The sequence below is a fragment of the Citrus sinensis genome, chromosome 3 (assembly GCF_022201045.2).
Source record: "Citrus sinensis cultivar Valencia sweet orange chromosome 3, DVS_A1.0, whole genome shotgun sequence".
NCBI lineage: Eukaryota > Viridiplantae > Streptophyta > Magnoliopsida > Sapindales > Rutaceae > Citrus > Citrus sinensis.
This window is the reverse complement of record NC_068558.1, coordinates 12,452,322-12,596,500: the sequence shown is the minus strand read 5'-3', so window position 1 is coordinate 12,596,500 and position 144,179 is coordinate 12,452,322. Positions and strand designations below refer to the sequence as shown.

At 33.3% G+C, this 144,179-nt stretch overlaps 12 protein-coding genes across 17 annotated transcripts; 4 read left to right on the top strand and 8 right to left on the bottom strand.

The window, feature by feature from the left end:
• Nucleotides 1-6,824: 6,824 nt before the first annotated feature.
• LOC102621971 (cytochrome P450 71A1-like) lies at nucleotides 6,825-9,255 on the bottom strand. Its single transcript, XM_025099408.2, has 2 exons — nucleotides 8,260-9,255; nucleotides 6,825-7,839 (listed from the first exon to the last, which is right to left on the bottom strand). The coding sequence occupies exons 1-2, from the start codon at nucleotides 9,169-9,171 to the stop codon at nucleotides 7,228-7,230; spliced, it is 1,524 nt and encodes a 507-aa protein (XP_024955176.2). The 5' UTR covers nucleotides 9,172-9,255; the 3' UTR covers nucleotides 6,825-7,227.
• A 24,516-nt stretch (nucleotides 9,256-33,771) lies between these two features.
• On the bottom strand, nucleotides 33,772-35,104 carry LOC102607738 (mitochondrial import receptor subunit TOM7-1). The gene is made up of 2 exons (XM_006477798.4): nucleotides 34,950-35,104; nucleotides 33,772-34,240 (listed from the first exon to the last, which is right to left on the bottom strand). Exon 2 carries the CDS (start codon nucleotides 34,219-34,221, stop codon nucleotides 34,003-34,005), a length of 219 nt encoding a protein of 72 aa, XP_006477861.2. The 5' UTR covers nucleotides 34,222-34,240; nucleotides 34,950-35,104; the 3' UTR covers nucleotides 33,772-34,002.
• Nucleotides 35,105-36,204: 1,100 nt separating this feature from the next.
• On the top strand, nucleotides 36,205-41,362 carry LOC102608043 (uncharacterized). Its single transcript, XM_006477799.4, has 8 exons — nucleotides 36,205-36,371; nucleotides 37,180-37,235; nucleotides 37,326-37,450; nucleotides 37,745-37,904; nucleotides 38,543-38,940; nucleotides 39,124-39,606; nucleotides 39,728-39,851; nucleotides 41,038-41,362. Exons 1-8 carry the CDS (start codon nucleotides 36,303-36,305, stop codon nucleotides 41,174-41,176), a joined length of 1,554 nt encoding a protein of 517 aa, XP_006477862.2. The 5' UTR covers nucleotides 36,205-36,302; the 3' UTR covers nucleotides 41,177-41,362.
• Nucleotides 41,363-41,632: 270 nt separating this feature from the next.
• LOC102608330 (uncharacterized) lies at nucleotides 41,633-46,193 on the bottom strand. Of its 2 annotated transcripts, XM_006477800.4 has the most exons (4): nucleotides 45,923-46,174; nucleotides 44,820-44,942; nucleotides 42,295-42,414; nucleotides 41,633-42,165 (listed from the first exon to the last, which is right to left on the bottom strand). In XM_006477800.4, the coding sequence occupies exons 1-4, from the start codon at nucleotides 45,957-45,959 to the stop codon at nucleotides 42,101-42,103; spliced, it is 345 nt and encodes a 114-aa protein (XP_006477863.1). In that variant the 5' UTR covers nucleotides 45,960-46,174; the 3' UTR covers nucleotides 41,633-42,100. The 2 variants fall into 2 exon arrangements, with proteins under 2 accessions (XP_006477863.1, XP_052293251.1); XM_052437291.1 differs by lacking the exons at nucleotides 41,633-42,165; nucleotides 42,295-42,414 and adding an exon at nucleotides 42,421-44,495 and having other exon boundaries at nucleotides 45,923-46,193.
• A 1,980-nt stretch (nucleotides 46,194-48,173) lies between these two features.
• Nucleotides 48,174-51,619, bottom strand: LOC127900573 (uncharacterized). Its single transcript, XM_052435727.1, has 5 exons — nucleotides 51,555-51,619; nucleotides 50,002-50,146; nucleotides 48,506-49,879; nucleotides 48,292-48,397; nucleotides 48,174-48,193 (listed from the first exon to the last, which is right to left on the bottom strand). The coding sequence occupies exons 1-5, from the start codon at nucleotides 51,617-51,619 to the stop codon at nucleotides 48,174-48,176; spliced, it is 1,710 nt and encodes a 569-aa protein (XP_052291687.1).
• A 2,025-nt stretch (nucleotides 51,620-53,644) lies between these two features.
• On the bottom strand, nucleotides 53,645-58,774 carry LOC102608622 (uncharacterized). 2 transcript variants are annotated; one of them, XM_025099085.2, is made up of 8 exons: nucleotides 58,431-58,774; nucleotides 58,079-58,150; nucleotides 57,813-57,980; nucleotides 57,173-57,343; nucleotides 56,703-56,912; nucleotides 55,264-55,352; nucleotides 54,094-54,801; nucleotides 53,645-53,992 (listed from the first exon to the last, which is right to left on the bottom strand). In XM_025099085.2, the coding sequence occupies exons 1-7, from the start codon at nucleotides 58,510-58,512 to the stop codon at nucleotides 54,133-54,135; spliced, it is 1,461 nt and encodes a 486-aa protein (XP_024954853.2). In that variant the 5' UTR covers nucleotides 58,513-58,774; the 3' UTR covers nucleotides 53,645-53,992; nucleotides 54,094-54,132. The 2 variants fall into 2 exon arrangements, with proteins under 2 accessions (XP_024954853.2, XP_006477864.2); XM_006477801.4 differs by having other exon boundaries at nucleotides 53,645-53,988; nucleotides 58,431-58,773.
• Nucleotides 58,775-63,757: 4,983 nt separating this feature from the next.
• LOC102609105 (uncharacterized) lies at nucleotides 63,758-68,342 on the top strand. Of its 3 annotated transcripts, XR_008053404.1 has the most exons (9): nucleotides 63,758-63,907; nucleotides 64,531-64,904; nucleotides 65,038-65,265; nucleotides 65,416-65,770; nucleotides 65,853-65,980; nucleotides 66,123-66,258; nucleotides 66,974-67,214; nucleotides 67,757-67,936; nucleotides 68,033-68,342. XR_008053404.1 is itself a non-coding variant. In XM_052438207.1 (8 exons), exons 2-7 carry the CDS (start codon nucleotides 64,561-64,563, stop codon nucleotides 67,211-67,213), a joined length of 1,431 nt encoding a protein of 476 aa, XP_052294167.1. In that variant the 5' UTR covers nucleotides 63,758-63,907; nucleotides 64,531-64,560; the 3' UTR covers nucleotide 67,214; nucleotides 67,757-68,342. The 3 variants fall into 3 exon arrangements, 2 of the variants coding, with proteins under 2 accessions (XP_052294167.1, XP_006477866.2); XM_052438207.1 differs by having other exon boundaries at nucleotides 67,757-68,342; XM_006477803.3 differs by lacking the exons at nucleotides 67,757-67,936; nucleotides 68,033-68,342 and having other exon boundaries at nucleotides 66,974-67,592.
• A 3,124-nt stretch (nucleotides 68,343-71,466) lies between these two features.
• Nucleotides 71,467-78,221, top strand: LOC102609393 (protein GRAVITROPIC IN THE LIGHT 1). Its single transcript, XM_006477804.4, has 3 exons — nucleotides 71,467-71,734; nucleotides 72,032-72,188; nucleotides 76,241-78,221. Exon 3 carries the CDS (start codon nucleotides 76,241-76,243, stop codon nucleotides 77,705-77,707), a length of 1,467 nt encoding a protein of 488 aa, XP_006477867.2. The 5' UTR covers nucleotides 71,467-71,734; nucleotides 72,032-72,188; the 3' UTR covers nucleotides 77,708-78,221.
• A 4,174-nt stretch (nucleotides 78,222-82,395) lies between these two features.
• LOC112498323 (G-type lectin S-receptor-like serine/threonine-protein kinase SD2-5) lies at nucleotides 82,396-84,852 on the top strand. Its single transcript, XM_025099154.2, has one exon. The coding sequence runs from the start codon at nucleotides 82,396-82,398 to the stop codon at nucleotides 84,850-84,852; it is 2,457 nt and encodes an 818-aa protein (XP_024954922.2).
• A 356-nt stretch (nucleotides 84,853-85,208) lies between these two features.
• Nucleotides 85,209-87,851, bottom strand: LOC102609862 (ADP,ATP carrier protein 1, mitochondrial-like). Of its 2 annotated transcripts, none has more exons than XM_006477806.4 (3): nucleotides 86,755-87,851; nucleotides 86,348-86,636; nucleotides 85,209-85,739 (listed from the first exon to the last, which is right to left on the bottom strand). In XM_006477806.4, exons 1-2 carry the CDS (start codon nucleotides 87,250-87,252, stop codon nucleotides 86,631-86,633), a joined length of 504 nt encoding a protein of 167 aa, XP_006477869.2. In that variant the 5' UTR covers nucleotides 87,253-87,851; the 3' UTR covers nucleotides 85,209-85,739; nucleotides 86,348-86,630. The 2 variants fall into 2 exon arrangements, with proteins under 2 accessions (XP_006477869.2, XP_024954923.2); XM_025099155.2 differs by having other exon boundaries at nucleotides 86,348-86,417; nucleotides 86,501-87,846.
• On the bottom strand, nucleotides 85,403-86,585 carry LOC107176902 (ADP,ATP carrier protein 1, mitochondrial-like). Its single transcript, XM_015530033.2, has 3 exons — nucleotides 86,575-86,585; nucleotides 86,348-86,417; nucleotides 85,403-85,783 (listed from the first exon to the last, which is right to left on the bottom strand). Exons 1-3 carry the CDS (start codon nucleotides 86,583-86,585, stop codon nucleotides 85,403-85,405), a joined length of 462 nt encoding a protein of 153 aa, XP_015385519.2.
• A 43,908-nt stretch (nucleotides 87,852-131,759) lies between the features above and the next one.
• Nucleotides 131,760-132,425, bottom strand: LOC127900572 (uncharacterized). The gene has a single exon (XM_052435726.1). It carries the CDS (start codon nucleotides 132,423-132,425, stop codon nucleotides 131,760-131,762), a length of 666 nt encoding a protein of 221 aa, XP_052291686.1.
• Between the last annotated feature and the right edge of the window lie 11,754 nt (nucleotides 132,426-144,179).

Sequence of the window (144,179 nt, the reverse complement as noted above, 5' to 3'; positions counted from 1 at the left end):
AAAGGGGTGCTGCTCATTTGGTTTGGGCATCTAGTTTTGTGAAGAAACAAAGTTTAGAGCTTGAGTAATTTTAAGGAATTAAAATTATAAAGTTCTTGTGGGTGAGAGAAAATTATTTCTGAGAGTGTGGTTGTAATAATTTTTCACATAGTGAATATTTTTTCTTTGGTTGTCTTTTTGACAACGACCGTGGTTTTTCTCCGGATTTAGAGTTTTCCACGTAAATCTTATGTTGTGTGATTGGTATATTCTCCATTTAATTTTTTTTATTAATTTGTTGCTTGATAAATTGCTTGGAGAGATCTTAGGAGAAAGCTCAATTTCCTAACAATGGTATCAAAGCCATTGATTGAAGTTTTGGTGTCGAGGCACTATTCACGTATACGGTATTGTTCACGTATACTGTACTATTCATGTGAAGCTGTGGGAGCCAATCCAAACAGTCTGTGGTGAAGAGTAAAAGCTTATCTGCAAAGCAAATATGTCAGGATTGAAATTTTCAAGTCTGGTAAAATTTGAAATGGAAAAATTCGATGGAAGAATTAACTTTGACTTGTGGCAAGTTTAAGTCAAAGATGTGTTGATTCAATTTGGGTTACACAAGGCATTGAGGGGGAAGCCATCCCCTGCTTCCAATAGTGGCTCTGGAAAAGCTAGTATGAGTGATGAAGATTGGGAAGAATTAGATGATAGAGCTGCAAGTGCCATACGACTATGTCTGGCAAAGAATGTTCTTGCAAATGTAGGAAATATTCCTACAGCGAAAGAACTTTGGGAGAAGCTAGAAAAGTTGTATCAAACAAAGAGCATCTCAAATCGATTGTACCTGAAGGAGCAATTTCACACACTACGAATGGCTGAAGGTACAAAAATTTCTGATCACCTCAGTGTTCTCAATGGTATTGTGTCAGAACTAGAAGCCATTGGAGTTAAAATTGAAGATGAGGACAAGGCGCTTAGATTACTATGGTCACTTCCAACTTCCTACAAACACATGTTACCTACTTTGATGTATGGGAAGGAGATAGTAGATCTTGAAGAAGTTACTAGTACTTTACTCTCAGAAGAAAGAAGACTGAGTGGTGAAAGTACTGAAACTATAGATGTCTCGACTTTGGCAGTTGTAGGGAATTGAAAGAAAGATAAATCTAAGAAGAAAGGAGTTTGTTGGGGGTGTGGACAATTGGGGCACTTAAAAAGAGATTGTCATGGTAGAAATGGAGCAGGATTGGCAAGTGGCTCCATATCAGATACTGATAGTATTGATAGTGGTAAGTCTCTCATCATCGTGGGAGACGATGGTCTCTTGTAAAATGGATGATGATGACATCCTCATGGTATACCGCTGGTACCATGAAAGGGGATATGCTACTACTAGTGGGTCCACAAGATTTACTCACAAGGCATGGCTGGCATTGATGCAGGGTGTGTGGTGGAATTTATGTCGATGGCTGACAAACTTCCAGGAAGGCCAACATGGAAGTTGCACCATAAATTTCAGCATGATATTTCGACATGTGCCAATGTAAAATTCTTAGAATTGGTAATTAATTCTAAGTTGTATACTCTTTATGGTGAAATAGGATAATTCTCTATGGTGAGGATTATGACTAAGGTGAAAATAGTAAGCTTGTTGTGGAGATTGATTGGTTCTCAATGAAATCTCCAAGTGGGAGAATGTGAAAAGAGGTAAGCTGGAACCGCCCTTCTAGATGGGGTGCCAGCCATTGTCAACATTCAAAGATTTGAATGTTGACATTCAAATCTTTGAATGAAGAAAAGAAGCAAACAACTTTGACAAGGAAGAAGAAAAATGAAGAGTTGAAGAAGATAATAGCGGTGGAAAATATAATAGTATTTTAATAGCCAATTTTGGCTATAAAAAGGGGTGTTGCTCATTTGGTTTGGGCATCCAGTTTTGTGAAGAAACAAAGTTTAGAGCTTGAGTAATTTTAAGGAATTAAAATTATACAGTTCTTATGGGTGAGAGAAAATTATTTCTGAGAGTGTGGTTGTAATAATTTTTCACATAGTGAATATTTTTTCTCTGGTTGTATTTTTGACAAAGACCTGATTTTTCTGCAAATTTGAAATTTTCCACGTAAATCTTATGTTGTGTGATTGGTATATTCTTCATTTAATTTTTCTTATTAATTTGTTGCTTGATAAATTGCTTGGAGAGATCTTCAGAGGAAGCTCAATTTCCTAACATATACAAGAAAAACAGTGCTTTAATGTCATAGATATTCATACCTTAAGCATGTCTATAATTATCCCACACTTTTGTCACTATAATAATTAAAAAAAAACACTAAAAAGCTTTGGCGACTCTCTCTTCAATCTCAAATTGCCGACCATAAAGGAGACGAAGGAGCTAGCTCTCATTTTCTCGGTTCAATTTATCTATCCATACCTAGGCCTTTTTTAAGCTAATGGGCTTGGATCAAAATGACTAAAATGGCCTTGACTAAAACTAGGTCCAATAACAAATAAGTCAAAGTACCACCATAATGTTAATACTAGTACTAATATTGATAGTAATAACAAAAAACAACAACAATAGTAATCACATTATAAAAAAATTGATAAAATCAATAATCACAACCATACTGCATACAATCAAAATAATACTAATAATTACTTGCATAATTTTTGGATTTTGCAATAAATGTGACTATAGTTTTATCCCTAAAACCTAACATATGCCTTAGGGGTGGGCACCAACCCGCCCAACCCGTGAACCCGACCCAACCCGTATGAATTTTTGCGGGTTGGGTTGGGTTGATAAAATTTACGGGTCGGGTTGGGTTGTTAAATTTTCAACCCGCACTGTTTGCAGGTTGGGTCGGGTTGTAAATTTTTAACCCAACCCGACCCGTCAACCCGTATATATGAATATATATTTAGCAACTTCTCTGAACCCTAAACTCAAATTCTCTTGTTTAAAGAACAGCCGCAGCTGCTCATCTGCTCGCGCATAGAACACAACAACATCACGACTCAACGTTTCTTGAAAAGCTGCTCAAATTGCTCAAACTACACATCGTCACATGCTTAGGTTCTTTCTTCTTTCTATTTTACTAATTTATTATTATTTTGAAACAAGTTGGTCATTTGATTTCATGATTTGGTGCTTTATAATATTTTGTTATTGATAAAAGTTGGTCAAATTTTGGTTGTTATGATGGTGTCAAGCTTAATCAACAATCGGATTAACATAAATAAAATAATTGTTATTATTACAATCTTAGGGAAAAAGCTTTTCGACAAACATCTCCTGGGCATTGTTCTGCAGAAATATATTCAGTATTACTATTAACTAGTCATGCTCTCAAATTCACATATGTATTCTATCTCCGATGGATTTTTTTTTCATAAAATTATTTTAATCATATTTATTTATTGTAGTATCCAAACATGGTTAAATGTATTAATATAAGAGCTTTAAGCTTGCTGTGACCACTATTTGTTATTTTTTTGATTATTTGTTAATTATTAATAGGATAATAACAATATTCTTGGCCTTGAATTTTTTCCTTGTAGATGGAAGCAAATTCATCCAGTAATCCAGGAGTTAATATCTCTACACCTTCAACAACTCAAAGTACAACTGATAGTGCTATTAATACAAATGCAGGCAATGGAAAAGGTGGAAAAGCGTCAAAAGTATGGGAACATTACACAAAATTAGAGAATGATACAAAATGTAAGTGTAACTACTGTTCTAAAGTGTATGCGTATCATTCTAGATTTATTGGGACCCGTACTTTATGGAATCACTTGGCAGCATGCACAGCCTATGCTGATAGGAAAGTTGATTTAAAACAAAAAACCTTGGTGTTTGAGGATAACACAACTGGTGGTGGCAGTAATCTTGTGGCAATATCTTGTAGCAAAGAGGACATTAGAAAAGCATGCATTGAGATGATAATTATTGATGAATTGCCCTTTAGTTTTGTTGAAAAAGAAGGGTTTCTGAAATTTATGAGCAAAGCTTGTCCAAAACTTGATCGTTTTTCTAGGAGAACTGTTGCTAGAGATGTGTATCAGTTGTACTTAAATGAGAAGAATAATTTGAAAAAAGTGTTTGCTCGTAATAAGTATAGGGTTTGTATAACAACTGATTTTTGGACTTCAATACAAAATTTGAATTACATGGTTATTACAGCCCATTTTATTGATGATGAGTGGCAACTTCATAAAAGGATATTAAACTTTTGCCAGATCGATGATCATAAAGGAGATACAATTGGAAAATTGATTGAGTCTTGCTTGCTTGAATGGGGTATTGATAAAGTGTTTACAATTACTGTTGATAATGCAAGTTCGAATGATTTGGTCATTTCTTATTTAAAAAAGAAGCTGAATAATTGGGGTGGGCTTGTGTTGAATGGTGATTACCTTCATGTTAGATGTTGTGCACATATTATAAATTTGATTGTGACTGAGGGGTTGAAAGAGATGAATAATTTTGTTTCTAGCATTCGCAATGCTGTGAAATATATAAGATCATCACCGGCTAGATTAGTAAGGTTTAGAAAATGTGTTGAGCATGAAAAACTTGATTCTAAACGTATTGTTGTGATGGATGTTCCTACTAGGTGGAATTCCACATATTTGATGTTAGAGAGTGCTCTTGTATATCAAAAAGCTTTTGAACGATTGGAGGATGATGATGGATTTTATAGATCCTATTTTGAAGAGAAAGAGGGTGGAAAAAAAAGGATTGGGCCACTGGAACATATAGATTGGGTGAATGCAAGTGTGTTGAATAATTTTTTGGAGAATTTCTATGAAATTACAAAAACATTTAGTGCTTCTTTGTCTGTTACATCACATTTGTATTTTCATGAGATGCATTCTATAGAGTCAAATTTAAAAGGATTGATACTAAGTGATGATTCTTATTTGAGTGCAATGGCCAAGAAGATGAAAGAGAAGTATGACAAATATTGGGGTTCCCTCAACACTCTAAATAAGTTGTTAATTGTTGCTGTTGTGCTTGATCCGCGTTATAAATTGAGTTTTGTGAAATTTTGTTTTGAGGAGTTGTATGATGAAAATGTTGTGTGTGAGCTCATAAAAGTGATTAAGGGCTTATTATCTTCTTTGTATGACTTTTACACAAATAATAACTCTAGATGTGATAGTGGTAGCCAAAACCAATCTGTTAATGCTGTCATTTGTCCATCCGAGTTAGGGAAAAAAAGTGATATTATTGATTATAGACTAGCCAAGGTAGCAAAACTTTCAAAATGGAAAAAGAAGCAGCTGGAAGAGGATGGTGTAGAGTTGAAAAATGAAGTGGACAAATATTTATTAGATGATTGTGAAAATTGCTTTGATGATTCATTTGATTTGTTGAACTGGTGGAAGGTAAATGGTGGGAAGTATAAAGTTTTGTCTAATGTAGCCAAAGACATTCTTTCAATCCCAATATCTACAGTTGCTTCTGAGTCTGCATTCAGTACAGGAGGACGCATTCTTGATCCATTTCGAGCTTTTTTGAGTCCTAAAATGGTAGAGAGCTTAATATGTGGGCAAAATTGGCTTTGTTCTTCTCGTATTGCCGTAGAAGAGGATACATCTTCGGTTGAAGATATGGCATTTTATGAATCAATTACATCAGGTAAATATTTATATTATGATTTTTATTTTTATTCTATTTATATTTTCCTTGTATTTATTTGTTATAACATATATGCCTAATATTTTTATTTTTATTGTTATATAGATTCAAGATTGGCATCAGATTTTGACGTCATTAATTTGGATTGATCTGGATTTTGATGTCATTGGACTGATCTTCATTACACTTTTGTTGGTTGGTGTAGCAATGGTTTCGGGAAAACTCTCTTCCTATGTATGGAAGACTTATAATTTCACTCTTTGGACTTTAATGTTTTGTATTAAACAAGATTTTAAATTTATGTACTTTTTTTTCATTAGTTATGTACTAATAATTTGATTGCTAAATTTTGAAATATTGGATTTGTTGTAAGAATTTTAGTATTTGTGTTTCTTTTAATTTTTTTAATTATTTTTTATTTTTATTTAGACAATAAAAATGGGTTTTTTCAAAAGCTCAACCCAATCAACCCAACCCGACCCAACCCGCAGAGTTGCGGGTTGGGTCGGGTTGGGTTGAAAAATTTAATGGGTTGGGTTGGGTTGAATTTTTTCAACCCGTTCTATATGCGGGTTGGGTCGGGTTGGCTATCAACCCGACCCAACCCGACCCGTGCCCACCCCTAATATGCCTAATTAGGAAAAGACTCATTACTTTTAGCTGCCTTAAACTATAAATTAGCTCTATAGCGTAAATAGGAAGTTTTTGTATATTGTAAGAAAGATTAAACTTCCCAAAATATGGTTGGTTGACTTAGTTGTGAAGTAAAAAAATTCCAATGAAAACGGGTTCATCTTGTCATTTTTTGAACACTTGGAGTTAGGAGTGGGCAAAATGATCAAATTACACTGTTTTAAAGAGAGTGGGCAAAATGATCAAAATGACCAAACGGTTGTGGCTCAGTTGGCGGGGCAGGCTGGGTAAGTGGGAAGAGCTCTCGGGTTCGATCCTCACTAAACACACCATTTGGGAGGGGTAAAGAGCCTTAACTGTGACTACACTCCGAATCCGAATTAGTCGGGGCCCAATGCGGTCGCCGGAAATCGGATGGTTTAAACAAAAAAAAAAAGAGAGTGGGCATGTTTATATGTATAGCTTGTCCTTTGACTAAAGTAAAGGATTCCCTTATTGTAAAATTACTCATATATAATTGGGAAATTGGGATCCCTTATTCCCTTGTTTAAAAATTTTCGCATATATTAAAAGTCGGTTTTATTGATATCACAAGGCATGCTTGTTACATATTCTGAGTACATGCTTTAAGAACAAAAACAGTAGGATGACTCTATCTATTATTACATTGACATCAGTGGTAGATGGAGTACGTACATGTACAAGAGAAAGCATAAGGACGTACTCCAAGACAAAGCGCATAATGCAGACTGGTAGACAAATTTTATTGAAAGAGAGAGAATTCCGAGAAACTAAAGCTTGAACATAAACTGACTGAACAGGAGACAAACACTAAGCAGACAAAGACATACGTATAGGAACATCATCAGTAGCTTTGATACACGACAAAGACTGGAAATTATTGATCTTGAGAGGGTACTTCGACTTGATAGCGACCACCTTATAGCAAACTGATGCCTGCAATATTAAGGCGAGTACAATGTTGGCATAAGGATAAGGGGGTGTTTCTTAGTGACAGCCAACCCGTATTCTTCAGTCATATCCAAGTTCGCATCAACTGCACCACCAGGAAGCTTCCAGTCAAACCAATACAAAAGGTTGGCCAACAGATACTCAGCTGCAACTTTTCCAAACAACATCCCGGGGCAAAATCTTCTTCCAGTACCAAACGGAATGAAATCAAAGTGTTGGCCATTAAAATCAATCGTGCTGTTAATAAACCTCTCTGGCAGAAACTCTTCTGCTCTATCCCACACCTTCGGGTCCCTCTGAATGGCCCACACATTCATATACACAATTGTTTTGGCAGGAATATCATAACCTCCTAGATTGACACTAGTTGAAGTTTCTCGAGGAAATGAAATGGTACCTGCCGGATGTAATCTCAGAGATTCCTTAATAACACATTTTAAATAGTGCATCTGATCGACATCATCCATATTTATACTTGATTTGTTTTTCACCACCCTCCTTACCTCTTCTTGTGCTTTCTTCAACAACTTGGGATTTTTCGCTAGTTCAGCCATTGCCCATTCTACTGTTGTTGCAGTTGTCTGAGTTCCTCCCGTGAACATGTCCTAAAAGATCAAATAAGAAAACTTCAATTAGCCACCTCTGTATCGTATATTATCATGCATGCATGTGTATGTGTACGAGAGATTGTAATTGATAATCAATTAGTAAACAAATAACTAAATAATTATTTTCCATATACACACACACATAAATACATGTATATGTGTGTGTGGAGCTAATGAGAAATTCTTATGTCCGGATGTCTAAATGCAGATTTGTTATTACATCATAATTAAACCAAAATACTATAAGACCATATAGCATAAGAGCGAATCCATACAAAATTCGAATTTAGGCATCTTGACCTAGAAATTGCGTATGACTAATATACATATGTGTGCGTGCGCTTATCTGATAACATTCTTAAAACGTTAATTAAAATTAGATATGGAGAAAAATCTAATTCGAGAGGAGAGAGATACCAAGAGAAGTGCTTTAAGATTGTCTTGAGTCAGCTCGATCCCTAGCTTGCCATCCTTTTGAAGTTTGAGGAGTGCATACACCAAATCTTTTTTATCAGACTGGTCATTATCTTCATGGCTCATTGCTGATATCCTGTGCTCTTCAATCACCTGATCAAACAAAGCATCAAATTCTCTAGTGGTTGCTTTCAAGCGACCAATGTGTCCCGTAACAACGTCCAGCCATCCAAAAGAAGGAAACAAATCTCTGAAACTAATGGATCCTAACTGAATCAACAGCCTTTTTGATAACTCCCCGAACTTATTGCTCTTCCCCCCAGCAGTACTTTCTTCTTCTACCCTCCGACCAAGAACGGAACGGGATACTATGTTGTTGGTAACAGTTTGAAGCATCTCAGCTAAACTAACGGAGCCCCGGCTTAAACACGAAGAACGAATTTTATTGATCATGATTGCAACCTCCTCTTCTTTTACATAGTGCAATGATTGCACTTTTTTATTACTCAAAAGCCCAAGAACACAAGTCTTCCTAGCTTCTCTCCAGTATTCGCCATAAGAAGAAAAGCCAATGTCTTTGCTTCCATAAAGGAGAACATCTCCAGCTGTGGTTTTGGGACGGTTCGAGAAAACAATATCATGATTTTTGATAATGTCTCTAGTTATCTCAGCTGATGAGACAACAAGAGTTGGAGAATGACCCAAGTGCATGAACATCAAAGGGCCATACTTGCTGGATAGATCTTTAAGAGAGCGATGGGGGAGAGAGCCTAGCTGGTGAAGGTTGCCAATTATAGGTAAGCCTGGTGGGGATGGAGGTAAGTTGAGTTTACTTTTATTTCTACTGAGCTTGAGGCGCAAAATAAGAAATGGAGAAAGAAGAAGAAGGAGAAGGAGAAGAAGAGACACCAACATGTTGTTGTAACGAGTTGATAACAAATAAGTTTACTTAAAAGTTGCAGATCTTCACTTGAGGCCACTCACTTAAAACTTCGCTCATATATATATATATATATATATAGGAGCATGCATGAAACCTGGAGAAACCTGCGTCTCTTAATTTTTAATACTTTTAGTCATTACGTCCATGATTGAAATATGACTTTTCTACATTCAAATTGATTATTTAACAAAGAAAGAGATGAAAGATGATAATGTTAGTTTTTTTTTTTTTCAAGAGGAGAGAGATTTTTTATTTTATTTATTTATTTCTGCTGTTTCTAAAGTACAACTTGGGGGTAGAAAAAACAGTACGGCGGGGGATTTGTTTGACTGAATAGCATTTGATTGAAAAACGACTTTTTTTTAGATTCAAATTGATTATTTAATATCTTTACAGATTAAAACTAGTTTTTGTAGACTCCCATCGGCCTACTAACTTCAACTCATAATAAAAATGATATAGGATTTCTTTAGTTTATAAAATTCATATTAAATTTGGATCCCCTCCTTATATTATCTCTCTTTATCTACGCTCTGCTTTCAAAAATCTATCACATTTTTAAAATAACAAATTAGTTAAAAGATAGAAAAATAAAAATTCCATTATCCTATATAAATAAGGGCTCATTTTGAATTGATTTCGAGAGGCTTAAAAGTATTTTAAAAAGTTAAAAGTTAATTTTTGGTTTTTTTAAAAAAAAATTACTTTTAACAAAATCACCACGTTCTACAATTTTGAAAAGCAGTGAAGGAGTATTATTCCAAAGTTTGATTTTGAAAATCACTTTTGTACTTAATAAAATTTTATATATATTATAAAAATTAAAAATTATTTTTATTATTTAAGAAATAAAATCATCAACTTTAAGAGATTATTATTATTACCAATTATATTGAGATATTTTATTTTTAGTTATCAATTATTAAATGTATGAATTAAAAAATATTTTATGTACATGTTTATAAATGTTTAAATAAGTTTTATTATATCTAATTCAATCATTTATATTTTTTCAGTAGTTTAACAATAAGAATTATCAAATACATATAATTGCTTTTAAAATCCATAATAATTTTAAAAATATATATTACCAAATATTTAATTGACTCTCTTAATTGTTTCTATAGCAAAACTAATAATAATTATTTTAATAATTATATTATTACCAAACTGGCTCAAACACATTAAATTAGAGTATGACTTTTTATGTCTTTTAATAAATATCTTATTTTAATAACATAAGAGATCTCTAATTAAAAAATTACTCTATGTGTGTGTGTGTGCATACGCGTAGAAAAAAAATATTTATTTAAAAAGATTGTGAAAGTAATTGAATGAGCATGCATATACGCAATAGACATACAGACTGGCGAGGCGGTTGACGATGGCATGGAGCTGTATAAGAGTGTTGAAAATTTTGGCCACAAAAAAATGAATTAACGGTACTTTAAGTTTGGAAAATATCAATGTTATGACCTGACTTTCCTTGATAGTGGGGTTAAAGAGAAAAATGAAACCAAATGTTAACCATACAATTAATTTATTGTTTGAACTGGTTTGATTGGATCCTGATCTGAAATGTAGCAAGGCAACCTCAAATAAAAATTTCCATTTTAAGACAACGTTTCGGGAAATAATAAATTTTCTCGATAACTACTTTGGTAAGTGCTTCAAAATTTCCAAGACGGTAATAAATGTCGGTCCAATTAATTAATTGTAGCCGCATCCTAGCTAGAAATTCTAACTTTATGACGTATAAACGCTTCATGAAATTTCATTGGATCTCACTTTGCTTCAAATTTTGTAACAGATTCAAATTTTATTGGTCCCGTTGTTGCCTTCTACTGGCAAGATATCGCAGTATAATCATGGTAAGGAGAAAATTATACTACAATCTTGATAAATTTGTACCTTTAAATAATATATTAATTTGAGGTATATTTGCTTAATTATTAAATTTTTCTTGGACTCAAAGATATTAACTTATACAAGTTTTATACTTTTACTGTATTAGGGTTTGAATTTTTTTTAATTATCTCCATTTTTTTTTTTGAGAAGTTTTATACTTATACAAGTTTTCGAAGGCTCCATAAGATTTTAATAATTAAACCAATTAACATCCAAAGTATTTTAATTTAATTGATACATGCTCAATAATTACCTTTCAAATTCGGGATCCCTTATTTTACATGTATGTAAGATAGAGATTGCCTTCAAATTCACTCTATTACTTTATAGGAAAAAAAAAAAAAAAGATAAGTAACTGGAGGGTTCCTTAATAACTTTAGATTTTAGTTTTCTACAATTGCGGTGAGGGAACGTAGTTGTTATTAGTAATAATTTTTTTTTGGATCGATCAAAAAGTCCGAGACTTGAATTAATTCTGGCCGGCTAACATGGGTGGACAAGATTTAGTTGTGCTATGTTTTATTATAGAAAAATTCTCATAAATTTTGTACAGACACACTCTTTTACAACATTGTAAAATATTTCCCAACATCACAAACACTTGAAAAAAGTCATTGACAACTTTGTAAAACCCGAATATACATTTTATAAAATGCGGACCTCTGGACTACAAAAAAAATAAAAAATGCAAATCTCTTATTTTAAAAATAAAAATAAAAATATAAGTTAAAAGATTAAAAAATATATAACACAAAACATGCATCGTATATACAATGTTACCGATAATGACTTGGGCTTTGATTACGTATCTATCTTGAAATTGATTGTATTACATACAATACTCCAAAAAAAAGAAAAAAGAAAAAAGAAAAAAAGAACTGCGTGCATATTTAAACAGACTTTTAAAAAAGAGAAGAAAAACTGAGTTATCATTTAGAAATCGCAACAACTGAAATTCATTGCAACACACTTTACTTGACCAAGAATAAATGACTTGCTGGGTGTATATGACACGTTCCATGAAGTCAAAGCAAAGATTTACTCTTATCTTCTCTTTTTAATTACGTGTCTATCGTTCTTGTTTACTTTGAAAAATGGCGCAACATCATTTCACCGACCCCCGGAACCTCAAAACTGCATCATTCAAGTAAAAGTGGAAGAGAACGAAAGAATATTTTAAAATATTATTTGCAATTCGATTCAATTAAGTTTGATGATTAGTGATTTAACTTACGCCTATTTTGTCATTTAGTGATTTAACTATTAAATCTAACCAAAGACGGCGCAGATCAGTTTGCCGGGTTATTAACATTGTCATCCCTGATGTTTGTTGAAAAATTAGAAAAGGTAAAAGTTTCTAAATGTTGACATATATGTCCAGATTTTTTCAAAGTTTTTTTACATTTAAATCTATTGACCTAGTTTGACTATTAGCATCAGTATAGTGTATGGACAATAATGTAATCTCATGTAAAATTTTTAAAATGCACGAAAAATTAACATGCCTTAATAAATATTTTTTTAACATAATATCTATTTAATATACAATAATTCTTTGTCCATAATAGTAATTTAATGAATGATTATCTTTTTAAGATTTAATTATAGTATGAGGTCATTTGAACTCACCAAATTAGTATTTAATTATAGTATGAGGTCATTTGAACCCACCAAATTAGTTTCTACACCCAATCAATCAAAAAACCAGTAGCCTAAATTAAAATTAGACACTGTACACCTCTTAATAACGAAAAAACCCCAATTTAATTTATTTTTTGAATAATAAATTATTCACCTCTACTTTTTTAATCAAAATTGATCTTTTATGGACTAGATAAGCTTACAAAGTGTGGGTACAATAAAAATGAACAAAAAAGTACTTTAAGCTTCTAAAAATTCAACTCTTAATTTGATAGCAATGAACATTGATTTATCTCTTTTATTATTATTATTATTATTTACTTGTAATGGAAAATGAATTCTCTGCAATTTTGTTATCAATTGCAAACTTACAACTTTCAAATGGGGATTGGTGCTAAATATTGGGAAATTTACAATAATAACCATTAAAGTTTTGATTTTTTTCATCTTAACCCCCCAAAAATATTTCTATCAACATTAGCCATTAAACAACTTTTGAGACCAAAATACCCCTCCCTCATCTCTCCCCCAACACTCCCTTTTACTCATCTCTCCCGAACCGATCCAACTCCCATCATCGGCGGCGACATCAACCCTCGTCGGCGGCGGCTCCATCTCTCACCGGCATCCGATCTACGATCTACAACCTTCAACAAAACCTAGGTTAGTCATTTTTCTTATTTTCATTAATTTAAAATGAGATTTTAGAATAATAATAGTTATAGCTTGAGAATAATGGTGGTGGTGGTGGTGGTGTTTGTGGTGGTTGGTGGTGTTTGGGAGTATTGTTTTTCGATTTTGAAGTGTTGTGGCTTAATTTTGGGGGTGGAGAGGGAGGGGGGCAGGGCGCGCGCGCGCGCCCATCGCTGGGCAGCAGCGCGCACCCCACTGTCGCACCAGATCTGGTGCGAGAGGCGCTATCGCTCCAAGTTTTGGTGCGACAGACAACTTGTCGCCAGATTCACCCACGAAATCATCCGCAGTTCAGTCAAACTCACGAGCAAGAAAATAACTCATACCACTATGTGATGCCGATTAGTGTTGGATCCGAATAAATTATGATCGAATTTCACTTTTTATCGTTGCCTTTTGCCGTTGCCGTTGGTTGATGATTCAAGAGTGGAAGCTGCCTTTGTTTGACGAAAGAGGAGAAAAAAATGTTGCTTTTGGTTTTTAAAGAAGGGTAATTTGCGTTGATAGAAAAAAGTTGAGAGGGTTAATTGTGAAAATAATAAAAATTTTATGGTTATTTTTGTAAATTTCCCCTAAATGGGAATATGAAGAAAGGATGCTCAAATCTTGTTTTTGTGTGTGTGTGTGTGTTTTTTTTTTTTTTTTTGGTGCTATTTACCTTTGGTTTTACTGTTAATTCATGATCATTGTGCAATTCTTCATATATATACACTTTTAGTGCTTATGTAATTTTTAAATATTCCTCTACTGAAGGATTCCATAAAAGCCCAATTCATGTCTCGTAAAATTAATGGTAAAAGTTGCTTAAATTAAAGGTTTCCAACAGCAAATGCGGATGGTAATTCAATTTGATTCCTTTGTTCCATTAATTTTTACACTATTTTTCTTTTTTTCTTTTTGAATGAATATTATTTGTTTACAATGAAATTGCGTTTAGCTTAAAATAAATTTTGAATTTAAATTAGGATAAGATTAAAGTAAAATATAATTAATTAAGTATATGTATTGATAAGAGGAATTTAATCCATGAATTTGATAAAAGGAAAGAAAGTAAAAAGAATTGTACAATATATTTTACCTCTCAAACTTTGTTTGGATCAGATGAGCTCTATCCCAAATGTAGCTTTTTTAGTTTATTATAAATAAATCTTATTTCTCAGATCTTACAGTCCAAAAATAATGTTAAATGAAGAAAATCGGACTGATTATGGAGAAAAGGTGAAGAAGAATGGGAAAATAAAATTATCGCTATACTGATAACTAAATTGTAAATAAGAAAGAATGTAAGGGATTCAATCAAAAAAAGACAAAAGAGGGGTACAGTGTCACAGAGGTATTGTAGCTTTGTCCGATTAATTATTCATCTAAACTTTTCAGAATCCAAAGATAATTTCAGCATATACTAACATAATCAAGCAGCAAATATTTACGCTAATAAAAGTATGAAGGGCATTAAATTTTTGGAACTGTTTTCAGAATGCGTGCTTGCGTAGTCGTACATAACTCAAAATCCTTACTTGCGTAATTAATGAGATAGAAATCCAATTTTGAAACTGTAGTCAATTCTTCATATAATTCAGAGGACTTTTCCTCTTTCTTTTTTTTTCTAAATCTTTGATTTTTTGCAAATCCGGGTGGTATTTGATTCAAAACGAAAGGATTGAAGGAGATTTCATGGCCAGCTGACTACCACATATACTCTCTTTTTTTTGTTTAACTAATGCCAGAAATTTCAAATTGTATCGTAAATTTTCATTACAAATGATATTTCATTTATGAAATAATAGTGAGGTCATGTAATAAATTCATGTGGCAGTAGGTGAAGATCCACCGCACCGAATAATTTATAACACTTCTGAGATTTATAAGAGACATAATTGTTATATGATTGGTGTCACCTCATACTAGCTGATTAGCAGAGCAAGAGATAAACTTGTGTTCAAAAATGGATGGCGAGTATACCTCTAAAAAACAGTTAATTAACATTGTCGTTGGCTAGTTTTAATTTATTTATAATTAATTATTAATAAGATTACTTAGAGCGTATGAAAATTACTGGTTCTTTTATACAGATAATTATTGGTTGTTAATAAATAATTATTGGTTGATTTACTAATAAATAATTATTGATTAATTTACTAAAAGATATTGATTAATTTGTTCATAAATAAGTATTAGTTAATCTATTAATTCATTTTTTTATAGATAAATTAATTAATATCCCTAAAAATATTGTTGTAAGAGTATTATTGTAAAATTTAAGAAAAAGTAAAGGTATAACATATCTAACATTAGTGGTATCTTGAGATACTTTTTAAAATATAGAGATTAAAAAGACACTTAATCTAAAATATTAGAACTAAACTAACATTTACTCTGCTGAACAGCTAAAGTGTATGACAAAGTATTTAGTAACTCAATTTTCAACATCTACACTGTGCAATGAGAAAAATTTTCTTTGATAATTACTCATTCTCATGATTTCAAAGAGATTTAATTGATAGTAATTGGCAACATGAAACTCAATTATAGAGGATAATTTGAGCCTTGATTTGGAATTATCCTTGTACTTGGTAATGAGAAAAATTTTAATATTTGAATCAATTTTCGTTTGTGAAAAGTTGCTCTGGACTTGTTAGTAACAGAGTTCAAAACTGAATTGATTCTCATTGAATAAACAACCGTATAAATACAAAACCAAGAGTGATTGAAGATCCTACAAACTAGGAAGATTACAGCTTAATCCTATATCTACTAATGACAGCTAAATACATTTGAATAATACAAACTAATGAGAAAGACTAAGTCAAGTAACTGATTATCTCTATTATGCCCCCTCAAGATGGTGCTCGGGAGAGAAGTCCAATCTTGTGTTTAAGGTTAAGAAAACGTTGGCGTGGAAGTGGCTTGGTAAGAGCATCTGCTAGCTGATCTTCAGAAGAGACATGAGGTACACGAAGAGCTCCATTTTGAACTTGATCCCTGATAAAATGAAAATCTATGGCAACATGCTTCATGCGGGAATGAAAAATTGGATTTGAACAGAGTTGAGTTGCCCCTATATTATCATAGTAAATGACAGGGCAGGAGGAAAGCGAAATACCAAGATCAGTTAAGAGATAACAAATGAAATTAAGTTCAGCAGCTGTATTTGCAACAGAGCGATACTCGGCCTCAGTGGAGGATCTAGCAACTGTCCGTTGCTTTTTAGAGCTCCAGGAGATAGGATTTTTACCAAGATAAACAACATAAGCACTGGTGGAGCAAAAAGTGTCTTTGTCTCTTGCCCAATCAGCGTCAGAAAAGGCTTGTAAACTGAGAGAAGTGTCTGAGAATGCATGTAAACTAAGATTAGAGTCTTTGTAAAGTTGCAAACCATCATCAACAGTACCAACAAGATAACGTAGTAGTCGTTTGACAAAGGACCAATGTTCAGTTGTGGGGCAGTGCATATATTGAGACAATTTGTTGACAGCAAAGGCAATGTCAGGTCTTGTTATTAGCAAATATTGAAGGCTCCCCACTACCTGGCGATACTCAGTGGGATCAGAAAGAGAAGAACCTGAGGTGAGCGTGAGAGTGGGGCTTGTTGGTATGGGAGTGAGAACAGTCTTTGCTTCTTGCATCTTGGTTTGAGTGAGAAGATCCATGATATATCTCCTTTGTGAGAGTAACAAGTCATGTTTGTTTGGGATAACTTCCACACCCAGAAAGTAAGTGAGGAAACCAAGATCTTTGATGGAAAATCACTGAGCAAGAATGGAAATGAAGCGATTAACCGTGGTATCATTGTCTCCTGTGAGAATTAAATCATCAACATAAACAAGAAGATACATGGTGTGGCCATCAGCATGAAAGACAAAGAGTGATGTATCAGCATATGAATTTTGAAAACCAAACTGGAGAAGGAAGGTTCTGAGTTCATGATACCACGCTCGAGGGGCTTGTTTCAGGCCATAAATTGCTTTGTTGAGTTTGCAGACATAAGAGGGGTTGTCTTTATCAACAAATCCTGGTGGTTGTGACATGTATACATTCTCTGATAAATGTCCTTGAAGAAAGGCATTGTTTACATCAAGTTGCCTTAAGGACCAGCCACGGCTGACTGCTATACTTAGAACGATTCGGACAGTAATCGGTTTTATAACGGGACTGAACGTGTCTTGGTAGTCTATTCCAGGACGTTGGTGGAATCCTTTGGCAACCAATCGGGCCTTGAACTTGTCAACAGAGCCATCAGATTTTCGTTTAGTTCTAAACACCCACTTACAGCCAACCAGATTTTGACTGCTATCTTGTGGAACGAGAGCCCAAGTGTCATTCCTCACTAATGCATCATATTCTTCAGACATGGCCTGACGCCATTTATGGTCTTTGAGGGCTTGGGTTAAGGTTGTTGGTTCGTGATCATCACCTTTGGTTAATTGAGTGTGAAGATTCATTTTGGTGATAGGTTTGCGAATATTGTTTTTGGCTCTAGTAGTCATGGTGTGGGTGGGTTGTGGCTGAGGCTCCGGTGGGCTTATAAGTGGTGCTTGTTGTGGAGAATTGCTGGCATTTGAAGGTTCACGTGTTTGTGGTGGAGAAAATGTAGCGGGCAGGTCTAGTGGTAGTGAAGCTTTACGTGGGGATTGCTGTTGGGCATCAACTGCAGATGACGAATTGAGTGGTGGTATCACAGGCAAGATGGGAACTCGAAGTGGTGATGGAATCCAAGTAGCAATGGAATGTAATGGAGAACAAGAGGCAGGAGCAGAGAGATTAGTGAAGGGAAAGACAGTTTCAACAAATCTGACATGCCTAGAGATATATATTTTGGAAGTGGATGGATCAAGGCAGTAATAGGCACTCTGAGTTAAAGAGTAGCCAAGGAAGACACATGGTTTGGATCGGGTGTCCAGTTTGCTAGTAGTGTATGGTCTCAGCCACAGATAGCATAAACAGCCAAAAATTTTGAGTTTTGAGTAATTGGGAGCTGTTGCAAATTTTTTTTCATAAGGAGAAGAAAAGTTCAAGGTGGGTGTTGGCATACAATTTATGAGATAAGCCGCTGTGGCTAATGCATAAGTCCAATAACTTAAATGAAGAGATGCATGAGAGAGTAATGCTAGACCAGCTTCTACAATATGAAGATGTCTACGTTCAGAAAATCCATTATGTTCAGGGCTATGAGGTGGTGTAGTGAGATGAGAGATACCATTTGTTGAAAGAAAATTGGCAAGGGCAATGTATTCACCACCATTGTCGGAATAGAGTGTTTTGATGGGTTTATCAAAGTGTTTTTCAACAATGGCCTTAAATCTAATAAAAATATCCTTGACTTCTGACTTTTGTTTAAGAGGGTAGAACCAAATATATCGGGTGAAATGATCCACAAAAATGACATAATATTTAAATCCATTATTTGATATAATTGGAGATGTCCAAACATCAGAGAAGATAGTTTCAAGGGGTTGAGAAGATATAATGGTGGACTGGGAGAATGACAATTTGTGGCTTTTATTACTCAAACAAGCATTACATGAAAAATTGTTGGAAAATGAAGAAGAAAAATCAAGTTTATTTTTTGAAACAATCTGTTTCAGAATATGGAAAGCTGGGTGTCCTAATTTGTGATGCCACTCGGATAGAGTTGTTTTTATGCAGGAAAAAGCAAGCAAGGGTGGAGATATCGGCCACTCATAAACGCTATCTTTAGTTCTGCCCTTCAGAAGTGTTGCCCCCGTGTGAATGTCCTTTACAAGAAAAGCAGTTGGTAAGAATTCAATGGAGACATTATTTAAGGTGCAGAATTGAGAGATGGAAATGAGATTCTTTTTCATAGCAGGAACATAGAGGACATTGTTCAATTTAAAAGTTTTATGAGTTGTGTGGAGAGAGGAAGGACCGGTATGAGTAATGGAGAGACCCGAGCCATCACCGATCATAATGTCATCGGAGCCCTTGTATGGAGCATGCATGGAGAGATTGTGTAGGTCAGCTGTAACATGGTGAGATGCTCCACTGTCCAGGAGCCAAGATGTGTGGCTGGGGTTATTGGATACATAATAGGCCCTTGGTTGCCATGGGGTGGCAGAGTGAGTGGTTGAAGCAGGAGAAGAGCTGTTGGATGTGTTGACTGGGACTAGCCGAAAGGAGGGGCACCTTTTTGCTGTGTGTCCTTGTATCCTGCAAATTTGGCAATAACCCAAGTATGGCCGAGATGGGCGATTACCTTGAGGTGTGGGTTGGCCGCTAGTTTGGGTAGGAGTATACCTGTTTTGGGGGCTGTTAGAGGGGCGCTGTGTTTGAGTGTTGGTGCCTGATGGGGCAGGGGAGCGCCAAGGTGCTGGGTTCCTGCTCATAGGATTAGCAGTGATAGGAAATTGAAGGAGGTCTGGTTTTGGGGTGATCACCGAGGCTTCAAAATTGAGCAACTTCTCATGTAGTTCCTCAAAGGTTATAGGCATGTCTCTGGCTTGGACAGCACGTGTGAGTTCTTTGTATTCATCACCAAGACCATCAAGTATCTAGTCAGTGAGATCTTCTGCATCTAGTGGTGCCCCAAGAATGGCAAGCTCATCGGCTTTTGCCTTGATGGTTTGCAGAAATGTTGTGACACTGTCAGAGCCTTTGGTGATCATTTTTAGTTGGTTTTTGACCTGTTTGATGCGGCCACGAGAAGGCTTGGCGTAGGTGGTGGCTAGGATAGTCCATGCTTCACGGGCTGTCTTGGCTTGTGCAAGAAATGGTATGATGGTGTGGGAGATGGAACCAATGATTGCATTCAAGATCAATTGGTCCTGTCAGATCTAGAGGATGTGAGCAGGGTTGGATCTGGTTGTATCATTTAGTGTGAGAGTGGCTGAGGGACATGGCTTGAAGCCATCTATATATCCTAAGAGGTCATATCCGATGAAGAGAGTATGGAATTGTAATTTCCATGAGAGGTAGTTGGTGGAGGTGAGTTTTAGAGGGGTTTGGGTAGCAACATTAATGCTGATAAGGGTGTTGTAGGAGTCATTTTTGTTGAGAATGGAGGGGGAAGGGATAGCCATGGTTTGTGATTAAAGAGAAGAGAGATTGGGGAGAAGAATGGAATATGTTACCTCTGATTTTGCTCTGATACCATAACAGAGTGCAAAACTGAATTGATTCTCACTGAATAAACAACCGTATAAATACAAAACCAAGAGTGATTGAAGATCCTACAAACTAGGAAGATTACAACTTAATCCTATATCTACTAATGACAGCTAAATACATTTGAATATATTTGAATAATACAAACTGATGAGAAAGACTAAGTCAAGTAACTGATTATCTCTAATAGTTAGATTTCTCAAATGTTCGGAAATTCATCAATATGACCATGCAATCAACTAGAATAATCCTTTTGCTAACGGTTGAAACCCAAATCCACTCTATCATAGCAAGAAAAGAGCAAAAGCCAAGCAATCAAGAAACAAATTTATAAATCCAATGTGTTTTGTTAGTTGACTAGAGAGATATCCAATTTAATGAAATTAACAAGAAATATATCTAATTCCACATGACCAACCTAACTAACTAAGAATATCAAAATCTCTTTAAAATATTATTACTACTCGAAGATGGACTAACGCTTTCAATCTTTAAAATATTATTACTACTCAAAGATGGACTAACGCTTTCAATAACATTGAACCACATCAATTTCCTATAGGACTCATTCATGAATAGTAAGTATGATCGAAATTGTACTAGTCTATAAAGGAAAAAATGTAAAGGAAATAATATAAATCAAGTTTGATTAAGCTTCTAACACAAGATACTTAGCCTAAACCAATAATGGATTTAAATTATGATAAGATTTTAAGTTTCTGATTAGCCATTTTATTTTATTTTTTCATCTATAAGGGCATTTTGGTGGTCTTAGAAAAAAGTAAACTTTAGAATGCAAGCCCAATAGTTTTTTTTTTTTTTTTGTTTTTAAGGAGAGCCCATTAGGGTAAGATTTTCTTTTGGATAGTGTAACAAAAGTAAAACACATAAAATAAAAGGTTTCAGTTATAGTATCATAGTGGTACCATGTCACAACTGGATCCAGCCATTGGATCCAGCTATGGTGACAATTGTGAGTTGAATCCAATAGTGGATCCAGCTGTGGTACGATACTACTGTGGTACTATAGTTTTGCCCAAAATAAAATAGCTAAAAAGCAATACATATCTTTACATACAAAAGAGGGTCAGAGTCTCAAAGATGATAGCAATTCGTCCATTTGAGTTAAAAAAATTTATTAGATGATAAATTGAAATTTTGATATTAGCACCACAAGCTATTAAATTTATAAAGTGCTTGGTGTTTACGGTATAGTAACAAAATATGTTAAAACTTTGTTATTCATGTAAAATGCCAAAAAGTTAAAATTGACTGCTCTATTTATGAATGAGACAACCACTAAGAATTTTTAGTTGAAAAACAAATGAAATTTCCAAGCAGAATGGGACAGATACGCTAAATAAGGAAATTAAGATATTAATTGAAAATTGGAGTGTAATGTGATTATTAATAATAACGGGTTATGATTGACAAAAGGTGATCAAGACAATAACAAAAAAATGAATAAAAAATTATTTAGGTTACAAAAAAGTTATGACATCATATAATGATAGTGTGTACACTTAGTGATTACAATAATAGCAATAGCAGCAAATCATATATAAGTAATATCAAAGTCAATAGTTTAGAATTTTATACCTCATTTTGGGGGGAATTACTATCATTATAACATGCTTCAATCACTGGCATAGAATATGGTCAATCATTTGGTATTATTAAAAGTTTAACTTATCTTTGGGTAGTCATGGGTTGACTTGGGTTGGGGTTAAGTTCACCCCAATCAAACCAAATAAGTTTGGATTTCAATCCAAACCAACACAAAGTTGTTAGAATCCTATTCACATTACTAGAAAAAGACTAAACAATCACAATTTTTTACCATTGTCATGCATTCTATAAAGGTCACTTGAGCATCATTGAAGTCGATATCAACAAATTTTAGATAATGGTTTTTATATGTTACACCATATACACGACTATTATTTGCCATATGAAATTAAATATCTTATTAAAAATTAAAATATAAATAAACATAAAATTGTTATCTTAATTAAAAATAAATTTGGTGGGATTATTTTAAATTATTTTGGAGGAAATGAATTATAATTTAAATAAATAATTTGGCAAAAATTGAAATTTTTTTTTTAATTTTTTAGCACCAGCTATTACTATTGTTGTTTAATTTAGCGGGAATGAATGAATCTTTGGCGCCAATTGTTATTATTATTATTGAATTTCATTTCCATATACGTATGTGTGCACACACACGCGCGCATGTGGTTTGAAGGTGTGCGTGTGCACACATGTGTGGGTGTGTGAGTGTAGATGTGTGTGCATGCATCCATGCGTGCGCTCGCGCGCGCGGTGTGCACAATGGTGTGCGTGACCGCGGGTGTGCACGTGCATGTGCACATGTGCAAGTGTGTGTGTGTGTATGCACATGTATGTGTGTGCAGGTGTATGCGGTGTGTGCACGTATGTGCGTGAGTGTGTGTGTGTACGCTCACAACAAGAAACACTACAAAAAAAAAAATAATAACAGCATTCAAAATATTTTTTGCCAGGCTATTTGTTAAGAGTAAAATCATGTAAAAATTAATAAATGATTTTGGAACCATGCTGCCATTCAATTTGTAAAATTAACAATTATTGAATCCAATAAGAATTTCAACTTTTATCATTAAAAGCAATAAGTATAATAAACAAAGAAATCATCAGATTGCAATTTTATGTATGTTAATTATTACAAGGAGACATGTTCTCACTATCTTCAATTATTTAAAACTAATTGATCTGAATGTTACTTCCATAATAGTTGTGTCCTGAATCGTTAATTAGATTGGCAATATTATTAACTGCATCCTTTTCATTCCCCTTAATCACTGATATGTCTACTGTTAAAGCCAACTTCAATGGCATCGTCCAAAATATTTTTCCTTCGAGACTTACTTCAGCATTCTAGTAATTTTTAGCCAACTTGTCAAGTAGACATTCATTCAAGAAGTTCTTCCAAATTTTTAATAACTAAAATAAGCCTGAATCAAACAGGATAAAGCCTAAAAGATAGAGTTTCAATTATCATAATAGAAAAAATAAAAATAAAAATTTCGTATAACTTCATAAAACATCGAACCTCCCCATTTACACTTAACTTCACATACTTTGTAGTAAGTAATCCCTCAAACCCATGAGATGAACTAAAGATTAAAACCACATGCCTGATTAGCTCAAGAATCTCGTACAATTCACCATAGATGGATTATGGAGGGCAAAATGCTATGTGCAGGATAAACAAAGAACTACCAACCCAAAAATTCTTGAACTGATATCTATTCATGCAGGCAATAGAGGATGTGGGGCTGCTAGATGGGATGAAAGCAAAGTCAAGGTTGAAACAGTTGGGAATTATAAGTTACCACGTATTGTCAACATCCTAAAAAAATTGATGTCAGAAGAGGATAACAAATGTTATGGTTTAGTGATTGAATATCCGCTAACTGAGGAGGGAATTCTTAATAAAAAATTTAACCAACCACATGCAAAAGCACTTGTTGCTTTGTTGGACTCTGACCCATTCTATTACGGGGTACCATTTTGCTTTATAAATGAATATGGTTGTTCTATCGAATCAAGAATTATATGTTCCGATATAGAGACTGCTCGGGAAGTAGAGAGGGCAAATGATCAATTGACTAGTAGTCTTACAAGAGGAAAACTTAAGATTGCAGATGATAACAAGAAATTACAAGCTGCTAAAGTAATTCTGGAGACCTTCATTTGGAAGGTAAAGAAAGAAGGATTCTTATCTCCTGAAGCAATTTTTAAGAGAGAAAATAAAATAAAAGAGAAGCTGAAGCAAAAGTCCGCGGCAGCAACAAAAGCAGCATTGGCGAAAAAGGAGGAGGAGGAGGAGGCGCAAAAGTTGGCAGCAGAAGCAGCAGCAGCATTTGCGAAGAAGGTGGAGGAGGACAAGGAGGCAGCGGCACGACCAAGTGAAGCACATGCTGTTAAACCCTGAAACAGGTAAAATTCAATCAGCTCAACTAATTCCTCAAGATTAACCATGATTAATAAATTTTGCTTCACCACATTGGTAATTATTGGTAGAGGCCATGATATCCTATCTTTTACATGTGCATTTAGTACAAACTAGATGGCAATTAAAATTATTTTCAGTTGTTACTTCAAACTATTATTCACTCAATTACTCTAGATTGATTATATATAAATTTGGCTCATGTTGAGCTTTTGTTTTGCATAATTATCCAATTTTAATTAATTTTAGATTATAACTTCATAACAATTATTTATTTCATCTCAATTATCATAGCCAAAAGAAATCTATGTAAAGCATGCATCCACTAACAAAAATCTCATGATATAATTCTAGATAAAATATGTAAATAAAGAAAACTATTAAGAACAAGGGTTGCTAACTCCACCACAAAAAGTAAACAAAATCCATCCAAATAAAGTACACGGTGAGTAAAACAAAAGAAAAAAAGCAATGGAATTAATCATTTTACTTGCTAGCTATAACTTCAATGTTTTTGCTTAATTGAGTATGGCATTGTCACTAATCTAAAGAAATAAAAACCATAAAAACAATACTTTATTTGTGATTTACGTATACAAATATGCGAATAAAAGTCCAAGACATACAATATATGAGAGGAAGAAAAAAAATATCATCACCAACACTATTTCTTAAAGTAATTGATTCAATGTTAGTAAGTTGAGATAAAGACAAAACTAAAAATAATTAAAAAAAATCAAACAGTATGAAAGGTATAAATTTTCATGATGCAAATAGTATCAAAACAAGCACTCAAGTCTTATCCTTATAAAAAAAACACTTATATTCACATATAACATTATCATTATTTCACTTTTAGAGAGTAATTTTTCTGTTAAATGATTAAATTGTCTTAAGAATGTTTAATATTAAAAATCACAGCCATTATATAAAGCTATCATAGCCACAAAAGTAGTAACCAAACCAAAATAAATATATACAAAGCATGTATCTACCAGCTAGATAAGACGCATTCAAATATAAAAAGACCACAGTTAAGAAACATTGTAACAAAAGGCCGCAAGATGCTACGTCGTAGCTACACCTTGAACAATCTTACTAGGATGAAATGTCCTCATCTTCAATCTAAAGTGAAAAAAAAAAAAAAAAAAAAAAACTATTAAGGAAAACTTGTATTGCAATCTTCAATTTCAAAAAATTTTATTTATATACATACTAACTAACTAAAAGCTGAATTTCTTCACCATATTAAATTAATTCAGGCCCGTGATCACAAGATATAGTTAGTTAGTTAGATATGATTTATTTCAAATTTCAACTATGAAATGTCCTCAATATTTTAAACAATAAGAGCTACTAATACAGAGAATGCTAATGTATTGTGAACTAGAATTTGGAAAATTTTGAGAAAATTTACACATACAAGAGAAAATAGCTTGTGTTGTAAATTTAAGTGGTGAACTTTCACCATTTAAAAGAATGAAAAATCCCCATTTGGAAATATTACTTCCCCACCCTAGCTCTTGAAACCTATATATATGTTATTTATTTCATTATTTTGGCAACAAAAAAAATTAGCTTAATATAAGCTTAATAGCAAGGTACTATTTAGTACTTTGTTTAATTCAAAAAGTTTTCTATTATCTATTTATTTTATAACAAGTTATTAGTACGATGGCTGATTTGATATGTGCAGTTTAATTTTTACTATTTATGTTTACTTTTTTATGCTTTATCATTATTTTTATTATTCTATTATTTTAATTGTTTATTGTTTATGATAATTTTAATAGGTGGTTCAATAATACTGCCTATATTATTATTATTTTATTAATATGTTTATTATTCTGTTAATATAACTTGTTTAATTTATTTATATGGCTTGTTTAACCGCGTATCAAGTTATTTTAATTTCAATAAATTATGATTTGTTCTTGCATATATATGTCTTTGAATATTATTGTTGTAGCTTGAAGTTTACAAAACAGATGAGATTGTGAGAACCTAAAGTTCTAATTTATGATTTTAAATTAGAACCTAAAATTCTAAAGATATGCATGAAGTTTCTACATATTTCATAATTTTTGTTTGTTTATATTTAAATATTTCATATTTATATTATGATACTTATTACTATTTCTTTTTTATTATTAATAAGATTTTTTGAAAAGTGGCAAGTCTTATGAATTTACAAATCCATGTTCTTGAAGTTTCTAGAAGAAACTAGCTTTCTTGGGTATTGGACACCAAAATGCACTTGTAAGCTATGGGCCTAGAAGGCACTATAGCAAAAAGAGACGAGGTATCTTGGCAAGAAAAATTGAAGCCTATGATTTTCCTCCACCACTACATACATGAGAGCCTAAAAGCTTAATACCTAATGGTCGAGGATCCACTAACTTTGTAGAGTAACTTCTATGAAAGATTTGACCACCAAAGAGATATCTTCCTCTCAAATGCCAAACATGAGTGGTTAATTTGATGTTCCAAGATTATGCAAGAGTCTCTGATTATAACTTTGCTTTATTCCGCATCACCTCAAAATTGAAATTATGTGAAATAGAAATTACTGATCGAAATATGCTTGAAAAGACACTCACCACTTTTCATGCATCAAATGCTGTGTTGCAAAAATAATATTGAGAGTGTAGATACAACAAATACTCTAAGCTGATAATGGCTCTTTTATTTGCTAAAAAAAATAATGAGCTCATAACGAAAAACCATGAATTATGTCTAATAGGCTCTCAAACATTACCAAGAGCGAATGTAAATATATATATTAATAGTGGACATAACCGAGGAGGCAAGAAAGGTTGTGGTTACTACCATTGTGGCAATCATATGCACATAAGACAGTGAACAACAGAATTGACGCCACCAGAAGTAGAGCATCTATGAGAGAACTAATAAATACGATCATGCAAGAAAGAATAATGCTAGAAATAATAATGAAAAAATTTATTGTCGATGCCAAGGAAAAGGACATTAGTCACGCACCTATCGGACTGACAAACATTTGATAGACCTTTACCAAGCATCCAAGAAAAGAAAAGGAAAGATTGAGACTAATTTAATCGATAGCTCAGATCCTGTTGATCTAATTCATCTTCATGCCTCTGATTTCTTTGAAGACACAAAGGCAAAAACGATCACTAATTAGTGATGGAAATGTCCATATTAATTAAGCTCTTATTATTATGCAAGTTACCATTATGTTAACTTTGTGTCCTTTTGTAGTTTCATCAAATGTTCTTAATGTTTATATCTAATCTTAATATCCAACGTGAACTTTTGTTTAATGTAAAGTTATGGATGTTACAAATAAATTATCTATTTTGGAAACGAAAGCTGAGGATTTATGCTTAAAAAATATTTCTTAAAAATAAAATTACTTGAAAGAAAAGTAAATGTTATATCTAGTCCTACAAACTTGATAAAAGATTCTGGAAGAGTCATAATCTTGTTGGCAAGCGGAACAAAATTAATAATCCAAAATGTTTTATATTCAACAAGATCCAAATTGCTTTATATTCAAAATTAATAATCATAAATACGACTGAATGCTACGCAGTGATGAACCAAAGATTCACAGATCCAAAAGTATTTATGTTATGGCATGATCGCCTTGGACAACTGGATCTACAATAGTGCGTAGAATTATTGAAAATTCTCATGGACATCCATTAAAGAACTAGAAGATTCTGTTGTCCAATGAGATTGTTGGTACCATTTGCTCACAAGGAAAATTTGTGGTTAGACCATCCCCATTTAAGGTTGGTCATGAATCTTTATTATTTCTGCAAAGAGTTCAAGGACATATATGTGATCTATTTCGCTACTTAATGATTTTGATTGATGCATTTGCACGGTGATCACATGTTTATTTATTGTACACCTGCAACATTGCATTTGCAATGCAAGATTGCTTGCCCAAATTATAAGATTAAATGCACAATCTCTAGATTATTCAATCAAAATCATACATTTAAATAATGCTAATGAGTTTACATTTAAGATGTTTAATGATTATTGTACATTAATAAGTATCGACGTTGAGCATCTAATTCCACATGTACATACACAAAATGGTTGGTGGAATTGTTGATTAAATAATATATATATATATATATACATATTGTAGGAACTTACTTATGCGTAAAAAATTACCAATATATGCATGAATTCGTGTTATTTTACATGTTGCGGTATTAGTTCATTTTACACCCACCGCTTATCATCAATGTTCTCCATCACAGCTTGTACTTGGTCAACAACCTAATAGCTTCCATCTATGTACTTTTGGTTGTGTTGTGCATGTTCCTATATCACTCCTTTAGCGCACAAAGATGGGATCTCAACGTCGTTTGGGGATTCATATTCATTTTAACTCACCTTCAATTGTTAGATATCTTGAACTCTTGATGGGGATATTTTCGTTGCACGTTTTGCTGATTGTCACTTTGATAAATAGTTTTTCTATCATTAGGGAATGGAAAGCCTTTTGAAGTAAGGTATAAACTTTTTTGAAAAGTTTCCACTTTATCTCATTTAGATCCTTGTACTATCAATGTGAAAATAAAGTACGAAAAGTAATATTTTTGTGGCAAATTGCAAATCAATTGCTAGATGCATTTACAGATGCAGTAAAGGGTAACCAAATCATATGTTTCAATTGTTGATTGTCACTTTGATAAATAGTTTTTCCATCATTAGGGAATGGAAAGCCTCCTGAAGTAAAGCATAAATTTTTTTTGAAAAGTTTCCATTTTATCTCATTTAGATCCTTGTACTAGTAAATGTGAAAATAAAGTACAGAAAGTAGTATATTTGTAGCAAATTGCAAATCAGTTGCCAGATGCATTTACAGATGCAGCAAAGGGTAACCAAATCAGCAAAACGTGTTGCTAATACACTAGCCAGGTGGTTGTTCCTGCTGAACAATCAAGTGTAAAAGTAGTTAATGAGTATCTGTTACACGTAAAAAACGTGGTAGACCACTTAGTTCCAAAAAGACTACTCCTTAAAAAAGGAAAATGAAGATCATGATCCTTTTTGAAAATAATGCTCAACTATAAACCCACATTATTAGAATCACCAGAAGAACTTATGGTCCCTAAACAAACACAAGTCCTTGAAGAAATAGAAACTCTTGAAGAGGTATGAAAACATAAAAATAGGGAAAAGTCTATAAATTTTACTTATACAAAGGAAATATGGAATCATAATGAAATAAACATCAACAATGTATTTTCATTCTTAATAGCTACTGAAATTACAAATGCTTTTGAGCTTAAAACTGTCAATGAATGTAGACAAAGACATGATTGGCCATAATGGAAAAAAGTAATTCAAACAGAATTGATTTCTCTAAGTGTGAAGTTTTTGGACCTGTAGTCTAGACACTTAAAAACGTCAAACTCGTTGATACAAGTGGGTTTTATGAGGAAACGTAATGAGTATAATGAAAACACTAAATACAAAGCACCTTTAGTTGCACAAGATTTCTCGCAGGAATCTGGTATTGATTATAAGGATATATATTCTCTAGTAATGGATACCATTACATTTCGACATTTAATCAGCTTAGAAGTCTTAGAAAGACTTGACACGTGTCTCATGGAAATAGTGACTGCATATTTACATAAAAATCCTTGAAAGATTCAAAATGTCTGAAGCATTTAATCAAAGGATCGTAATCTATGTTCAATCAAGCTACAACGACCCTTATACGAAGTTGAAACAATCTAGACTCATGTGGTACAATCTTTTGAGTGAATATTTGATTAAAGAAGGATACAAAGATGATCATACATGCCCATGCATATTCATTAGAAAATCTGAATCTAGATTTGCAATTATAGCAGTTTATGTTGATGACATAAACTTAATTAGAACTTCTGAAGAGCTCTTAAAAATTGCTAAATATTTAAAAAAAAATTGAAATGAAAGATTTGGGGAAAACAAAATATTGTCTCAATCTGCAATCGAGCATAAAACAAAAGGAGCACTTATTCATTAATCAGCGTATGTTGAGAAAATCTTAAAACGATTCAATATGGATCATGCTCATCCACTAAGCACTCCTATGATTTTCTGGTTTCTCGATCCTAAAAAAGATTCATTCCACACCAAAGAGGATAATGAAGAGACATTTGGTCTAGAAGTATCATATCTAAATTCAATCATTGTTTTATTATATCCAGCTTGATGTGCCGGGCCAGACATTGCATCCTCTATGAATTTGTTGGCAAGATTTAGCTTAGTGCCAACACAAAGATATTAGGATGGCATCAAACATATCTTCTAACATCTTCGCGAAATGACATATTGAAGTTATTTTATTCAAATGAGCCAACAAAGAATCCTGGTCTTATCATTTATGCAAACTTAGGCTGCCTTTTTGATCCATCAGAGTCCATTCACAAACAAGATATATTTTCACTTACAATGGCACAATAATTTCATGCCGATCTACTAAACATACTTTTGTTGCCACCTCTTCCAATCACTCAAAGATCCTTACATTACATGAACTAAGCAAAGAATATGTTTAACTGCTATCTATTATCCATCATAGGCAAAGCACATACAATTTGACTTCCCCCACAAGTATTCCAACAATTATACATGAAAACAATGCTGCTCATATTACTCAAATTAGAGGAGGATACATCAAGGGAGATAGAACTAAGCATATCTCACTAAAGTTTTTCTAAACTCATAAGCTGCAGTAGGACAAGAAAATTAATGTCAAGTAGATACGCTCCATTGATAATTTTGCTGATCTTTTTACTTAAGCTCTGCCCGATCGAGAAATTAGTCCATAATATTGACATGCATCAAATCAACAAATTATCAAATTGATACATGACATTTGAGGAGATATTTCATTAAGGAGAGTATATTTTGAAAATAAGAAATCCAACAGCTATATTCGACAAATGTTCATTGTACTATTTTTTCTTCAACTAGTTTTTTCCCCACAAGTTTTACTGGTAAGGTTTAACGAGACAATATTAAGCACATCTAATCAAGTACCTAAATGGTGAAGTTCAAGGGGAATGTTGTAAATAAGTGGTGAACTTTCACCATTTTGAAGAATGAAAAATCTCACGTCAGAAGTGTTACTTCCCCACCCTAGCTCTTGAACCCTATAAATATGTGATGTATTTTATTATTTTTGGCAACGGTAAAAATTAACTTAGTATAAGCTTAATAACAAGATATTATTTATTACTTTGTTTAGTTAAAAAAAAAATCTATTATTTATTTATTTTATAACAACTTGTACTTTAAATGAAATTATAAAAACAACAATTTTCTAATATTTATCGACATAAGATTTTACTTAGTTTTATTTCTGAAAAAAAAAACTACGAAAAATGAACCTGAAGAGTGAAGACCGTAACAATGAAAGTAAGATAGACTAGAATCATTGTCAATTAATCTCCATATTTGATTTAATAAGAACAATCTATATCAGCATACAATAGCATTTATTTTCAAAAAATGTGTTAGATCTTAAGTCTCTCAAACAATTACCGATGAATAAAGGTAACAATTTGATCATCATCGAAACTTCTGAAACAATCAAGAAACCCACATCCACGTATGCTTCCAAATTATATATATTAATGAACTCTATGACAATAAAAAATGGGTCTTATCGTATGGAGGAAAATATCTGACCGTCAAATGAGGATCATTGAGCGTACATCAACCCTGTAATATTTTCCAAGGTATCATTTGCTAAATTGGAGATTATATTTCATTGAGCAGACAACCGCAGTTCTACCACAACTCAACATTCACTGTTGAGATGGATCCATTTGATAAAATTTTCAAGTACAGTTTATTTATGTAGGACTTTTTGGAGTAAAATTTTTATTAAAAAAATTTATTTATTCAGTTGGTAATAAAAACTTTTATTAAAAATTTTAAAATTATTTTGACAATTTTAAAATCATTTTATAAAAAATATATAAAATTATCAAACAAGTAAAATATATTTTAGATATTCTAACATTTTAAAAAAAATTTCAACCTCTACTCCACAAAAACCCAAAATTTAAAATTTTTACTAACAAAATAAATTATTTTATTTTCACAAACTATACCAAAAAAAATCAAACAAAAAAATGATAAAAAGAACACTAATGACCATTAAATTAGTCATGTTCAAAAAGCATGCTATGTTTTTAGTAGGTAAGGAACCAATATGGAAAAATATTTAGCACCTTTGTTTTCAACATATATTAATAGATATTGCAATGAGGATTTAATTTTTTTTTTAAATTACTCACTCATGATTTCAAAGAGGTATAATTGCTATTGGTCTAGTGTGGGCTGGTAGTTGTTACTGGCTAGGTAGCAGAGCAGGAAACTGAAGAGGATACTTGAAGCTTTGATGGGGAATCACCACATCCTTTACCTCACAGTGGAAATTCTTTTGCAACACCACCAAATGTGAAACATTGTTTACAAGAGTCCATTGCTTCAAATCAAGGGAAGATCATAATCATAAGACTCTTCACTTGTTCTAGTTCACTTACATCAAATTGATGAGTTGTACCCTGCACTGATGCACAATCAATGGCAGGGGCGGAGAAAAAATGCAATCAAATTTCTTGCAAACCAAGCCGTAGAGAAGTCACATGCACAGCATCTCCTACGTTTTTCATCTAATAATAATGATTTTGTAAAAACTAGTGTGTGCCAACTGATATGACATGAAGAGATTAGCTGAAAAGTGAACAAATTCACAACGAAATAGAAATACTGAAGCTTTCCCGCCAGCACTCTTGTTTCTTTAAACCAAATGATTTCAAAACACATCCACAGAAAAAGTATAACAATACCGACACAGAGGTAAAGAAAATGCAACATATCAGATTAATTTTGCACTGAGAGTCAACTCTAACATCATAAAACACAGGAAATCCAAATGGCCCCAAATCCAACCCTCAATGACAGAAAATACAACATATCACTCCATAAGCTAATTACCAACTGGAGTTTAAAAAATATTAAAAAAAATGTTGCAACCGAAGATCATAAAAGGGGAACATTCAAGATTATAAATATCACATTCCTAAATCCCTTTTAATCTGTTTGTCACCAAACTAAACTATCCAATAATATTAAAATATGCTTATAATATTGATCTATGGTAAACAAAGAAACTAAAAGGAAAAAAAATACAAACAAATTCACCAAAAGAAAAAGAAGCCTCCAATTCAATGGAGACGGTATATAATTCAAATTCCAGACATTTTATACTAGTCAATCCATAAGCTTACAACTAGGCAGGAAGTACGATCACAAGAAACCAAAACTCCTAAAACATTCAATTCATGTAGATTCGACAAATAGGAAGGCACAGCATGATAATAACTATTTTGTTTGACATCAAAAGAAAAGGAAGAGTCAAGTATGGAGATCAAACGGGGCTGAGGAGCTGATAGACTTGGGGCTTGGGATCAGAATTCATGCCGATAATGATGATAAGAGGAATAAATCCATAGTGAGTGACCACTTTAGCCTTTTTCATGGTCCAAGTGCTCCACTCTTTGAAAGAATCGACCATTGATTTCTCCTCTGATGCCTTTGCTCCCTTCACGCCCTTGCCTTTGGTCCTAAGTGTTACTCTAGAACCCATTTTCTCCTCAAATCTTGACCTGCACAAGAGTAATAAGCCAATAAACACAACTTCATCATATATCTGATCAAGAAACAGCATTACATCGATAAAAATCACTTAGCAGTTAGCATTCCTTATCAACCACACAAGTAAGATTCCCACACGAGTAAACTCAAATCAAGATAAAAACATCGTCACATTCTGTAGCAATACTCCACAACAAATTATGAAACTTGAAACAGCCGAGTAAACGATTAATTCTTGTAAGGTATGACTTCTGATTCTCTAACTAACGAACCTAGAACAGTCCTTGTTGCTGCAAAAATTCTAATCACAGAGCATGGGTTTATATTGATATGCTAACATAATTTTTTTTTTTGATTAATTTCTATTTACCAAAATGAAAATAAGAAATTTGAAATTCAACAATCTGTTTATATTGATATGCTAACATAATTTCAAAATACTTTTCCAAACAAAGCAATGAAAAATATATTTTACAAGCCAAATATATTATACGCGTCTTACAAATGCACGACAATGAAACTTTAATCCAAAAATCAAACGTTAACCGTAAATTCATTAGCATCATTAAAGATACCAAAATAATAATTTTTCTATTTTTTCAAACAACAATACATATATAAAATTTTATCATAAAAAAATAAAAAAAAATACTGATAGACAAAAAAATTATTATAAAATAAGTTTAGTAGATCCCGGAGACCGGCGGCGACGAGAAGTACCTGCTGCGGTGAACGGATTGAACGTTGTGTTGAGAGGAGGCTTTAGCGACTGAGAAGCGACAACCGTGATTACTAGGGATTTTATACGTGTATGTGCCTCCGTGTATATATATCCTGGATTGTATGTACTCAGAAACAATTTACTACCATGAGTGAACTTATAAAAAGCTGCCACGTGTATTTTTAAACAATATTTTCAAGTTTCACTCCTCTAGGATCGATTGTCGGCTCCGCTCTCCCTTATAATTTCTTTCTTTCTGTTAAAAAAATAAATAAATAAATAAGGGAGAGAGCTTTTATTTTAATTTTAGGCGATTGTTAATATATACTACTTATTTTTACTATTTTTATATTATCTAAAAAAATTTAAAAAAATTATAAATAAGTCATTTATCTAAGAATTTTTCTTTAAAATATAAAAGATATATTTATTATGAGAAAATATTTAAATAATAATAATAAATTAAAAAAATCTTATCAATAATTTTTTATTCATATCGAAATATATATTTCTTTTCTCTAGCACTTAATTTTTTTTATTTTAACTTTTATTTATATAATTTATAATAAATATAAATATAAATATATTTAAAAATAAGAGTAATATTATAAAATTATATTACTATGAGGATTATCGACTATTATAAAAACTATAGGAAAATAAATGATATATATTAATTTTAACTATAAAAAATTGCATATATTGATTTTAGTGGGAGATGGGGGAATTGGCAATCTCCCTTTAATTTTTTTTGTATTTGTAAAATATTTGATTGAAGACAAGAGTTTTAGAATTTGAATCCCACTTATATAGGTGGAAAGAAATTGAATTGCTATTAACCTAAATAATAAAAAAAAATCATTTTAACAATTAAGTTTCAATTATTGTAATAATTTATTTTGTCACTATACCATAACAGGTAGTTATTTATTGCGAGAGAATAAAATTATAATTTTACAAAATAAATAAACATTAATTACTAATATCATGATGTAGCTAGAAATAGGATGTCACATAAATTAGAATTAAATAAAAGATTGACAAAATTATCACTGAAACAACCTAGTAGCCCTGCCGTGATTTTATATTTTGTCACACTTTAGTTTATTAACAACGTATCTACGTGATTTTAATCAAATTGGTGAAAAATGAAAATTCATACTAATCGATTTATTAACAAAAGTATTTACGTGAGTTTACAAGATTACCCCTGAACAGTTCATATGTGCTAAAAGACATTTTTAACCTTGAAATGCCACCCAAAAAATCTCACCGGCATCGCCTATAAAAGCCGATTCGGAGGAGTGGCGGGAAAATTGGTGCCCTTTGAAGAATCTCAATCCCCAGGAAAAATGCCCGAAATCGAAACCCTAGGTATTCTCGACGAGATTCAGGCTCTCGTCTCTGATCATCTTCAAGTGGTAACTTCAATTCTTCTTCTCGTTCTCTTCATTTGGTTATTTATTTCAAATTTAATGTAAATTTTCTCTGATATGTTGCTTCTTACTGTGATTCAACTCTTTATGATGCTAATTTTGCTCGGGTTTTGTTAAATGTATTTCTGTTTATTCAAATTTTGCTGGATTGGTGAAATAATTTATGGGTATTTGGTAAAAATAGAGCCTTTATACTTAATTGTCTAAAAATTCTAGTGAAAAAATATTACACTTTTAGACATCATGCGTCTAATTAAAAGATGAATGATTGAAAAATAATTAAATTTTTCTGCAAGTGCTTTTAGTGTTGATTTGACATTGAATTTGAGATGGGTTTTTGCTGTACATGATTAGCAATCATTCTCAAATTTCCTAAAACTGTATTTATTGTGGAAAATTCTTCATTGGATGCATTAAGGATTTGTGTTTGTTCAAAATTCAGCCCTCTGTCAATAATTAAACACGTCGGTTGTTTTTGCTTTTCATCCCTTATCCCTTTTTTAGTTTTATTTTTGTGCTAAATTCATAAAATGTCACTTGTTCATTGATCTGAGATTATACTCGTCAACACTTAGATTTTGTACTTGCTCACATATCCCATACACAGCATCTTCAAGCAAGTTGTATACATTTGGCTTCTTGGCTAACATTTATATGTAGAAATGCAAATTTCTTTTTTGGATTAGTAGTCTTATTATTTCATGATATAGACCTTGTAGGCTATGCATGCTACCCTTTTCTAAAGCTGGAAGTGCATGAGCAAATTCTTGACATAAATGATAATACTTTTCAGGTTTCATATAAGTGGCTGAGTCGCAATTTTTTGGTGTCTTCAAATACCGCAAAGAGGTTAGAATTTCTCCTTCCAGCATATAAGTGGTTTTTCTTATCTATTGGACATACTTTTACCTTATATTTTGTTTTTCTGATTCAATAAAGGCTGCTTCAAGAGTTTGTTGTGAAACATGGAAATGGGTTGGAAGTAGTATACACTTTATCCGGCTGGTTGAAGAGTAGTCCTCCAAGTTATAATATAAGGCTTGTTTCTGAGCCTAAACTTGCAGGTTAGATTTTTCATTGAATATGTTATGGTTCCACTTGTGCTAATAAGTGAGAATTGGACTACATGGTTAAACGTTGCTACAGCTTGGGAAAGCAAGACTGAGAAATTTCTGTAATCATTTTGATACTTCGAGTAAAGCATTATTGATATCAATTGCCACATCTTTTAATTCAGAGAGGTTGCCTTATCATTAACTCTAGCCCTTTATTTGTGCCATAATATTTGAAATATGTGGCTCTGCTGTATGAGTTAAGAAGAATTAATGAGGGACTCCATTATCTTGTCTTCCATGCAGAAGCCAAGCAAGAATTTGATGGCAATTGCTCAATTCAGGTCTATAGTGTGCAAGCTTGTATCCCAAAGGATCCGGCAGCACTTTGGAATGCTGAATTTGTACAAGCCGAAGAGCTCTTCAAGCAGCCTTCAGCAGTTGATAACTGCTTGAGAGATAATAGGTATGATGATACCTCTGTATTAACTATAATTGTTTGCACTTTTAGATTAGACACCTCAGATTTTGGTATTTGGGACTGCATTTAGTTTTCTCAATAGAGCTTTATTCATTTGTCTTTTGAAATTGTAATATCCAAGAAGTTCTCGGTTTCTTTGTAAAATTTGGTTATTGCTGGTTTAGGATTTTCACTGCCTTATTTTGAAGCACTTCTTCTTGTGCTTCTATTGAAGCTTCATTTTTGACAGTTTCTTAAATCAAAATTCCTTAGAAAATAGAGCTTAATAGACATTGAAGATATTGATTGGTTATGGATTGTTGTCATCTGAGAAGCTTCAATTGTTTCTCTGTAAACATTATTGCAGTAAACCTTATATTCAAATCTCAGGGCATTGGAGTAAGATATGAAAATAGTTACACTTCTTTAATTTCCAGTGTATGGTTGCGCACAAAAAGAAGGGGGTGATGAGAAAAATAACAAACCTTTATGCATCTTCTGATAAGTGATTAGACGATCATTTCATCCATATACATTTCTGCAGGAACATTCTGTACTAGTGATAGTTAGACTTACATAGTAAATGACTATGACTCTGCATATGTTGCCTCCTCTTACTTGACTGCATAATATTATTTAATCAGGTTCTGTGGGATTTCAAATTCCTTTGTCAAGCGCGGTGCTGAGGGAACTCCTGTAAGCAATGCTTCTTTGCAGCTTAAAATTGCAGCGATCCCAGACCTGACAAAAACTAACACTGCACATCATAACAATACAGTTCCACCATGTTTGCAAAATAAAGTTCAGCAATCAAGCCCAAAGGTGGGTCTGATGTCATCCAATGTGGTAAAAGTGGTCAAAGGTCAAAGTAATGGCACAGGAGCTCATGATCAAGTTACCAAGCCTTCTGTTCATGAAGAAAAACTACAGCCTTTGCCTGCAAATATACAGAATGAAAGCTCTTCTGGTAATGGAGGTTCATTAGCAAATTTATGGGGTCGTGCATCTTCAAAGTCGAAGCCCAATAGCGCACCAGCAGATGGTAATGTTGACTTCCAAGTCCTACTGGTTGGCTCCTATCTGATTAATCCAATACTCTTAACTGTAATGGAGTAATTAGCTGTTTCCTATTTTAAATAAATATATATTCTGCCAAGTCCGCAATCTAGGATACGTTTAGCTAACTCTTTCCTTTTCCCTTCTGCAACTTTTTACATGATATTAGCTAGTGCGGGAGTGGTGCAGGATGTGAGCAATGAAGATGATGCTGAAGATGTAAATTTTAGAAGAGCCTCCAATGGGGAAGGCAAAAGGAAAAGAAAGGTAGTTTTTGATCTCTCAGATGAAGATGAGTATGAAGATGCAGTCAATTTGGCATCACCTGATCTACCAAAGGGACAGTCAAGTCTAGCTCCAGAGCAAAGTAAAAAAGTTTTAGTTACTGAAAAACCCAATTTGATTTTTGATGAGCTAATAGAAGATAAACCAAAAGTAAAGGAAGAGAAAGCAACTGATCTGGAACCCAACCATTCAGAAGACTCTTCAGTTGTCAGCACAAGAACAATCACTGAAACTTCCATTACAGAGAAGATTCAGAAGTGTGTTCCTGAGAAGGATGTACATAAGGATAAAGTGGCTGATTCTTCAGCCCAATCACCCAAAAGAAGAAAAGTTGTGAAGACACGGATCGATGAACGTGGGAGAGAAGGTATACCTAAAAGGCATGAGTTACATTTGGTGGTGTTTTTATGTTGTTTCTGATGGGAAAAGTTTTATCCTAGGACAAATTCAGGTTAATCTTTATTTTATTTTATTTTATTTCTGTCCAGTAACTGAAGTTTTATGGGAGGGTGAGGAAAGTGAAATGAAGAAACCTGACAGTGGAACGACGCAGAAAGCGGACAATACGATGAAGAAAGCTGAGAGCAATACTGTCGCCGACAATGTTAAAAGGTTAGAGCTGTCTTTACGTTTATTATTTGCACTTAGATATCATTGTTTAGCATTTTACTCCAAGAAGTTCAACATGCCCACTGATCACGTCAAATCATAGGGAAACTTTGGTATCCCGCAGGTGGCTGCTGGTTGTCAACCTCATTTTCTATTTGGTGAAAAATCTGTTTCCTTTAATGGAATAGATCTTAAATATGATTCCAGAGTGATCCATTATTTATTCTGGCCAAAAAAAAATAAATTAGAAACCAAATGAAACTAATAAACATGTCATAAAGTAGAAGTATTTAGAAGTGATGATTGGAAGCCTAAGAATAACTAGAATACTGTGCTGTGCAAACATCACAATCAGCTGGAAAACCATGCAAATAAATATATGAAAACATCAGATAACACCTATGATATTTGGTTTAATTATACGTAAATAAATTAGTTTGAAATTATCACAGTGTTTGTGAATAATAGTTTGAAAATTATCATATGGCTCTGCCATCAACCGAGGTCTGTTAGATTTATGGGACCCTTGTTACTGGTTGCTGGTTGCTGTTTGCTGTTTGCTGTTTGGTAGGTTCTCAATTGCCAAATACAGTTTGTGATTTGCATTTTGTTTAGGTGTTTGCTAAGGAAAGCTTATTGACTCTTTTATGAATAATCCTTGAGATTTCTTTTGCTATTTTTCATAGTCAAGTTACCTTTTCTCCAAGTGATATTGTGGTTTCCTTTATATCATCAAAATTAGCGTGGTAATATCCTTTCTTGGTTACATTTAACAGACCTGAGCTAGTGATAGAGGTAGTATGTAATATGACTTTTCTGGCATTGGGGTAAAACTAAGCCCAAAGTCAGGTTGTTGGATGATATTTTTCCTACAAGTATATTACTTCTTTGCCATTGTAAGTTTGATTATTTCAAAACGCTTTTAAGTGAAAATAAATATTGTGCACAAAATTTTTCATATCAGAGATCAAGCTTGCTTATCAGTTCCTTTTGATTGTGAAATGTTTGTCTATGCTAATACTAGTTACAGTAGGCACTTGGTTTATAAGCCATGCCTGTCTTGGAGACTGATTTATATATGTGGCTAGCATTAGATTCCAGATTTCAAATATGAGTATTCTTATGGTGGTTATTTGTCAGTTTGTGCCTAGATACTCTTCTAAATGTTGGATTTATGTAATTATGTCAGGCCGGCGGCAGCTAAAAAGTCTCCAGCATTAGGAAGCAATGCACCGTCTAATGCAGGGAATAAAGCAGGAAACAAGAAAGCTGGAAATCAGAAGGATCCTAAACAAGGCAACATTCTATCTTTCTTTAAGAGGGTATGAAGTGAATGAAATGGTGTTCGTGCTATTTGACGTTTTCATTTTGGGTTCTGTAGAATGGTTTAACAACCTAGTTCACAATGGGATTCGTGGTCCCAGCGTTAAAACTCAATGTTTGGTTCTATCACTACTTATGGTTTGTACATTGATAGGATTAGAATTCATGAAATGAAGATGAAGGGTTCTGCATTGTGAGTGTGTCTTTATGCAGATTTAGGTTGTGAACCTTTCTCAAACGGTTATATTCTAAAGGAAAATACAGTAATTTGCAGCCCTTGTTAAAACAAGCCATCAAGGATATGCATAATCATTGTTCGAATTATGTAACACATCTTTTATTTGCTAATTTCCAACGTGGATTAGCATTAGGAATATGGAAATTTTACCGAAATTAACTTGCATAATAACTTCTTAAAGTTATATAATTCTGATAACCTGGTTTTAATCATAAATGGTGGATTAGAAAAGCTTCAATCTGCAACAGTCTCATACAATCCAAGAGACCTTACCCAACGGGATACAGAATCATCCTCAATTACATCATCAGAAAATCTCTTCTGATTCTTAAACATTGAACTATACATATTCAAATTGCCTGAAGAACTTGCCTTTCTCAGGCAAGTGCATATTGGAGAGAGAATTTCAAGTCTTAATGATATCTACCAAGTCAATATGCAACCTTTCAGGAGAACAAGTTGACACCAAAACCCTTTTTTTTTTTCCCACAATATCCAGATGGGTCACTGGTGATCTTGTTCGGTATCCAAATGAAACTTACAAAACACAGTTAAAAGAAAAAGTCCACAAATAAAGAGGATCAGAGCATGGCTTTACGAAAAATAGTATGGAGGAGATTTAGAGAAATATACATGATTTACAATCAATCTTTGCAGAAACAAGGTACTCAGTATCTCTCTATTCTTTAACCTAACCTTCTCGGATCAAGTTGGTCGGTTCGCTCAAAACATACTTGGGTAGTTCATATTTTGCACCTGCAAGATGGATTTGTAAAGCACAGCAGTAGAAATAAGAAAGGAAAACATAAGTTTCAACAAGAACTTCAGTAACATATTTATACAAGATGTGTTGATACTTCAAAAAATTAATAAACAGCAAAGTACCTCTTTCATCATAGCAAATAGTCAAATCAGCGCTTTGAACAATGACACCCGCACTGTCCACAATAGCTTGCGCAAGGCTCAGATCAGCTTCAGCAGCAGCACGTAGTGCATCCCAGATCTCTGATTTTTCAAAAAAAGGACAGTGACAATTAGAAGTATAACTATAAAACTCAAGAAGTATATTCTACCGGTAGTACAGATTATTGATGACAATAAAATAATAATTTAAGAGACTGTTCTGAGAAACTACTAATTTTTCCCCACTCATGTTTGCTTTCCAGTGTTAAAAAAATAAAAATAAATGTTTCCTTTTCGGCGAAATTACATGCAATCTAAACAGATTAACAATTTTGCTTCTTGTGAGGATACATTTTGTGATCTTCTTCCAGTATATTGATATCAATGACTTCTTCCCAAATAACTAACTAATGGAAACCTCAACCTCTGCGAAGCATACTACTAATTCAACAATTCACAGTCCGTATTGTAGTTCAAACGTTTGATTCAAATCACAGTAGCTGGCAATTTAATTGGTGATAAGAACTAGTTTTCTACAAGACTTGATTTCCAATTTATAAAATGCAGCTCTACAGTTGCTTCCCAGAAGCTTGAGATGATTGGGGATATACACTTGAGCATATATAGCCCAACACTCAATTCAGTAATAGTTATACAGTGGCTCTTACAAAATTGTCTAAACAAGGTGATGCTTCTAGTGGCATAATACTTATAGTAGTTTACTATGCCCCATCATTGTTTTTCATAATCGACATTCTACTTGATCTTCTCCGTAGCCTTAGCCAACTTAGATCAAGTCGGCCATCGTCTTAATTTTTAACTCTAGCTCCCTTTTTTTATGGGTAGGAAATTAACCTTGAATTTTTTTAAAAAATCAGTATGGAACCACAAAAACAAAGATCTACCTGGGCAGGACCTCAAAATCTATACAAAAGAAAACTATCCACTCAATATCTCCCATTGCTGTCCACTCTACTTAGCATTCCTTCAAAAATGCATCATCACTTGACTTTGAACAGTATTTCATATCTGCTACAAAATTAACTGAAGGTTGTCAGGACTGCTAAAGCTTTGATACCACAATCTTGTCATAGCCACTGGATTCTTATCCTTCATGTTCACAGATATATTATCATCCAAACATACCATAAGATTCATATATCCTACACTTTTAAGCACAACATGTGTTTTCTTTTTTTAATTTTTTTATTGTTATTATTTTTAGGATAATCCAGACTCCTGCACAACCTGGACCAGAAGTCTGCCTCGGCCAGGCCCCCTAGGGGTTCAGTTGGGCACCCTAGGCCCATGACTCATGAGACAACAAAGGGTGGAATTTTTAAGCCACCAAAAGAATCAAACCTGAGACCTCGATAAAGCCAAGCACCAGAACCAAGCCCTAAACCAACTGGGCTGCCCCCTCAGGGGCTTTAAGCACAACATACGTATTGAACTCTACTATGCATAGTCTGTTCAGGAAAAAATGCTCAGTTTAGGGTCACCCTAAAAATAAACTCTCACCATTCCTAGCTTCCAGTGTCATTTCAACATTGAAAACCTTTAAACTGTAAGCAATTTATGCATATGATACAACAATAACTTGAATTTAGGAGAGCAAAGCCCTTAAAACAGCATTATGTCATAGCATACCTGACTTTAGTAATTTTTTGGTTATATTTCCAGATTTTTCCCCCTAGAAACCCTCTAAGGAAATTTTCAAGAAATTAGATAGGCGTAAAATTAACACCGCAAGCATGATCATCCTTTATAGAACATGAAATAAATATACACATCCAACGAAACTTCCACCACTCCCTTATTTTGGTCCGGCTACAAAATCAAACCAAAAAGAAAGTTTCATTACAAGGAAAAGACCTATTTGTTTATGTTAATGGCTGAAAAAGGAAGCAGCAATGGGCTGCAAAGAAAAACTGGTAACCTGAAGGTTGTAGCCAGGTTCTTTCACTCTTCTAAGAACCTGCCTATTCATTGTATATATTGCTTCTTAAACAATGAAGGCTATTTATCTTGCAGGTAAGAATCATTTCCATACTTATTCATCACCTGTAGGAGAGATGAGATTAACACAGTAGTTTCACTATAACGCGCAGCAAGAGGACTGCTATTTGCTATAGACACTCCAAGACGATCAACAATAGATTTACAAAGCCAAGATCTGGACGCTGAAAATGAACGTACAAATATAAATGCTCAACTCAAGGTAAATCTATTCAAAGATCTAACAAGTAATCATCCAAGGAAAAATGAATAAGTAATCACACAACAAAGCAGCAGATGAACAAATTCTGAAAGTTATAATGAAGTCATACTATTATAAAAATGGATTGTGGTGGTAACACACACTTCAACTATTCCAAATTAGCGAACTTCTTTCTTTATCTTCTTCCTTTTTTTTTTTTTAATATCTGATAAATTAGCAATCAATTCCATTTTCTCAAGTAATTAAAGAAACAGTACTTAGGTTTTCATACATTCTGAGGGACTACCTTTCCGGCCACCATAATGAGGAGCAGTGTCCCAAAACTCATCACGTAGCTGCATCAATTGAGACTTTGTTATTGGCTGAGGATGCTTCCAGGGTTTTGGCTTTCGAATCTTTTTCACAGTCCCTGATACAACCAATGTTTTCGGTCGGCATACTTTAATAAAACCATGATATTATATCTAAAACATTCAAACTATAGTTATAATCCAAGATATTAGCTTCTTTTTCCTTTTTGGCCGGGAAGATTTCCATTAAAAACTCATTGGAATCTTGAAAGTCACCGAAATTGACTCAATTTGTATAAATTTGATATATTCATTCTATTGAGAATAAGATAATAAAAGTACATCACAAGCAGCACCGTTACAAGCTTCTTGCAATATATACAATAATAACAGAAGCATCAACTCAGCACAATTGACAGACATTCATTCATGCTTGCTAAAGAAGCTAAAAAATTATACGAAGGCCAGCATTTTACTAGTTACTGTGCGCGCGCGCGCGCACTGCAACTCCAAATCATACACGGTCTCAACCTAAATCATGCAATTTACAAACCTAACTTATACAAAAGAAATCACTTTCTATAAATTCAACAAGCCATAGAAGGTAAGAATTTTACCCGACAGGTCTCTTTAATAATACACAACAAGCCATATAATGCATGTGTTTTAAGCGGCATCCTGAGGGAAACAAATCCAAATTTTACACCTTATTAACCAAGCCTTGGAATCAATCTCTTGCTATACACTACACTCGCTAAGCCTGTCTCTTTTTTTCTTTTTTTTCTTTTTCTTTTTTTTGGTTTCAATTTATCATGTATATATCAAATTAATTCGAAAATTTGACACAAATTACACATAACTCGAAAATGTATTTAATCTACACCGAATCAAGCAGTTCATAAGTTCAGCGGAAAGATGACAGAAAGAGAGGGATTCAACTGAGAATTAATCACAAAAAAAATTAACAAAAACAAGATTTGAAGATAGCTAAATCCTACAAAAATAATCAATGATAATTAATAAATTTTAACAAATCAATGATAATTAATAAATTTTAACTGAATGAAGAAGACGAAAAGAAATGATAAAGTGACTTCACCGTCGGCTTTGCTCTGCGACGATCCAGCACACCCCATGCTTTTTTTTTTCCCGCTCTTCTTCTTCTTCCGTCACAATAGAAAGCGGTTCATTGAATGCAAAGACAACTGAATTTAGATTTCTTTTTTTTTCTTAAAAAAATTATTTCAGTTTTGTACGTGGAGTGCGTGAGTGAGATATTTTTTTCCGGTGAGAGTCCCTGCGGTTCCTCCCCCGTGAGTTGAAAAAAAAGGTCAAAAACCCAAGAAAGGTGCACGACGATTATGATTGGATAATTATATTAATTTTTTATTTTTAACGAATAATAATTATGACATAATTGGCTTGGCGGTTTTGCCCTGCTCAATAATATTTACTTTCAGCAGTAAAGAGAAATTTTTTTTTTTTTTTTTTTTAGATATTTCCAGTAAAGTGAGTTGCTTCGCTGTGATATGTGAATGAGATGTTTCCTCTTTCCTCTTTCGGGTTAAATTGTTATTTGATTGATGGGTTATTTTTACACACCTCTCCTGAGGTTTTACCTAATTTCAGTTTAATAGAAAGTATTTTTGTATTTACATTCCCTTCCCTTGCAGTTAGTATTTCCGCCAGTTGACTATTAGTGGACTAACAAGAGGACGAAAATACCCTTTAAAGGCTGACAGGTACAATTTCCCAGCAAAGTTGACAGTGCAAGCATATTCAAAAGTTATTCAAAAGCCGAAAATGCTTAGAAGTTGGAGATTTGGGGTCCAAAAAATTTTCTTCTCCCTGCTAATATTACCGTTGTAATCAACGGTAATATTGGCAGCAACTTTGCCCATAAATAGTTGAATAAAACAATGTTTAGCTTCCATCACCATTTCACATTTATTCTGAAGAAAAAAAAAGCCAGTGCATGAATTCTCAGGAAGTTCATGCTATACATTCTTGTGAATCATTGTATTCAACCAGTATACAAGCCAAAAACAGATAACACACCAACAAACACATGGACTCCCAAAGCTCAAACACATCATGCAGATCAGACATGCAAGTAGAATATGAACCAGCTTGGAGAAATTGGGTTAATGGCAGGCTAATCAGATTCCCAAATCGTATATGCAGATGCCAAACCAGAGCTGAAGTGAAGATATCAGAGTCTGATGACAATCCTCACAAGCTTTATTACACATGCATGAACAAACCAAAATGTGGCTACTTCAAGTGGTGGGTACCAGACAGAACCGACTTCAACAATGGGGCTGTTTTAGAAGGGAATGCGGCTGCGATGGTGGATTCTCATGTCATAAATACGATTGATATTAATGTAAAAGAGGTGAAGAGCATTGTGAAGAAGTTAATGAAACCTGGACACTATAAAGATGTATTGAAAACAATGATGTATTGTAATGTAGTCTTACTGGCAGTAAATGTTATGATGCTTAGGATGCATAATGCCTAAAGTTGTATTTCTAGTTGGTTGTACACCAATTTAGCAATGGAGTAATGAAAATTTAAGTAGTTAATTTCTAATACATATCAATGTTCATGAAACAGAGAAAACAGCAGGCTTAAAGCCTTAAGTAGTATACATAAAATGAATACCAAACCTGCAAGCTCAGCTTTGAAGTAATATACATGAAATCAACATTAACCCAACAAAGTAAACCATAAATAATAGTTCAAAACTCAGCACCAAACCAGCAAGCTTATTTATATACCATGTGTCTCATTGAAAACTAAATTAGCAAGATTAAATCAGCAAGATTAAATATAAGTGCTAGGTGAAATCAACTTCAAACCAACATAATAAAGTATAAACCACAGTTACAACTAGTACTCTAACAAATTAAAATATAACTCACAAGAGTTTGAACTATAGTAATTAATTATATGCATTTCAACAACAATAATTTGTGACAATTACAAATGGTTGCATTTCATCAGCTTCTACAACCAGCAGCAACCCATATTTACAAAAAAAGGCAACTATTTTCTTAGTTTGCCATAATCAGACAAGTTAGAAGGCATGCTTGCCCTTGTCAAAATATTGTAAGTTTGTTTGTAAAAATAACCCTTCTACAAAACATACAAAAACTCAATCCTATGTACGAGGTTGAGTAACAAAAGATGATACAACATCTTGATAGCAAAACTTACAGTGGAAGAGATATAGTATCATCTAATCCCTCAAAAAAATGTGCTGTATGGGATTAACTTTGGTGTTGCTGTCCTTTTGCAAATATATAGATACTCTTGACATGTTGCTGAATGCATTAACTTCATACTGCTTACTCTAGAATAACTCGTCCTTCATCAAGTAAAGAACCCAATAAGACATTCATTTTCTTCTTATTTACGACTATTTCATAAATTATTCGCAAAAAAAAAAAAGGTTAAAGAAAATACCAGGTCCAACAACACTGGACTGAGTTGAGCTTATATTCCCAGCAAATGTAGCCCTTGAAGCAGATCCATCATCACAATGTACCGAGCCAGAGGATTCCTCTCTTTTCTACACACACACACACACACACACACACGTATAGATAATTAGTTTGTATTATATACATAATAATTTGATAATGATAAAAAAAATATATGAAACAACATAAATGCTGACCTTGGACGATCTTCTCTTCATTTCAGCTTTGTTGACATTCAAAGACCTCATAGGCTCTTTGCAACCCCTCTTGTTGTGGCCCCATTGATCGCATCTAGAGCATTTCACACTTGAACTCCTTTTAAAGTTCTTCGCTTCACCAGCTTCCTTCCTTCTCTTCGTTTGAGGTCTGCCAGCAGTTTTAATGATCATTGGTGGTAGAAGATTGTCATGTAAAAGCAATGGACAGTTACTTTCATCAGGTACCGGATAAAGTTGGTGAGAGTATGTGTTCTTAAATGAGGTCTTCTTGAGCAAAGTGTGAACATAATCATCCACATTGAACCTCATGGCATCAATACAACATACTGCATGCTTGCAAGGCAGCCCTGACACATCCCACTCCCTACAATCACAGTGTTTGCTCAACAAATCAACTGTAGTTCTCTTAGAAACATCTTCCATCACCTCAAAAGTTTGGTTGTGCCCAAAGATCACTTGCAATGACCTAGACTCTTCTCTAACTACCATAATCCTTCTCCTTACAATTGGGGGCAATTCATCCTTCCAACACAGAACTTGTTGTTGTCTCTTATGAATTAATGTCATTATTTTCTGTCTTATCTCTTCAAGCATTCTCAAGATTGGCATTGCTCTGAAATTTCCAATCCAATTGTTAAATGACTCAGTCATGTTGTTGGTGACGTGACTGCACTTGGTGTGTGTGGGAAAACAGTGTTTAGCCCAACAAACCACCGGTATGCCCATCAACCAATCATGGGCAGCAGGGCTAATTTTATACAGTTCAGCCATATGACACTTGAACTGAGTAGCATTTGCACTTCTACAGGCTTGCCAAAACTCTTTCCTAAGTAAAAGACCTGGAAACTTTTGTTTACAACAATATCTCTTCAAAGCTTGCGTGAACACTCTCTCTAATGCATTCAATATTCTTTTATGTCTATCACTCATAAAACATAAGCCTTCTCCATCATTGCAGCCTATTTGCTCATACAATCTCTCCATAAAGTACACCCAAGACTCGGTATTCTCATTTTCTGCTACACAAACAGCCAAAGGATAAATGCCATAATTGGCATCAATACTAACTGCAGATAATAGTACTCCCTTATACAACCCTTTTAAAAAACAACAATCTAGTCCTACGAACTGCCTACAACCCCCAAAGAAACCCTTTCTATTAGCATCAAAGAACACAAAAAATATCTTAAAATGAGGACTAACTCCACCCCCCATCCAATCTTTATCTAAGGATACTGTAGAACCAGGATTTGAAGCAATAATTGCATGCATATATCTGAACAATTTTGTATAGCTTGCTTTATGATCTTGGCCCAAAAACTCTAAAGCTTTATTTTTGGCTCTATACAGCCTCTGATTACAACATGTTATCCCATATTTTCTAAACAACTCTGATCTAAGCACATCAATTGGTAGCTCAGTGTTAGCTCTAAATAAATGAAGAAAGGTAATACCTATCCAGGTTGAAATCTGACTTCAGTAGCATGCTTAATAGGCTGATCAAAACATAAATCCCTGATATCAGCCCACAACTTCTTTAAGCTGTACTGTTCTGGTATCACTGATGCAACAGTGAGCAAGTCACCTCCTACAACAGCCTCTATATTCATGTATACAGAGCTGGAAAAAAGATTGTATTTAAATTGTAAGAGACATTAAATATTCTTAAAACTAAATTCTAACTAAAGAATTGCTAAAATTGGATAATCAATACTGTGAAAAAAGAAAAAGGTCAAAAAACAATAATAAACGAGCCTAGCATGCTCAATCTCTCAGGCTGTCTTTAAAAAAAAATGACAAAAGTTGGAAAACTCTGAAACACTCATCATCAAATATGTTGCTTCTACAACAACTTTATTTGAGTACATAATAAATCAAAGTTCAGCACAAGCGTACAACTAACAACAAAAGGCTCAATTAATATTCAGGTCTTATTCAGACCATCGAACCAAATATTGCAAGCTATTAAAAGAAAGAAATCAAAGTTCAGCATAAGCTTACGACTAACAGCACAAGTAAACCAAATATTGGCTGGAGTGACATGTAAAAGAAACAGAAGACTACTGTATCAATTTGTATACTGGCTTATAGCCTATCCATGCAAATTTCAGTTGCGGGTTTCGATTTTCTGTGGACAGGTAGTCCTCAACTGACTATTAGCCCAGGACAATGTTGTGCCAATCCCAGGAGCCAAAAATGCAGAACAGATTATTGACACAAAATGATTTAGTAAAGTGATATGGAAAATCAAGCGAGAAATTTTAATAAAATTAAAATAGGCCAGCATAATATCATCACTCAATTCCATTAACTCCAACAGAACCGAAAAAAAATTCTAAGCAAATTTTAAGTTGAAAATCTAATTAATTGGGAAAAAATTAAGTTAAAAATACCACCAAAAGCCGTTGTGGCAAGTCACCGGAACACATCAGAAAATCTATAGCTCACTAAAGAAGAAGATATTATATAAGAGGCAGTTGAATCCGTACCAGCCCACCCACCAGCACTAGTAGAGGATTACCCACCAAGCGACGACGATTTGACACACACACACAGACAGAGTCAGGAGCTGAAGTCATTTGCAACGACTTCGAGCTGTGCAGAGGTGGAGAGGTGTGGAGGAACTGACGAATCGAGAGGAATGGCTGGATGAGAAAGGATGTAGCTTTTAAGGCTTGTTTTGTTTTGTGAAATTGGGAATTAGGGGAACGAAATCGTGGGCTGCAACGGTGAGACATGGTGCGGCATGAAGGAATCACCGAGAAGGGTGATCGAATCAGCAAGGAAGTGGCTATTAGGATGAATTGTGAATTTCTCGTCTTCCTGACCCGAATTGAACTGAAAGCCGGATATAATTTCGGGTTCATTTCGGTTCGGGTCAAACGACCCGAAAGCCCCCCAAAACTCATACATTCAAAATACAGCAACACCAATCTTTCCAACTTATATATCAAAAACGAAGAAAACCAAAACCAAAACTATGATTTACTACAATAGTTTTTCCAAAAAAAAAAAAAATTAAACTAACCTCTTCTCAGCTCCAATGCCAGTTCCAGAACCACGTCGTCGTCTATACTCACTCGTCTTGTTCATGGGTAAGTTGAAACTGATGATGAATCTTGATTTTCAAGCTCACAAATATTTACTTGTTTTTACACTTGAGATACTTGGGGATAAACTTTTCTTGCAAATGTAAATTTTTACACTTTTTGTTAAGCCATTATTTTTTGGTTAATGATTTGGACCGGATAATAAAGTGATGCTACTCTTATTTTCGCGGTTACCCATACTAGCAGAGTGAACTTTTTAAGTTTGTTTAAATTTTAAATGGGCTTTTACAATTTTAGCCTTGTGTACTGATGCCATACGTAACTTTATACTAACTGCAGGGGAGGGGAGTGTAAATACGGAGATACTTTCTATTAAATTGAAATTAGGTGAAACCTCAGGGGAGGTATGTAAAAATAACCCTTGATTGACAGCAACGAGATCTAGAATCGATTGTGGCAGTGATAACTGACAAAATTTTGCCACATCAACAATTCTAAAAACGATTGGGACCTAAAAGTTTTTTTTTTTTTGACTTGTGAATGAGAATCAAAATCTACTGCTTAACTTTTTAAATGGAACTTTTGTAAGTGGAATATTAATTAAAAAAAACTTTTAGTTATTTGTCACTTGTTAATAGGAGTTTTTTTTTTTAAATTATAAAATTATTTTAATGAATATGTTTTTAAAGTTATGCTACGAAAGTAATTAAATAAGATTGTAAAATAAATAATAAGTGTTTTAAGTATTTAATTTTAAAAAAAAAATTCAACATTTACTCTCAAGAGTTTAAAATTTAATGTTTACTAGTAGAGGTAAAATATTTTATTTAATCCCCAAAAGTTTCACTCAAAATACAACTAAACAATAACAAAAACTCTGAAACAAGGTTTTGAAATTAAATAACTAATTATAACTATTAAATAAGTTATATCCAACACGTAGTACTTCTTTTTTAATTTTTTATTTTAAAAAAAAAATTAAAATGAGAAAAAAGGTTTCTTAGGAAATTTGTTTAAATTCTTTTTTAATAAATTTCCAAATAGTGTCTTTTAGTAACATCATCTTTTACATACATACATACATACATTACTTGCACTATTGAGCATAATACTATTCCATAACACCATAAATATAGTGTTTGGTCATGAAGTAGTGTCTGCACCGTGCTGACAATAACGCTCACCATATAATATTTTTCCTTGTCATGCTGATGGGGTTGTGTTAATATTAATCAATAATCACTTAGTCCAAATCAAAGAAGTTGCACTGCAAGTTAGACTTAGGCTCCGTTTGGTACAGCTTATTAAATAGAGCTTATAGCAGTAAAGCTTATACCAATAGAGCTTTTGGACAAAAAGTCATTGGGTGTTTGATTGTCAATAAAAAAAACACTTTTGAACCATTAAACTGTATGATATTTTTTATATTATATATTTTAGAAAAGCTCTATAACCTCTACTCCCAAAAGCTCAAATTTTGGGCTTTTACTAGTACAGGTAAATTAACTTATTTAAGCTAAAAAAACTCTATTAAAAAAATAACCAAACACCATAAAAAATTTTAAAAAGTACTTATATGATTAAATAAGCACTTATGACTCTTAAATAAGCCATACCAAACAGGCACTTAGATAGATGGAACGAAAAGTGCTTTTGGTGTTGTTGATAAATGAATAAAGGATACAAAGAGGCTCCAACTTTATATAAGTCACTCACGGATTTTATATAAATGTAAAGTAAAGTTCATTTTTAATACTGTCATGCTCATGAATTTTGTTGGTCACATTTCCATCTCATGAATTGTGCTCACAGAAATGCAAAAATCATTTTCACTCCCATTTGAGTCAAAAACACCTCTTGATGTCATGTGATGTGAGGGATGCAATCAAAGTAAAAAGTCACAACCAAAGTTGAAGTTAGCTTAAACTTTTATTAATTTGAAAAATTCAGCTTCTACAACCCTCCATAATAATTTTTCCCCCACCTAGTGTGGAATCCACCATCTAAAAGCACTTTTTAAATGTGCTTTCAATGGAGAATTTGGCACCCCCACCACTGCACTTGAATATGTTGCTAAATACAATCTTTTTAAGGCATTTACTGTTAAAATATTGTCATATGGTTCCATGCCCCAAAATGAATGGCCATGCACTGTGAAAGTAAAATGATTCTTCAAATTGTCCAGATCACATGGGAACTAGATTCTGAAAGGCTAATTTAATTACTTTAACTACATAAAGAAAACAAAAACAAGTCTACACAACTGAGTCTCCTTTTACAACTATGCTTCTGACATCAGTTGGGTAGTAGTTAGCTACACTTCAGACACTCGGGGATTTCATGCAGCTCCTTCCATATGTTGCAGTACCCGGACCGCAAAATATCCTGAGATGAACTCATCTGTGTAGATATCTATCTAACACACAAAATCTTGCTTATAGTTTTGATTCAACTACACCAGGTAGACATTCATGTTGAAAGAAAGACAAAACAAAAAAATGAAGAAGGTAAACTAACCGGTAGATGCAAGTGATCGCCAAGAGTTTAAGCTTATATTCAAAAACGGTAGGAATCATCGCCATACTTGCTCCTCATATTGTAATGGTCAAACTTCAGGTTGTCATAATCTACTGGCTTCATCTCGACAGGTTTTGGCTCCATCCCACTCACTCCATAAACTAACTCTCCACTTTTATCACGCTGACGATGTCTTGTTCTTTCTTTCTGGCTCTTAGACTTGCTGTAAGGAGGAGGAACCTCACCTGACCCATAGAATTCAGCATACTCTTGTCTTTTTGAAGACCGGTGCTTTGTTGATAAAGAAGAATCCTTAAAACTGGCAGATTTGATCTTCGGAGGCTTCATGTCTGGATATTTATCACCAGTACCAGGAGTGCGGACTTGATGGGTTTCAGATAGAGGAACAGCTGACTTCTGCCTTTGCACTACTGGGGGCGCAGCTTCATCTTCAGGCATCCTGAGAGTATCCCTCAGTGGTGTAAGGTTTCCCTTGGTGCCACTGGATCTAAAACGAAAGGGGACAAAATTAAGGAACATGCTACCCATCGCCTCAAGGGCGAGCTTGGAAAGATCAATAATCAGTTGTCCAAAAGATGGCCATCCTGGTTCCTCTTTCATGCTCTCAACTATTGGAATGGGTTTCTCTTTATTTGACAGTTCTTTGATTTCAGTTTCTTCATTGAATTCGCTCTCTGAAGGTTGTTGCTGCACCACAACAAGCAGTAGATTAAGCAAACAGTGAAAAACAATGTTAAGAACCAGCTTGTTAAAATTTATTCGGGCAGATAAAATAAAAGTACTTACTCCTTCAAAGACCTTCAAGACTACTAGAAAAAAAAAATGAATGGCAATAAAGCATACCGAAGGCTATTAATTTACTTTTCCACAGATAGAAAATGAACTGGTAAAAATATATATATAAGTTGTATATTTGCAAATTATTCTTTGTAAGTTCTACTCAAATTATTAAGGCTTTCTCAAAGAACATCCAGTAAAGTCAAATAATGTTGTTAACAATAATGCCACCTGCTGATGTGAGAACAGATAAAATGAATAGTACTTTGGAGTAAATATCCTTGAACTAGTTCAAAGCATCTAAATTTTCTATTTTGTGTATTTCTACACAAACAAAGAAATAGAAGTGAAATGATTGAGCAAGATGTATACCGTTCTCGAGAAGAAAAAAGGTCCAAACCCCTGCTGAAGCATGCAGGTCACATATCCAACCAAGACAGCCCCAACAACCATAAGAATATCTACAAAAAGAACCGTAAATGTGTCAGTCACTGAAGGGCATTACTATATGAGATGGAACCAAAAACTTAATTGATGGCAAAATAGAGAAAATACACAATGACACAAACACCTATTACAATACATATTACACAAGGAAAGACCAACAACCTAAAACAGAAATTTAAATATGAAAAGAGAGTTAGAATGCAGATCAGGATGGTTGATCATGAAAGCACATCAGAATGTTGATAACAATAGAAGAAGAGCTACATACAGAAAGTTCAGACCCCACTCACCTGGGTGGAGAGGGGATTGGATTGCAGTTAGGCTAAACAAAAATAAAAAAGAACAGCTATACATGGATGGAATTTTGAAATTTGAATATCTAAAATGGAAATGGAACGGATATCCTAAATAAAAGTGGAAAAGGACAATTTTGGACAAGGTCTAACCTCCAAACCATTTACCCCTAGATGCTAGGGTCGATTAAAAGTATGAAACCAGTAACCAATATTTTGCCTGTCAAATTAGAAACACAACATTCTGATCCACTAAGTGGGATAATTTCAACTTAATATTTCTTTCATTTTCGTTTTCCTTGCTTCTGTAACACAAAATTAATATTGCAACAAGCACTAAATTTAATTCTTTTCTTGTTCAATCAGTAAAGGATCTCTACTTTGCCAGCTGAGGTTCAATTATGCATGAGAAGTTCATTTCATTCATAAAAAGAGTTAAAGGTCATCATGGTTAACACAGGCTCATTCAAGAAATTCCTCCAATTCCTCTCTGGTGCCACTTAGGATGCATGCTTAACCCAACTTGATCACACAAAGATAAACAGGGTAAACTAACCTACGGAAATCACAGAGTTCAGGAATATTGGTACATTGGCTACTCACTCTATGCAATGATACATGAAACATAATGGATCTGGGGTGCAAAGCACACTCTGAAGACAGAATTCTTGATAGAAGTCATCAATATCCATTGTGAAATGTATGTCCTAGTCTCAAAGCTAGCATACTAATAGTTCCCAGGAACACCACGTGGCTATAAGCCATCACAAGCAAACCAGAACTAAGAAGACAGCAAAATCAAAAATATATCAGGTTAAATGAAATGTATTCTTTATTGCCTCTAACATCCCCTTGCATAATGGACTGACAAATAATTTTCCTAGATCGTTTTGAGTTCTTATTTTAATTCAGTTTTCCTCAAGAGAAATACAAGTTCACCACCAATGATATTTAAATGACAAGTAGGAACTCCCACGCAAAGCCCTGAAGGACAAATTCACAGCTTAAGTGTACAACTGGAAGTAGATACATTCAAAAATAAACAAACAGGAAAATAAAATGGCTTTGAACCTGTGGGAGAAATGGAATTGTACTGATATTCACAGTCATCTTGATTGAGAGAGATTTGCCGAAGAGCTGCATTTCCTCTATCAATAACTAATAAGGAGCAGGTGGGTCGAACATACACCACATCGAAATCATTTGAGAACTTAGCATCCTCACTAGGTCCATCTCTGAAACCTGCAACATTTGATTTCCCTCCAGCAATGGTTGTCACACCTACAAACAATTTCGATACTTAAAACCTTCTATCTCATAATATCCATCATTGCCTTTCACAGCCATACAATAAAATTGTTCATCCCTAGAAAAGGTCCAAAATTTTATGACGTATTGCTCAAATAAAATTTTTTATCAACTGTAACTCTACTTAAGTTCTGATACAATGTTATAAATAAACTACAACATTCATTGCCATTCTAGTTTCACAGAGGCTAAGACAAATTTCCAACCTAGCTTCTAATATGAATTGAACATACCTGCATCTCCAATCTTTCGGATAGCAAGATTCAAAGTATCAGCAACATACAGGTTCCCTTTGTCATCCATGGTCACCCCTTTTGGATGATTAAAACGAGCTTCATTTGGCTTTCCATCAACATGCCCTGTGTAACCCTGAAATGACCCAGCAACCAATCTACCCCGACTATCTACAAAATTAGAAATTATGAACAAGAAGACAATTAATAAATCTTCAAGCTATAGTGCAATCCAAAATATTCCAATCAACTCATACGTTAACAGCTCACATTTCATCCAGGAAATAAAGACATTCAGAATATAAAACATATAAACTGGGCACAGATACACAATTAGAGTCTTTATCTTTCCAGAAAAAAATCCTCTGAACTTTTGGTATAAAAGAACAAGTACTAGAGAAAATAATATCCCAATCAGGTAGTTCTATTTAATTTTTGCTTCAGAGCACAAAAAATCTGAATTAAACACAGGCAACAAGCTGCACTAGGATCAAGTTTATGGAGCATTTCCTTTTAAGGATCTGGACCAAAGAATTCAAGGACTTAAATGCTAGTATCAGTTATTATCCTACATTTTCCAAGGAAAACAAATCAGAAATAAATCAAAGTTTTTGATCAGCAAATTAAGGAACAAGCATACATTGGGACAATGGTGGAGTAATTTTCACAATGTTGCTATTAACTTCATCAACAGCAAATAGTTCGCCATCCTCAGAGACACGGATCTTGTAAGGAACCACCCCGATCTCATTTCCTTCAATAACCGTCTCAACCAAGTAACCGTTCTCAAATTGGAGAACGTTCCCATCTGTAAAACACGAACGGATATAGTATACACAGGATCACTTGAAAGAAAACCATTTCAAGTAAACATATACCAAAACATAAAGAATCATAAGAACTCACCTGATTGAGGTGCTTTGGAAGATGACCTGGTTGTCCACTTAAGAAGAGAAGTCAAGTGCTTTATCAAAGGCCCTGCATATCACAATAAAGTTACAATATGGAAAGAACCCAATTCCATAACAAATGAATATTGGCATATAAAATAAAAAACTGAAAAAGTGAAAGAACCCAAAATTGGCTTCACCAAACAAAGCCAAATATAAACTAGGATTTAACTAGAAGCAGGACAAGTGAATATTAGTAAAGCAAAATCAATCAAGCTTGTATATAAGTACCAATTAACCAAACAGGTTAAAAACCAGAATCATAAAAGAAATATAAAGAGTAAAGAGAGGGCGGCGAAATGGGTTACCTGCAGGGGCAGCATGAGCTTGGAATTGAAGAGTGAAAGCGATCAAAAGAGTTAAAGTGAGGAGAAGATGGGTTCCTTTCATGGCTCTTTGAGCCAAAAACTTGCAGAAAGAGAGATCAGTACTTGTTTCTTTAGCTTTAGAATTTCAAGAACAATTTCTTATTTTTTAAATTATTTTGTTGCATGTGTTAGTGAAAACTCTGAAACTGGGCAACAGCTGAAACACAAACAGAAATCAGTGACAGTCGTTTGTGGAGTAAGTGGGTCACTCTGCTTGTACTGGACTACAGGTTGCTGAATTTTGTTTTACAACACTTGAAAACAGCTTTTTGTGGTTTTTTAATTTTTTGTCTTTTTTTCTTTTGCAAAAAATTTAAATGGAAAATAAAAGGTCTGCTTTTTTATTTATTTTTATTTACCCAAAAAGATAAAAAGTGGGTTTTTCAAGGAAAAAGAAAATAATGTGGTGGAAAAGATAAAAAAGTGAAATTAAGAAAAATTGAATACAGTTGGATTGAAATCACATACGTGTTTCAGTTCTCAAGTATGGTGCAGCTCCGCCAAATTGTTGCCATGTCATTATAACCAATTAAGAAATTTATTGGGATTAAAATTAGATGAATTTGGATGTGCTGAGGTCGGCCCTTTTTTACTTCATCCTTTTTTCTTTTTCCAATAGGTCATCAAAGTATACACAACTTCCCATAAATTAGTGTAGACGTATTTTCATGGGGTCCTTCTATCTTACATGCATGTAAGATATATTCTTCTCACATGAATGGTATGTGGGTCTCACACATGCACTATTCATGTGAGGGGAATGTATCTTACATGCATGTAAGATAGGGTTTACCATTTTCATGATAGGGGATGGCAAAAACGCTTGACTGGACCCGTGATTTGGGACGTGCCCGAGCTGATATGTTTTCTTAACACCGGTTGGACCTAGGTTAGGTCTACAAGCCCAATGAATAATAAAAATTAAAATAAATATATTTTATTAAAATAAAATATTATTTTAAGCATAGATTTTAAAGCTTAATCTAATAAAAATAAAAAAATCATAATTCACCAACCACTTAATTTTCACATTTTATTAAAAGTACACAAATTATTTTTTTTTGGGGGCAACAATGTACTTGACGTTTACAAAGTTATCATTGTTCTACTCTCGTCATAATCTTGTTAGATTATTGATAATATCAGAAGGTTAAATTTGTCATTTAAACCAAATACACAGAAACAGCGACGTATTCTGTTCACAAAAATAGCCACTAAAAAAATTTTAAAATAAAAATTTAAAGGCTTGATAAAAAGATATTCTCAAATCAGACTCAGGTTTTATGAATCTTGGTCAAAACCTGATATTTTACCATCTCTATTTCATGATTGTTGTGTGAGAGAACTTGAAAAAAAAAAAAAAAAACTTAACACATAAAGGATGGAATTTGCAAAATCATCTAGATAAAATTGCTATCAGACGGGTTGGTTTGGTATGTCTATTATTAAGGGAAAAAAAACTCTTTGAATTAAGAATATCTATTTTTGGAAAAAAAAAAGCGTTAAATATCTTTTTAAAGTATATTAAAAGACTTACAAAAACAATTATTACGGACAAAATTTCCTGCGCGTCAAAGGACCTTAACAATCATTCTGAGAATGGGATTGGGGGCCCAAATAAACCAAAGTTCATAATTTAAATTATTATGATTGAATAATTTGGGTTCATGATTTTGCTACTTGGGATTCTATTGTTATTATCATGAGTTCAAATTTGTATATGATTATTGCTGATCAGACTTTCTCCTAATTCAATCCTCATGAACACTAACCACGCATAAAGCCTAGTTACATTAGAGAAGAGTGAACTTGTGATTCTCCATTAATTTAAGAAACAAACTACTATAAGGATACGTTTAGGTACTAATGGTGTGTTTATTTGAGGGTTTAGGGAATATGAATGAAGGAATGAGAATTAAACTTATGTTTACTTGGTAAAATATAATTGGAAAATGGAATAAAATGTGTGGATCCCACACAATTTGAAAATAAGGAATGTAAATCTAATTCTCATGGGGAGTTGGGAATGAGGATTCATATTAGGGTTGGCAATTTAAGGGCCTAGGCCGGGCTTTGCCAAGCTCAGGACCAGGCCCATATAATGTTAAACAAGGCCCTCTCAAAGCCCATCCAAGTTGAGTGGGCCTTGACGGGCCTGGGCCGGGCCTCGGGCCAAGCCCGGGCTTTTACGAAATTTTAATTTTTTTTAAAAAAATAAAATTATAAATTTTCAAAACATAATTAACCAATACATAATACTACAATAGGCTAAAAACTTAAATATAATTCTCTAATACATGATTAGCCAACACAAAATATAAAAATACTAACAATACAAGTACCGTATACAACATACAAATCAACCACATAATGTTACAATAGACTAAAAAATTTAAAAATAATTCTCCAATACATAATTAGGCAACATAAAATAAATCATTAACCAACAGCACAATATTATTCAACATTTTCTACATTAACCACAATATTTTTCATAGCTCAAAATCATAATATTCTTCACAATATTCTTCAACGGATTAACCAATTACATATATTTATGCCTTGCTGTGAACTCATATTACATAATCTAACATTCTGGTGATGTCCTCATATTACATAATATTGTATTGATAATACAATAAAAAAAAGTTTGAAGCTTAATTGAGGAGGAGTAACGGACCGGAGTTGGATGGTTTGCTACCTCGCTATTGGTGTGCTTTGAATTCGCGTACTACAGACTGCAAATTGCTGCTGCTGCCTCGCTCGAGTTCAAGTGCTTGCTGCAGCGTCGCGCGGCTGTGCTGGTGGGTTGGGGTTGCTGCTGCGTCGCGCGAGAGATGCTGGGTGGCTGGAGCTGGACGGTGGGTTGCGCGGGATGGCGGGAGATGCTCGCCGCTGCTGCTGGCTGAGTCGTGGCCGCTGGAGTGCTGGTGGTGGATGCTCGTCGCTCACTGCTGGATGCTGTTGGCCCCGCTGTTGACTGCCGGTGGCAAGAACAGTGAGAAGTTGAGGTGACGGTGAGTGAGGGAGGGAGGGAGGAAACGAGGGATTTAGGGATTTTGACTTTGAGTTGGGTTTTGTTTAAAACTAACGAATTATTTTGTTTGATTCACTTTTTTTTTTAATTTTTCAGCTTTTTTTAATTTAAATTTTATGATATATTATAAATATTTTTCTTTAATATATATATATATATATATATATATATATATATATATATATATATATATATATATATATATATATATATATATATATATATATATTATTTATTATTAAGCCCGGGCTTTTAAAGAAAGTCCTTATCTGAGCCCATTGCATATTGGCTTTACAAGTCAAAGGCCCTTGTCTCTCATTTAAAGCCACGGGCTGGGCTTAAAGCCCGCGGGCCTGGGCCGGGCCGACACGGGCCTGGGCCAGCCCGGGCTTTCTGCCAACCCTAATTCATATTCACTTAATTGACTTTTGTATCCCTCTGATTTTTTTCATATTTTCTGAATTACCCTCGTTCAAATCACAATTAATTTTATTAGTTTAAATGTTATTATTATTATTATTGAATTTTATTAACTTTATTATTTTAGTTATTATTAATTATTGTTATTAATATTATCATTTATTATTATTAATTTTATTTTTAATTAATATCATTTTTATAATAATATTTATACATATATCTAGTTAATGAAAATTACATTATTTAATACTATGAGTATTTTAGTAAATTGACTCCCATTCCTATTCCTCATTCCCATTTATTTTGCCAAGTAAACACATCAATGACATTCCAGCACATTCTCATTCTCATTTATTTTTGTCAAGAAACATTGGAATCTCATTCCAGTCCATTCTCATTCCCAACTCATTCTCATTACACCACATTCTCATTCCATGAAGTAAATACACTATAAGCATAATGCAATGAAGTTGGGCAGCATTCAGGATTATAATGACTTGTTTATTTACTGCATGAATCATAATTAGAATAAAAAAAAATTCATTAATATTTTTATTTATCCTGTAATCAGACTAGATTATTAACAAATTATAAAAGTATACTTATAGGAGTTTTGCACATAAGGTTCCATTTGAACCAAAAAAAAAACTCGAGTGGGATAGTCATTCTCAGCTAAAGTGGGATAGTCTCATATGTATCATTGAGTGGAATTTAAATGTTTAAACTTTTAAAATATCAATTAATTTTATTGATAAATTTTGGAGGATTACATGTACTATCTTATCAATCCTAGGTTCACTCTCTAATTGTTGTCACTCCAAATTACTAAAGAGTTCGCACCCTTTAAATCTTAATTAATCCCATAAAACCCCTAATCTATTAAAATTACATTCAAAGAAAATTATGAATAGAATTAGTGCAATTAACACCCTCAAAAGTCTTGAAAAACCCCTTTTCCTAAAGATGTGCCATTAAAAATCTAAAAATTCAATTAATTCTAATGACACCACTATTATTTCAAAATAACCTCTCTCCCCCACCCCCTCTTTATTCAATTTCTACAGTCAAAATTTGCAGAAAATGTTTAATCAAATGATATTTCTTTCTCAATGTCTACTATATTGAGTGTTTTATTTCTAATTACTTAGGATAGCATGTTCTTTTTTTCCCTAAATTTCTTTTTCCTTTTTCGGTTTATTCTATTTTGTTGTTCTTTGAAGTTGCAGGCCGTCATATATTTTTTTAATAACTTAGTAGCATCATTGTTTTGGGTGTCTGTGTCATTTTATATCGATACCGGAGATAAGAAGGAAAAAAAAAACCTTTGTCAAGAGTTTTATTTAAAGCGCAAAACTGAGAATTGGTTTTATAAATCATTGAATTCTATTGCCTAAATTATATTTTGCAGATGGTTATAATTAGTAATTATTAGCGTGTATCTGTTTAAGTTTTAGAAGATGACTACCCAAGGCTAACAAGGGAAGCCAGAGAAAAGAGAGTTTTCAATTTGTTTATTTAGAAAAATAGTATTGTTGGTGTAAAGCAAGGTATAAATAAATAAATAAATAAAATTTAAGAAGATTTTAGAGGGATACCAATAGTTCAGCTCATTACTGAAATACCCCTCCAAGATGGCCCAAGCCCAACAAACAGGATACAAGTATCCACAAATTCGAAAATATCGAAATGGTCCACACCCCATCCGCAGTCCACACTCGAAAATTACCAAATAAGGTCAAACCTGCCGTCTGACTCTCTCGTTATCCACGTCACTCTTCCCCTCACACGCGTTCACTACTCATTGGTTCAACCTCGTGTCCACAAAGCCACGCAGGCAACCCCCATATAAAACCCTCGCAAAGAAGACAGGTTCGTTCGCATTTTCGGTCCCGTTTTAGCAGAATTCAGATTCATTTAACGTAACGTTTCTCTACGGTTCTCCGATCCGCGAGTTCGTACGGTTAGTTCTTCAGTTTCGATCGATCCACTTTTCTTTGTGTAGATTATGATGTTGACTTTGTTGACGAATCTATATGAACATCGATTTTAATCATCCTTTTTAGCTTTGCATAACCGCATTCTGTATTTAGATCTGAAAATTGCAATTGAGATTCATGTTACTTTCTAGGCAACCAAACAGAATGTTGTTGTTGGATCTGCGTTTCCGTGCGCATGCATGTGTGTATTGGTACAATTATGCCAGCTTATTTTGCCGTCATTTTTTTTTCTTACTGGAGTAATAAAAAATTCTTAGATCATTGCATTGCAGCTGATAAGATTATTTGTAATTCGGTGGAGCTAACAAAACAGAATGTTACGAGGATAATTTTTAATTTTCATAATGCTATTATGCAGATATGAATTAAATGTATTCATAATTTTTGTTTTAGTTTCAGTTTAAGATTATACAGCTGAATATTAATAACTTGTTGAGTTCAAGATTATATAGTTGAATTTCTGCTTTCAAGCTTTTGTGGTTGAAATCGAGTTTGGTAGCAGTTATCATTAACCTCTCTTTATTATTCATTCGGTTTAGTGTGAATGGTATTGATAGACTTGGGATATTTATATCGTGGTTTGCAGATTAGGTTGGTCTAGTTGGGACTGAATAAGATGGGAGGTGGATTCAGAGTGCTCCATCTTGTCCGGCCTTTTCTTGCATTCCTTCCTGAGGTTCAGAGCGCTGACAGGAAGGTTCCTTTCAGAGAGAAGGTTATCTACACTGTGATCTCTCTCTTCATATTCTTGGTGTGCAGTCAGCTCCCGCTGTATGGCATACACTCGACAACTGGTGCGGATCCATTCTATTGGATGCGTGTTATTCTTGCTTCGAACCGTGGGACTGTGATGGAGCTTGGTATCACCCCAATTGTGACATCTGGATTGGTGATGCAACTACTTGCCGGGTCAAAGATCATTGAAGTGGACAATAATGTTCGCGAAGATCGTGCCCTATTGTAAGTATTCTTTACGGGCTAAGTTTATCTCGGTTATCTTGGCTTCTGACTTACTATGGGTTATTTATTAGTCAAACTATTTGCTCCTTTTGCCGAATGTATGTTCCTTGATGATGACTGTTTTTCCTCCCAGAAATGGTGCACAGAAGTTGCTGGGCATCATCATAGCTATTGGTGAAGCAGTTGCCTATGTTCTCTCAGGAATGTATGGTAGTGTTAACCAACTTGGAGTAGGGAATGCCATTCTAATCATTGTTCAGCTCTGCTTTGCTGGTATAATTGTGATCTGTTTAGATGAACTCCTTCAGAAAGGTTATGGCCTGGGATCCGGTATCTCCCTATTCATTGCAACCAATATTTGGTAAGTTGAAAATTTACTTTATTGTTTTGAGGACTAAGGATTCTTGTTTGTCTTGTGGCTAGGAGCACTTTGTTGTTTAAAGCTTAATAGATTCGCAATATTTGACATAGAAAATTCAATGCTTAAAGAGGTTTTACTATTTTTTTGCAGTGAAAACATCATCTGGAAAGCATTTAGTCCCACCACCATTAACAGTGGACGGGGAGCCGAATTTGAAGGTGCTGTAATTGCTTTATTCCATCTGTTGATAACTCGAAATGACAAAGTTCGTGCTCTTCGGGAAGCCTTTTACCGGCAGAATCTTCCAAATGTGACAAACCTTCTTGCCACAGTCTTGATCTTCCTAATTGTCATTTACTTCCAAGGATTCCGTGTTGTTTTGCCTGTTAGATCAAAGAATGCCCGTGGGCAGCAGGGATCATACCCAATCAAATTGTTTTATACCTCTAACATGCCCATCATTTTGCAGTCTGCTCTTGTCTCCAACCTGTATTTCATTTCTCAGGTATTGGAGGTTGATGGTGATATGCTTTGTTTAATAGGATTTTGATTTTATTCAATCTTACTAATAATGTGTGCTTATACAGTTGCTGTACAGGAGATACAGTGGAAACTTTTTCGTGAATCTCTTAGGTAAGTGGAAGGAATCTGAGTACTCTGGTGGTCAATATGTGCCTGTGGGTGGCATCGCATATTATATCACTGCTCCCTCGAGGTAATTAAGACCTTTCTTATCTGGCTACTTACCTAACTATTGGCGGCATTTCAATTGGTGGAAGTAACATTATCTTGTTTTGTTTCATGCTTCGTTCAATGACACCAAAGATGTTCCATTGACATGACATGTATTTTTGCAGCTTAGCTGATATGGCAGCCAATCCTTTCCATGCACTTTTCTATCTTGTGTTTATGTTGTCGGCCTGCGCACTATTTTCAAAAACTTGGATTGAAGTTTCTGGATCATCTGCTAGAGATGTCGCGAAGCAGCTGAAGGTATGTGATTTAATGTTTGCGGTTTTTACTTTGTCAGAAAAAAGCGTGGTAGTTGCATACTGCAGTTTTGGTGAGTGTGGCATTGCATTTCTGCCGCTGTGAACATGCTGGAAATAAGATTTGACAAAAGTTATAATCTTGCATACTTTTAGTAGTGTAGTTAAAGTTTCAAGAAGTGGATTGTTGGTCGATCGAGTTAAGGTGTGGCTATGCAAACTAGAATGATTTGTTGGCATCGGACTTGAGTTGATTAGACCAATTTAACCTTCTAGCACCCAGACTTACCTTAATCATACTTAGTAACATTGTGTTCTTTTCATGTAAATTGAAGTGTTATTGCATTTCTTTGAATTAATATGGATGGCAACACATTGCCCGTTGGATCTCTGATGGACCCTTCTCTATCATATCCGAAATTTAATTCACTGTAAAGTTACTGGATTAATCTTGGCTTTATTCTCATACATCTCATCTGAATTAAAAGCGTTATTGTGCTTATTCTTCTTTGTTCAATTGTCCATGGTTCTTTACCTCGGATCTGGATGCAGTTACTGAAACATATTGTTTCTTCTTAACCTGAAAGTTTCAATTAGTTCTTTATTCAATTTGGCCCTAGTCCTAATCAGTTATTATGAATATTGAGCTTTTTCTCCTAGATTATCTGCTGAGTAATATCAGGCACATCATATGTTACAATTTTTCTCTCTATTTACAGGAACAGCAAATGGTTATGCCCGGACATAGGGAGGCAAACCTACAGAAAGAGCTCAACCGGTACATACCCACAGCTGCAGCATTTGGCGGCATGTGCATTGGTGCTCTCACGGTGTTGGCAGATTTCATGGGGGCAATTGGTTCAGGGACTGGGATTCTGCTTGCCGTCACCATCATTTATCAGTACTTCGAGACTTTCGAGAAGGAGAGAGCCAGTGAGCTTGGCTTCTTTGGCTTTTAAGGTTAATATCTCCCTCAGTTTTGAGTGGTAGTTTGGCCGTGGCAATTGAGCTCTCCTGCAAAATTTTCGGAGAGCTGAGAGATGTATTTAGGCCTTCGCTAACACCAGAGTTCAAGTTAGAATTTAGGATTAGTTTGTTGTAATTGTCTTTTAACGACGAAAGTACAAATGGGCAAAAACACAATGCTTTTTTTTTCCTAATTTTTTGTTTTCCCTTGTCTCCTCCTCTCGCCTTATCACTGGTGAGCTTAAATTAAATTTCTTCGATCTTATGGATCTAGAAAGTGTACTTTGATGGATTTTACAAGAACATTGAGGAAAACAGAGTGTAATTTTCTGAGTTAATTATTGGATAAAATTTTCCTGCTTATCGATTAAATTTTGGATATTTATGTAACATCGTTTATCAAACCACACGAAACTGTACCTATGCAATCAAGTGTTATGCCTTGTACTTGAAATGTTCAATTTGCTTCTTTTGTTATTTCTGTCCATTTTGTGATAAATCTGAAATTTGATGAAGTTTTATATGTCCACACTCAGGATGCCCCGGGATCGGACAATGCCACAATGGTGCGCACTCAACTGGCACAATTGAAAGAAAAAGCTGATGTTTGCAGCTTCAAAGTCTCACCTCAAGCGTCTAGCGTCTTATCAGTTATCACATCATTCTTTTTCCTTTATGAGGCCCAGTTGCCCTCACAAAATTTGGCCTAAACAAGGGTATTCACTATTCACATTCACTACGGGCAAAGCCAGTTTTTCTCCTCGTGTCTCTTATTTTGCTTTTTGAATTTCTGTGTCCATGTTTACGGGCAGCTGGACATTGCAAACATGTTGCACGAGTGCCAGCAGAGTGGGATGAGGATGACATCTGGATGCAATTTGCTAGAAAATTATTTTTATCTTTTTCTGAATTATGTAGAAAAATCAATAAAGCAAAAGGCCCTCGTGAAAATCGGAAAAAATAGTCAAGTGCTTCTTAATTAATTGGAACAAAGACGTGGAACATGACAATATGGATTCAACTTGCTATAGTTTTTTCCATGAAATTAGAAGATACCCTCAAATCTAAATTGCATGAAGATTGAATATTTAATAAAATTCGTGGTTTTTGAGGGCTCCCTAATTTAACTTGGTAAGGTGTACATGCACATTCATCCAATCCAATCATCCAACAAATTATGCGCATTAATCATTGGATATATATATATATATATATATATATATATACAAATTTGGGTTAATTATTGTCTCAACTACCTAACTAACTATATTTGTTTGGATTATTGGGTTGTTCATTCTTTGAATGAGCTTTGTGCGCGAGAAAAGAATTTGCCAATAAGCTAATGACATTTTTTTATCCACTCTATAATAAGAATGATGAGATTGCCAGTTCAACCTCATTTAGGTGGGATTAGAGAATATTTACGAAGAATATATCAAAATTAATACTCAATTTATAAAATTTCTCGTATACTCCAATGAATGTCAATGAAGTAAAATGACTCCTGCCAAACTAGAAAGAACAGTCAAACCCTCTGAGGCAACGTTTGTCCATTCATACAAGGGAAACACCCTTTTCAAGTCATGACAATTTTAACATAATAAAACGAGGGAATTGAAAAATAAATAAATACCAAAAGCTAACCAAAAAAAAGAAAGAAAAAAACCTTCACGGCTCATCATCTTCATGTCTTGACAATTTTGACATTTAAAAATCAACGAAAAATATTATACAATACGTAAGCAAATGCAAAAGTCTTGATTGATTCTCTATTTACTTTCTGGTTCCCATGTCATTTTCAATCCGAATTTAATTGTTCTCCAAATCTTAGATATGGAGAGATGTATTTATTTATTTTTTGCAATGCAAAATGAGAATTGATTTCAAAGGATTTTTTTTTCTAGAAAGATTATTTCTTTTCTTTTCTTTTATTTTTTTTGTACGTTTTCGGCAGCGGCAAAACTGAAGCATTAAATTATCCCGATAATATTTACTAAAAATACATTTACTCTCTACCAACTAATGTCATACACGATTGTATATATTAGGCTTAAATTTTGTAGGACCCTCAAGGAAGTGAAAAAGATTGCTTGTCCCATTCCCTGGCCAGAGCCACGCTATATATATATATATATATATATATATATATATATATATATATATAGATTCGGTGGTATTTACTAATTATCGAACATTGCTATATGTCTTATTCTTGATGGCTTAACGCATGCTTAACCTAGGGAAGTATGATTAAGACATAAATCTCTATTTGTTATAATCCCAAAACTGATTAAGGACAACGTTATCATGCTGTCTTATTTGCCATGCCTAGAAAGACATCGATATCTTCTTCTTCTTTCTTTTCTGTTTTTTTTTTTAATTTATTTATAAAAAGTCTTCGGTATAATAAAATATCAAGATCATTTTTGAAATTAAGGTACTGTAATTTTTAAAACATAATTATTGTAAAAAAAAAATTGTAATTGTAAAATAAAAATTAATAATATATAGTAAATATAAATTTTAAATAATAATTTTTACAAAATTATTAATAGTATAATAAATTTTTTATTATACAAGTGAAAAAATATATCAATATAACTTTCAAACTACAGTCGTTAGTGTTTACCAAACACTTTAGCGATGTAACTTTTAAGTTACAGCTGTCCAACTTTAATTTCAAACGTACCCTAAAATGTATAGTGTAGATGTCTGTACTAAAAAATAACTTATCATAGCACACTACTATGTTACATTATCATGTCTTTTTTGTCTTGTTACACATTATATGATGATAAAAAATGCATGTAATTTTTATATAAATATTTTAATTTCTTACTTTTTTTGGTAATCACTACTATGTATAGTTTTTATGAGTACAATTTGAAAAAAATAAAAATTATTTGTTGTTGGGTGTCAATCACAATTTTAAACCAAATCAGTTTGATTACCTTTAAAGTGAGTTTTTTGATGTTACGTTATGTGATGTTAATTAAGTAAATCTGTGGAAAAATGAGTTATCTAAGACCATCTAATATATATTATTATTTTTTTAAAAAAAAGGCCTGCACTCATAAGTTTAAAATTATTTAAATATTTTTTTCCTTGATATTTCATAAGCTCTTGCAACCAAACAACCATAAAAAATAATTTTCAGAAGCTCTTTTTAAGTAGTCGAGAATCAGAATTATTTTATGAAGAATTAAATATCCAGAAAATAGTAAAGATTTTATATAGATATACATACCAAATGGACACTATCTCCACTTTAGTTTGAAAGCTCTATTTTATTATTTTTTTGTAGTGAAATTTTTTGCTAATTGGACATGCGTATCACATTAGCACACTAATAGAATGCACCTTCTACTAAATTTCTTGATAAAGCCTTTTACCTAACTATCCCATTATAAAAATCTCTCTAAAGTTTAAAAAGTTTCTTATTAATAAATTTTGTAATATTTTTAAAGAATTGAAATTGTGGATTATAAAAAACCCTAATATACAGTGTGAGTATAATTAGATGATCATGTATAATTGATTTTTTTTTGTAAATGACGGCGTTGAGGCTCTGTGGATATAATATTGTTTTTGAATAAAAGATTAGTAAAAATTCAGCCCAATTTTATTGCAAATTCCTTTTATTACATTCTTTTTCTTTTTTTTTTTAAGAGGAGTGCAAATTCCTTTTCTTGAAAAGAATGCTTTATTGAAAATTCGTTTGAAGAAAAATTAGTAAAAGAAAAAGAATAAATTTCTTTAAAAAAAAAAAAAACAAAATTGATTTTCTGTAGATGTCAAGGAAGTAAAAACAAATACACCAGCTGGATCTCTGAATTACCTCAGAATCAGCAAATAAGTGGGGCACACTAGCACTCACGTGTCCGACAATTACTTCACACGTGTCTCAGCTCCCCTACACAAATCTCCCACGCACACAATCTCCCGTCTCCTTTTTACTTTTCAATTCTAGCCGTCCATTTATGCAAAGTCCAACCGTTCACACGTAAGATCTGCAAAATCGCGCTCAGATTTTTAAACCACAAACCCGAAATTACCCCTCACCAGTTTCTGTTTTCCCCAACCATCACCCTCACAACGGACGCATGATATCTTCAAATACCAGGGGCGAATGCGTAACGAGAAAGCGACCCGACCTAGACCTTATATTTTTAAGGTCCCAATGCTACGTCGGACTTTGTCCTTTTTCGTCATTTTCGATCTATTTCTTCCAATTAAAATCCCTGTTCTTCTCTCTCCTCCGGCACTCGCTTTGTTTTTATTTTCCGCTCTCTCTCTCTCTAAATCCCAAATTTTTTTTATTATTTTTCTTTAAAACTAGCCTTAAGTCTCTCTGCTTCAGCTCTCAAAAGGAAAATTCTGATAAAAAGGATTTTAATTGAATCAGTGGAGACGCTGTAGTAATCTCAAAGCGGAGAGCCCGAGATTTCGTTTTGAATATTATAATTTTTTTTGAAATTTCGGAGCCCATAGTAGAGCAACATTCCCTGAAAACGGTAAGTTTAAAGAATGAAGTCCGGAAACTCTTGATTCGCTTTTCATTTTGTTTACATTGTGAAACGATCTTCTATCCTTTTGTTTCAGAAATAGTTGATTAAGAGTTAACGTTTTAGAGTCTTAAAGCGTAAATGTTTCAAGTTTTTGCTTCCGTTTTCAGATTTAATCCTTGCTCTGCTTTGTTTTGATCGTTGAAGCTTTCAGTATTGTTTTTGTTTTTCATGTTTCTTATAAGGTTTTTGATTTCGTTTCGTGCGTTTTTGGAACTTGTTTTTAATTTTTTTTCGCGCTGTTAGAATTAGTTTGCAGGGGCTGCAGGTTCAAAGGTCGCTATTGAATTTGCTGTTGCGGTGCTTTTGTCGCTCTGTTTTCTTGAGATTCACGTTACGATGAAGTAAACGCAATTTCAGACTTTGAAATTGCCTTCCGAAATTTCCGCAGTTTTAATTAAAGGTAATTATCACTAATCTCTGTCGCAATATTTTATTAACTATTTCTAATTCATGAATAAAAATATTCATTATGCTTTTAGAAAAACTGTTTTTTTTGTTTTAATTAAAACTCTTCTAAATTTGGGGATTTCGTGTGATTAAGACGCATGCACGCTAAATGGTAGTTTCGCTTTAATTTCTGACACGTAATTTCCTTTTTGGAGTTAGTAGTCAAACCATTAATTTGCAAATCTCTCGCTTACCATTTTAAAATAAATGAAAAAATAAAATAGCATGTTATTAACAAATTATATCTCACTTACCATTTTAAAATATATAAAAAAATAAAATAGCATGTGATTAGCAAATTATAAGGGACAATTTTTTTTTTTTATCATAAAACACGTGATAATTAGATAAGAAAATACTTTTAGTGGATTCTATTTGTGAACGTAGTGTAGGGGCTATTTGTTTAACGTGGCGTTGGGCTCACAAATCCTTTTTTCAGAAAAATTTATTGAACTTTCAATGAGGGAAAAAAAAAAAAAAAAGAACACTGTCAACTAATTAGCAGATTTTTATTCATCTTATCACCAATGGAGAGAAATGGGGATTAAATGCCTTTGTATTTGATGGGCTCCATGTCTCCTTCGTGATGATAACTTCTGTTATTGATGTTGACATGACTATGATAAGCTGTTCACGTAGGGGATCTTTATCTTTGCTGTAAAGCACAAAGCTAAAAATTAGTAACTTTGGCAGCTACTGATATTTTTACTGGGCTATATTTTACGGCAAATATAAGCTAACAAGAACCAAATGCCAAATATAAGACTAATTCTTGTTCGTTAAATTGCAATGAAGTCATTGGAATCAAACGGGCTCGCTTCCCAATCAACAGGGCGGAAAAGCTTTTAATTATTTTTATAAAATAAGGTAAAAATTGAAAAGTTTTCAAGACACCCCCCCACCAAAAATCTTATTTTTCAAGACGACCCTTAATTTTCTTAAGATACTAACTTGTAATGTATATGGGTAGCCTTCAAATTAAAATCTTTGTTCCCCATTGCTAACTTGGGTAGCTTGCTACAGGTTTTTGGTAGAGAAATGCTCTTTAATTAGGAAAAAAAGGAAAGGAGGACAGAGACGGTAGCATAGTACTGTTCTTTCTATTTTTTTCATGATTTTTATAAAAAAAATGACAAAAATAATAAAATAACAAATATAAAATAAAAAAGAACAAAAGAAAAGATAAAATCTCACTCTCTCTATTCATTTTCAATCATATTCCCACGATTAAAAAAAAAAATTCTTCTTCCCCCACCTAGCACAATAGCTGTCCGTCAGTGACGGAAACGGCCACCGCCACCACAACGACCATGATAGAGTTTAGAGAGCCGGCACCACCATGTCGACACTGTTGGTGGGCGATGGGTTGTTCGGCTGGCTGTCCTTAAGAGAAAGTGAATTTTTTAATATTGCAATTGAAAAAGAATAAGGTGATTGTTTTTTTATTTTAATTTATGTTATTATTTTATTCTTTTTTTAGTATAAAATCATTAAAGAAGAAAAAATTAAAGAAAAACGGTTGTATTATGTCACCGTTTCTGTTTTACTTTTTTTTATAATTGACATTTATAAGTCAGGCTATTTGGTGGGGTTAACTTATTGGGTTCTGATTAGATTTTTAATTCTTACTAATATTTGAGAGATGTGTTCTCTATTTGTATTTGGGTTTGTTTAAATTTTTTATATGACTATTTTATTCACACTCAAATAAAAAAATTTATTTTTACTCGATTATATATTATAACTAAAGAAGAAAATACTTCTTCATTGTGTTTGTGGGGTTCGAGCAGCAGGCAGCAGTTCTAACCAACTTTCTCGGGCAGCAGTCCTAACCAACTTTCTCTTTAGTTACTGGTTAAGTAACATTTCTGTTAATAGTATTGTGTTATGTAACCATTTATTGACAAAGTTCACGAGCGATGATACCAGATAGAAATTAAATTTTTATCGGAAAAGGAAAGAGATGTTGTGATTGAAATCTAATAAATTTAAACTGGTCCGAATCCCAAAATAACATTTGAGTGCTTCTGAAAATCCAATGGATATAAATGTGGGAGTACTGGCTCACTTTTGAAAGCTTTTACTGTGAAAGAGCAGTTTTTGTATATTCCGAGTGGTACTCAATTGGGGCCACGTGATTTTGCCTGAAGTATTGAATATTGCAGTAAATGATCAAATCTGATTTCACTCAAGTCTCTGTCCCAGGCTCTGCAATCTACAGATTCTATTTTCAGAACATGAGACCATTATAATATCTATAGGGATACTGTTTCTCCCTGTTGATGGCAACTCTTTTGATTATTTTCTGGGAGAGTTTTTGACTTTTACAATCGTGCTTCACTGTTGTTAATGGATCAAATCATTGAATTCTTTTACTCTTGCGAGCACTTGTCTTTTTGTTTTGAACTTTTAACCGTCATTTTATTAAAGATATTTCTTTTATATAGAGGGAGGGAAGATTAGGCTAAATCATAGATGTTAGTAACTTAGAACTCATTCTTTCACGAATAACGGGGTGGAGCTACTTTTTCATTTTAGTTAAGCTGTAAGTTATATAAGTGACCTATCCATAAATATAAACTTGTGTATGCCTGATGAGTAGGTTTATTTAATTAATTAAGTTATGTGTCTCCTGATGGTTTGCCACATTTTTTTTTTGGTTTTTCAATTTCTACCAAATACTCCTTTGGACGAGAGAAGACTATTTTAGTGGGTCATTGATGTTTATCTTATGGGATTCATATAACATGATTGGTTGAGAGCATGCCACCTCAACCGCCTTTAGTCATGTTTGTATTGAGGTGTCCGTAGCTTTTAAGCTGTGGCTGTTTTGACAAAAAATTATAATTATAAAATAAAAATTAATAATATGTTGTAAATATAAAATTTAAATAATAATTTTAATAAAATTATTAAATATATAATAAATTTTATATCTATAAATAAAATATTATATCAATATAATTTTTAAATTACAATAATTAGTGTTTATTAAATAATTTAGTACTGTAGTTTTTAATCTAACTTTAATTTTAAACACACCCTTACACAGGTTCTTTGCATCATTAGTAATATGCAATGCTTATCTCTATTTTGCGTTAGAAAACGCTTTTTTGTAACAATTTTGTTTTTATTGTTACTATGACAAGCTCATGTCTTAAATACGTGTGTTCTTTCAAAATTTGTTACCAACGATGATTTTGTTATTAAAAACAAAAAGAAAAAAGAATTTTGAGCATTGTAAGTAACACTAAATAAAAATAGGTGGATACTTAATTTAAAACATGAAGGATCATAAGGGAAAAAAAATCCATTTTAAATTAATTTTGAGAATATTGAAGTAGACGGCCTTGCAATAAATAATTTTATGTCTGTCTCTAATATTAGTTAAAGCTCCGTGTAATTTAATACGGGTAGTTGGTAAAAGATTAAATGCATAAAAATATTAGATTGGTTGATAGGGACATTTTCTTTTTACTTTGACCCAGAAAAAAGAAAAAATGGGAAGAATAGTTTAAGCTTTGAATAAACAAGCTTCTCGAGTTGTTTAAAATTCCTCTCAATTTTCTCTTTCTGCCCACTTGAAGGAATATCTGACCACTCAACTTGTTTTTCTCGACGCCCAGAAGCACTTCGAATTTCCAACTTTAACGCGTCTGTTTTAGCGTGTTCAGCTATAGTTGCTTTCTGCTTCTGCTTCTGTTCATCTTTTTCTTTTTGCCTCCGTTAAAAGTTGAGTCCTCCTTTTACCCCTTCAAAAACACAGAAAAGATATTCCAATGGGTTCTTTAGTGGCTCTCACCTCGGTCTAAGTGTTTAAAGCATATTGCTTTTTCTTCGTTCTTTCAACACGTTCATCATCGTCATCATCACCCTCATATCTTTATTTGCTCTCTTTTTGTGGTTTTTTTTTTTTTAAATTTGGGATCGCTTAAAAAAAAATCATTTGCCCTTTACTCCCACCATCATCAGCTTCATCTCATCATTTTGTAGTTCTTTCTGCAGATGGAATCTGTAAAACCCTCGGCTGTGACTCCGGCGAAGAGTAGACTAGCACGTACGTTTGCGAAAGTGCTTCACATACGAGCAGTCACCGGCGTGGCTCCGGTTGACGGAGTTGATAAAGTTAAGGATAATACAGTAAAGCCTAAAGATAAGTTCAAGGATGATCATCAGGCTGCTGCCGTTGCAATTAAGCCGCCTAAAGTCAGTTGGTCTCAGCTATTCGGCAAAGAAGATACAGAGCTTGAATACAGAATATCCCTGGAGGCTTTTCTTGCTAAATTATTTGCTAGCATTTCAACCGTTAAAGCATCTTATGTTCAGTTACAGCATGCGCAGTCTCCTTATGATGCCGATGGGATTCAATATTCTGATCAATTGGTGGTTTCTGAGCTTAAGCTTTTGTCCGAATTGAAGCAGTGTTACTTGAAAAAACAGTTTGATTTTTCGCCGGAGAAAACAATGGTCTCAGCTGAAATTCAGGAGCTGAAGTCTCTTTTGAAGACATACGAAATCATGGGGAAGAAGTTGGAATCTCAGTTGAAGCTCAAGGATTCGGAAATCATATTTTTGAAAGAGAAGTTGGAGGAGTCGAATAAACAGAACAAGGCATTAGAGAAGAGAATGAATCAGAGCGGGCAATTGGTTATGCCGGACAATGTTCATCTATCAGGGCTAAGTCCCAGCCACTTCAATACAGTTCTTCGGCACACTGTTAAATCCATCAGGAGCTTTGTCAGGCTGATGATCGATGAGCTGAAATCTGCTGGTTGGGATATTGATGCTGCGGCCAATTCAATCCAACCCAATGTGGTGTATTACAGAGCTGATCACAAATGTTTCGCATTTGAGTCCTTTGTTTGCAGGGAAATGTTCGACGCATTTCACTACCCCAATTACTCTCCGGCGAAACAACATCAACAGCAGCAGCAGCAGCAACAGCAAAGACAGCAGCTCTTTTTTCAGAGATTCAATGAGCTAAAACCTGTGAAAGCGAAGGAATTCCTTTCCAGGAAGCCTAAATCATCATTCGCAAAATTCTGCCGCGCCAAGTATTGCCAAGTGATTCACCCCAAGATGGAGTCAGCATTCTTTGGCGATTTGAGTCAAAGAAATGTAATAAATTCCGGTGAATTTCCAGACTCTGCATTCTTTTCCTCGTTTGCAGATATGGCAAAGCGAGTTTGGCTTCTGCATTGCCTGGCATTTTCATTCGATCCGGAGGCTTCAATCTTTCAAGTGAACAAAGGGTCTCGGTTTTCAGAAGTGTACATGGAAAGCGTAGCCGAAGAAGCATTCCTTAGTTCGTCTGAAAATCCTCAGGAATCATCTTCATTATCACCATCACTATCATCATCATCAGATTCAGCAGAACCTCGAGTGGCATTCACCATTGTTCCAGGTTTCAGGATTGGTAAAACTGTTCTGCAGTGCCAGGTCTATCTCTCCCCAGCTCGAAATGAATCATAGCCGTTGGTCATGGGGTCCCCACAGCACGAATCATACATTGATTGATCTGGGGAGGGCCTCTGTGGCACTGTCCGTTAAATGATGTTAGATTAAATTAAGATCAGACAAATTGGGTTTGTGTTGTTGTGGGGATTATGAAAAAACATAAAGAAATGCTACCTGGGATTTTTTGTCTCTTTGTTTATGTGAAAGCGCGTAGTAGCGGACTAGCAGCGGTGGTAGTAGTAGTAGTAGCAGCAGCAGAACGTTGAATAATTATTTATTACCTTTTATATAAATTTGTAAGAGACACAGCCTCTGCCTCCCCCTCCCAATTTTGTTAATATTAGGCTAATGACAGAGGGATGTTAGCTGTTTTGCACTATTACTTTTATTTGTTTTTTTTTTAATGTTTTTATTTATTTTAATGTACATAATTAATTATATGTATTATTTTTACCTATTAGATGTAGGTGGGATGTTTGATGTTTCACATTGTATTTTATAATTTTGTATACATTATATGGCTTTGGATGCTTTGTCCCTTTTTTTTTTTTTTTTTTAAAAAAAGGGTAGATCTCTCTTGTCTTGTTTGAAAAAAGATCTGGAATATTCTTTGCTGGAAAGAGCATCGCAGTGATGGGATTTTGACTCCAATTCTGTGATATGATTCCTTATATAGATAGAATCTGCTTTAACTGCACACACGAACACACGCAAACATAATGTATGTGTATGTATACGTAGATGTACTTCAATTATAATATGTTACATTAGTTTGTATTAAAATTTGTGATTGTAATATTAATCTAATTTTTTTTTAATTAACACAATTTTGATGCAATTTGATCTGAATTCTTGTTTGCAAATAAAAAAAATTGTGTCAAATATACAGATTCTTTTTTTTTTTCGTAAATTAAATGACTGCAATAAGAATAGGATCATGGCCTCATGGGTGGAATTTATTCTATAAACCGGCTTTATAAGGAAGAAGAAGAAAAAAAAAAAAAAGAGAGCGTATGAGTTCATAAATTCGATTAATTTTTATGTTTTCTACTACCCATATACATATGATTTAGATACTAATAATAGCTTGAGATAATTTATTAATTTAAATATTATTGCTTGAAATAACTACGAATTTCTTCTCTCTTAGATGATTGATGACATTGTTTAGTTCCGATGTTAAATAATTGAATATTCTCGAACATGCATTGTTCTTGCTGCTTTACATTAAGTGTATTTTATTGGAGACAGAGACGCTTGAGATATGAAACATCAAAACGTGCATCGAAGTGCAAAATGTTTCGTTGAGTCCGCAACCCTCTGAATTGCAATATTGCCCATAAATGAAATTATAATAAAACTTAGGGATCTAGTCTAGTGTGTGCAGTTACATATTTTATGGTGTGTGACGAACGTGGCTGATTCTCATTGACAGTTGTGAGCTCCATAACAAAACTATACCAATAAAAACTCGTAAGGTGATCAGTCCTACGTCATTTATTGTGGGACTGCACGTACTAAACCGAATTTCTTAAAAAGCTATATGTATTGGGGTCCACCAAATGCACAAACCTACTTTATTAAATTTGGTCGGTCTCGCAGAGGCATGTGATGCCAAAATAAAACGACACTTATCACTCTGGGTGCGTAGGTGAATTTATGAAAGGAGGGGATTTGTTTCTTGTGCTTCCAAGCATCACCCGACCGACTGCGGCCCTCTTTCACCATAAAAAATCTAGCGATGAATAGTAATTGCACTAATTTTCCAATTTGTTTTCCGAAAGTAAATTAAAAGTTTTATTTATAGGATGATGTAGGAAACATGAGTCATCTACAATTGATCGATGAAAATCTAACCGTCGTAGGAATATAAGGTAATAAAATTATTTTATTTTCACAACCGTTAGATTTTTATCAAATGGCTGTAGAAAAGTCACGTTTCTTATATCATCATGTAAGATAATTAGAGCTAAAAGTATATTGATGTTATCATTACTTTTGTTATCGCAATATTTATCGTTTAAGAATAAGAACCTTTTATTATGTTGTGTGGTATCATTCACAAAATATTATATTACAAATGTGCCTAAGAAAATAGGCAATAATATTTACTTTAATATTTCATTCCCAAGTAATACTTATGAAAAATAAAAATAAGTCTATTCGAGTGCTTGCATACAATAAAATGATGTTCTTCAATTCCTAAATCAATCTCTCCCCCTCCCAACACCCAACTTCCCACAAACAAAAAAAAAACAAAAACAAAAACTGGCACTAGAAGACTTTATATTACTTCCAACATGGAAGTCTGTTTTATTAATAAATTATAACAAAATATGAAAAACATCGTCTAACTGTGCAATGTCAAATGGTATTGGTACTTCAATATGCTCATACAACAAAATTAAGGGGGGGAAAAAAAAAGAAAAATTGGAAGTTGAAATTATGAAGCAATGAATCTTAAGATAACATATCTTTTTCAAAGCATTAACAATCGTGGTCCAAATCATTCTTCAGAATCAGCCACGTTTATTTAGGTAGCATTCACAATTGGAAAAATGCCATTTTCGTTCTTTCTTTTTCTTCCGCTGATTTGGAGGAATTAATTTCGTTAGAGTGGTGCTGTTTTGTGCAGTTTATAGCCAAGTGTTAGATTTAAATCAATATCATGGAGATGGAAATTTCGTTATATTTCAACATCAAATGTGACGGCCTTCCTCACAGTTCACAATTGTTTTCTCCTTAGAGGCTGGGCGGCTTCAATTTATTTGATTTTTTTTTTAATTCCGGAAGGAGACAAATTATGTGGGTCTTTTTGGGAAATCATACCTTTGGGCGCAAATACGTGTTAGCCCTTTTTAAATTGAGCTTTGGGCCCAATATTGGATAGCTACAAACAACTGTAATATATTAACAGTTAACTGATATGAATTAAAATAAAAAATTGATATGTTTTGCCATCAATTATGCTAATTACGAAATTTACCATCCAAAACACTTGGATGAAAATTTTGGAAAATTATTTGGGAAGTGTGTTTTGTAAGAAGAGCATTTTAAAAGGGCCCACATAGGAGCATGAAGCTCAAATATTTTGGTGGTACAAGAAGCAATTAATTAGCTGATATTTAAGTTATCTGGTTTGATCATCTAGGTCCTGACAGAATTGATGTCATGATTGAGATTATAAATCCACTTGGATTTAAAAAAACTGGCCTTTTTGGGGTGTTTCAACTTGGACAAAATTCAAGAGGCTGAAACTGTAACGCGTTCCAAGTTCATCAAACCCTTCATGATTTAGGCCAACATTGATGCACAAGGCCTTGTACTCAAATTTTTCCTGCAAGCCTGAGTTAAGACATTTGCTCCCACAAATGAATTCTAAAATCACAACTCGAAAACTCTAAATATGCATTTAAACATTCAATTCCCTTGGCTTTTGGAATAATGCTTTTCTTTCTTTCTTACAAACTAAAACTCTGTTTGATCTTTTAGCACATTAACCAAGTAATTAAGTAGGAAAAACTTGCTCAAAATACTCTTTGGATAATAGTACAAAAGTTTCTTCTATTTCAATAATTACCAATCACCGTATTATTAAAAAGCTTAGCTATCCTAACCATATTAATGGCCTTTTGTTGTTTTCAAGTAACAATCCAACAATTCAATGCAAGAATTCTCAGAATGATCGAATGTATCATATCAATTATATAATAAGTAGATGATACTATGACATATGTACATTTATTTTGAAAAACCACCATGCAAGTAGTGGTTATATTAAATTCAATTATACATGTCATTTATATATTAATTGATTGCATTATCTATGATGTATTCTAGAATTCCTACCAGAGAAAAGTCATGAAACTTAAAAACTGGGGTAAAGGAAAAAAAGGCTATAAGTACTGAAGCTGAAGCTGTCTTGACGTAAATACTTAAATGCAAGCTTGTGCTTTTTCTGCTTAGGATTATTTAGATTTGCCAACTCCGGTGCCTAGATCATAAAGATGCGCTGTTGCTCTAAAACAGTACACAAAAGGGAGAAAAAAAAAAAAAAAGAAGCTTCCCTGTCAACAATAAAAATAATTAAAAAAAGAAAAAAAAAACTTTGGCTTGCAATTGCATAGTGGATTCCGAAACTATAACATCTCTTTGGGATCAGAATGTGCCAACCTTGTGTCAATTTCAACGGATAATTTTCTCTGTCTCCTATCCATTGAGGTTGATCTAAAATACACGCCAGACTCATTAAACAGAACCAATGAAATCTAACTCTGCCTTTGATAAATGTCAAGAAAGATCGATATGATCATGGTAAATAACCAAATATAGAGCAAAAGTTTTAGTTTAATGCATCATTGTATATGTTGTATATATGCCGAACATCTACACTTCCTAAGTGATGCTATTTCTGCGAGATCTCATCTTGCTTAATATTAACCCTTTTTAGATATCAACGAAGTAGATGTAACAAAGGCAATACAACAAACAAAGAGAATCAACGGCCGGTTGAGAGGCTTAATCATTTTTTGAAAGATAACTCTTTTCATAGTAGCCGCCTGATAAATTATCTTATCCCACTAGACAAGAATCCAATCAAGTAAATTGGCTTGTCAAATCTGTAATTAACTTGTAAATATGTTACCATTCTGTGTTGCTTATGCTCAAACCGTGCTCGCAAAGTGAAACAAGAAATTAAAGGCATGGCTTTAGCACTAGAACTCATGATCACGATCTTCATCATGAACCTTTGTGCTACAAATGCCACCCAATCAACAGCACACAACAACACTTCTTGGCAAAACAACCAAGGCTCTGCACAAGGGAGCTACAATTTTGTCGACGGATCCCATGTCAGAACCTTACTTGTACGTAAAGGTACCTCAAAGAGCTACCCAAAATTTGGTTTCGGGTTTTTGAGAAATGGTACAACCGATGAGATCTTCTATCTCGTGACGGTCAGATTCATGGGAGAGATCACATCCTCCTCTAATCATCAGAACCACCCGCCGGTTATTCTCTGGTTCGCCAATGGACAATCCCCTGTCAAAGAGAATGCCACACTTGAGTTTACTGCAGATGGTGATTTGATCTTGAAAGATGCAGATGGTACCCGCGTTTGGTCTACAGAAACCTCAGGCAGCAATGTTACACGCATTACTTTAGATGGAAATGGAAACTTGAGACTTTATGATGCTGAAAATCGACCGCATTGGATCTCATTTCTTCATCCAACTAACACATGGCTGCCAGGTCAGCGCTTGCATGTTCACAAAATGATGGCTTCTACAAATTCGACTACCAGTCTTTCCCAAGGCAAGTTCATCCTAAGTCTATCTCCCAAAGGCATTGAAGTTTTTCTGAATATGAGTACTGTAAAAAGATTTCAAACCATTCCATACCGAAATTATTTTCTGAATATGAGTTCCGCTTTACTCAATAAATCGGCCATTCTTGTATTCAATAAATCCGGCAGTCATATCACCTATGAGGTCGCACCAAGGTCAAAATTTCACTACATGAGGCTGGAACCAAATGGGCACCTTAATATTTATCAGCTTGATAATGGGTACTCAGACAATGCTGATCTCTCAAGAGATGAACATTATGGGGACTGTATTTACCCCACTAAATGTGGCAATTATGGGGTCTGCTCTAATGGTGAATGCACTTGTCCTGGAAGTTCAAGTTATTTCAAGCAGTCAAATGATAGTGAGAACGGCTTTTCCTGTGCCGAAGTTACTCATTTGTCTTGCCAATTCAAGCATCTTCAAAGATTTTTGAAGCTTGAAAATGTTACTTACTTCGACTTTGTCCCTCATCTGATCAATATAGATGCAGAGGGCTGCCAAAGGGCCTGCCTGGGCAATTGTTCTTGCAAAGCTGCCTTGTTTCGGTACCAAGGAAGTCTCTCAACTGGCAATTGTTCTTTACCGACTGAAATTTATACTCTGAGGAATAGTACCAAAGTGATTTCTGGTTATAATGACATAACATTCATCAAGGTACAATTGCCATCGGATCAAAATAAACTTTCTCTGCTTTTCATGTTGCTATTGTCTGTTTCTGCCTTTTTACTCTTGGTTATTGGAGCAAGTATTTATTTGTACAAGAGATGGCGGGAAGGCAAAAGGAGAGACAAGTCCACTGATGAATCTTCAGTTCATGTAGCCAACCATTTGGTGAAATTTTCATCCAAAGCTATGAAATCTGCTACAAGGGACTTTCAGATTAGGCTTGGTCGAGGAGGATCCGGATCTGTTTTTGAAGGGTTGCTTAATGATGGCACTAAAGTTGCAGTGAAACGCTTACATCCTGGTGAGAACCGAGGCAAGAAAGAATTTTTGTCTGAGGTTGAGACAATAGGCAATATTCACCATTTCAATCTGGTAAGACTAGTTGGCTATTGTGCTGAAAGATCAAACAGATTTCTAGTTTATGAGTACATGTGCAATGGGTCACTTGATAAATGGATTTATCACAAAGACCGAATTCAAACTCTTTCTTGGGACATAAGAAAGAAAATTATTTTTCAGATATCCCGGGGACTAGAGTATTTGCATGACTACTGTAATCCAAAAATCATTCACTTTGACATCAAACCTCAAAATATCCTCCTGGATAGAGATTTGAATGTCAAGATTGCTGATTTCGGATTAGCCAGATTGATTGCTCAGGATCAATCTCATGTGTCAACAATGCCAAAGGGCACTCCAGGGTACATGGCTCCGGAGTTAACGAGAGGAAACAGTATCACTGCAAAGATTGATATTTACAGCTTTGGAGTTGTGATCTTAGAGATCATTTGTGGGAGGAGAAGTTCAAATCCTAACGGTGGTGATTATTTAGTGGATACGCTGAAGGTCAAGGCAGAAGCGGACCGACTTTGTGATCTAGTTGATAAAAAAAGCGAGGATATGCAAAGTCACAGAGATGATGCTGTGAAGATGATCCAGATTGCCATTTCTTGCTTACAAAAGAATTTGCATAGAAGGCCTTCTACATCAATGTTGGTCACGGTCTTACAGGGCTTAACAAAATTGGAACCTGTTACTGACTATGGTTTCTTAAGCTTTGCAGTTGAAGAGGAGACACCCCAAGAAGTCGTTCCAATTCGTTCATCTCCTATCACAGCAGCAACACTATCAGGACCAAGATGAATTGTGCAGATAAGATTGTATTGTATTCTTTTATCAATAGGAAATAATTGCAACCAAAAATATTAAGTAGCTCCATGATCCATATTGACCAGCTGCCCAAACACAGGATCAACACTTGATTTGCGCATTTTGGTTGTTTCATTAGCTAAATAACTTGGTACCTTTTGCAGCTGAAATGTTCATATTCAAACTTAAAAGAATCAAAAAGGTAACTCATGCACTTTTCCTCAAGCTGTATGTGAGTTGATTGTAAGAAGCATTTAATTTTATCGTTTTTAGTTACCAATACTCAGATAGCTTCGGGAAAGGACTAAAGAGATGTTAACGGTATTAAGCACTATAATAGCGAGATGAGATGAGAAAGAATGTGAATTCAAAGAGATCGAGACTATCAAATTGACCAGCTACAGCTAGCATTCAAAGGAACGACCACCTTGACTCTGATACCATAGTGCTAAAATCTCTCGAGACCTGTAATATTTTAAGGGATGCTAAACCAATATCAAGTCAGATCTAACTGGGTAGAAACATTGTTCTTGTTCTCTTGAATTCAATCAGTATATCCCTCAAGATCGCAAGAACTACATTCCTTCCCGAACCCCCACAACTTATATTTGTCGTAGATGACAAGAAGAGCAGCACCAATCCAAGCAGGCTCAGGGGCTGAAGCACCCTTGAAGAGAGACTTGACACCTCCGTATTTCAGGATTATAGCGAATGCATCAAGTGAGCTCTCGTACTTGACTCCTTCACCAGATGTCATCATCATTCTTCTATGGACGGTGTCAAATGGATAGGAAGCAAGATAGGCACCTAACTTGATGAGGTAGGCAAAGGTAAAGCAACTAGGAAAATGGGTAGCAAAGTAGCTAGCAAATGTCACTAAACTGAAATAACCAACAGCAAAAGAGATGTCAGGAAGATGAAATAACTGCGTTGAATATTTATGTTCATCAAAACAGTATAAATGCGTAGAAAGCCCCCACCATGGAATTATATCTCACTTATTTTACACTAAAATATTATCAAAATCTGAAACCGTTGATCAGCAAACAAATTTACTTCTAATTACAAACAAGCAGAGAACAAGATCAAGAAATCTAGACATTTCAACTAAGAATTAGTAATGAACAAGGAAAATCAAACTTCACTCACTCCTCATCTGTGAGCATGTGTATCAATGTCCAATTCTAAACATTTAGTATTTTTGGGAAAATGATTGCAAAAACAAACAGAACAAAAAATAGGTTTGACAACTGGAACTCATGACATGAAGGTATTTGCAGACAATGAACATAGCCTTCTAAGCAATTAGTAAGTTAGAGAGGCAACACATGAATTTCAAAAATAAAACATTGCAGCACTGTTACCATGATTGATAACGAATGTCAATACACAAGCAATAATAATATTTAATGTATACGGATAAACCCTACTATCTATCAAATAATCATCATAAACTATGAAACAAAACAAATCAAATTAAGTTACTGACCTGGGGCTTCAGAGAATCATACGTTCCAAAGTAAAGTCCAGGGTACATAATGATTCCAACGCATGAAATGCTGAAACCACAGTGAAGCCCAAAAATACCATCAGATTTAAATTTCTTTCCGTAGAAATCAAGCAGACCATTGAATTGCCTCACTCTTCCTTGGCAGCCTTGTCATCATTGGCCAAAAGGGTATGAGGCACCAGCAGCACCTCCTTGTGCCAAGTTACCAGTTAGCCATTTCCAGTGACCATCCTTGCCTTTCTTGAAGTTGAAAAGACTTGAACTAATCCTTGAATGCGAAGTTCAGGTCCCGATACAAAATTTGAATAAATGCGACGTCAAATGAATGAGGAAACTTACATTTTATAGAAAAATAAGTACTCAAAAAAACATGTAACAATGATAACCTGAGCAGTTAAGCAACGGATGAAATTAGCAGTTTTTCCTTTCCACAAAGAAGCAAAACCCTCATCCTTAATTTTACGATTCAAGAAATCATAACAGCTCTTGAAGGGTTCAGATAGCCGGCCATTCATGATCATCTCATCTTGGTTTTGAAGCAAAAGCTTAAGATGCTCTAAGGAAGCAACTGGAAGAACAACTAATCTGACGCTGGCAGCAGAAAAGCTACCATAACAGAAATCATTAGCGAAGATGCCCTGGTCGTTATCTGCAGGGGCTTGAATGCAAATAGTGGAGGCAGTTGACGACAAAATAGTAGCCGCACCGACTTTGGGATATCTGAGTGCAGCATTGGAGTATTTCCCATATGCAGCACGTCTTTGGTACAACGTTGGCCTTTGGAAAGCCCCATCAGAACCCTGGATGTTTTTGGAAAGACTGGAATGAAGGAGTCGTCCAACCACCTTCTGCACGACAGAAGGATGTTGAATCTGATCCACCATTGTGACTTTGACAGCAAAATTGCACAAATTTCAGTAAAAAATGGGGCTGATACAATATGAAAATATGAAAATGACTTGTGCATATCTTTCTAATAAACACACCAACCAGCAATAATATTACTAAAATCATGTGAAAATGGAATTAAGTCCACTCAGCATCTACGTAAGCACGGTAATACCCCAATTCTCTTGAGGGAATTTTGATCTTTTTATTTTTTCGTGATTGTTGTAACCTAATATAAAAAAGAAAGAGATGCCTTTCCCATTATGCGAGAGAAAGAGATCGACTGAAAAAAAATTCTTCTTAATTCAATCATGAGTAACACATGTGACGAAATTTTATCTTTTAAAATGAATATTTTGTTGAGAGAGGATTGCAGGTAAATTTCAATTCTTTGTTAATTGTTATGGAGAAACATGATTAAATAATTATAGTAGAAATAGAAATTTAAGATTTTGTAGAAAATATACTGATTTTGAGTAATTTCCATACGGCTTTAATCTTTGAAGAAACTCAAGCAAGCTCTATTTTAATTCACACCAGCTCGCTATTAATTGCTATTCAATTTATAACAACCACCACAACTAGAAAAAAAAAAAAACAATATGTATTTTTAATACTCTTTAAACCCAACCAGTAGGTAAGAAAAAAATCACAAGGACTTCAGAGAAAACTTGAAAAGGAAGAAGTTTGTTAATCTCACTAGTTTATTAATGGAATTCAAATTATCACTTTCTCGCCAAGTCTTTGTCAGTGAGGCATTTCATCAATCACCTTCAATCTAATTTTATCAAAAATTGACACTAACGTGTCATTGATACCTGGAGAGTAGAGGAGTTGGAAATATCGAGGAAAGTCCAAAGTAAAGATAAGCCAATTTCTATTTGGCCATTTCACTTTCATAAGGTTATTTTTCGGCAGCACCCATAGAAATAGGATTTACTTATTACTTTTCTATGTTGATTCAACATTGTTAAGATAGTTAAAAATGATTAGTTACTATTTCAATTTGTTATGCTAGTTAATTAGAGTTATTGACATGTCAGCTGAGTTTAGAGATGGCAAAAAAGTTTGGGTTTGACCCGACTTGTAAAGGACCTGTCTAGGCCTGCGGGTTTTAGGCTCAGTCAGTAGCGAATGGGTTGGTCATGGGCTGAAAATTTAAAAACTCATAATAGATTAGCTTAGATATGAGTTTATGGAAAAAGAGCCTGGACTTTATATTTTATAAATAAAATTTTTATATTTTGTGTATTTAATTATTAGTCTATTATATATAGTATAATCAATTAATCATCTTTAATTTAAGTGTTCATTTATTTTTTTCTATTTTAAACTCTATTAAAAAAAATTATCTAAGCGTAGGCTTTAGACCCAAGCCCGGCCCGTCTAAGTATGAACGAATTTTTGGAAGGTTTGGGACTGCTGTCAATAATTTGGGTCTGGTCCTGAGCTTGAAAAATTTCGACCCAAGCCTTTAAATTGGCATCCCCAGCTGAGCTAGTATAAATTAGTTATACTATTAGTAGTTTGTTAGTACATGCTGCTCAGCTCACGAATGCTTTACTCATCCATATTGATTCTGGAATATTCAAGAATCTTGTATAAATACAATTATAATCAGCTAAAAGAAGTGTGATTCAGTTTTATTCACCAAATTCAACTCTTAGTTGCTCTATGTTCTTTCCTTCATCTTGTCTCATTTTCTGATTTGCCAAACACTTTTGGAAACTTTAACTAACATGAATATGAAGCTAACATGTTGATTAGCACACAACATTTATGTTAGGCTTATTGGCTCCTAATTAATCTTAACAATGTAACACCATGGTCAAAAATAGAAGTTAAAACAACTAACAACATATATATGAGCAATGTTACAAGTAACAAGAAGAAGATGTTGCATATATAATGCAATAGAACTATAAATTCGACACCTGATTAAACTTTTTCAGCAATTTGGAGGGAGTAAAATGAAAAATAACACATTCTAATTATTAAACAAACATTCATTATTTTATTTTTTGTAGGAGTACTAAATTAATGTTGAGTCTAGTTGCCGATGGAAGGGCTTGGATTTGACTGCTGCAAAATTCGGTGGTCACCTGCAGCCTCGGGAATTCCCATAGTATTAGCCATTTCATAACCAAATCGTCTACCAAAAGAAATCGGTGTCGTTTTGCCCTTTAAAACAGGAACCTTCATTGCCTCCATGCTCAAGATTTTTCTACCTGCACAAGATGGTACATAAAACATAACAATAACAAGCACAAAGACAGATGCAATTTTGCTCAGAGAGACCATATTTTCAAAATAATGCTTAGGAAAGAAAATGAGATCTTGTAGAGGATGACTAGTACTGATTTATTTATGCCGCAAGTTACTTCACAAATGTGAGTACATAAGTATTTATAGAGGACAATAAACAGTATATCTTGTGAATGTAAATGTGGGTTAGGTACATTTGAACCAGCAGCTGTCTGCAGGTATATTTTCCCAGCATTTTCATGCATGTATTAAGTCTGCTAAATTATTGAAAACGATGAGCAAAACATATATAATGGGATAGAGAAAGCAAACTGATCAATAATGGCTGCGACTAAAACTGATGGAATTATTTGACATTTTCTTATTTTGACTCAATAGAAGTTGACATATTAGTTAATAATTGTCTTTTTTTTTTTTTTTTTTTAAAAAAAACCGTTTTATTAAGATTTTGTTGTTAACGTATGTCTTTAAAGTTTGTACTAGTAGAGAAACTGCATCTTTTTGGCTGGCCACCGATTTTAAAGCAGAATGGTAAAAAAAATTAAGACAAACAGAAGGCAGGTACTTAAACAACAAACAATTATAATGCAACTATTAAGTCTACTGTCAGCCATAATTATCTTTTTTGCCAGTTATTTTATAATAATCTACTGATATTTATAATCAATAATTTACTAGAACCTTCTAAACCAACTGTTTAATGGCATAGTTGGGATGGTTAGGCCCAGATGGACTAAGTAATCTTTCAAATAATTGGAAACAAATCAACTTCCATAATATAGAGAAGAAGACTGGAAAACCTCAAGAATTAGGCGGGAGATGTGACCAATACAGGGACGGAATTATGTACGGCCATTCGAGCAAAATAAAAAAGAAAAATTTTAATTGAAAATTTACGAACTTCTATATGTATTTTAAGTTTAGGCCTGCCCAGATTCATAGATATGTACAGAGGTTTTGTGTTGTAGTCTACTAAGTTTATAATTTATGCGTAATACACTTAATAGTCCCCATAGTAGTATTGTTGGCCTTATCAGTTATGCGCTAACTTTATGATTTTTTGTATTACGACCTCCACCGAACCAAAATCCTAGTTTTTCCGGTTAGATGTCAGATGATGGCAATGAATTTTGTAGAGAAGATCAGAAGAATTTTTTTTTTGTACATACTAGAGCAAAAACTTTTTTAGCTAAATATCCTTAATTCAATATCTATTAGTTTTGATGTTTTCAATAAAGCTAATAGAAGACTTAAAATTTTAAAATCTAACATTAGTAGTTTCAATGGAGTAATTATTTCTTCTAAAGGGAAAGTATTGAATTGTTTTCTTATAATTATTGACAAAATATAGTTTCAACAGGTTAAAATCATTATTATACCATAAAATTCGTACTTTTGTTAAAAAAAATACTTTTAAGATTATCATATATAGAGATGATTATGAACATGAGTAATAATAAGGCGATGCCTAAAAATTAAGCTTTCCTAAAATATAAGCATAACTTAAAATTAGAATCTCAGCATAATTAAGGCGATGCCTAAAAATTAGGCTTTCCTAAAATATAAGCATAACTTTAAAAAATTAGAATCTCAACATAATTGTTATTATTATATTAATATGTAGATACTTAAAATTTATGGCCTTCCTACATGGAGGGCCCTAAGAGTATAACTAAAAGACTCTCATAATTTAACTTTTCAAATACTTATTTGCTTATCTATATGGCAAATAGAAGAGTAAAAAAATTAGTTATATCTCAAAAGACTATTCAAATGAAAATAAATTTATATTATTTTAATCAAACTTTTTTTCTCCACTAAGATAATAACAATTGTAACACATCTCTCTCTTCAAGAATGAGAATATAAAATATAATATAATATTAAATTGAAGATTCAAAAAGACTATTTAAGTGAAATTCTTCAAATAAGATTGTCCTTCTCTCTCTTCAATATATGAAGAATTTCAATTAAAGAGTTTTTTAGAATATTTTTTATTTATGTGTCTCTTTAAATAATAAGTAAAATTTCATTTGAAGAGTTTTTTTAATGATGTTTGTGACGGCCTAATTCACCTGGTGCTAAAGCTGGGCTTGTTCTGCCGCTGCTCACCAAGCGATTTGGAAGTGGTTTGCGTCAAAAAGTATTTGATGGGTCACATGTGCATAAAGTTATAAGCGACCATGTCAAATCTAGGCACTGTTTGGAGTTGATGAGGGGATTTCATGTTCAATGGATCGACTATTTATGAAAAGCACTTTTAATACTCAATAGTCATGTATAGTATTGCTTTTGGAAATGCAATTATGTCGATTGCGTAAACGGCTTTACAAATTGATAGGCTGCTGCAGATGTACGGTGTACATAATGCTCGTTGTTGATGAATATGCAAAACTCTTTAGTTAGTGGAGGCCAAACACATCATATCGATGAGTGATGATATACATACGCTATTATATCTCTTTTATATACATTCAATACAAATTTATTAGTATAGATTTTTAATTAATTATATTAGAAATAATTAAAATCACGAGAAAAGCATTAAAAAAGCAATCTATAACTTTTATTGAATGATCTTATTAAAACAGGGAGCCGCGCAAATGCTTTGTGGACCTCAAGATCTTATTAGAGGGAATCGAAAGAGAACAAGAGATTAGTGGTAAAAAATAAAGAAGAAGCATTAAAAAAATTAATTAATTTTTCTTTGCTCAGTCATTACAAAATGATATTAATTGTGTTTTACTGCTTTTCAAGAATAATTAATTAAAAAAAAATGAGAGATCAGTTATAAAAGAATACAACGAATAATTCAAGCAACATAGCGGACAATGGGATGAAAGTAACAGTGGCTAATGCCCAATTCCAGGACTTGGCACAGATTCTACTAAAATTCGATGATCATTAGTTTTAGCCATGGCATGACCATAAATATCGCTTGAAATAGGAGTTGAAGTGATGCCTCCTCCAAAAACACTTAATTGAAAGCTGTTTTTCGAAGAAGGAATAAGCTGATGATCAAACTCCTTCTCTAGGCTTGTGAGTTTTCGGGCTTCCAAAGGTGCAACACTGCATAGTAAAACAAAGATGAAACTGGTCAATATATAATTGACACGAACCATATTTAGAATCTATGTATAGCTAGCTAGGCTTCAATGATGGCCTATTTATATATGGTATATATATGACAATAATATATGTAACTCATAGTTATAATGATAAACACATGTAGATCGAGTTGGCTTAGTCATATTATCAGCTATTTCAAATAGTACAATTAAAAGCATATATGTTTTGTCAAAGCTTGGAAGTGCTTTTGCTCAAGCCTGCTGCTTGATATTGGATTTGAGCTTGGAAGTGCTTTTGTAAAGTACATAAAGAAGACCAATTAATTAATTAGGCTGCCGGCCGCTTCTATTCACGCGATTTGTAATTATATTGTTCACGTATTTCCAAATATCAAGTTCAATTCAGCCTTATTCAAAAAGACAATTTTGACCACAATCGATCGACAGTTGTTATATTATTCAGAATAACATTTGGAATTGTATCGGTTTCTGATCGAGTTTCCCATTTAGAAATTATTAGTTGATTGTCTTATATATATCCTCAATCTCTCTAATGTTTTCTTTTGACCAAATCTATTAAGGCCAAGAATGATTTTGTGTTTTTACTGTGCTACATTGCATAACATATTTGGTGCTTCTTGAAGCAAGTCAAGTTTCTTAATGGTTAATAACCGTACAAATGAAAGACTCGAACAGTAACTATATATCATTGGTTCTTGTTTTCCTTTGTATTTTTGCTTTTAGAAGTTGGTATTTAACCACTCAACGTTATCAATTGATTATAAATTGTGGCATTTGGCATGGCGGGGGGCCGACTCAGCTTAATTTCAAAAGGGTAACTAAAATTTCCACCATCGATTCTCAGTCGGTGACTTGGTTGTCAAATTTCTAAAAATAATTAACCGATTTGTTATAATGGAACATGACGAATTCAGACCTGACATAATAGCAAGTATTTGTTTGGAGCCTTCCTCTATATATATTGCTTAATAATTTTCTTCTTCTTTACAATAGAAATAATGACCAAACCCTTTTTTTCTTTGCCGAAATAAATACTTTTTCTCTTTTATACACGTTTTAAACACAAGAACCTCCTTTGATCTTAAAGCAATGTTAAACAACCAATATAATTTTTTAGGACAATTTAGTTTTTTTGTAATAGACAATCTGGCAGTTGAAAAATATATAAATGGACTAAAACACTAATTTAGAAGTAATAAAAATTGATGTTTAATAAAAGATTACTAATGCCGGGTAGGTTTTGTTGTCTTTTGAAAAATAAGTGGAAAATAGTTAACTTGGTCAAAGAGGGGTTTTAGTTGTATTTCTTTTGCTCAGTAGCACTAGTTGCTTATGAGAAAAATAAGTGGAAAATAGTTAACTTGGTCAAAGAGGGGTTTTTTTTTTTGGGAATTATAAGAAATTATTGCTCGGATTACAATTTTTATTATATAAAATTACTATTGATGCTTACAATCAGACAATTGTTTATTCCACTCACATTTTGTAAGGGAGAAAACTATCTCTATTCAATTATAAAAAAATTGAGAAGGAAAATTAAACCTTCATAATTACTTTTATTACTTTTATGGGAGTTTGAATACTTACTCTCTCACAAGTGCGCTCTCATTAGGCCAAAGGGCCATTGGTTTATGAGCGTTACAGTTGGAGCAAGGATGGAAGGAACTCTGTAGACCTCGAAAAAAAAATAAAATAAAAAATAAGAAACTGAAATGAATTTTAATAATTTCTACAGCCTACTCAGGTTAATAGTTTCCCCATTTTAGTCCTTGCTGTTGACCATCTCAGTTTTATCGATTTTATGTTATAATCTACTCTTCATGATGTTCGCACTGACCCCCCTCAAACCAGAATCCTGATTTTCCCACTGCTTATGAGGATAACGCAACACCACCATTCTTGCGTTTGCTTCCCCTTTACAGTCAAACATTATATTTTAGGCATATATCACATTTATCTGGAGACGAGTGTGCATTTCACGTCACTAGCAATTACAAGCCTAATTGCTTGCAAGCTTTTAACTTCCTTACGTATGCAGATGCATTTTGAGTAAAAGACACTTAGGTGAATCTAAAGACAAATAATATTACTTGTCTTTATAAATATATAGTCACGAGTCAGGATGCTTCTGTTTCGGTGATTAATTTCTTGCATTTTTGGAGCTCTCTCTTTGCTTTTGACTGTGAAATGTGACAAGAGCACTTGAACAGTTGTCTAAAGCGTTAATACAAAGTGGAGGACAGTGATGTTTAGTTTGAGGAGTTGCTCAATAACAAAGATAGTGATCTTCCATATAAAGACCTTTTTGGAGTCTGAGTTTCGTAGCAATCGTGGTCTAGACTATTTGCTTTATTTAAAATAGTTACTCAAATAAGTTTTTTTTTTGGGATAAGCTTCTCCTATAGGTTACTCAAATACTTAAGAAATTTAAAATTTGGAGGAAAGAAATAAGGACTCGATAAGACACCTAATAGTTCAGTTAGGAGGCTGCCCTTTTCATTGATTTAATTTGTTTCATTAGATTATGGAGCTACATTTATATCTTATTTGACTATAAATATCTGACAATTGCACTGCACAAATTGCTTAAAGTTCCGTTTGGTATTTTTGTGTGATAATTATTTGGTATTTGAGCCTTGCAAATGTAGGCATAGTTTTGAAATTTAAGGTACTTCGCACCACAATTGATTATTATTTTATTAAAATAATTACTTTCAACTTTTATTTCACAACGAAACTTCTACTTTAACGATATCGTGACTTTCAGTCACAATACCATAATAACAAACAGAGCCTAAAACCATTATAAGATGTTTTCGTTTGCGCTCGTGGGTGTAAAATTTTTCCTCTACTGAATTTGACACACTTCTCTTTCTGAAATGAATTATAGATGATTCAATGCTTTTTTTTTTCAACACTGTTACTTGACAACTGTTGATTTAGTGCTTCGCACCGAATCGTTGTCCCTTAAATTATACTCAAGGCTAAGTTATACGGATGAGCTTCATCTAGGTGCATGGGTTCTATAGATCTCTGATTGGCCTTCCTTGTCAATCTTACATGCTTTTGAGTAGAAGCCACTTTTTTTGCTTGAATTGTGTCAAATTCTGTTGTACTGATTGAATTTTTAACAAACTGATTAGTTCAGCTGACTGGTCAGCTTCAATCCTTGCATTTAGTCATTAACAAAATAGTGTTAGTCGTTTTCTTCCCCTCTTTTACCTATTTCATCTCTAGAAACTTGTTAAATTGATGGCAGTTTTGTTGGGGAAAATATCTCACATTGGCTGAGTATTGAACTTAGTTAAACATATAAGACTTGTACAACCTTCAACTCATAAGCTAACTTTTAGGTTGAGTTAGGCCGTTGACTTCTATATAGTATCAAAACCAAACTCACATGCACTAGTAGCACCTCATTACCTTACCATGTGACAAGAACCACTAAAAAAGATGGGTCTGTATGTGAATTGAACTTGGATTAAGTATATAAGAATTGGACAACTCTGAGCTAGAGCGCCAGTTGACAATTTTCATCTTAAAAAATTAATTGTTCCAAAGGAAAATGACATTTACATTCTCAAGATTTGAGGAAATGGTGATGTAGATCCCCAAATTTTTAATAGGGACTACCAAAATCTTTTTTTGACTATAATATCATTTGATTCTATAAACTCAAAAAAATTAAATCCAATTCTTTATAATCAATAGAAATATAATATTAAAATAAATGTAATGACATAGGAATTTTAAAATAATTTCACAATTTTAAAAAATATTTTACTACTTTACAATCTTAAATTATATCAAACTAAATTTTATAATAAATAGAAACATAATATTAAAATAAATATATAAATATATAAATTATTTTTAATATTATATAAAATAATTTTAATATTATTAAAACATAAGACATATTTTATTAATTGTAAAATCAATTTAACTCAAAGACTTATTTTAAAATTTTCAATAGATAAAATATATTATTAAAATAAATATAATAATTTATATTTAAAAATTAGTTCATATATTAAAAAAATTCTAATATTATCAATCTATTAGACAAATTAAACCATTTAAATTATATTTCTATTCATTAAATATTTTAAAGTCAATTTTTTAGTTACTATATAAAAGGGGTATTAAGATAATAAAGAGATTTTGGTGTCATTTATCTAAAACTTGGGGTCTCCATAACATATTTTTAAATTTTACGAGTGGAATTATCCTTTCCCTTAATTTCAATTCCAAAACCATTAAACATACAATCAAGCTCCCCACAAACTCCTTCGACTCCAACAAATTCCATAGACTTTTAAATATTTTTTAAAATAATTTTTATTCAAAGTAATTATTTTAAGTTTTAAAAAGTAAAAATAATCATATCTCAACTGGTTCTACTTCGTTCTTTAAGGTGGTGTTTGGTTTCAAGAAAGGGGAGGAAAGGACATGAGAAAAAAAGAGAGGAGTGGAGGGGTAATGAGAGGAGAGGAGTGCAAATATTAATTGCTATTGTTTAGTTTCACATTAAATTTGAAAGGAAAAGAAATTACATATTTTTTATTTGGACAAATATACCCATTATTTTTAAAGTTAATATTGTTAATAAAGAAAAATAATTAAACTGTGAATTAAATTAATAAGAAAATATTTAATTTTATATTATATTTTTAATTAATTCATTATTACTTTATAATCAAAATAAGTAACATTGCATAACTAGTTATATATCCAATTTAGTTTCTAAATATTTATAATTATTGAAAACAATAATATATTAGCCTATTGAAATTACCTAGTTAAATAGAGAATTTATTTTTAAATTACAGCACCAGGTCTTGGACAACAATTGATCGTCGCCGCTGCCACCTTTGACTACCGTTGACATATGTTGACCACCGCTGTTGACCACCATTTTTTTATCACATTAATTAGATAATAATGATAAAAAATGGACAATTTACTAATTGGAAGTGTTAATTTTGCAGAAATATAGTATATGGTCGAAAATATGAGAATTAAAAATTTTCCAAATATTTAAACAAGATTTGAGATAAATAACAACGTGTATTAGCATTTCTAACCCTATAGAGTTGTAGATCGGCTCATAAGGATTCCATTGGTACCGGTTTTGATGGTGAAGCATGTCTCCGATGATATTTCAGCGAAACTCCGGCAAGTCTTTGGTGACTTTTCGGTGATTCAATTTACTGCTTTTTTCTTTTTTTAAAAAAGTTATCCTATTAATTTAAGAAAATAACTATAAATTATTTGCACTTTAACTTATTTAAAATTAATTTTATTTAGAGGATAATATTGAAATTTTTGTATTTTTTTTTGTCTGAACCACGAGGTGGTCCTGAGTGAGCCCCAACTGTGGGAGACACCTTTAAGCCCGTACCACAACCCAAACTAATCCCTACTCGCACTGGGTCGGCCCGTAAGGGGTAAAGTGCTGGCCAAAGTGGTGACTCTATACGAGAGCGGTGCTTGAACTCCTGACCTTTTTTAAGGAGTAAGAGTGCCGAACCACTCACACTAACCAACTTTAGTTTGAAATTTTTGTATTCTAATAGATGAGGAATTTGAAATCCTACCCATTGGTAAGGAATACAAATTCTTCAATTTGATGGAAGTTGAATTCCAATGGAAATTTAATTCCATTAAATTTGTTCCAACCAAACAATAGAAAGTGAAAAAGAATTCAAATTCTTTTCCTCTCCCAACTCCTCTACCCCCAAGCAAACATGACCTTAATTGTTTATCTAAAATAAAAATATTATCCACATGTAATTTATTTAAGCAAAAGTTTTGCGTGATGAAAAAGCAATTGTTTCAAAACACCCGCCGCTATTCTATCTATTTTGTCACATGCTTCGTAATTAAATAAGAGGTGGTATCTTTTCAGTTTTCAGATGGTAAACATTGGATATGTTCAATTGTTTACATACTTTTCTTGTTTTCCAACTTAATCCAATGCATATAAAACTTATTTACGTAATAAACCATGTTTTATACCTTATTTATAACCTTAATTTCTCTTGTTAATGACATTTATGAGGATACGAATTAAAAAAAAAATTGTGCCTTTAAGATATTACATTCAAGTGTAGAAAACATAAATTTAGTTAAATTTAAGTGTATTCAATTTTTAGATATTTGTTCTAAACCTTTTAGGGACTTGGCCAATTAGTCTGCAAATAGTTTTATTTAGTTGGTTATTCAAATTTAAATCTCGAGAGAGTTAGTATATTAAAATTTAAAAAATTAATTTAGACTTTTCCTACCTTTCTGTCTTTTTTTAAAAAAATTATTCTTAGCCTTTTTAAATGTTTACAAAAAATAAAATGCGGTCTACGTGATTGACGTCCCATGACATTATTGGTTAGATAAAAATGCAACACAACTCACATGATTTGTTTTCATCCTTTTTCTTATCCAATAAATACTATTATTAATTTGTACAAAATAATTTATACAATGAGTTTGTGCGGCTCTAGTATTATTGTTGATATAAAAATATTGATTTTTTTTTTTTGGGGAAAGGAATTATTGTTGAAAGTTTAGCTGATACTAGTTGAGTTTTGAAAGTATTGGACTAGAATGTATTTATGCAAAATTTCGGGGAGAAAAGTAGTGAGCAATTTAATTGGATAAGTTCAAGGCTATCATACAAATGAGAATCGCTGTTATTACTCAATGTGATATATAACAAAAGAACATCTGAATCATTAATATCCTAAAGTATCCTAATTATTATTTATCCCTTTGTGGGATAGCAATTAAAGGAGTAGCAAGACGCAATCTATCAAAAATGTTACATCATTATAATTAATTTATATCAATCTAAAATTAATTTTTTGTATGACTCAAATTTTACTTGTCAAATAAATAGAAATTACTTATTGACTCAACTGCAGCTGCCATTAAAACCTTGTTCAGAATAGTTCCATTTGTAAAAAGACAAATAATTGCACACATATGATTTTTCTAATAAATAATATATAACAATAACATACACGTCGCTCATTAAGTTAAATCAGTCATCATAACATGAGACCAAGATATAATTATTCAGAAATAAAAGGGAAAAAAGAAGTTGTACATAATTACTCGTTATCAACGCAGAAACCATTAACCTTTAAAATGGATTTATTGCCTAGGCTGCTGACATGAAGATCTAAAACAGACCCTAGATAATGATAAATGGCATGTAGCAAAGACATGATATTTTTAATCATGCCCGATTCCTGGACTTGGAACAGACCTCAGCATTTCATGGCCGATTCCTGGGCTTGGAACAGACCGCACCATTTCATGGCCGATTCCTGGACTTGGAACAGACCTCAGAATTTGATCACTATTAGGAATTGATTTCACATAATGGCCTTCATCATAGCTTGGTCTCTTTAGGGGGTCACTTGGAATCACACTCTTCTTCATCTCTACGCCCAACAGCTCTCTTGATTCGAAAGATGGTGAAATGAAAATTAAAACAACCAAGAAAACAAACAAGATAGAGCTTAAACGAGCCATTAATAATAATGTGGATTAAGTTTCGTGCGAATTTTGTAGATACTGAAACGCTTTGAGGACGAATCGAATTAAGTTCTTGACTAGAAAAATGAATGGGGCTGTGAGCTATATATATAGCTCTACAAGGGAAGATACGTGAGGGAAAAGTTAACTGCTCTAGTCAGCAAATTTGAGATTTGGAAAGGTATAGGATTTTAGTATAGCAGGTGCTGATCATGACAATCTAAAGGGAAAAAAAAATTGAAATCCATCAGAACTCTCCTAGCATTGATAGTATCCATTAACTGTCAATTTGTTTATTTTGACATTCATCCACAACCACGCGAGTGCAAATAATAATATGAGAAAAAAGTATTTAGTGGATAGAGTTTCTCATCGCCATCTATATTTTTTACAAAATTAAAAAAATATTTAACAAAATCCATTAATTTCGTTGAAATTAGTGTTAATAAAGTCCATTCTTTTTCAATTGTCTGATTCTATTAGAAAAGGAATAGGAATTCCCTCCAAAAAGTGTATTTTAACATTGTAATTTGAGAGGGCTTTGATAGATTTTAAAATATAAGGAGAAAGTAGTTAATTTTACTAAACAAGATGACGTTTTGGTCATTTTCCTCCCAGAACTTGATCAAGATCTTTCTAATTTTGTACATTATGGCAGCAAATATTTAAGATGAATGTTCGAGTATAGTTATTGTATTTGATTATTTTTCTTGATATGATCTTTCAATTACAGATTATAAATTGAGTCTCTGGGTTATTGGAATCAATGCCTCTCAGTGGAAGTAAGGTTAGGTACATTTGAACTACACAGAATTTGGTTTGATTTCATTCTCCTATTAATTGCTCCAAATGCCTGGGATAATAGGCAAATTCAACCGTTCAAAGTTGATTTATTCAAGAAAAATAATCAAATGCAATACAGATTGTAAATTGAGTCTCTGAGTTATTGGAATCAATGCCTCTCAGTGGAAGTAGGGTTAGGTACATTTGAACTACACAGAATTTGGTTTGATTTCATTCTCCTATTAATTGCTCCAAATGCCTGGGATAATAGGCAAATTCAACCGTTCAAAGTGGATTTATTCAAAAGACAATAAGATCTTAAAGTGTCATAAGAAATTTAGGAGTCATCATCAGTATATTACAGTACACTGACGATTTTATGTAATTATGTTTGAATTCTGAACAACAGTGGATATGCACTTTAAATTATTAAACAATTCTGATTTGGTAATAGCTGTATTTTAAGTCAATGGTGACGTATATTTGCGTCAGTTCCGTGTAAGGTTCTACAAATGCAAGGATAACCATCGTAATTTTAGTCAATCAAGAGTCAAAGAATCAATTAGGTAGGATTCTGCTCTTGACATTTTCTAGACGATATTTTTTCATGAAATAATGTCGAACAAAAATCATAAGCTGAATAAATGAACATAGATTTGCAATAAATAAAAAATATAATAATACTAATAATGCTATGTTTATATAGTTAGGATATATAAAATTTATATCTCAAGTGATACTCATAAAAAAAAATTGATTACATATTAATCAACAATCATTAATTAGCTTTGACAAAAATGCACATGACGACCTAATAATTGACGATACGTGTTGTGTGGAAACATGTCAAATGTCGATGTGAGATAATAACAAAAAAATGAGAGAGAAAAGAGAAACAAAATAACATATAAAATTTACGTGGTTGGGCAAATTGCTTATGTACACAGGAGGGAGATCACAATAGATTCTTGTTGCTGTTGTAACTACAAAAGATTCTTGTCCTTGTAACCACAAAAAATTGTTGTTGCTGTTGAGGTTCTTGGATCGAAATCTCCTCTTCTTCTTGAATTTCTTCAAAGTTCTGTTATAGGAGATTTTTCATCTGTTGAAACTATCTTTGTTGCATCAAACTCCATCTATTGTGGAATTTGCTCCACCTACTGTGTACCTGCATTGGTTATCTTTTTTAACATGATAGATGCATCAAAAGTGACATCCTTGCTAAAAATTATCTTCTTTGTTTCGAGACATCAAAGTCGATATTCCTTTATATCTCAGGTAATTCCCATGAACAGGGCTTTTTTAGCCTTTGGTTTTAACTTCGACTCCTTTACATGATAATAGGTAGTGGAACAAAAAATATTTAAAATAATCGTTAGCAAGTTTTCCATACTAGACTTCCATGGGATTCTTGTCTCCTATTGCAGTAGATGGTAACCGGTTGATGAGATGACTTGCATACACCACTGCCTCAGCCCGAAACACTTTGCCTAATCCAGTATTAGAAAACATACAACAAACCTTCTCCATCAAAGTTGGATTTATGCGTTCAGCCACCCTATTATATTGCAATTTTTTCTTATTGTGAAGTGTTAGATGATGCCATTAACTTGGTATACTTTCTCAAGTGGATCATTGGCATACTCTGTACTGTTGTTTGTTTGAAGTCGCTTGATCTTTTTACAAATTGGATTCTCAACCATTGTCTTCCACTTAAGAAAACGATCCAACACTTCATTATTAGTCTTTATTACATATATCTAAACTCTTCTAGAAAAGTCATCGACAAAAGTGAAAAAATAGTGCATGGCTCCCAAAGATGACGTTCTTGTTGGCCCCCACACGTCTAAATGAATGTTATCTAAATTACCCTAAGTAACGTGGATTGCTAGACCAAACTTTACTTTTGACTACTTTCCCTAAACACAATGCTCGCAAAATTCTAGCTTGCCTATTTTGACACCTTTCAACAAGCCCCGCTTTACCAAGTTCTGCAAAGTTTTCTCATCTGGATCTCCCAAACACATTCTATAGTCTGATAATCCCAAAATCCATTTTTTCTTTAGAAACAGTGGCTATTGTCTTAATAATCTTATCACCTTGTAAATAGTACAAGTTATTCTTCTTGATACTTTTTATTACCATTAGGGCATGTTTGGCGCGCGAGTTTGAGGGGGTATGGATTGTACAAAATTTTCAGCACCAAGTTTGGCGCAGATAATGAAGGTGAAGGTATGTATAAATAAATCAAGTTTGGGTGGCTTATAAAGACCCGCCCACCCCCGTGTTTATGCAGGTCTTGCCACATTTACCTTTTTTTTTAATTTTTAATTCAATTCTTTAATTTATTTTAATTATGTATTAAACATAAATATTTAAATAATGGCTGGCAACTTGACCACCGCCGGCCGCCGGCCGTTGTTATTTTTCGGCATCTTTTGACATTATTATTAGTATTAATAGAATTATTATCATGAGCTCTACATAACCGTATCAATATCTCCGGCAACGGAGCTACCGTTTGTCGTAGATCTACAATTAAAGTTTTGAAATTCAAAATTTTAACTGTCGATCTACGGCGAAGGGGAGGTCCATTTTCGGTGATTTTAGTACCGTTGTGTAGAGTTCAATAAGAGAATTCCAATGATTCTAGTTATAACCTAAACAAACAATGTTAAAAAGTTTCTGGTGGTGGTCAGTGGTGGCCAATGGTGTCTGCCGGTGATTAATTTATTTTCTATTAATAAATTTAAAAAATTATAGTTTAATATAATATAATAATATAAAATATTAAAATACACAATACATTCCATACTTACACCAAACAAAGGTTAATGTATTATTTAATACATTCTAATACAATACAATCCATTACAAACCAGTTCAGTCCACTACAATCCAATCTACCAAACACAACCTTAGGGCACTAGAAAAAACTTTAAGAACTCCATCTTGCATAGTCACAGTAAAACCTTTAGATTCTAGGACTCTCAAAGAGATGAGATTCTTCTTAAGATTTGTTATATACCAGATATATGTTAAAAATCTTGTAGATCTATCATGGCACTTCTAGTGGATTGATCATATCCTGACTATTTGCAAGGTGTCATTGTTGCCCATTTAAACAACACCATCGTTTTGTTCTGCAAAATTAAGGAACCAGTCATTATTAGGACACATATGATAAGTATAACCCGACTCCAAAATTCCCTCATTTGAGTGAGATTTTAAAATATTGATCAGCAAGAATTGTAACTCGTCATTTTTGTATTTAACAACACAGACATCTAAAGCTGCATTTGAAGTAGATTTACCATTTTCTTTCTTTTTCAGCTTTGGGCAGTTTTTCTTCCAGTGCCCTTTTTCATGACAAAAGGCACATTCATCTTTAGCAAGTTTACCCTTTGAACAAGATTTTCTCCTTTTAATGGGATTTTGATTTTGAGCATGACCTCTTGCAGTGTAGGTTTCTCCTGTTGAAGTACTTTCATGTTCCTTCTGGTCTTTCTTTTGAATCTCATTATTGTGCAAAGCAGCACATACTTTATCAAAAGTAATTTTATCCTTTCTATAAGTATCGTAGTAATACTTTGATCATATTCAATTAAAAAGGAAGATACAAGCGAAATAAATTTATCTTAATCCTTGATGAATTCTTTAAGGTTTATCAACTTAGTTACCAACTTATTAAAATCTATAACATGATTGTACATAGTTGTACCTGGCTGATACTGGAAGTGAAACAGCTTTTTCTTTAGATATAGTTGATTATGGCAGCTTTCAATTAAGAATTGTTGACATAAATATATACATAAGATTGATTTTGATGATAAAAAAAAAGATTAAAAATGATCGAGTCTTTAAATTGATTAGATTTCATAGGCTGTATAATGTTTTGGATAAGATTAAGGTTCTAGAAACAAATGGATAACCATTAAGTTTTAAAAGGCAAATCGATAACGTATGGTTGAGTTATTGTCAGCTTCTGGAAATTAATAGTTTACCATTTATAATAAGACGACTAATCGATAAATACCAGAAAATAATTTATTTGAAGACAAAAACTGATATTAGCAAATGACAAGCTGACTTCGAATAGATGAGCTTTTGGAATTAAACGGTAAATTGTTACACTAAAATGACAAGCCAACTTTAATTAATGAACTCTTTGAAATTAAACAGTAAATTGAAAACTTCAAACGATGATTCGATAATTCAAATTTCAGCGTAACGATTACTTAGCACAAGTCAGAATGGCAAATCGACTGAAGTTAATAGAAATCCGAGAATGTACTAAAAGTGAATAACGACTAATTTTCTTCTCCAACTATAAAAGGCACCATAAAATACAATTGTAAACATGTTCTGCAATTATCATCAAGCTTATGATTGTGTATTTAATCTATTCTAAGCTAAAATTGTTTATTCCTTTATTAAATCACACTTTGGGTATTGTTCACGTATACGTTACTATTCACGAGAAACAGTAGAAGCGATCCAAGAATTTGGCAGTGCAAAGTAGGGAATTGTGGTGTGAGTGAAGTAATCGTGTGGTTTTGCACATGTTTAGGAAAGTTCTGTTACAAAGGCGATAAGTTTTAACATGTATATGTTCATAATATTGATTTTGATGATAACAAACTTCAATGTTTTTTTTTATTAAATGTTAGAGCTATTACATTAATAAAAGAAAGCCGTATAATCTTCCTGTAATTTTTGGCTAAAACTGTGATTCTGGAAGTAAACGGTTCACCGTTTACTTTGAAACGGTTAACCGATTAAATTTCGAGAGTAACAAATTGCTTAAGCTCTAACCGGTTAAGAAAAACGGATAAGGCTAATGTGTTTTGCAGGTTACTGTAAATAAACGTCGAACCGTTAATTACAAACGGCTAACCGATAAATTTTAGAATGTCATTTCGTGCTAATCTTTAACTGTTTAGTGAAAACGGATAGCTGACGTTTATCTTGGAGGTCTCTAGAATTTAACGATGAAAGGGTAAGCCTAAACGGCAAATCGTTTATTTAAATTTTGGCCCAACGGTAACTTTGACCAATTCAAACGGTTAACCGTTAATAGTTAACGGTGAACCGTTTTCGGGCAGATAGTCTGTAACGACTATTTTTCAGCTCCAACCATAAATAAGCTCATTCAAATTCAAATAAGGGTTGATCACAACGTTATCATTGAGCTTATAGTCATGAATACAATCTTCAAAGAGCATTAAACACATTCATTCTTTATCTACTCACACATTGGGCATTGATTTGTAATCTTACATATTGTGTGAGAGAAAAACAATTTGTATTCTCTTGTTTTGAGTTATTGTAAGAGTTGAGATACACTTAGATTAAGAGATTGGGAATAATCTCTTGTTGTAAAGGTTTATTGCACAACAAGATCTTCTTGAAGAGGAGACTTTAGACTATTCGAATGGCGAAACTACATCAGTGACCAACCATATCAACACTCTGAAAACTCTATTTTTATAACTTATATCGTTGGGTCATAAAATAAAGGAAACTGAATGTGTGGAGCTTCTACTTTAAAGTTTACTTAACTCGTATGATCAACTCATTATCAACTTGACGAATAATATCTTTACCGATTAGCTAGTCTTCAATGATGTTGCAACCTCTGTATTAGAGAAAGAGAGTCGACGCAAGAACAAAAAGACAAGCAAGCAAGTTCGCAGCAAACGGAAGTGCTATCGATTACCAGAGGGAGATCAAGGGAACGTGGCCTCAGTGGGACTCACAATCATGGTAGATAAAAATTAAGAAGTAAGAAGAATGTCAAATGCTAAAATTGTGGTAAAAAATGACATGTCAAGAAAGAGTGTTGGAACAATCAGAAGAGAAGAGAATGTAAAGATCCAGAGTCATCAAATGCTAAGAAGTGTGTAGCAAGTACCTCAAATGATGGTGACGTCTTATACAGTGAGGCAACAATGGTTTTAGAAGGCAAAAAATAGCTATATAATGTCTATCTCATAGATTTAGGAGCTATCTGTCACATGACCTCTCAGAGAAAATGGTTTCACAAATATGAACCTATCGTAAGAGGATATATATATATATATCATGCCTTGAAGATCGTTGGTATTGGTACTATCAAAATAAATATGTTTGATGGTATAATTTATACAATTGACCAGAGGGAGATCAATGGAACATGGCCCCAGTGGGAGTCATAATTATAGTAGATAAAAATCAAGAAGTAAGAAGAATGTCAAATGCTACAACTGTGGCAAGAAATGGCATATTAAGAAAGTGTGTTGGAACAGTCAAAAGAGAAGAGAGGGTAAAGATCCTGAGTCATCAAATGCTTAAGGGTGTGTAACAAGTACCTTAGATGATGGTGACGTCTTATACAACGAGGTAACAATAGTTTTAGAAGGCAAAAAATAACTATATAATGTATGCCTCATAAACTTAAAAATTACTTGACACATGACCTCTTGTAGAGAACGATTCTATAAATATGAACCCATCTCAGGAGGATCTATATGGGTGATGATCATGCCTTCGAGTTCGCTGATATTGGTACTGTTAAAATAAAAATATTTGATGATACAGTTCGTACAATTGGAGAAGTATGACATATCACAAGCCCAAAGAAAAATCTATTCTCTTTGGGATAAATAGATGGTATTGGGTGCAAAACTCATGTTGAAAATGGAATCATTAAGATAGTCAAAGGCGCGCTTGTATTGATGAAGGTAGAAAAGATCGGTGCTAGTATATTCATACTTAAAGGGGAAACACTACAAGAAATTGGTGCATATGTTGCGTCAAATGAGGAAGAGTTGGTGATGATGTAGCATCTCAAACTTGGCCACATGTCGGAACAAGGTTTGAAGATTCTCTCTGAGCAAAACTTGCTTTTAGGGCTCAAATAAGTGAACTTACTGTTTTGCGAGCATTGTGTTACAAGTAAGTAATATAGATTGAAATTCAGCAGATCTCATGCCAGAAGTAAATATATTCCAGACTTAGTTCATTCTGATGTTTGAGAATCGCTAGATATGTCCCTAAGATGTGCAAAATACATGATGACCTTTATTGATAATTATTCTAGGAAAAGTTGGGTGTACTTAATAAACAGTCAGATGTATTTTCGGTGTTTAAAAATTAAAAGCGCCGGTTTAACTTGAATTTGGGAAAAAGATAAAGTGCTTGAGAATAGATAATGGTGGAGAGTATATAGATGATGAGTTTCTTGCTTACTTCCTTAACAAAATGGAGTAGCGGAGGGAATAAATAGGACTCTTACAGAAAGAATAAGAGCTATGTTGAGTGCTGTTTGTCTACTCAACTCATTTTGGGTAGAAGCAGTCAAAACTGCCTGTTATGTGGATAATTGGTCGCCACCCACAGCAATCGAGTTGAAGATTCCAACGAAGATGTGGATAGGAAAGTCAGCTGATTACTCTCATTTACAAGCATTTGGATGTCCTATGTATATGATGTACAATGCTTAAGAAAGAACAAAGCTAGATCCAAAATCTAGGAAATGTATCTTCTTTGAGTATACTGATGGAATGAAGGTGTATCGTCTGTGGGATCCCACCGCCCACAAGATAGTCCTTATCAAAGATGTTATCTTTGTAGAAGATCAATTGTAAAGAAGAAATATGGATTATAGCACTGTAAAGGAAAAGGCAGAAACTGTACCAATATATGTTGAAAATAATCTGGAAAAAAAAATTCAAATTCTTCTAAAGTAACACCAGAGTATGAGGAATAGATACCAGTCGAGTCAGAAGCTTCAAAAGTTCGTCGATCAACTAGTAAGAGATGACTGCCAGTGTGACACTTAAAGTATGTTACAAAGATTAATGTTGCACACTATCTTCTAACAGAGGAATGGAGAACCATCAACTTTCTATGAAGCTTTAAACAATCCCAATGATGCTTTGTGGATGACAACAATATAAGAAGAAATTGAAGCTTTACACAAGAATAAGACATGGAAACGTGTACCACTACCAAGTGGAAGAAATGCCATTGGAAATAAATAGATCTACAAGATCAAGCGTGATGGCAATGACCAAGTAGAGCGATATCGTGCAAGATTGGTAGTGAAAGGATATGCTCAGAAAGAAAGCATTGATTTCAACGAGATATTTTCTTCGGTGGTTTGACTCATAACAGTCAGAGTAATGTTGGCAATGTGTGCTACATTTGACTTACATCTAGAACATTTAGATGTGAAAACTGTGTTTTTTCATGAAGAACTTGAAGAAGAAATTTATATACTCTAACCAGAAGGTTTTCCTGAAAGGGCAAGGAGAACTTGATTTGTAGGTTGAACAACTCTCTTTATATGGTCTCAAACAGGCGCCGAGGTATTGATATAAGTGATTTGATTCCTTCATCATGAGCATTGGATACAACAAACTTAGTCAGACCATTGTGCATATTACAAGAGGTTTGAAGATAATGATTTAATTATTTTGCTGTTGTAAGTGGATGACACAGTTGGGTAGCAGGCCCCAATAAAGATTGATTCTAAAAATTAAATGTACAGTTAGGTATGGAGTTTTAAATGTAGGACTTGAGACCAGTAAACAAGATTCTAGGGATGCAAATTCACCGAGATAGAAATAACAGGAAAAGAATTACTTAAAGAAAATCTTGCGAGCATTTTAACATGCAAGATTGTAAGCCAATTTCTACTACACTTCCTATTAATTTCAAGTTATCCTCAAGTATGTGTTCTAGTAATAAAGCAGAGAGGAATAAGATGTCTCGAGTACCGAATGCATCAGCAATGAGAAGTTTAATGTTTTATGATTTGTTCAAGACCAGACATTTCACAAGCAGTGGGTCGATACATGACGAATCCTGGTGAAGAGCATTGAAAAACTATAAAGAGGATTCTAAGATACATCAAAGGAATGTCATATGTTGCCTTATGTTATGGAGGATCAGAATTTACTGTCAGGGGCTATGTAAATTCAGATTTTGTAGAAGACCTTGATACAAGGAAATCTACAACTGGCTAAGCTGGGTTTCAAAACTGCAAACCATTGTAGCTTTATTTACAACAAAAGCAGAATACATGACAACTACACAAACTTGCAAGGAAGCTATTTGGATGCAAAGGTTATTGGAGAAACTCGAGGACAAACAAGAGAAATTTCATGTATTTTGTAACAGCCAGAGTGCCTTGCACATTGCAAGGAATTCAACCTTTCATTCCAGGATAAATCACATAGGGGTATAGTACCACTTTGTTCGAGAAATAGTAGAAGATGGAAATATAAATTTGCAGAAGATCCATAACAAGGATAACCTAGAAGTTATTACCAAGCCAATTAATGCTGACAAGTTTGTATGAAGTAGATCCTCTTGTGGCCTATCAGAGACATAAGTAACATGTAATGGCGAAGTAAAATGGATGGTGTGGAGATTGATTGGTTCTTAATCAAATCTCCAAGTGAGAGAATGTCAAAAATAATGACTATGAAAGCCAGTGGCTTTGACAAGCCAAATTCAAAGATAATGGCTGTCAAAGCTACCAATCTTTAAAAAAAAAAAATGGGAGAATGAACAGTAGCTAAAATTTGGCTATAAATAGAGAGGTTCAATCCCTCACTTGAATAATCCTATTCTTCAGTTTTATTTCCTCTTCTTTAGAGAGAAATTGAGAGCTAAGAGTATCAAAATTTTAAGTTCTTGTTTTAGTGATTTGAGAAGTTGGGTGTATTGAGGTTCTGGGTAGTGAGCCAAAAATATTATAATACTTGTAATCATCATTTTACTAGTAAAATATTTCCTTATGTCTTCACCCGTAGATATAGGTTAAAAGCCTAACTATGCAAATTCTGGTGTTCTTGTGTGATTTTGTTATCTCATTATTTCTCAATTTTCACTTTGGTTGCGTGTTTACTTCACCCATCAATTTTCAAACATACTGGAATCCTGTAATCTTTTATTCATGATATACCCAAGATAATACCATATGCTGATATATAGAATCATTAATTCAGTGCAATAATTATGTCCTTTAGTTTCTCTTATAAACTGTTTTGACCAACACTTCAGTCTATAACAAATTTTTATACATCATTTCATTTTCATTATTGAAATAGTATCAGAAAAAATACACTTTTGAAAAATAAAGGTAACATTTTTGAAAGTAATTAACAAGTTTGGATTCACATAGGTCTCCAATGATCAATTTATGAAAGAGCAAGTCACATTTACCAGAGACCTGAGTATAGTAAAACCATATTAATTATAAGAGAGATGAAAATGGATTAAAAAAAGATAAGACCTAAATCATCGTAGACAAAAGATGGATATATGTCCTCTTATATGTCCTCTTCAAGCACCCACAGAGACGTATATGTTGCATCAAAATCATCCGTCACGCATAAGCCCTTCTCTGTAAATGGCAGCTCCCAAAAATAGTGGTGTTTTTCAGATAAAATATTGTTATCATCTAGAATCGGAGTTTGATGAAGAGAAATGATCAACATATTTGCAGCCGTCAAGATCTGATGCCCCCGAAGCATTATTGGAGAGTAATGGTTCGGCTTTAGCTTCAGGTGGATTATTATTGTTCAAGTTATCAGCAGCAAAATTATTCTCAGCTGTTTGTGTTTGGTGCATCTGATTGTTCTCAATAATGCGTTTCTTCAAACGGCTGTTCCAGTGATTTTTTATATCATTGTCTGTTCTTCCAGGCATTCTTGATACAATTTTCGACCACAGATGAAAATGTTTAAATTGAACATGAAAAAAAAAATGTTACCATTAGTACTTATTGTTGAGGTTGGGGAGAGAACGAGAGGCCCAAGAAAAACAAATGTGTATACATAAAATATCATAATTATGAAAGAACGTAGATTTAGTATTCATCCTTGTAGATTTTGCGCCACGTATATTTATAAGAGTATAAATATAAAAAGAGTAATGATACAGCCACAAACTCTTGTACAAATTTATTTTGTACAAACTGACGTGGCATTAATTCATTGGTTGAATGAAAATATAAATTAATAAAAACAAATCATGTGGGCCAAATGATATTTAATTCAACCAATCTTATCATGCCACATCAGTTTGTACAAAATAAGTTTGTACAAGAGTTTGTGGCTGTATCATTACTCATATAAAAATGTTATCAGTACTAGAAGTTCATTTCTTATTTTACGTTATTTAAAGTGTCTTTTAATTTATAAAGTTTGTGTTAATTATCCGGTTTATCCCTTTATTTTTAAAAATTACCCAAAAAAACCTATTTACCGAAAAAATCTATCTTGTATTTCTATTTTCATTAAAATCTACTAATTGTGCATGTCAAATTTATTTGATTTTGATGTTATTTTAGACAAAAAAAATATTTTACTCTTAAAAAAAATTAGAACCAACAACTACAATAGTTAGAAGAAGGGTTATTTTGATAATTTTTAAAATGTAGGGGACTTCGTAATTAGTTCAAAGTATAAGGATTAAGCAGCAATTACCCCTGACTAAAGCTAGAAATCTCCCGAACCTGAAGAGTCCAAACATAGTTGCACAACACAATGATGAATGTTGTGAAAATTATTGTATCATTAATTTTATAGCATATGACCATTTAATGAAAATGCAGCCAAGGTGTAGAAGTATGTGATAGGCTAGTGATTAGTATTAAAAATTGTCTAAGTATCAAGCGATAATAAATTATTTTGTGTTTATGTTATAATTTATATTTGTGTTTATGCAATTTATTAGGAATTATTAATTATGTTTTAAATATATTTAATTTTGTGTATTTTTGTGTGTTTATTAGGTAAAATATTAATTTCACGTAATTCAAGGCTCCAAGCAGATAAATAGAGGTCAAATTTAGATTCCGGAAGTCTGAAAACCTTTAGATCAGTCAAGATCGGCTTAAAATTGGTCTTGTGTAAAAAGAGTTGACTTTTTCTGTTGACCGAACACTGATTGGATGATGAAATGAGCTTACAATAGATATGAATGCATGGGATAGCTGGCAATTTTGACTAAATCTCAACCGTTCATGATTCCATGGCCATGATTGTGCCACGTGGCAATGGTTGGTGAAGCAAGTTGTAGGATCCGAATCTTTGTATTCGGGTTGACCCGATCCACCCATTAACTCGTCAAATCTCAACCGTTCTTTGGGCAAATCGGATGAGTCAAACAATGCCACGTGTGATGTTGACTTTTGAAGTTTGACCAGCCATTGGATCTTGATCTAAAGGTTGTGAGGAGCACATGCATGAAACTTATGATGGACCGAAACACACTGGATTATGAATTTATTTTTCTATAAATAGAGCCTCATTTTATGTTTTTAATCATCTCTCTACAACTCTCTTCTTCTCAAATTCTCTCCATCTCCTTATAATCTTGACTTCCAGGTGTGTTTTTTATATTTTGCATAATTATTTTTATAAATAAAATTAGTTTTATTTCCAATTTTAGTTGTTTTTATTACTTTTAATTATAAGTAATTCAATTTTACTACTTCTTTTTATTTTAATTATGCTTAACTAAATAATTTTAGTTAGGGGAAGGTGAAACTCTTTGGAAATAAATATGATTTAAGCAAATTCTATTTTTAATTTTATAAATTAAATTATTTTCTATTTAATTTTATACATATTTTATATTTTGAAATTTTTGATTTATTGTAGACAAACAAATGAATTTGGCACAATAAATTCTTAATATCTTAATATAAGGTATGGTAAAATGGTATTTTGACTTATTGTAGACAAATTAAATTTTGGCACAGTAAATACTTAATCCATCATAAAATTAAAGGGAAAATAATAATAATTTATATAATTAATCTTTTGGGCAATAAATCTAAAAAAAAGGGCAAAAAGAATTTATTAAGTTTTATTTACTTCTAAGAGTGGATCCATAACCCTAACTAGCTCAATTTCATAGTTTCATTTAAATTAAGTTGTTTATATTTAAGTTTTAATTTCAATTTTTAGTTAAAATAAAATAAACAAATTAAATTTTTTCTCTGTGGATCGACTTCGGACTCACTGAGTTATAATACATCAAGACACTCTTATACTTAGGAGTTAAAAATTACTTTTAAGTTGTTTCAAGTTTTTGATTAATGAAGGTTTTGGAAATTAGCTGAACCAAATAAAGCAAGAGGGAAGAAAAAATTTGACAAGAAAAATTAAGCGTCAGGCATGATTCATGGTTGTTATAGTGCATGTTTACCGGTCTCGCAATTGTTGGTGCAATTTGATTATGATTTCATCTTCTTCTTGAGTGAAGCTGTCACGGTTAATATCAGGCCTCTGGTAATTCCGCCAACAGAGTCGACAACTCTTCCCACATCTCAACAAACCTACAAGATGAAAAGAGAATTAAAGAAATTGATTAAAGAAAATATTAATTTTCTTTGTGGAAAAAAAAAAGATATACACATTACATAAATCCATATATATACCAGCATATTTTTACATCTCAAATCCAGTTCCAAATGCCACATCTGCTCGTGACATAGTTGATCAATTTTTGATCTTCTTCAGGACTCAATGCGCCTTTCTTCAAAGATGACTTTTGACGGCCTTGAGCTTCATGGTCGAATTTCAACTTTTTAACCTGAAACCAGTTCATAGTACTCTGTGCTATTTACAATAATATGATTCAAAATTTTAGAAACATTAATTCTTTGCAATTGTATAGATATCTATATATACGTATTCAATATTTAATGTATGGTGGGGGCCGAGGCGGTGGCAAGGAGCCTTCTGAACTTATAGATTAATGTCTATATTAAAAAATTTTGCTGCGTAATCTTTTTCAATTGATAACTGTTTCAGTTAAGCCATTAATTCTGTTTATTTTTTTAGCTTATAAAAAATTTTAGTTATTAAATTATTATTATTATTATTTTTTGCTTAATCTAAAAAGTTTGAAGGGCTAAAATATTTATTTATTTTCGTCCTTACATAAATAAGACTTACTACGTAACAGTACTATTCATTTCTACAACCTGTGATAATATAGTGATATTATCAATTATGCATTGAAATATATAATTTGTAATCTTTCAACAATCTCTCTATAAATCAAAAAAAAAAAAAAACAATCTCTCTACAAAAAATAAAATAAAATAACAATAATAATGAAAAGATGTAGATGCAATCGTAATTTTCTTTTCCTAGATAGTTTACCATTAATTTTTGACTCTTGCCTTTTAGACATTGTGACTAGGGATGGCAAAATAACCAGGAACCGGCCCGGACCCGGATGAACCCGGATAATCCGGGCCGGGTTGAACCCGTATCGGAATCTAAAAAAAACCGGGTCCGGAATAGATTTTAATAACCCGGATATATCTAGGTTCGGGTCTGGGTTTAGGTTAACCCGTATATCCGGAACCCGGACCCGGATATCCAATTTTAATATTATTTTTTAATTAATTTATTGATTAATCTGGATGTGCTATTGCTTGGAAATGTATTAATTTTTTATTTTTAGAATTTTAGAAATTGATATTGATTCATTGATCCGGGTTCAAAACCCGAAATCTGGAAACCCGGATTTTTCTGGGTTGAACCCGGACCCGGACCCGGGTGAAAAAATCCGGATTAAAATCCGGGTTCGGATCCGGATCCGGAAAGGCTAAACCCGGACCCGGACCCGGATTTTGCCATCCCTAATTGTGACTTTAACGTCCGTTCTTTATCATTGAAGTGTAAATCTGACTTCCAACGGGGTAAAAGTTCATTTAATCTCTATATTTCGAGGTTAGTCCCTTTTTAGTCTCTATATTTTTAAAAATACCTCAAAATTTTCTTACCATTAAATTATTAGCACTCTTACCATTACTTTTTGTTACTTTTAGCTTGTTTTTACAATATTACCCTCTTACAATAACTTTTTTTGGACATTAATAAAAAAAATTGAATTACCAATTTAACTCCAAAAATAAAATAAAAATATATATTAATTTTCATGGAACGTTTTACTAAGGAGTTAATATATTATTTTTTTATTAATACCCAAAAAATTGACAATTTAATTTTTTTGGACATATGTGAGCTTTCACAAAAATTAATATATATTCTTTTTGTTCTCATTTTATTTTTAGGGTTAAATTGGTGATTTTTTTTTTATTTTGTTAATGGCCTAAAAAAAGAAATACTATTGTAAGAGAGTACTATTATAAAAACATAACAAAAGGAACAAAAATTAATGACAATGGTGTCAATAGTTTAACTATAGGGATGTTTTGAGTATTTTTAAAAATATAGAAACTAAACGGATACAAATCTCATAATATAGGGATTGAATAAATTTTTATCCCTTCTAACGTACAAATATCCTTGTTACCTTTAGACAATTACATATCATATTACACTGACATTAAGGACATGTTAATCAAAGAACCCAGTTTTTTAATTTTTAATTTTCTTGTTATCACTTTAATATCAGGGACATAATGGATATTATTTTGGGCAAATGCTTCTTTTGAGCTAATTATCCAAATAAATCCATTTTTTTAAAAGAAACTATTTAAAAAGTCCCTATCACTTCTACATAATTGTTGGATTTAAATTTTCAGGATTAAAATAATATTTTAATTGATATAATTAAAAATTTTAACAAGTCAGCAGACACACAGCAGTCGAAAATAAAGATTAATGAGTAGATTTGAACGAAATAGACAGACAACAAATCTTTTAGGTACTTTTTAATGTTAGGGATCCCAATTATTATCTCAGTATTTGAGACTTAATTAATATGGTAGTTTATTTATAATTGTTCCATCATTGTCAATTAATAATAATAATAATAATAATAATAATAATAATAATGGATTAATAAAGCTTATCTATGACGTGGCTAACCTATTCATATAAAATTGTTAAAACTACATATTATACAAATAATAATAATAATAATGGATGATGTGAACTCACTTCTGGAAATTTGGCCTTTGCCACAATGCATGCATGTATGAGATACATGCAGGTAATAAAAAAATTTAAAAAGCTTTGCAATTGCTTGGCTGCCACTTGGATGCCAAACATTAAAAAAAAAAAAAATTACCGGGAGCAACCGATTACCCCTTAAATGAATTAAATAATAATAAATAATATAATAATTAAATGTAATAAATAAAATAATAATTATTTTAATAGTAGAGGCCAAATAATAATAAAAATTAATTTTATAATAATAAAAAATGAGTTTCAAGTTTAATAATTCTAATATCAAGATTAATAGTAGATGTTTCATATTTATTGGTTCATAATTTACATGATTTTTAGGGTTGCAAGTTAATGATCCTATATTTCATATTCATTATCTTAAATTTTAAATTACTTTAGTTTCAAGTTTAATGATCTCAATTTTAAGATTAATGGTAGGTGTTTTATATTTATTGGTCCATTATTTAGAAGATTTTCAGAGTTGCAAGTTAATGATCTTATATTTCATATTTATTGCCCTAAGTTACAGATTACCTTATTTTCAAGTTTAATGGTCCCATTCTCAAGATTAATAGTGGATGTTTCATATTTATGGTTGTTCATATTTTTTTCTTTTTTTTTCTTCCTGTCTTTTTTTTTTTTTTTTTTTTTTATATGAAGCCTAACCAGCCTATGGTAGAGGGAAATGTTCCACTGAAACCTGGCCAAAGCTTATTAGGGCTCGCCTCAAGTCCAGCCCATTCAAAATAAAATATATAATAAGGATGCAGGATAATTTTTAAAAACCTCCCCTGAGGTTTGGACTTGTTGCAAGTAGATGGCGAGAATTTGTTTATTTGTAAAAAACCCCCTACTGTCAGTTAACTTTAACATTGACCGTTAGTTGACTGTGTAAAGACAATATTACCCTTAACAACAGTTTGTAAACGAAAATAACTAAAAAAAAAATTAAAATTGTTGGCGCGAAAAGCACAAACCCTATTTTTTGACAATTTTATCCTTGTCAATTCCAAAGATTTACACTATCATAGGTAAAGATTATAACTATTTCATTTTCAAGTTTTTAATTTTATCTTTTTTGTAGGAACTTTAAGAAAATATCAATAATTTAAAGAGAATTTTTCAAATTTTTAATTTTATTTTTTTTGTAGGAACTTTAAGAAAATATCAATAATTTAAAGAGGGTAAAATAGCTAACAATTTTAATTTTTTTTTTAGTTATTTCCGTCTACAAACTATTGTTAAGGGTAATATTGTTTTTGCATAGTCAACTAACGGTCAATGTTAAAGTTAACTGACGGTATGAGGTTTTTTACAAATAAATAAATTCTCGCCATCTACTTGCAACAAGCTCAAACCTCAGGGGAGATTTTTAAAAATTACCCTAAGGATGCACTAGGTTATATTATATGTCATTAATATGCCATTTTGTAAAGCAACTTTAACATGAGCATTAGAAGAAGATTATTAGATTTAACAACATTCATTGTACCAATACTATTTACTTAGTATTAAATCTAACCCTTCAATTGATCATCATATATACTTCAACTTATCAACAACAAAATTTTTGAAAATGTTGCTGGCAATATATGGGTTCACATAAATGAAAGTGTAAGAAATAACCTAACATATGCAGTTTGTTTAAGCCTCCCATAATTCAACATCCAAAGATTCATAACATGGTCACATGAGAAAGTGATGGATCATTTTTGTAATTTTAATTTTTTGTTAATAATAATGGGTAAGGATAGAGAAGAAAGAAGGCCTTGAGGTTGGAGAGAGGCCAACAAAAATGGACCCATTTGAAACCTTTATCTTGTATATATTGTTACATTTATTTTAATATTATATTTCTATTTATTATAAGACTTTGGAGTTAGTTTTTTGGAGTTAGTAGAGTTAAATGATATTATAATTAAAAAGGAGTCTCAGTGTCTCTTATTAAAAATTTGAGAGTCTACATGATTATTTTCTCAAACTTTAGGAGTGTAGGTAACATTTTTTCTTTTTATATATTTATTGTTTTTTTTAATAATGAGTTTAATGAATTTCCTTGGTTCGGGCATTTAGTTAATTTCCTACATTCAATTGGGAATTTTTGCTTAATTTAATTTTTACAATTGGGCTAAAATTTATAAAAAGTTGAGATATTTTTAATATAATTTGAACTTAAATTAATGAAATAATTAATCCATTAAAGACAAATCTATAATTCTAAATGAACAAAATAAAACATATCTTCTTGAATTTTCGGGGCTAGTTATCCCCTCAAGTCCCTTAGTGGCTCCGCCACTGAGCATGTCACCTTATCGAAAAAATCTTAAATATTCTAACAATAATTTTTTTTATTCACTCATTGACATGTATATCTTTTAAACAATTATGGGAATGTTCGTGCACACGTGGCAATTAGTAAATTCACGCATGAACGCCAAAGACTTCCTTTGCCCTGTTGATTATATACACTAATTAAGTGGATTCAGAACCCTCAAATTAATATATTCCCTTATAAATTTGAATCCTTATCCTCTTTTACTTTCTCTACAACAGGCTAAATTAATTGGAATTTTTCTTTGTAGGCTCAGCTATAAGAATTATTCATATAATTATTTGTCTTAACTGACATGATATAAATCTCTTGTGCATAGTGAATGCGAAATAACTCATTAACAATAAATAATAAGGTCAATTAATTATGTGGTAATCAATCAATAATGACACATGAATTAAGATACAATATATACTTTGAATTTACTATTAAGGCTTTTGGCTGTTATATTGTCAATCTTCTTAATCCTTTCGATTATATAGCTAAAGTTAAGCTGGAGAATTGGAGGGTTGGAAGGACAAATTACCGTCAATTAGGGGTCGAGTCCAATTGATAAAATCAGTTTTCATTATCTATTAGCATTGTCTCTTTGATTGATTGATTTATTTGGTTGGGGGGGGGGGGGGGCGCAGATTTTAAATTGACTTTGTAACTCGTACCTCCCTATAATTTTAAAATCACAGAGTCAGCCCTTTGAGCCTTGGTCCCCTATGATCTAATTTATCGATTTTCTAAGGTTTGGCCAAGTCCGAGGGAGGCTCTTCCTATGCTTGCTGCTCATAATCGGTGGATTGTTGGGTATGGTCGGACTTCGGAGCATTAACTTTTGGCTTCATAAATGGCATTTACCAATAATTTGCAACTATAGGTGGAAATACTTCGTGCAATTACAGTTGGGTTAGCTAGGTACATTGGAACTACGCAGCCCGCCAGCACTGTTGCAATATGGTTTCATCCATTTCTATCTAATCAAAAGTTCATAGTTATTTTTCATTTTTTTTTTTGTGTTAATTGATTGAATAGGAATTAATATATAATTAGATGTAGGAAGAGGAAGAGTCACTAATCATGATCATTTGACCAAAGGCATGCAATTTTGCCTGGAGAGTGAACTCTCTGATAAGACATATATTAATAGGTCTATGAAAATATTCATTTTGCTTCTTTAAAACGAAAGCAATATGTTTTATTTTATTTTATCACTATCAAGAGAACAACTGAAATACAACTGGGTTCGGTTGAAAAAAGAGGAGGATAAAAATTCACAAAACTGAAATTATTTGGGTAATAAATGAATTTTATTAAACTTAAGGACTTTATTAATATTTTATACTACAACACTTATGGCCTACGCTTTATTAATGCAACAACAAGGAGCTTAGGGGTGTTTATAGTATCCTAAAACTAATAAAACTACAAATATTAAATTACAAAAATTTAACAACCACATTTTATAAATATTTCTAAATATTCAAGAAATATCTAGACTTAAATATTTTTACCTCCATTAGATATTTTCTAAATTAGAACTATCTCTCATTCTCTACACAACTCTTGAATCTTCTATGGTTTGGGCTTTAAACTTGGGCTTAGACAAATTTAATTGGTTAGTATCATGAAATTAGTGTTGGACTTTTTAATACTCTCCTCAACACCAATTTTCATCCTTCGATCCATATTGAGCTGCTGGCTGAACTTTTCAAATTTTCTAGTACTAAGACTTTTTCTAAACAAATTCACAACTTGATTGTTTGTCTTGGTGTACCGTATCTCAACTTCATCTTGTACGACCTTTCCGTTGATGAAGTGATAATGGACCTCTACATGCTTAGTTCTTGCAAGGAAAACTAGACTTTCCACCAAGCTGATTGCCGATTGATAATCGGAATACAATGGTACTACAAAATCTACTGGTTGGTGTAAATCATCATCAACTGCATCAACTAAGTGCTCTCTTGAGCTGCCATTGCTGCTACTTTATACTATACTTTTGTGGTTGATAATGATATAGTTGATTGTCTCTTATTACACCAAAAAACTGCTCTAAACCCAATTCAAAAACATACCCAGTAGTTGATCTTCTTGTATCATGATCTCTGGCGTAGTCAACGCCACAATAGCCAGTTAACTTGCAACTTTCACCTTTCTTGTATAATAGGTTGTAGTTGATTGTACTTTTCATATATCTTAGTATTTGTCGAACCATTTCCAAGTGAGGCTTCTTTAGATTTTGCATGTACCGACTCATTACACCCACTGTATATAAAATGTTTGTTCCAGTCAATGTTAGGTCGATTAAACTTCTTACCAATTGTTGATATACTGTTCCATCTTGTAAATCTCTGCATTCATGTACGCACAATTTTGCATTGACTTCTATTGGAATTGAGATTGGCTTGCATTCCAACATTCCAAACTTCTTTAGCAAGTCTTTGGCATATTTTTGTTGGCAAAGAAATATCTCCTTTTCTATTCCATCAACCTCTAGACCACAGAAGTGCTTACGCTAAACAAGCTCTTTCATCTAAAAGCGAATTAATAAATTTTCTCTTGTTCACCAAGTTTCTTCTTCATCATCACCAATAAGAATCAAATTATCCATGTACACCAGTATAATTGCTAACTTTTATTCACTAGCTTTGATGAATAAGTTAGAGTCTGCATGTGCTACTGAATAGCCATTTTGAGTTAGAAATTCAGCAATCTTATCATACGATGTCCTTAGTGCTTGGTTTAAGCCATAAAGTGTCTTTTTCAGCTTGCATACAAACTCTGGATGGGCTTGATTCTCAAATCCTTTCGGTTAGTTAATGTAGATCTCTCGATCTAATTCTCCTTGTAGGAAGGCACTTTTTACATCCATCTGCCACAATTTCTAATCCTTACTAGTTGCGAGTATAAGTAGGACTTTTACTGTTGTGACCTTTGCTACCGGCTAAACATTTCGTCATGATCTAGCCTATATTGTTGTGAAAATCCTTGAGTTACCAACTGACCTTTGTACCTTTGAACTGAACCATCTGGGCACTTTTTAATCTTGTACACCCATTTGCATGTTATTGGCTTTGCATCCTTTGGTTTTGAAACCAAATCCCAAGTTTGATTTTGCTTCAGTGTGACAACTTCTTCTTTTATCGCCTTCAACCAAGGAGAATCCTCTGCTGGTTCTTTAGATGTCTCAAGTTCTTTTATTTTTTTTCTTCTTCTGCCACCCCTACATTAGTGTACATGAGATTTGACTTTCTCATTCTTTTAGATCTTTGAAGTTGACATTTAGGAGTTCTTAGTTCTAGTTCACTTGCTTCGTCGTTTTCAATAGTGCTCTGGTGAACACATGTCTTTCAAGTGCTTTGCGCCTCATCATGCTCAATATTATTGCCACTTTGATCATTAATATCTTCATATTCTTCTTGGCTGAGGTGAATTTTGATAATTCATTCTTTTATTTGATCTTCAATTTCTTTTGAATCTCGTAACTCTTCTTTTTCTGAAGACTACCACAAAGATGCTTTGTCAAACACAATATTTCATATTGTGTAGCACTGTTCATTGGTAGGATCACAACTCTATCCTTTCCTCTAGCTGTCATACCCTACAAAGATAGAACAAATCGCCTTGTCAAATTTGCTTAATAAGTAGTTTGACACGAAGACATAACACATACAACCAAATACACAAAAGTGGTTGACTGTAAGCTTCACATTCCACAGTTGTTTGTAAGGTGATATGAATCTAATTTTTGGTTGAGGAAGTCTATTTATCACATGAGTCACCGTTTTCATTGCTTCAACCTAAAACCTCTTTAGTACATTCTTGGCATGTATCATACTCTTACATATCTTTGTTAGATGTCAACTCTTTCGTTCTGCTATGCCATTCTATTATGGCATTTTGGTACAAGTGAACTGATGGCGTATTTTATAATTTCGAAGATATTGGGAAAACTCATGTGATGTATACTCTCTTTCGTTATCTGTTTGTAGGCAGTAAACTTTTTTCCCTACTTCTTGTTCGACTATGTCTCTAAATTTCTTAAACTTTTAAAAAGTACCAAATTTTTCTTTCATAAAGAAGACCCAGACATCAATGAATGTGACCACGTATCACATGCCAGTAATAGAAGGTTGCTTGACATGACTAAACACATTAAAGTGTATTAGCTCTAATGGTTTTTTTTTCTCTGAACTTTAACTCTTCATATGAGAGGTGGTAAGCCTTGCCATATTGACACCCTGCACACACTGTGTCTATTCTTATATTAAGTTGAGGCAGACCTCTGAGCATTGACTTGTTCATCGTCACCTTCAACTTGTGATAACTAACATGTCCCAACTAAGCTTGCCATAAATCTATTGTCTCGTCCTTCAAGTCTTTTCCACTTACGCATACTCTGTTAACAATACATAGACTGACTCTCACCTTCATCCTTCCATAATAGGTGTCCCCGAGATCTTTAGGTCTTGATACACTTTGAGATCTTAAGGATCGAACAAGACATAGTTGCGTGATAATGTTAGTTGTCATACTAAATGTAGATTTTTCTTCATACATGGGACATAATATGCATCTTGAAATGCCACTTTATGTGGACCATGGCGAGATGTAATTACTATACTGCCAATATTGGCTATTGTTAATCGTGAATTATTTGTTGTTACTACTAGGCAACCTCTATTGTACTTAGTCATGTCTTGTAACTTCTCTATATCATCAGTCATGTGATTTGAATACCCTAAGTCAACAATCCAATCATGCTCGTAGTTAATTCGACCAAGTTTTGCGACTGTGAGGGCTAGCTCCTCTTCCTCAATGGCAATTGATGCTTCGGCTTCCCATTCCTATTGTCACTATCCTTTTTCTGATTGGAAGTGGCGACATTACCCTCTTTAAATTTTTCTTAGACCAACAATCTTTCTCTATATGGTCCCTCTTTCCGCAATTGTAGCAATACCTTTTGAACTTTTTCTTTAGCTTGTATTGGCCACCATTTCCGCGATTCCTTTGTGCTCCCCCTATCTGTGAGCTATCTTCTTATTGATGACCTATTGACATATCAACAACTCCTTTAGATTCCCTACCACTATGTCGTCTGAAACAATGTCTCTTCTTATCAGTGAAGAATGCTTCCTCGTCATTCTTTATTGAGGCCTCACTCATTTGCCTTTCAATTGCTGCTTAATTAGCAAGCAAGTTTTCAAATTCCTCAATGGTTGTTGAGTTGGCTAACCTTGGATAGCTGTAATAAAAATCTTAAACTCGAGCCTCAAACCGTCGACAATAATTCTCTTCATTCTAGATTTAGAAATTGTAACAGTAAGGTCTAGCTCAGAAATTTCATGGCATAAAAAAATGACTATACTAGGGTGTATGAAAAAATAAAACATAATTGTCTTTTTGTTAAAATATTAAGGTTATAATAATAACTTTAAAAATGTGTCGTGGCTTATTTAATAAGTTGCTTTAAAAAAGCAACCCGCTCCTTTCTTTTAAAAGCTACTATCAAATGAAAAAACTTAGTGCCTGCTTGATATGCCTTATCTAATGGTCATAAGTGATTATTTTATCATATAAGCTTTTTTCAATTTTTTTGTGTTATTTAATTGTCCTTTTAATAAACCTTTTGGAGATTAAATGCCCTCAAAATAAATGTATCCCCTTGAAATTAAACATTGATTAATTAATCTCTTACTTTAAATCAATCGTTTATTTTACCAACAAGAGGCCATGTATTTTATTAGTAAGAGACCACACCAACATGGCTTTTCTTTATAAATCAAAATAAGACATATTGGTTATAATTACTTATGTATCCCAACTTTACTAACATATTTCTCAAAAATTGAGGAGGACTAAACTGCTCAAAATTGAAACTATTTAGGTCATAGAAAAATTTTACTAAACTGAAAGACTTTATTAATAGTTTACAAGAAAGACACTATAATATTCAGGGCTCACTTTTCTTTTTCTCTTCTAATTCTTCACTCTTCACTTGACGCCTATAAAACAATGCTTAGGGGTTTTTGTAGTAACCTCATTAGATATTTTTAGATTAGAAATATCTCTCTTTCTCTACATAATTCTTGAATCTTCCATGAATTGAGCCCTCAACTTGAGCTTGGACAAATATAATTAGATTGCATTATGAAATTGGTGTTGGACTTTTAACATAATTGGGATGCATAATATATATTTAAATTGACGTGGCATCGAACATGTCTTCTTGATAGTGATGCAAAATTAACACATTAATAGTAAGTGCTAATGGCCAATTCCTCGTGGACTTGGAACAGAGTGCAAAATTCGGTGATCTGCGTTCTTGCTAGTGTTAGCTTGAAGAGCAAAGAGACACTCAGCATCAGCAGCAGCGGCCATTTCATAATGACTTTTGGGGATTATGGCACTTAGAACCACACCGTCCTTCAAATTCAAGCAAGGCACCTCTGTCTTCTGCTTGCTCAATAACTTTCTAGCTTCCAAAGATGGAAAATTGAAAACTAAAGCTAAGACGAAGACAATCAGAAAAATAGAGTTGAAACGAGCCATGGATGTAGATTAATATGGAACAAACTTAGATATATACTATAATTTTGAGGATGAGTTTAAGTTAACGAATGTGTACGTGGGATAGTGAGTATTAGTGGATATATTTATATGTGTGCGTGTGTGTGCGTGTGCGCACATATATGGCTTTGAGAAAGGAGAGGCGTGAGGATAAAGAACTAAGGTTAATTAGCTAGTAGCTCAAGTCAGCAATTTTTAAATTTTCAAAGGTATATAATTTGGGTTAGGTACATTTGAACTATGCAGCCGGCGGCCAATAATATTGCTAGTAAGAACTGGTTTCATCCATGCATGCATGATTCTCCTATTGCTGCCTGCAAACACCTAGAATTTTGCATGCATATTCAACAGTTCAAAATATATTGATTGATTCAATTGGTAATATATCTTTTCACTTTGAATATATAGTGCATGAAATAAGACAGGGTGTGAGGTGACTTTGATATGGTACCTTGTGTTAAATATGATGGATTTTGGCATATAATAAATTATTGTTATATCGATATATATACTATTCAGAAAAGAAAAATATAACTTTTTTTTTCTCTGTATTATCTTTTTGTGCATACAAATTTTCATTTTTGTAAAACATGTTAACTTCCTCTTCTTTCAAAGGAACAAATTTTCAGCAAATACATTATTATTTGTTGGGCTGAATATATATCTCACGTATCATTATCGAATAACAGTTGATCTCTTTGGTAATAGTATATTCAGTTAACGGTAACATTATATTTATGTGGCTTGAGTGTAAGACTTCACTTCCATAAGCCGATCAGGAGTCAAAGAATCAAGTAGGCAGGATATTTTATTGACTTTTTTCAGGTCATTCTTTTTCATGAAGTGTTCGCTAAAATTATGACATTTAATACTCATTATTCAGTAATTAAAAAAAGATATAATTTGTAAGAAATCCATATGCTGTGATTCTAACAAACCCTGATTGGGTTGATTAGCACCTCCTCTTTTTAACTCTAAGGTGAAGTGTCAAATTGTGGGATTGAGTGGGAATGTGGGATTGTGTTGAGTTTTGGTTGTATTGTATATAGTATTCAAGTAGCAGTTGATCTCAAATAATTAAGTTCATGTTGGAGGCTCCAACAACAAAAGTAATGATGGGCACTACAAAATTTTAACCAAATTGAAATTCATTACCCAATCTTAGTCTGTGGTATTTCAAGAATAAGCCTAATACACAGGCTGGTATAGAGGCATCCACAACATCTATAATAGGTAGAATGGTGAATCGTTAAGTCCAAATAGGGTAAGTGAGCATAATAGAGCTTAAGGGAAACCTTGCTAAATAGATAACACATGAATGGGGTCTTTACTCAATAATTATTACCTTTTGTTTCCAGAACATCAATATAGTGGTTCCGATTTAAACTTTCCAAAAAATTCAAATTAGGAGATGACTGGTTAGCTGAAGTTGAATTCCCTACCTGCAAGTCATAAGATGAATATGAAACATCTAACTGGCATGACAGGCCAAATGAATATCTCCCATGAAAATTACTTCACAAACCATTCAGAACTGCAATCACTTTCTTATTGAAGCTACCAAAGTTATACAACTTGACCTCTCTAATGTATTATCACTTTCTTTCACAAACGAAAATGAACAAGGTGGCTGGTGCGCTAAAACCTGTGCACACTAAAGAAACTACAGACATGTGCGTGGTGATTGGTGAAAGTACAGAGTTGTATGTAGAGATATTTGCCTTTGGGAAAAATTGAGACTTTAGCTAACACATCTAGCCAACAAGAAAATACGCTTTCACTTCTAACCCTGAAATATTAGTAATCAGAATCTCAAAGTTAGGGCCTAATCAAGGATTCAACAAGCTGAGAGGCCCTTGAGAACCTGTCATCCTTATACATCTAAGAAATCACAGTTCTCCATGTATCAAAATCAATAACATTCCCTTTCGTCAGGGTACTCAAAACCGTCCAAAGAACCTCCACATTCTCCATCTCACACAGCTGATCCACAAATAAATGTATACGAGCAGAGCGTGGTACAAAACCTTTCAAAAGCATCTCATCCAAATTAAAGCAGCTTCCTCAGCTGCATCCCATCACATAGCCCATCAAAAAATATCCTATAAGAAACAACATCAGCATTACAAACTTTGTCTAGGCATATCCTCGGACAATTCTTCTGTCTCACTGCATTTTCCCTCCTTACACAACCTACGAAGTATAACCAATCTCATAATTCTTGAAAACTGTAAATGCTGCTTCAAAATCCTCTCTTTACGAAACCCACTAATCAATGCATTAAAGGTCACAGAATTTCGCTTGCACCCATGCTCCTACCTTTCCTTTAAAATTGCAGTAACTTCGTTTTTCCTTCCTGCCTTAAGAGGCGCACTGATCAACATATATACACCCGCGTCCAGCCAAAGTCAACTCACCAACCGCACAAAGCCCTTTTATCAATGATGCAGAGACTTGTCCATCAGGCTTCACACTATACACTTTCATCGTATCCTCCTTCAACTTTAACGCCTCATCTACCCTCAACTCCGAAAAAATACTGTAAAATATCCCACAAGTGACAACAGTTGGCAGCAATCTTCTTTTAAGCATTTCATCAAACATCTCCGCGCATCCTCTAAGTCCCCAACTTACAACAGAACCGTGCATCCATATATTATGCTACAAGCATCTGGGCTCACATATTTCTCCATAATTTGAAACAATTCCTTCATTCTATCAAGATTTCCACACGTTAATAGCACATTCAGCAGCGCATTGAAAGATTTGACCGTCCTTTGGACTTTAACCTCGGCATTTCTTCAAACAGTTGGAGTGCGTTTTTAAGTAAAGGCGCACGTCCATAAAAGTTAATAACATTGCAGAAGATTGTCTCCTCGGGATTTGAGTTGGTGAAGAATTTGCTGCATTTCGTCGAACATCTTGGCTCGACCCAGCTTGGAGATGATAACGTCATAGTGAAGGAGATTGTACCGAAAGGGTGCGGAGCTTCAATTTCATTGGAGTAAGGATTAGGGTTTATGAAGAATAACTAAAACTAATTATCAAAAATGAAAAAATTTACCAGTGATTTAACATCTAGTTCGTGCAATATAAATGGACCCAAAAATATGTAATGAAATGTCTTATATTAAAGATCAGTATAAATTATGATTGTTTTTATCTAAAGTTTTAGAGTCTTTTTTTTTTTGTCTGAAATCTAAATGAGTCTGAATTTTTCTAAAGTTTGAATCAGTCTGATTACGAAAATTTAAATAATATATTTATTTTTCTTTTCTAAATATATGAATATAAGTGGCATCTTATTTGTTTTTACAATAAAAACATCTTAAATTTGGTTATTTGACATTTGTGTCCCGGTAAATTAAAATAAAAAAGAGGATTAGATTTTATAATTTAGGAAATAAGTTATTTTACAGATATATTCTTGGAATATAATATTTACTTGTTATTCAGACCTTTTTCGATTCAGATAAAAGTCAAAAAAGTTTACTTTTTCTATTCAGATGTAAATATCTGAAAATCAGATATAAGTTTCAAAAAACAAACAAGCATATTTTAAAAAATGTCTAAAATTAATAAAATTTCAGACTTCAGTCATTTATCAAACAACCCCTTACTCTTATCCCATGTTTGATTGAAAAAATGGATAGGAGAGGAAAAGAATGGAAAAGGAAGAGAGAGAGGAAAAACAAATGAAAAAAGAGAATGAATTATTAGAAAAGCTATTAGCCAGCAATAGAAAATAAAGAAGCAACACAAGATGAAGAATAAAAAGAGAGAGAAATATATTATAGAGTGATTTTATTCATTCCAAGTGTGTGTACAAAACAAAGTGATGAGCTCTCATTTTATAGTTACATAATCACTCCATGAAATAAATATAAAAATTATGAATCATAATTTCTTGTGAGATAGTGGGAGTTATATGGAAGTTAAAGGTTGCTAATGAGAGATAGTGGGGAAACTAAGAGATATATGTTATGAACATCCACATTTATTTTAATAAATTCATAACACCCTCCTTGGATGTTCATTACAAAGAATATGCCTCATTAAAACCTTTACTAAAAAAAAAACCCTTAGGAAAAAATTAGTAAGGGAAAAAGAGTACATTATTTATTGATGTCTTGAATAATTTTGGAGATATAAAGTTGCCTCATTAAAACCTTACTAGGAAAAATCCTATGGGATAAAAACCTAGTGAGGAAAAAGAGTACAACATATAAAATTTCTTCTAAAATAAATTATTTTCCCTAATAAGTATACTCCTCCGCATCTTGACATAGATTCTTCAAGATTTGGAGAAAAATCTTTGAGGTAACGCATATCAATTCTGTGTACCAGCTTTTTGAATGTCGTCGTTGGTAGGGATTTTGTAAATAAATCTGCAAGATTATCACTTGAGCGTATTTGTTGAATATCTATTTCACCATTCTTTTGAAGCTCATGTGTATAAAAGAATTTGGGTGAAATATGCTTGGTCTTATCACCTTCTATATAACCACCTTTAATTTGGGCAATGCATGTTACATTATCCTCATATAATATTGTAGGGTTATTTTTAATTGATGACAATCCACATGTTTCTCGAATATGTTGTATCATTGATTTTAACCAAATGCACTCACGACTTGCTTCATGAATAGTAAGAATTTATGAATGATTTGAAGATGTTGCAACCATTGTTTGTTTCATTGATCGCCATGATACAACACTATTACCAGAGGTAAACAAATAACCCGTTTGAGATCGGGATTTATGTGGATAAGAGAGATATTCAGCATCTACATATCCAATTAGTGGTGACTTTGATCCATTTGGATAAAATAATCTCATGTCAATTGTTCCACGGAGATAGCGAAATACATGCTTTACACCATTCCAATGCCTACGAGTTGGTGCAGAACTATATCTTACTAGTAAATTAATTGAAAATGCAATATTAGGTCATGTACAATTTGCAGGATACATGAGTGCACCAATTGCACTTAAATATGATACTTCAGGACCAAGAATTGCTTCGCCGTCTTCTTTAGGACGAAATGGATCATTTTCTACATCAAATGATCGCACCACCATTGGAGTGCTTAATAGATGGGCTTCATTTATATAAAAACGCTTCAAAACATTTTTAGTATATGTTGACTGATGTAAGAGTATTCCAGTTGGCCAATACTTAATCCATAAGCCAAGACAAATTTTTTTTTTTCTAAGATCTTTCATTCTTTCATTTCAAACTCATTTTTCAAATAAAAAGCTGTTTTTGAAAGCTCTTCAGAAGTCTCAATCAGATTTAAATCATCAACATGTACTGCAACTATCGCAAATCCAATTTCAGATTTTTTAATAAAAACACGAGGGCAAATTAGATTATTTACATATCCTACTTTCAATAAATAGTTGCTTAAGTGATTTTACCACGTGCGCCCAGACTGTTTTAATCCATATAAGGATCGTTGTAGTTTCAAAGAATATAAACTACGAGGTTTTAATTTGTTTACTTCTGGCATTTTAAATCCTTCGAGGATTTTCATATAAATATTTGTATCAATAGAGCCATATAAATATGCAGTCACAACATCCATAAGATGCATATCAAGCCCTTTAGAGGTTACGAGACTAACTAGCAATTGAAATGTAATTGCACCCATAACAGGAGAATATGGCTCCTCATAATCAATGCGAGACCTTAGAGAAAAACCTTGTGTAACTAACCTTGCTTTATATCTCACAATCTCATTTTTTTAATTTCGTTTTCTAAAAAATACTCACTTATAAATAACAGGTTTGACATCTTCAGGTGTCAGGACTACTGGTCCAAATACTTTACGTTTCGCAAGTGAATTTAACTCTGTTTGAATAACATCTTTCCACTTTGGCCAATCATTTCTATGTCGATATTCTTCCACAGTTTTGGGGTTAGGATCATCATCATCATTTATGATATTAAGAGCCACAGTAAATGAAAAAATATCATCAATAATTATTTCATTTCAATCCCAAGATTTTTCTATACCAACAAAACCAATCATAATTTCATCATTTTGTTTCTCTTTAGGAGAAATTGATACTTTCTCAGTTGTTGGCAAATCTTCTTCTGAGTCAATGGGACGAATACTTTTTGATTGATCAATCTCTGTTATTTGATTGGCAGGCAATGACTCTTCAGGAGTGCTAATTTCATTTTCTAACTTTTCTTGTCTTTTCCTCTTCTGGGGAATTTTGTCTTTTGAGCTAATTGGTCTTCCATGTTTCAAACGTACTTTACTTTCATTAGTTTTGTCATGTTGTCCTTCAGGGATCTCAACACGCGATAGGGCATTTTTACCTGGAATATATGATTCTGTTATTTTTCTTAAATCAGTAAATGCATTAGGAATTTGATTTACAATATTTTGCAAATGAATGATCCTTTTAACTTTAAGTTCACTTTTATTTGTATGAGAATCAAGATGAGATAATGATGATGCATGCCATGTAATTTCACGTCGTTCATTTACTTTTGTCTTTTCTCCCCCTAACGATGGGAAAATTTGTTCATCAAAATGGCAATCTGCAAATCGTGCAGTAAAAAGATCTCCAGTTAAAGGTTCAAGATACCGAATTATTGAAGGAGAATAGAAACCAACATAAATTCCAAGTCTTCGTTGCAAACCCATTTTATTTCTTTGTGGGGAAGCAACTGGGACATAACAGCACATCCAAAAATTTTCAAATGAGAAATATTTAGCTGTTGGCCAAAAACAAGTTGTGAAGGTGAATATGTATGATAAGAACTTGGCCGAATGTGAATTAATGATGCAGCATGTGGTATTGCATGTCCCTAGCATGCAAAAGGCAAATTTGATCTAAGAATTAATGGTCTTGCAATTAATTATAAACGCTTAATCAAAGATTCAGCTAAACCATTTTGTGTATGAGTGTGCGCGACAGAATGCTCAACATCAATTCCAATAGACATACAATAATCATGAAAAAAATTTAGATGTAAATTCACCAGCATTATCAAGTCTAACTTTTTAAATAGGAAAATTAGGAAATTGTGCTCTTAATCTAATGATTTGAGCAAGAAATCTAGCAAACGCAACACCACGACTAGAAAGTAGAGAGATATGTGACCATCTAGTTGATGTATCTATTAAGACCAAGAAATAATGAAACAATCTACAACTTGGATGTATAGGGCCACATATATCCCCTTGGATTCTTTCTAAAAACTTAGGAGATTCTAGACTTACTTTAATTGGAGATGGCCGAATTATTAATTTGCCTTGAGAACAAGCAGCACATGGACTTTCATTTGGCAAAAGAATCTTCTGGTCCTTTAATTGATGTCAATGTGAATTTTTTATAATACGACGCATCATGATTGATCCAGGATGCCCAAGTCTATCATGCCAAAGTTTAAAAATCTTTGGATTAGAGAACTTCTGGTTCATTGTAAAATTTATCTCTATTGTTCTTCTATTTGTATGATACAACCCAAACGAAAGAGAAGACAGTTTTTCCAGTACATGCTTCTGGCATGAAATAATTGAAGTAATGCAAAGCAATTTACAATTACTTTCACTAGATGTTTCAATGTGGTATCCATTTTGACGAATATCCTTAAAACTAAGCAGATTTCTGCTGGAGTATAAAGCATCATTTATTTATAATTTTGTACCATTTGGTAACATGATATTAGCTCTTCCGGAGCCTTCAATTAAATTAGCAGAACAAGATATTATAGTAACATTAGACTTAGCTAATATTAAATTATGGAAATATTTTTTATTTCGTAGAATCGTTTGCGTTGTTGCACTATCCACCAAACATCCATCTTTATTATTCACCAAGTGATTGTTCAAATTTATTGTATATCTGAATAGAGTCTCGTGCTGATAACGTGTTAGAAAAGCTATTAGCCAGCAATACAAAATAAAGAAGCAACACAAGATGAAAAATAAAAAGAGAGAGAGCAATATATTATAGAGTGATTTTATTCATTCCAAGTGTGTGTACAAAACAAAGAGATGAGCTCTCCTTTTATAGTTACATAATCACTCCATGAAATAAATGTAAAAATTATGGATCATAATTCCTTGTGAGATAGTGGGAGTTATAGGGAAGCTAAAGGTTGCTAATGAGATATAGTGGGGAAACTAAGAGATACATGTTATGAACATCTACATTCATTTTAATAAATTCATAACATCAATTTTATTTTTATTATTTGGTTGGACAAACAATTCATCTATTCCATTTATTTCATTCCCTTGTCCTCTTTTCCTTTTCTCTCTTTTTTTTTTCTTTTCAAACCAAATATGCCATAAATTATTTTTTATTAGGATTAGAGTTCACTTTTACCACTTATCCTTAACTTTTCCATGAAATTGTGAATGGTTAATTTTCCTCAATCTTTTATTAAATTAATTGTATAAAATAACATAAAATTTTATGAGGATTAAACTATTCCTAATTGTAAATTATTTGCCCTCTTAGTTTTATTGATTAATGTTATATGCAACCCGTGTTCATGGTTTCTTAATAGTGTCCCTCATCTAACCAAAATCCTAGTTTCGCCCTGTATGAAATGCTTAAAAACATAGTAATAAACTATTAATCAAAATGTATCTATCATATCTTCTATATGAAAAGAAAACAATATAGAATTTTAATTACTATGAGAATAAGAGAATCAATGTGAGTTTCACGCATGACTCATCAATCCAAGATCGAAAAAGTACATAAAAATAAGGAAAAAAATTGCAAGGAGCAATATTTGTCCCTAGCTACTAGACACTTTTGGTCTCATGTTATGAGACTAATTTGATTTCCAAACACATTATTTGATATTTCCATCATTAAAAATAACAAATAATAATAAACTTTTTGGATAATTTAAGAGGCTTCAAAGGAGAGTAGAAGATAACAAGATTTTCTTGTGCCTATAATTAAATTTATAGCGAAACGACAAGTGAAATCAAAGCCGATTAAAATTAACCTTTTAATTATATGTAATCAAATAAAACGAAGAAAAGGAAATCAAATTCAAGTTACGAACTTTTGTTCCCACAAGTATTGTCAGTTATTTGTTTTAAATATTTGTTAGTTGATCATAGTGTTTATGAGAGCTTCTATGCAAATATCACATTTAACATTTCTATATCTTTATGTATGCATGAGGATATTAATAAGAAATTTTCCTTTTTAGAAATTTGTACACAGATTATCTCTGTGTTCTTGAATATAAGAGTCTAATCATCCTATCTTTATCAAATTTTCTCATTTCAATGAAAATAAAATATACTATAATGTCAAGATATCAGGGGAAACTAACTGCATATATAATTTCTAATAAATTATAAAGGATCCAACGAATTCAAAATGACAACAAGGTATTTTGGATAATTTTTTTAAAATATGTAGACTAATTGGATGATTAAATCACGTCGTATGAAATATAACATCAGTTTTCCATAGTTTGCGAATACACATAGAAGTGCATAAATGAAGTTGGGTTAGGTATTATGTAACCATAAACCTGAAGTCACTTTAGATTCTACTTGGGTGAAAAGGGGGTTTCACTTTGTGAGAGAAAGATTGATTAAATAGAAACGCTTACCTAAAAGTGATGCTACCTAGGAAAGTTCTCAAGAATTATGAGATAGGTTCATTATTATGTACCTGAAGGATATGGTTCCAGTGAAGGAGGGGTATTGACATTTAAGGTACATACATGAAGGTTATGGGAAAATTCTCGAGAATTATGAGATAGGTTCATTACTATGGACCTTGAGGACAAGGTTCTAGTGAAGGAGGGGGTATTGACATCCAAGGTACCTTCTCGAGAATTATGAACTAGGTTCATTATTATGTACATTGAGGATAAGGTTCCAGTAAAGCAGCGGGTATTGACATTCAAGTACGAATAAGAAGGTCATGGGGAAGTTCTCAAGAGCTATGAGATAAGTCAATTACTATGGACCTTAAGGACAAGGTTCTAGTGAAGAAGGGGGTATTGACATCCAAGATACATACAAAAAGGTTGTATGAAAGTTATCAATAATTACGATATAGGTTCATTACTATGGACCTTGAGGGTAAGGTTCCAGTGAAGGAGGGGTAAGTCGTAAGAAAATTTTCAAGAATTATGAGATCGGTTCATTATTATAGACCTTGAGGATACGATTTGAGTGAAGGAAGGGGTATTGACATTCAAGGTATATATAGGAAGGCCACGACAAAATTGTCAAGAATTATAAGATAGGTTCATTACTATGGACCTTGAGGACAAGGTTCTAGTAAAGGAGGAGGTACTGACATCCAAGGTAGATACAGGAAGGTCAAGGAAAAATTCCCAAGAATTATGAGATAGGTTCATTACTATGCACCTTGAAAGAGAAAATGAAGTTGTTTGTTTCTGAAGAAAATGATTTTAAGAGAAAAGATGACTTTCTTTCTTATTGATTTTTCTTAAGTATTTACAACTGAATCAACTCATCTTATATACACGCACAAGATTGCATCTTAAGCTAATTACATTCAGTTACACACACATACGAAATGACTAACAACAATCTTAACAATCTTGTGTTGATCTGGCAACTTGCTTAATTAACTCTGATGAGATGGCATTGTTGAATCGTTTGACTAACTAAGATTGAAGCTTCTTCTCCTTCTTACTCATACTCTCTGCGAGCTCAGCACACTGAACTTCCTTAACAGCCCCCCTTAAACTCAAGGGGCAAGGCTGCACATTGAGTTTTGATCTCAGATAGTTAAAATGAACAAAAGAGAGGGGTTTTGTCATGATATCAGCAATCTGTTCTTCACTGGGAATGTACTGAATTTTTAACTCCCCCGCAATCACTTTGTTTCTGATAAAGTGTAAGTCAAGCTCGACACTCGTCACTATTAATCTATTCTACAATAGATTCGTGCACTTGTGAGTTCAATAAAATTTACACAACAAGTTTTTAGCGCCGTTGCCGGGGAGGTAAGTTATTTTCATTCGTGAAATTAATTTTTGTGAATAATTTCTTTTAATTGTTTTCTTGTAATTTTTTTATAAAAAAAAAAGAAAAAAATGAATCTACATTTAGAGGTAAGAATTTCTTTTCTTTTTCTCTTTTTTAAAATTATGTAATTTAATTTTCAATTTATTTTTCTTTGTAATTTTTTTGTTTATCTTATTAATTTATTTTTAGTTAATTTATTTCACGTATTTTTTTAAGTGTGTTTTTTATAGAAAGATTGTAACAGCGTGATAAGGTTAGTACCGTAATTTCTCCTTCTTGTTTATTTTTATTAATTTTGTTCTTATTTTTTTGTATTCATTGCATGCATGGTTGAAGGTCATTATTACCTAATCTTGAGCCTATAGATCTTGAATTTGAAAAAAAAACTTCGCACACATAAACACATTGTAATTAAAGATAAAAGTGAAATGGATTTGCAACAACAACAAGCACAACCAGAGAGGCCATTTAAGGACTATTTCAGTCCTTTAGCTAATTTGAACACATCATGCATAAGATACCCAAATGTAGCTGCTACAAGTTTTGAACTAAAACCTAGTGTGCTAAATTGTCTCCCAACATTCTATGGCTTAGAAAATGAGGACCCATATAATCATCTGAATGATTTTCATGCTATTTGTCAAACTTTTAAATATGAGAATTTTTCAGACGATGATGTTAAACTTAGATTATTCCCATTTTCTTTAAAGGATAGAGCTCGTTCATGGTTAAATACTCTGCCTGCTAATAGCATTACATCATGGGAACAAATGGTAACTAAATTTTTAAATAAATATTTCCCAGTGCATAAAACTAATGCTATTCGCAAGGAAATCTTAGAGTTTACCCAGAGAGAAGACGAACAGTTTTTCGAAACATGGGAGCGATTCAATGGGCTACTCTTGAAGTGTCCACATCATGGGTATGAGAAATGACATCAATGCTAATACTTTTTGGAGGGATTATTGCCGAATGTGCAAGAATGACTAATGGCAACAAGTGGAAGAGAGCTAATGTCAAAAAGTGCATCAGAGATTTGGGAATTCTTCTAGCGACAAGTGGATAATTCCCAACAACGGAGTTGGTCGCTCAGGAACACTAAAAGAATTAAGGGAGTAAATGAGGTTCACATTGGCGAGTCAAGTTTAGAAATTAAAGAAGTCAAAGCGATAATTGAAGGTCTCTCTCAACAAATAGCATCGTTATCGACTGTTAAATCAATAAAGCCACATGACCATGACTCATACTCAGATCAAGCCAATGCCATAAGTGTAATGAGAAAACCATCAAATTATAACCCATACTCCAAGACATATAACCCTGGATGGAGAGACCACCCTAATTTTTCATGGCCTCAAGGATTCCAACAAAATGGACCAACAACTCCAGCTCTACCAATGCAACCAATTCCTCAAATTCCTCAAGCCTCTTAGCCACTATTTAGACCATACAATCAGAACCAGAACTACTCTCAACTCAGACCATGGGAGGATGCATTCCAGAATTTCAAGAATGTTACTCACTTTATGATTGAGCAATAAAACCGCACCATTGATGGACTACGAAATGAGATGAGAGCAGGCTTTAACTCACAAGCCCAATCAGTTTCAAGCCTCGAGAAGATAGTGGGATAACTTGCTTCTTTAGTTCAGACCTTGACAATGACTGATGAGAAAGGAAAATTTCCAAGTCAACCAGTGCCTAATCCTAAAGGAGTACATGAAGTAAGTATCAGTTCACCACAGCAACATGGAGAGGTCAAAGCAGTCATGACCTTGCGAAAAGGAAAAGAAGGCGATAATAAAGTGGAGATGCCAGTGACAAAAGAAAATCAAATTGTACCTGTGAATATTGAGGACTTACCATCGGAAGAGAAAGAAGAAACCAACTCATGAGAATATGTTCCTAAAGCTCCATTTCCTCAAAGGTTAGCTAAAAGAAAGAAGGAAAAATCCACAGGTAAGATTCTTGAAATCTTCAAACAGGTAAGTGTTAACATCCCTTTACTTGATGCTATAAAATAAGTTCCATCTTATACTAAGTTTTTTAAAGACCTTTGTACTAAAAACAGAAACATTCACGTTCAAAAGAAGGCATTTTTAACAGAAAACGTTAGTTCTATACTCCAACACAAAATTCCTTTAAAATGCAAAGACTCAAGCTCTCCCACTATCTCATGTAGTATAGGGAACCACACAATTGAGAATGCTTTGTTGGATTTAGGAGCTAGTGTAAATCTGTTACCTTACTCAGTTTTCGTGAAACTTGAACTGGGAGAATTACACCCAACTCCAGTGGTGTTACAATTTACAGATAGATCCACGAAAATACCTCGTGGTATTATGGAGGACGTGCTTATCCAGGTAGACAAGTTTTATTTTCCTGTTGATTTCATTGTAATTTACACTCAACCAATATAGGATTCAAGGAAGCATATCCTCATTATTCTAGGCCGACCTTTTTTGGCAACTGCGGATGCTCACATTCAATGCAGGACTAGAAATATGCAGTTGTCCTTCGGCAATATGACTATAGAGCTGAGCATCTTCAACATTGCCAAACAACCTAATAATGCAGATGATCCAATTGTTGATATGGAGTTAATAGAAATATTAGTTGATAATACTTTTGTTTCAAACCTTAGTGATGATCTTTTACAAACATATTTAACTGACTTTGGTTTCGATTTTGATATTGACAGATCGGTCAATGAGGTCAACGCCCTACTTGACTCAGCACCATCCATGGACACTAATAAATGGAAGTCAAGAGTTGAACAACTAGCACCATCGGAAAAGAAACTCATCCCATCACCAGAATCACCACCGAAACTCGAGCTCAAACCATTACCCAACACATTAGAATATGCATTTTTGGGAGAAGAAAGCACTCTACCGGTAATCATCTTATCATCCCTAAACGACGAACAAAAAAGTAAGTTGTTGGATGTTTTAAAAGAGTACAAAGGAGCATTAGGATGGACTATATCAGACCTTAAAGGTATAAACCCAGTAGACTGCATGCATTACATTCACCTTGATGAAAATGCTAAACTTACTAAGGAAATGCAACGTCGGTTAAATCATAACATGAAAGAAGTTGTTAGAACTGAAGTCCTTAAGTTATTAGACGTAGGTATCATTTATCCAATTTCTGATAGTTCATGGGTCAGTCCTGTATAAGTTGTCCTTAAAAAGTCAGGAGTTACAGTAGTTACCAATGCTGATAATGAATTGATACCAACTAGAGTAACTACATAATGTCGTGTATGCATTGATTATAGAAAGTTGAATTCTGTCACACGTAAAGACCATTTTCCTTTACTATTTATTGATCAAATGCTTGATAGATTAATAGGCCATGAATTTTATTGCTTTCTAGATGGCTACTTAGGATATAATCAGATTCCTATAGCACCAAAAGATCAAGAGAAAACCACTTTCACTTGCCCTTTTGGCACTTTTGCATATAGGAGGATGCCATTTGGATTATGTAATGCACCTGCTACATTTCAACGATGCATGTTAAGTATTTTTTCTGATATGGTTGAACGATTTCTTAAAGTCTTTATGGATGACTTTTCTGTCTTTGGTGATTTATTTAATCAATGTTTACATCATCTAACCTAGTTCTGCAGAGATGTATTGAGAAGAACTTAGTCTTAAATTGGGAGAAGTGCCATTTTATGGTAAAACAATGTATTGTTCTCGGTCACATCATTTCGAGCAAATGTATTGAGGTTGACAAAGCCAAAGTGGATCTCATTTCTAATCATCCTCAACCCAAAACAGTCAGAGAAGTAAGATCTTTCCTTGGGCATGCTGGTTTTTATAGATGTTTCATTAAAGATTTTAGCAAAGTTTCTAGACCCTTATGCAATCTACTTGCTAAGGATGTACCTTTTGTCTTTGATGATTCATGTCTTGTGGCATTTGAAAAATTAAAGCAGTTGTTGACATCATCACCCATCATTTAGCATCTAAACTGGAGCTTACCATTTGAACTCTTGTGTGATGCATCTGATTATGCAGTAGGAGCAGTTTTAGGATAAAGAGTTGATCGAATTCCCCATGTTATTTACTATGCTAGTATGACATTGAATGATGCACAATTAAACTATTCAACTATTAAAAAAGAAATGCTGGCAGTAGTGTTTGCATTGGAAAAATTTCGATCTTATTTCATTGGTTGTAAAATAATTGTATTCACGGATCATGCTGTTCTTAAATATCTTCTCACAAAGAAATATGCAAAAGCTAGACTAATTCGTTGGGTGTTACTTTTGCAGGAATTTGACTTAGAATTCGACTTAGAATTCAAAGATAAGAAAGGCACAGAAAATGTTGTGGCAGACCATCTCTCTCGTCTCCATTTTGACACAATTACAGAGCCATTTACATTGAATGAGTCATTTCTAGATGAACAATTAATGAGTGTGGAAGTATTACCTTGGTATGGTGATATAGTTAATTATTTTGTTACAGGTCAACTTGCAGAGCATTGGACCAAACAAGACAAAGCCAATTTTTTTGCAGAAATAAAGAATTTCTTTTGGGATGACCCGTATTTGTTCAAGTATTGTGCAGATCAAATTGTTAGACGATGTGTTTCAGAAAGAGAAATTCATAATATTCTTTCATTCTGCCATGAACAAGCTTGTGGAGGCCATTTCAGTGCTAAGAAAACAGCAACTAATGTTTTACAATGTGGTTTCTATTGGCCAACTATATTTCGAGATGCTTACACTTTCTGTTCTTCATGTGATAGGTGTCAACGAATGGGGGAGCATTACACGAAGGAACATGATGCCATTAAATCTAATTTTAATGGTTGAGATTTTTTATGTATGGGTATCGATTTCATGGGACCCTTTCCCCCTTCTTTTGGCCATCAATACATATTGATTGCTGTTGACTACGAATCAAAATGGGTAGAAATAATTCCATGTAGAACCAATGATCACAAGGTGGTGATAGCATTTTTGAAAAGCAACATTGTTTCACGTTTTGGATTCCCTCGAGCAATAATCAGTGATGGTGGTGCCCACTTTTGTAACAAAGCATTCAAAGCTCTTTTGACAAAGTATTCAATCATTCACAAAGTGGCAACCCTATATCATCTGCAAACCAATGGCTAAGTTGAGATCTCCAATCGAGAAATAAAGCACATATTAGAAAAGAAGGTGAGGCCAGACAGAAAAAATTGGTCATTAAGACTTGATGATGCATTATGGGCATATAGAACGACTTTCAAGACCCCGATTGGGATGTCACCCTACAGGCTAGTGTATGGAAAAGCTTGCCACCTACCTGTGGAACTCGAGCATTGTGCATATTGGGCCATCAAGAAATTCAACTTTGACATGCAGCAAGCTAGCTCAAAAAAAAGATTACAACTGGCAGAACTTGAAGAAATTTGCAATGACGCATACGAAAATGCCAAGATTTACAAGCAGCGGATGAAAGTCTTTCATGACAAGCAAATTATGAGAAAATCTTTCACTCCAGGTCAAAAAATGCTTTTATTCAATTCTCGCTTGCACCTATTCCCAAGTAAGTTAGCTCTCGATGATCTGGCCCCTTTATTGTTCACACTGTTTTTTCACATGGGGCAATTGAAATTAAAGACCCAAAGAACGGTGTCATGTTTAAAGTTAATGATCAAATATTAAAGTCATATCTAGAGTACCAACCATATGGAGAGGACACCGAAATAAATTTGAGTGACCCACTAGATTTGAATTGAGTTTTTTCTTTCTTTTTGGTAATTTGATTTTTTTCCTTTCTTTTTATTATTCTTTTGCTAATTGAAATTATTTTTGCACAAGTGTGTTTGTTTAACCATTAAGTTTTCTCTTTTCATTGTTAATCATGAATGTCATAGCTAAACAGTTCCTCCTGGACATTCTTAAACCACTTCAATGTGTAAAATCTCATCTTAAAAGGTAGATTCAATTTTGTAAAACACATTGTATTTGGGCTCTGCAACTTAGTATCCTATGTTGAGGATTTAGAAAGCCAACTCAGAGACATTGAGAGAAGTGTCTACAACATCCAGTTGGAGCTTGAGGTAAATTCAATAAGAGAACGATTGTAATTGTCTTTATGTGTTTTAGTTTCTTTTTCTTTGTTTGTGTGCTTTAGTTTGTTGCCCCGGTGAAGTGGTGGATAACAGTACTCCGTGACAATCAAGTCGGTTACTTCAGTTTCCCATAATAACTGATATTCTGAGGTGAAGGTATAGACATAAACGAGATTCTAGCAAAGCTTCACAATCGATTCCCTTCACTTCCTCAGAATGCCCTCCTTACAATCTATAAAGCTCGGTTCGAACGCATGCGATTGCTCATGAGGAATAACATACCTGCTGACATCCGTTAGTTAATCGAGGATAAAGTATGATTAACAGGTGAGTTACCTCCAAAATTTATTGCATACATGCCTGGTTGTGGTAAAGAAAATTATGCAAGAAAACAAAGAGTTCGAAAAATTTCTATTGCTTGTCATAAGTGTGCCAGAATGAGTTACAATAAAAAACCATGCTCTTTAGGAATGTTGTCTGATAACAGGGAAGATAACATTCAATTCATTATGGATGGCTTGAATAAGGAGTCATTGGATGATATCCTTTTGTCTCTTGAAAGGCATCCCAGTGGATATGTGCAAGGAACCAATCTCCAGTTATGACCATTATTCCAGAAAGAGCATGCACGATATAGTCTAGGGAATCTGACTATAAATGACCTTGTTTGCCAGTTTATAAGAAAACTGGTTGGGAAGCCCATCCTCGACCCATAAAGGGCATTCAAGCTGTTTCTGGACGTAAAACCAAAGGAAAATGTGAGCCACAGTCGCAATTACCTGTAAATATCCTTTTACTTCACTGTTATTTTATTTCACTGTTGTTTTATCATTTGTATTATTGTCTTTAAATAATTTTATTTTATCATTGTTTCTTTTTCTTTTTACTATTTTCTTTTTGACTTGCGAGCCATGTGCTTTACGCGTTATTTGACACTGACATGCCACCTCATACATATTTGTGACCCACTGTCACCAAGATTCTTAAATAAGACTTTTTGTTAAGCACTTACAAATTATTTTTGAGAAATATTCCAATGGCAGCTACTCCCAATAGACAATTCAAGAACATTTGTGTACTTTTTGGATTTAATTATGGCAAACATAAAGAGTTCGTTGAAGCAGCCGTAGATCTTGGTCGAAGCATAGCAGAGAGAAAATTACACTTGATGTATGGAGGAGGTAACCGAGGGTTATCAAAATTGGTCTCAGAAGCTGCTTCTGTCAGAGGAAGCCAAGTGTTAGGCATCATCCCAAGAGCCCTGAAACCTTTGGGCAATTTGTCTGATCCACCGACTGGAGAAGAGTTAGTCGTCTCAGGTATGCAAGA

What these genes read in the sequence shown, in the direction of transcription:
- LOC102609105 (XM_052438207.1), top strand. Translation starts at nt 64,561, where the DNA reads ATGGGAGGTGGATTCAGAGTGCTCCATCTTGTCCGGCCTTTTCTTGCA. An exon ending in TTCATTGCAACCAATATTTG is followed by an intron (nt 65,266 to 65,415) that starts GTAAGTTGAAAA and finishes ATTTTTTTGCAG; the next exon opens with TGAAAACATCATCTGGAAAG. An exon ending in TATATCACTGCTCCCTCGAG is followed by an intron (nt 65,981 to 66,122) that starts GTAATTAAGACC and finishes GTATTTTTGCAG; the next exon opens with CTTAGCTGATATGGCAGCCA.
- LOC107176902 (XM_015530033.2), bottom strand. An exon ending in ATGATTCTCTGAAGCCCCAG is followed by an intron (nt 85,784 to 86,347) that starts GTCAGTAACTTA and finishes TATTCAACGCAG; the next exon opens with TTATTTCATCTTCCTGACAT.
- LOC102608330 (XM_006477800.4), bottom strand. Translation starts at nt 45,959, where the DNA reads ATGGGGTGTGCTGGATCGTCGCAGAGCAAAGCCGACG. An exon ending in GTCGCAGAGCAAAGCCGACG is followed by an intron (nt 44,943 to 45,922) that starts GTGAAGTCACTT and finishes TGGTTGTATCAG; the next exon opens with GGACTGTGAAAAAGATTCGA. An exon ending in TCATTATGGTGGCCGGAAAG is followed by an intron (nt 42,415 to 44,819) that starts GTAGTCCCTCAG and finishes TTGAAAAATCAG; the next exon opens with AGATCTGGGATGCACTACGT.
- LOC102609862 (XM_025099155.2), bottom strand. Translation starts at nt 87,252, where the DNA reads ATGGTGGATCAGATTCAACATCCTTCTGTCGTGCAGAAGGTGGTTGGA.
- LOC102608043 (XM_006477799.4), top strand. Translation starts at nt 36,303, where the DNA reads ATGCCCGAAATCGAAACCCTAGGTATTCTCGACGAGATTCAGGCTCTC. An exon ending in CAATAGCGCACCAGCAGATG is followed by an intron (nt 38,941 to 39,123) that starts GTAATGTTGACT and finishes ACATGATATTAG; the next exon opens with CTAGTGCGGGAGTGGTGCAG. An exon ending in CGATGAACGTGGGAGAGAAG is followed by an intron (nt 39,607 to 39,727) that starts GTATACCTAAAA and finishes ATTTCTGTCCAG; the next exon opens with TAACTGAAGTTTTATGGGAG.
- LOC102608622 (XM_025099085.2), bottom strand. Translation starts at nt 58,512, where the DNA reads ATGAAAGGAACCCATCTTCTCCTCACTTTAACTCTTTTGATCGCTTTC. An exon ending in CAATTCCATTTCTCCCACAG is followed by an intron (nt 55,353 to 56,702) that starts GTTCAAAGCCAT and finishes TTCTTTTTGTAG; the next exon opens with ATATTCTTATGGTTGTTGGG. An exon ending in CTTTTTTCTTCTCGAGAACG is followed by an intron (nt 54,802 to 55,263) that starts GTATACATCTTG and finishes GTTGTGGTGCAG; the next exon opens with CAACAACCTTCAGAGAGCGA.
- LOC102609393 (XM_006477804.4), top strand. Translation starts at nt 76,241, where the DNA reads ATGGAATCTGTAAAACCCTCGGCTGTGACTCCGGCGAAGAGTAGACTA.
- LOC127900572 (XM_052435726.1), bottom strand. Translation starts at nt 132,425, where the DNA reads ATGGGTTTGCAACGAAGACTTGGAATTTATGTTGGTTTCTATTCTCCT.
- LOC102607738 (XM_006477798.4), bottom strand. Translation starts at nt 34,221, where the DNA reads ATGGGTTCTAGAGTAACACTTAGGACCAAAGGCAAGGGCGTGAAGGGA.
- LOC112498323 (XM_025099154.2), top strand. Translation starts at nt 82,396, where the DNA reads ATGGCTTTAGCACTAGAACTCATGATCACGATCTTCATCATGAACCTT.
- LOC127900573 (XM_052435727.1), bottom strand. Translation starts at nt 51,619, where the DNA reads ATGAACAAGACGAGTGAGTATAGACGACGACGTGGTTCTGGAACTGGC. An exon ending in GGCATTGGAGCTGAGAAGAG is followed by an intron (nt 50,147 to 51,554) that starts GTTAGTTTAATT and finishes TCTTTTTTCCAG; the next exon opens with CTCTGTATACATGAATATAG. An exon ending in GTCCAGTGTTGTTGGACCTG is followed by an intron (nt 48,194 to 48,291) that starts GTATTTTCTTTA and finishes TACTTGATGAAG; the next exon opens with GACGAGTTATTCTAGAGTAA.
- LOC102621971 (XM_025099408.2), bottom strand. Translation starts at nt 9,171, where the DNA reads ATGTTGGTGTCTCTTCTTCTCCTTCTCCTTCTTCTTCTTTCTCCATTT. An exon ending in ATCTTAAAGCACTTCTCTTG is followed by an intron (nt 7,840 to 8,259) that starts GTATCTCTCTCC and finishes TTGATCTTTTAG; the next exon opens with GACATGTTCACGGGAGGAAC.